At 42.9% G+C, this 127,920-nt stretch overlaps 7 protein-coding genes across 7 annotated transcripts in view; 3 read left to right on the top strand and 4 right to left on the bottom strand.

Annotated features, from left to right (window-relative positions):
• The window catches only part of efemp2a (EGF containing fibulin extracellular matrix protein 2a), an 11,878-nt gene extending 3,030 nt beyond the window's left edge, over positions 1 to 8,848 (top strand). Inside the window, exons 2-11 of the mRNA XM_080465337.1 lie at positions 2,096 to 2,327; positions 2,832 to 2,880; positions 3,044 to 3,232; positions 3,708 to 3,830; positions 3,980 to 4,096; positions 5,592 to 5,711; positions 5,797 to 5,916; positions 6,023 to 6,149; positions 6,634 to 6,829; positions 8,087 to 8,848. Of these exons, the coding sequence (XP_080321463.1) occupies positions 2,226 to 2,327; positions 2,832 to 2,880; positions 3,044 to 3,232; positions 3,708 to 3,830; positions 3,980 to 4,096; positions 5,592 to 5,711; positions 5,797 to 5,916; positions 6,023 to 6,149; positions 6,634 to 6,829; positions 8,087 to 8,260 (1,317 nt within the window). The 5' untranslated portion in view covers positions 2,096 to 2,225 and the 3' untranslated portion in view covers positions 8,261 to 8,848. The remainder of the gene's footprint in view (positions 1 to 2,095; positions 2,328 to 2,831; positions 2,881 to 3,043; positions 3,233 to 3,707; positions 3,831 to 3,979; positions 4,097 to 5,591; positions 5,712 to 5,796; positions 5,917 to 6,022; positions 6,150 to 6,633; positions 6,830 to 8,086) is intronic.
• A 17,563-nt stretch (positions 8,849 to 26,411) lies between these two features.
• npas4a (neuronal PAS domain protein 4a) lies at positions 26,412 to 30,225 on the top strand (the record flags this gene model as incomplete). The annotated part of the gene is made up of 8 exons (XM_080465335.1): positions 26,412 to 26,586; positions 26,935 to 27,089; positions 27,217 to 27,319; positions 27,416 to 27,725; positions 27,833 to 27,942; positions 28,097 to 28,232; positions 28,342 to 30,089; positions 30,197 to 30,225. The coding sequence occupies 8 exons, from the start codon at positions 26,412 to 26,414 to the stop codon at positions 30,223 to 30,225; spliced, it is 2,766 nt and encodes a 921-aa protein (XP_080321461.1).
• A 4,097-nt stretch (positions 30,226 to 34,322) lies between these two features.
• mrpl11 (mitochondrial ribosomal protein L11) lies at positions 34,323 to 91,087 on the bottom strand. Its single transcript, XM_080465345.1, has 6 exons — positions 91,008 to 91,087; positions 68,086 to 68,264; positions 44,217 to 44,312; positions 37,982 to 38,075; positions 37,256 to 37,415; positions 34,323 to 35,054 (listed from the first exon to the last, which is right to left on the bottom strand). Exons 2-6 carry the CDS (start codon positions 68,206 to 68,208, stop codon positions 34,937 to 34,939), a joined length of 591 nt encoding a protein of 196 aa, XP_080321471.1. The 5' UTR covers positions 68,209 to 68,264; positions 91,008 to 91,087; the 3' UTR covers positions 34,323 to 34,936.
• Positions 51,937 to 58,251, top strand: tmem265 (transmembrane protein 265). The gene is made up of 2 exons (XM_080465341.1): positions 51,937 to 52,291; positions 55,368 to 58,251. Exon 2 carries the CDS (start codon positions 55,370 to 55,372, stop codon positions 56,432 to 56,434), a length of 1,065 nt encoding a protein of 354 aa, XP_080321467.1. The 5' UTR covers positions 51,937 to 52,291; positions 55,368 to 55,369; the 3' UTR covers positions 56,435 to 58,251.
• A 3,056-nt stretch (positions 91,088 to 94,143) lies between the features above and the next one.
• On the bottom strand, positions 94,144 to 109,532 carry LOC308110724 (uncharacterized protein). The gene is made up of 16 exons (XM_080465224.1): positions 109,216 to 109,532; positions 108,857 to 108,959; positions 106,129 to 106,342; positions 105,668 to 105,810; positions 104,113 to 104,287; positions 103,906 to 103,961; positions 102,850 to 103,040; positions 102,634 to 102,744; positions 102,385 to 102,510; positions 100,796 to 100,894; positions 100,554 to 100,712; positions 96,836 to 97,460; positions 95,341 to 95,404; positions 95,075 to 95,253; positions 94,885 to 94,973; positions 94,144 to 94,800 (listed from the first exon to the last, which is right to left on the bottom strand). Exons 1-16 carry the CDS (start codon positions 109,471 to 109,473, stop codon positions 94,702 to 94,704), a joined length of 2,691 nt encoding a protein of 896 aa, XP_080321350.1. The 5' UTR covers positions 109,474 to 109,532; the 3' UTR covers positions 94,144 to 94,701.
• Positions 109,533 to 115,461: 5,929 nt separating this feature from the next.
• On the bottom strand, positions 115,462 to 117,784 carry slc25a5 (solute carrier family 25 member 5). The gene is made up of 4 exons (XM_080466360.1): positions 117,250 to 117,784; positions 116,025 to 116,511; positions 115,774 to 115,914; positions 115,462 to 115,676 (listed from the first exon to the last, which is right to left on the bottom strand). Exons 1-4 carry the CDS (start codon positions 117,358 to 117,360, stop codon positions 115,519 to 115,521), a joined length of 897 nt encoding a protein of 298 aa, XP_080322486.1. The 5' UTR covers positions 117,361 to 117,784; the 3' UTR covers positions 115,462 to 115,518.
• Positions 117,785 to 119,124: 1,340 nt separating this feature from the next.
• Positions 119,125 to 124,894, bottom strand: slc25a43 (solute carrier family 25 member 43). Its single transcript, XM_080466148.1, has 5 exons — positions 124,428 to 124,894; positions 122,665 to 122,906; positions 122,374 to 122,546; positions 120,577 to 120,711; positions 119,125 to 120,194 (listed from the first exon to the last, which is right to left on the bottom strand). The coding sequence occupies exons 1-5, from the start codon at positions 124,697 to 124,699 to the stop codon at positions 119,982 to 119,984; spliced, it is 1,035 nt and encodes a 344-aa protein (XP_080322274.1). The 5' UTR covers positions 124,700 to 124,894; the 3' UTR covers positions 119,125 to 119,981.
• Positions 124,895 to 127,920: the final 3,026 nt, after the last annotated feature.

The following is a 127,920-nucleotide window of genomic DNA, read 5'->3' on the forward strand; positions in this document are numbered from 1 at the left end:
TGAAATATTTTGCAGCTGTACAACAGTAGAGTTATTGAGTATCTGCTCCTAGCGACCCCACATTTCAACACAAACATCTACATTCTTCACGACATATTTCCAAACTTATTACTCTAGTTGAATAATTTCATACGTGGGTGGAAATGTAACTTTTTTGATTGTGCAGTGAAACACCGGAAAGACGTAAAAAAGGGGAAAAAGCGGAACAGACAAGATGGTGATTTGAGACAAATATTGATCGTGACGTCTGTGAAAAGCAGAACTAAAAGCCACATAAACGTGAGTCAGATTGCAGTGATGATGAAGCAGATTTAGAGAAACAACAGATTCCCCTTATTCCACAGGAGAGAGAAAAAAAGTGAAATTCACGTCTACAGTTTGGGGACATTTCAGTGTCTCAAGTCTGCGTTTACTTGAATGAAGAACTTGAATTTAGCTGGATTTTGTTTTTATACGAGTATTGTTTTTTTTCTAGTTGAGTGAGTGACGTGCAATTGCAATACACAACAACACAAATGTGGTGTGAAAATATGCCGGCCCGCTTTTTCACCTCAAAAACAAGAAATAATCAAATTTTTGTTTTTAGTTGTACAGGCTACTGCTATACTTTCTTTTAGAGGTCACCTGTACTCGGTTGACTGTCATTTAATTCTGACCAGAGCTACACAACATGTGTAACTGGACGTAACAGCACACAAATTAAAAACCAAGAGATGCACAGTCTCACACACACACACACACACACACACACACACACACACACACACACACACACACACACACACACACACACACACACACACACACACACACACACACACACACACACACACACACACACACACACACACATATAATTAATGTCTTTGGACTGTTGGAGGAAACCAGAGTACCAGGCAAAACGTCTCTAAGCTTGGAATCAAACCAGTGAATTTGTCGCGGTCAGGCCTTCTACACCAGTATGTGGCTCTATTTTCAATGGCACTATCATTATTATTATTATTATTATTATTGTTGGATGTCAGACCTCACGCTCTCGCCTCACAGTGAGAAAGTCATGGGTTCAAATACCGGCCGGGGCCTTTCTGTGTAGAGTTTGCATGTTCTTCCTGGGTGTGCGTGGGTTTGTCCTAAAACATGCATGTGAGGTTAATTGTTGACCCTAAATTGCCCTGATGTGTGAATGTGAGTGTGTGTAGCCGTCTGTCTGTATGTGTTTGTTCTGTGATGGACTGGCGACCCGTCCAGACTGTGTCCTGTCCTCGCCCACAGTAACCAGGGATTGGCTCCAGCACCCTGCGCAGGGTGAAGCTGTATAGGAGATGGATGGACTTCAGATCGAGCTCAAGTTATCGGACTCTGTGATGGGGGATGAAGTATAATTTGATATACAGACTTAAGTGAATAAGTAATTTTCATAATGGCGAATAACTTCAGTAAAGATTGTCAACATTTTTTTACTTAAGTTGAGTAAATGTACTCGGTTTATTTCCACCCTGGGAAAAGACAGATGCGCTCTTCTCATTAATCAAACAAACTATCTACGGAAATGACTTGCCACGGAGCCAAATTAAAGTCTGATCATAGAAAGCGATGCTGCCGTAAAATATGCAGGTTTTATGTGGCCATGATACACAGTAAAGTGAGCCTGAGGAGCAGAGCTCAGTGGGACTGTCGCTGCAGCCACTGCCAGCAGGCAGACACAGAGGTCTCTCTGTGAGCAGCTAATACGAAAGTATTTCTGTGATGTTGACACGGCTATTTTGGGCTGGAGGTCAGAGTACGTCACAGTGTTTATGTTTTTACCTGGCAGAGTGAGTCATTCCATTTATTCTCGCTGCGATCAAGGGGGAACTGTTTGGTTGACAAACGGTGAACCGCGTCCAAGAAACTCTCTGTGTTTGTGTTCTGACTGGGCTACTTAGAAATGGGTTCCACTGCTTTTTGCCTTGACTTGATTTATCCATCTCGGCTGAGAGAACAGCTTACAACACAGGAGTGCTTTAGGGCTGAATCGAACCGTTCTGTGAATCCTCAATGATTTGTCTTTTTTTTTTTGTGTTTGTCCCCTCTTCTTCCTCTCTCTGAAATACAGACTCGACTCCTCTGCACATCGCAGTGTGTCGTCTCCAGGGTGCTGCTGCCTGTCTGGAAGCTGTATGTGTGTGTGTGTGTGCGTGTATGTTCTACGTGAGTCCAACCTGTCCATCAATTAGTGCGTTAGTATGCAGGGTGTTTGTGTGTCCACTGTGTGTGTGTGCATATTTGTGTCAGTGCTCCTCCGCAGTGCGATTTCACAGCATCATACAGAAAGTGACACTTACACGGTAAGAAGAAAAGAATCTCTCTTCTCCTCTTGTCCCTTTCCTTTTATTGGTTTTCTTATATGATATTCTATCCACTCATCTTTGTCTACCCCGGCTGTTTTCCACTCAGCACTTCATAATAATCATTGCTGGGGTTAATTTTGGATTCACATCATGTCCAGGCCTCTATTTTTCTTTCCAAATGATCACAGCAGAGTTTTCCCTCATGATTGATGGAGACTCTTTTTCAAACAGTGGCCCCCAAATTGTTTTTGAAGTGACATTTCGCTCGAGGAGAGTCATTTAAAACATCACAAATCCTGTAACAGAGGTCGTCTTCTCTTCTTTTTGGCCCGACAGTCGGCTCGCCATCCCCCGCTTTGTTTTTCGCCCTTATCCCACTACTTTGAATTTATTATGTATTATGAATATATTATACAACTACTTGGCTCAGATGAATTGTCGGCGTCTTTCTTTCCATCAGTCTCCCACACTCTTTCTCTCACTCGCTGCTTGTTTTTGCAGGAATGCACAGATGGGTATCACTGGGACCCTCAGACTGAGCACTGCAAAGGTAAAGCTCTATGTAGTTATTCCCCTCAGCGCCTTGTGCTCTGGTGCACAAACAGCTTTGATTTTCTCTCCGTTAGCCCTGATATGTCTTTCTGATTTATTCCTTACAAGAGTCTGTACTTCAGCCACAGTGATTAAATATCTGTCTTCGTGTCTCCTATCAGACATAAACGAGTGCGAGACCATTCCGGATGCCTGCAAAGGGGAAATGAAGTGCTTCAACCACTATGGAGGTTACCTGTGTCTTCCCCGCTCCGCATCGGTCATCCCCGCTCCGGAGCCCGCCATCACGCCCACCGAGGCCCTTAACCCCTGCCCCCTGGGCTACGAGCCCCAAGGAGACAGCTGTGTGGGTGGGTGTCTGCTCTGTGGTCTGGGGGTTTAAAGGTGGACAGGTGGCCACAGCATGAGTGATCATTAGGCGTGTTTGTGTGTCTGTGTGATTGTGTAAATTTACTGTTGGCAGCCACAGATTGTGAAGGACAGGTGGCCATAGCAGGTGTTGAGACCGAAGGCAGCATGTTGGTGCAATTTGAGTGGGTGTGAGTGAGTATGGGTCTACGGGAGGCAGAGAGACAGTGCAGGAATTTGGGAGGTTTCACACGAGGACAGCTGCTGCGTTTTTAAAGAAACGGATTTACAGCGGGAAAACTACCGAGGTGTCCATCAGCCCCGCATGACACAGCAAACATGACTCAACATGATATTCTCAGCTGTTGGGTGCAAGTGAGGAGAACTTGGCCTCCAACAGGACGACTGTATTCGAGTGTGAATGATGGATGCCCTGCGAACCGACAATAACCAAGTCGCTGTGTGTCTGTCACACAGATGTTGACGAGTGTGAGCGGGATGAAGACGACTGCCAGCCCAGCCAGCAGTGCATCAACACGCTGGGTGCTTTCACCTGTCAGTGTCCAGACGGTTACCGCAAAGTTGGCACAGAATGCATCGGTGAGAAATCATACATCCAAGCTATAAATGTGACAAATTACTGATGTTTTCAACAATACGACCTCTGGTGGAATTAAAGCTGATGGCGTCTAATTAACTCTCAACAGAGTGAAAAAAATATCTCCTCTGACTATATTTCTGTCCTTCAGACATCGATGAGTGCAGGTACAGGTACTGCCAGCATCGCTGTGTCAATGTCCCCGGTTCTTTCTCCTGTCAGTGTGAACCCGGATTCCAGATCGCAGGAAACAACCGGTCTTGCATCGGTGAGTTTAAGGATAATTTACATTGCAATCACACAATGGGGGAGTGGTTAGAGTACAGTGTAATACTGTATATCCAGCCATTTATTATTTGATGTGGTTTTATCCAACGTAAGGTAGCGAGGCGCTGCAGCCGATTCCAGCTAAGAATGAGCAAAAGCAGACACTCCTCAGACAAACTGAGATACAGACGACGACACACTCTCACACCTATAAAGTCAATTATTGGTGTTTTTTTTACATGGAGAAAAACCAAGTGTACACAGGAGAACATGCAAACTCTCCACTGAATGCCCCCCCAAGCCCAACCTGTACTTGAACCAGGAACATTCTCACTATGAGGCAAGAGTTCTAGCCTCTGTGGTTCCTTACTGTATATCCACAATCAAACTGTCATTTCTCACAAGTGTGCACTGCTGGCGAAACACAAGGCAGAGAAAGTGCAGCAAAAACAATCTACTAACATTTCTACTGAAGTAAATGTGGGAGCATAACTGTGTAAATACTGTAAAATGCACTCATGAGCTTGTTACATAAACGCATTAACAGCAAAATGTATTAATAGTATCACAAGTAAAAGTACTTGTCTTCCAGCTCTAATGGCCCAGCCAGAGTATTATTATCATTACATGTTATGTAAGAGAATTATTACTCTAGGTGCATTATTGTGTCGGATGAATTTCTCGGGACAAATTGATGGATCAAAAGAATTGTTTGTATATTTGGAATGCTTACACATCCCCCATTCCCCTCACATGTAAGAAGCACTTTAATGTTGTAGCTGCATTCAAATGCTTTTATTTTATCCAGATCTGAGCAAGAAATATGTTTAAACAAAAAAACAGCAACAACAAAAAAAAATCCCTTTTCACTTCCTTATTATAAGCTTATTTTTCTGTCTGGCTCACAATCAAAATTCAAAGATATTGAAAGATTAAAAACAAAATGATGTAACAATTTTCATATTTGAAGAGCTGAAATAACAAAATAACTTTTGTTTGGAAAAATACCAGCCGATAACATTTAATGTATATCAGGTTTCAGCCAATCAGATATTTGATCTTAAAATGCTGGCATGATATCGAACACATTCTGATTAACTGCTGCTTTGAATCAAACTCAGTCCAGAAAGTTTCTTACATAATGACAATATGTTTTTCTCTGAGATGCTGTGTATTGTTGTAGTTAGTTCTGCAACCCGACAAAAAGTAGGCCCTGGTTAAATACTGGGCTATCCATTAAACTTTGTTTTTATGTCATTTGAAATCACAAGCAAACAGTATTAGAGCTGTTGTTGATCACTCATACATTATTATGGGTGCACAGATGTAGATCTTGACTCTTTGTCCAACAGTCGAGTGAAAACAGTTTTTGTTTCACCAGATAATTCTCCAGACGTCTTTACTTGAAGATTTGAAGTCTATGGATATTTATTGTGCTGTTCAGGTCACTACGCACTATTTAACTCTACACTGTGATAATGTTTTCCTGCTTTCAGATGTGAATGAATGTGAGATGGGTGCGCCCTGCTCTCAGAGGTGCTACAACACCTACGGTACGTTTCTCTGTCGCTGCGATCAGGGATACGAGCTCGGGCCCGACGGCTTCGCTTGTAACGGTGAGAGAGCCCAATCTGTGTCAGTCAACTCGTCCCTGCTCCTGGTGATGTGCGGCCAATGAAACCTGTCCTTGTACCTTGTCAGACATCGATGAGTGCAGCTATTCCAGTTACCTGTGCCAGTTCCAGTGTGTCAACGAACCAGGGAAGTTCTCCTGCGTGTGTCCAGAAGGATACCAGCTGCTGGGCACCAGACTGTGCCAGGGTGAGAACACGCCGGCCTCATAAAACCAACACCTACCCCTCTGCTCTCGCACACATGCCACACTGCGGTTCAACCCTCCGCGTCACGAGCTGTGTTTCCTCCACAGATATAAACGAATGTGAAACAGGTGACCACCAGTGCACTGATGCTCAGACCTGCGTGAACATCCATGGACGATACCAGTGTGTGGACAACAACCGCTGCCAGGACCCTTACGTACAAGTGTCTGACAAGTGAGTGGCACCTCATGAACGCTCCTACACAAACACTCACTTTTACACACACATTTTCCCAATTACTCAAATATGTGTTGGCCATCAGCTCTGAATATAATCAGCCCCTGTGCTGAGTATGGCTCGCACTGCAAGATTACCCCAATTACTCTTTCCATTCACTGGTCCAACTCTTCAGACTTTTGCTCTGAACGTGCTCCAGTGCAATAAGAAAACTATTAAAGCTGCGAACAAGTGCTGGCTTGGTAACAGGTGTGGGTCACTATTAACATATCCCAGATGATTTGGTGGTAATAAATGTGTTTTAGAGAAACACGTAGGAAAATGGCTACTGTTCAATATTTGTTTAGGTTTCAATAGGCCTGTCCTCTCAGTCATATTCCTCCCTCTGCTGGCTAAACTGTGAACTGCAGCAAAGACTTTGTTGCATCAAACACTTGGGAACAATGGACTCACAGTGTCTTTGTCTTCTCTGCGCATCCAGCCGCTGCGTGTGTCCCGTCAACAAGCCCGCCTGCAGGGATCTGCCTTTCTCCATCGTCCACCGCTACATGAGCATCACCTCGGAGCGCTCCGTCCCCTCGGACATCTTCCAGATTCAGGCCACCAGTGTGTCTGCGGGGGCTTACAACACCTTCCGCATCCGCTCCGGTGATGAAAATGGAGACTTTTACATCAGGGTGAGAACTGTTGGATGGGAAGAAGTGACGGAGCTGCAATCAGATGACCAAAGTACCTGCTGACGGAGTCTCAATCACACCTCAGTGCTGGGTGCACCAATTCTGTTTCCACTGTGGAATTTCCTTTGAAAAAAAAGAAAAGAAAATAGAAGCTATTACACTAATCAACTAACTAAGGCAGTTATTTTGTCCATGACACACATTTATTGACAATTAATTTTAATATCCATCAACACTTGCTTAATCCTGTTCAGGGTCACGGGGTTCTGAAGAGGTCACCAGTCCAGACAGACACCCACATTCACACCTCGGGGACATTCAGAGTCACCAGTTAACCTCACATGCATGTTTTAAGACTGCAGGAGGAAATTGGAGTTCCCGGACGAGAATGTGCAAACTCCACACAGAAAGGCCTGGTCGGTATTTGAACCCACGATATCCTCTCGGTGAGGCGAGAGTGCTCAGCACCGCGCAGAATTTAAATATCAAGAGATATTTTAACTGCGTCAACGCATGATAATCTAATGCAATAGAGACATTGTTTAATGTGAGAGATACACATATCTCATATAAGCTCAATGTGATGTCATTTTGCCTATTAGTTTTTTAAGTTACAAGCTCATAATGTATTGAAGTCATGGTTTCCAATGGGTAGTTTTGAATAACGTGTGCTGGAATGAGCTATAAGGTTGCCTGGACAAATCACTGTGCCGCCTGCTGCCAGAAAAACTTCAGGAGTGTCTTGAATGTGTGGATTTTGTGCAATTTATTGAAATATAAATAGCCAATTGATAAAAATACCAAAGCCAAACCTTTGCATGCAATGAGCAGGCTGCCCCTTTAAAGCACTCACACAGAACTTGAAGTCCATGTTTCCTTCCACCACATGTTTTTGATTCACCCCATTAGTTCGACCCCCCCTCCCATACAGCTGAGGCTCGGCCGGCTGACATTGCACTCGCTCCTTTCTGTTGCTCCAGCAGCAGTTTGGCTACAACAAGGCACAGTTTGAATATCTTTATTAGGTTCACGAACTTTGGTGATGTAATTCCAAGCACAGATGAAACACAAAGCTGATTTTTAATTTGCTAGAAGAAAATGGAAACGCCCGTATTTCTGTGTGACCTTACTGGAGCTGTAATATCTCACGCCACTGCTATAAGTTCATGTGCACTCATTGACCAAACTTACCTGATAGAGTCTCCTGTGTCACTAAGTCATATTTGTTTTGCCTTTTTTTTTTCTTCTTATTTCCAGCAAATCAATAACATCAGCGCCATGCTGGTGCTGGCCCGTGCCGTGTCGGGGCCCCGGGAGTACACGTTGGACCTGGAGATGGTGTCCGTCAACCCTCTGCTCAGCTACCAGGGCAGCTACCAGACCAGCTCCGCCCTCAGGCTCTCCATCTTCGTGGGGCCGTACACTTTCTGAAGAGGAGGAAGGGGAGGGACACCAAGAGGGAGACAAAGAGGAAAATGAAGCTGTAAAACTGATGTGGTCCATGCAGTTCAACCAGTCACTGTGATGTTACTCTCATAGCTTTTTTTTTTTTTTTTTTTTGGTACTTCCAAAGAAAGTGACGCTTTTCCGTCAGCCCGCGTCAGAATATACATGCAGTGCAGTACACCAACACATTGTACCAGCAGAGCCTCACACTGATAACCAGCGGCCTTAAGAATAACCGTCAACGTGGTTTCCATGTTTTTCCCGTTATGTTTACTGTTATTTTGTGTCTGTGGTCAGTGTGTATTGCCATGAAGATTCCTCACATCTGTGTGATATGCTTCCTTTCGTGCCTTCAGGTGATTTGATTCCACATCCTTATCTTTATTTCCCCTCTGGTTGCCACTCCACTCCCGCCAGCCCCGTCTTCCTGTTGACAGACATGATTCAGTAACCACTCATATCAAACCTCAGCACTCCGCTCCGCCACAGCCGTCGCTACGTTTGTCACACTGAGTTCTCCTTTGTTTTGTATTTGTTTAAGATTTGAACCCAAATAAAACGATATACCTTTTCATTCCTGTGTGCAACAGTTTGTCCCCCCCCCCCCCCCCCCCCCCAAAAAAAAAAACTTCAATTATCTTTTGCAGCCAAAGTTCAAATTGTTGGATTAAAAACTATTCTGTGTTTTTGTTCCTTTTAACAGTTTACATTCAAATGTATTAACGAGAACATGTAAGTAAACATGTTTTTCACATCACAAATAGCCCAGATTTGTAGATTTTAAAACACTTTATGAGCCCTTGGTGAGCAGACACGAGTAATAACGAGGTATAAAATTGCCTTGGGTCTTGATTTGGTCCAAATCAATGAGAATATGACTGAAGCCCTTTATGAAAACAAAGAGAGGATGTTGTTAATCCCCCTACTGGACTCCCAGTATTTGATGTCACTGTGTAGCTTGAAGGGGGCCTAGCAGAGGCAGCAGACACTTGGTCCATATCTTTAACACAGAACTTACCCAGTTAGATTGCAAAAACACACTGGGAATCTCCCTAATCCTTGTGTTGTTGTGAAACATATTGAAGAAAACAATGTGGTATTTAATGAAAGAATCAAATGGAGGCTCATCGTGAGGCACTTTGAAAACTGCTGGTCTACGTTCAAGTTGCCTCCTAAACCAGATAACTACATTTATATTAGATGTATGAAGGGGGTCAACCAGTAGCCCCCTTATCCATAAGCAGTGTTTTGTTGAGGCATTGCTGAGTGTCGCTGAACCACCTTCTTCTTCTATGTGCACCCACACATTCAGTACCACGTAAGGAACTTAATCGATGTTCATCATTAATGTAAAAGAAGCAGGTTATTTTTCTATATTCACAGCATAACATCTTCATGTTAGGAGGTTGGCTGCAGTTCAAATAGGACCGAAGCTCTGCTGCTCCTCGTCTATTTTTACTTCACCACAGTGATAACTGATTCTCCTGACCCACAAAAAACTAAAGAAATACAGAGAGAGAGAGAGAGAGAGAGAGAGAGAGAGAGAGAGAGAGAGAGAGAGAGGGGGAAACCCTTATTTCACAGTCCACTGCTGTTTCCCCGCCCAGTCACACACACACACACACACACACACACACACACACACACACACACACACACACCTCCCATCTGTCCTCACCGGGGGGATGATGACTCACACACGTCCCTGTTTTATGTAATCCGAGCAAACAGCGTCCAGCCACCAGGGGGCAGCAAATCCCGCAGATCTTCTCTGCAGCAGCAGCAGCAGTCCAGGAATAGCAGCAACCTGAGGAGACAGTGTTGGTTTCATAACCCAATTGTCCATTGAGCCTACATTTTATCTTATTTTTCACGGACTCACACCTGTAGGTGGAAAAACCGATGGAAACTTTGTCTACTTTTAACACATAACCTGCTAAACAGTACATCATCCATACTGTGAAATATGTTGCAGTGCAGATTTATTTATTTTTTTAATCTTGCATAACTACACATCTTATGATGATGATGGAGGACAAAGATGACAGAGGCTGGTGATGGTGATCAAGAGTGCAGTAGGGTAGGAGAGGTGTGTGTGTGTGTGTGTGTGTGTGTGTGTGTGTGTGTGTGTGTGTGTGTGTGTGTGTGTGTGTGTGTGTGTGTGTGTGTGTGTGTGTGTGTGTGTGTGTGTGTGTGTGTGTGTGTGTGTTTTACATAAGGGGAAAGTAAAGCTGGCACTTCCTGTTACCTCTTAGAAAGAGAGGAACCCTGACTGAAGCAGATCCACACTGTCACAGACGAAGTCTTCAGCTGGACAGAAGTTCAGACGGAGGTCAGACGGCCTCCGAGATTCACCTGCACCATCTTACTGAATGAAACTCAACATGGAGACAGATGACGATCATGTAGCAAATACATGCAAAATTCCCATAAAAAGATGACATTGTGAGAATAACTGGAGCAAAACCATTTAAGATTACTATTTCATATAAAAGGCCATATAATGGTACAATATTTCTAGAAAGGTCAGGCAATAAAAGAAGGATGGATGGAGCATTAGACAAGTGATGTGAATTACTACAAAAGCTTCAGATTTTTCTTAAAATGAGTTGTGTGTACGGTTTACTGAAAAGCTCCATTGAACAATAAAGGTGAGATCCCTGAATTACATTATTCCTGTGTTCGTTTCACGCTGTAATGACATCAATACTACAGTGACGTGAATCAAAATGAGTTTAAAATGACTATAATAGGTTCACAAGGATTAGAAAATGAAGTGTAAAATGTCTACAAATATACAAATATACAAAAAGACAAACAATATTACCACAAACAAATAACAATGACAAGAGAATGACATAAGGTCTTGAAGCATTAAGAAATGTTTAGAATGAAAGGAAATGACCATACAAAGAGATGTCACCGCCACAAAGAAATGCATCACGACTAAATTAGAATAAAAAAAAGATAACAAAGAAAATGAAAATAACCACAAAGCCATATGAAAATTCAATTCAAAAATTGAAAGGAAAAACAAAATACCTGAAATACAACAAAAGAACCAAAATAATAAAAGCAGAATATACCCACAGCATTGTATTTTCAATAACTGTAACAATCTGAATCAATGAGATAAAACTAAAAGACAAATCACCTAAAATAATAAGAAAAAAATACCCAGCATGCAAAGTGAAGTTGTAAATGGGATTCACAGAAGAGCTGACCACAAATGCAAATTTCAATGTTGGATTATATTAAACAAAGATTTTTCTCTGTCGAAAGTTGATGAAATTGAATGTGACATCAGTTACACTGTTAGGGATACGAACAAGGAAAGGGAAACACAAAGTAAACTGGATACTGGAGGGACATCAGAGCAGAAAGAATAAAAAAAAAAAGAAAAATATGAAACAAAAAAACAAAAATATAACAAGACAGAATTCATGTTGTCCTTGTGGCTTTATACATGTTTAAACACAGATGGGCAGTGTCTTATGATCGGTCCATGGACACGGTGAAACCTCAGACTGCCCACAGGGGAGTGTGTGAGTGTCTGTGGTAATGTAACTGGAGCCACGCTTCAATTTGTACTCATATGTTTATGTGTGTTTAAGCGCGGTGTGTGTGTGGGTGTTTACATAGGACAGCATGTGTTCGAGAGTGGCAGTGCCCACACGGATGAGTGGGAGGAGTGTTTGCGGTGGCAGAGTGGAGCAGTGGAGCAGTGGAGCAGTGGAGCAGTGGAGCGCCTGCCCGAGGGCCTGGGGTTTCTTGGCATCTTGGCTGGAGAGTGATCTCATCTCTGGGCAGGCCGAGCCCTGTAGGCCGAGGAGGTGGTGGGGGTGGGGGTGGGGAGTGGGGAGTGGGGAGTGGGGAGTGGGGAGAAGTGAAGGATCATCTCCTATGAAACAAGCATGGTGGACGGTGAGAAGGCCTCTCCATGTTGTACAGTCTGGTTCTGTCCCTCAGTCTGGAACATGGAGGCCAGATGCGAGAACAACCTTTTACCCCACTTTGATCTCCTTCTAATGCATGACAACAATCCCCCACCCCCACCCCCACCCCACAATACAGGTATTATATTTATGAATTAAAGCGTGAGGTGGAGAGCCATTTCCCTCCACCCACAGCTGAGGGCATGAGGCAGGAAATGGTCCTCTCTTCTGGATATTTACATGCAGTGCATAAAAATACACTGGGGTGGTGTCATCTGCAGAGGAGGACGATTACAAAATACAGTTACAATAACATCCCTGAAAAAATAAAAAGTTTCATTGTGGTGAGTTGACAGGCAGCTGGTTTGTTGTGACACTGAAAAAAATAGAAATACATAAAAGTGACATGCAGTGACCAAAAATAGGCAACCAACCTACAACGTAGATGATTTCTGGTTGAGTAAATCAAAACCTGCAACAACGTTGTTTGTGTTCACAATAATGCAAACTGTTCCTGATAAATGTTATTAATACCTCTATGGAGGGTATTTCTAATCAGAAAGGACGCTGAGCTGTTGTTGTTGATTATCTGATATGCAAAAACAAACATATCAACCAATACAGCCCCAAGTCTTTCAAACTGTTCAGGATCTGCTGAGGAAAAGTTGACTATTGAAGGTGGTGCTGAAGCTTTTAAGGTCAATTTTCAATGTAACTTTTAATCTTGCGACGCCACAGAGTTTTACACAACATTGTACCTGTCAACTCTCACACTACACATAAAATACTTTAAATTCCCAATACCGTAATGTTTTTTTTTACATTATGAGATATAATATAATTTAATATAATTGTTAGCAACTGTTGAAATCCAAAAGCCAATTTAAAGCAAAACTCTTCATGCGCATGTTGACTTAAACATTAAAAGGAATAAGGAATTCCCCTCACTCACCGACTTCACCTGTTCCTGCACCTACCCTGATGCTCTATAGCGCCCCCCACAGGCAATCAAATGTGTGCGGTCATATATTTCCCAGCATGATGAGTTTGGATATTCAATTATTTGAAATCACAGAGTCTGGTTTATCATATTAAGAGACGCTATCAGAGCGCTCGATGCCTCCTCACAGCAGCTCACTCAAGAAATCGTCCCCGAGCTGCCGTCCTGTCACACAACTAGACGTTCTTGTTAGCTCCAGGAATAATTAGCTTATCAGTCTTGTCCAATTACAGGTTCAATTGCTCGGTATGTTCATTACCTCGGGTCAATGCAATCTCCTGTGAACGCCGTGAGAATTTAGTGCAAGGTATCAGGTCACATGTCAGCGATTAACAAGCGCGTAATTAAAAAAATGTGTCTGCAGGAGAGCGAGAGGACGACTGCCTGCCCGTGCCGAGAGACGCGGGAGCAAACTGAAGCGCCGAGGCCTCCGCCGGCTCTCGGCTGCTGACGGAGTTGGAGCAAACAAAAAGCTCAGGGATGAGATGTTGGCTTACATGAAAGCTGTTGAGATGGATTTATCCAAGGCTATAAGCTAGACCCATGCCTACTTTACTTGCAGTTTCTTTACTCGTTGCGTAAATGTGGTTACCAAGAGACGACAACGTGTTGCTATGGGTGTGTGGGTGTCGAGCGGCAAAAGGGACCAATGCTGAAAAGACATTCAGCCCTGAGAAAAATAAGAGGGAAGAAAGAGTGAAAGGTATGTGCTCGGCGGGGAGCAGGGGGCTGGAGGGCACTTCTGCGACTGCCAGGCAGCGGCTGAGGGTTCAAACAACCGCAGGCACCACGGATTCACCCCGGGTAGTAACCGGGTACAGTTACTCAAGTACTTTTCTGGAGTTTAGAAGTACTTGTGCTCACAGTTTTACACGCAGCAGCAGGTAAGGATCACGAAGGAGTCTGGGAGATAACACGACGTAAGTCCCACGTTTACCAACGGCAAAGTTATTCATCCGTACATCTTCTATACCGATTGGTCAGATCATCAGTCCGCCACTGAGAGAAAGACGAGCACACGGACACACAATCAGACAGGCGAGCGATTTAAAGTCCCCAGAGGAAATCACGGGGGGCGAACATGCAAGCACCCAAAAGCCCCGTTGCTCAATTCAAATTCGAATTCGAACTCAATTATCGTCCAATTATTATCCCTCCAACACTAATATTCAACGTGTTATTTTTTAACCTCTAGTGCAGAGAACTGTTGTTATGGTTTGTACAGTCCCAACACAATTCTGAAGTCAGCAGCCATCCACACACCGCTGAGGGTCTAAGGCTTGTTAATGCCTGAATTATACTTAACAAATAAAGATTGATTTCTTGATGTTGTACTTCAATGGGATGCTGCATGGTAAAGAACCAAGCTGCTGTTGGATAAAGGATTATATTGGCTGCGGCCCGGATGGTGGAGTGGGACGTCTTCCCATCCAAACATTGGCAGTTCTGTTATTGACACACTCCCAGTGGTCTTTTTAGCATCTCACAAGGCAGCCATTAGTGTGTGAGAATTATTTCTTTAAAACACGCTGTTGCATCTAAAGCAAAAACACAGTGAATTAAGTTAATTAGTTTTTAGCAGATTCATTTCAGTTCTTTACGTATGATCAACACAATTATACATATTTTAAGACACCTTTCAAAACCTCCCTGCATCGCGCTTAACATGCACAAGGAACATTCAAAATCGAAACATAATGATTTTCCAAGATTCAGAAATAAAATGATCCAACTAATAAAATCATTAGTGTTTCCTACAAACAAATGATTTGAATGGGTGATCTTATTTGATGATAATTTGCAAAATGAAGACTATTTTAAACATTTCTAGAATTATTGAGAAGCAAGAGTAAGGAATGTTTACATTATAAGTTTGCTTAGTTAAAACTCACCACCATTCTCAGGAACATTTATCATCAACAAACAGTGAAATGTTCCTGAAACAAATATATATATATATTAAAAAAAAATAAAAAATCCCTCTGGTCAGTAAAAGCACAACAAACCTCCAGTTCTCTCAACACTCAGGCAATTAAGAGCCCACAATGTTGTAATTTTTCATTTCTAAAGCGGTCTGTTAAAAGGCTTTTCTAATTCGGTATGCACGGAAGCAGACAATAATAAGCTCCAAAACAAAAACAGCTTTTTTAGGGAAAAAAAAACGTCACCTGGTTTCCAGCTTGTAGGTACGAGCCTTGTTTGTGCATTAACGTATGTTTAGAGTGCCATAAATAGAAAAAGGACCTCAATGGGAAAAGATGAACAAGGCACAGCTGATAGTAATTGACCCTATCCATTCATGAATCAGCCCAGAGTGAATGGATCCGTAATATGCCCGGGACAGCAGACAACAATGGAGGAGAGGGGGGGAAAAGGAAAATAAAAAAAAATGAAGTAATGAGCCCAGGGAATCATGTGCTGAGTTTCAAAACCTTGGGTCAATAGGCAGGTATTTTGAGCCACGCCGCACAAGGACAACGAGGATAAAGAGGACAAATGGATGGAGCCTAAGAAAGGAACCGTGTACAAATCCATTCAGTGGCATCAGCCCACACGCCGCTCCTGTTACGCAACACCTCCGTCTATCTGCTCATCTCCAACATATGTCCAGGTGAGACACAGGAAAATGAACACTTGAGCGCTTCCGTGCATCACGTCCACTGCCTTTGTGTTTCGCCCACTTTTATCAGCTCTTGACCTTTTGCGTGAAAACGAGGGTGAGAGTTAATCGAGGGGCCGGGGGGGGGGGGGGGGGGGGGCAGAGAGAGGGAGTCTCAATGAAGGATCTGCTGCTCAGAGGTCTCAAATGATGTAACACATCTACATCACGTCACCATGGCAACCCCGCATCAGCACCAACTGACTGTGGGGAGAAGGAATCTGTGCTGGTATGTTACAGTACAGAACCCGGGGAGAAAATGTCTGTTCGTGTCCACGGCAGAAAAATCACAACAATAGAAATTATACGTACAAATACATAATTGATAACTATTTTTAAAGCTCTGAGCAGTTGACAAAAGACGGATTCACATGTTTCACCTTGAAAACTACATGCAGCGGGTCTTAAATATTTCAGTCTTATCCTTGAGCAGACACACATTCACTCTCTCAGTATAATAAAACCTCTTGTGGCTGACTCCATCCTCAATAGAAACATCCAGGCTATTTACCGAGTTATTGTCCCTGAGTCTAAGTATAAATCTGGGGACCTTGGGGAGACAGAAAACTCGAGCATAACTAAAGAGAACTATTGAAAAACTTCTGTCCCCTGCTCTGTACTCCGGTGGCTAAAAATACTCTGGGTATTGAAAAGCGAAGAGAAAAGGTACAAGGCTACTGGCTCACAAAGCCAAACGGAGGGAAGGAGGCAGGCGCTGATGGATAAAGGCGGGAGGTGAGGAGCGGGAGTGTGGGAGGAGCTGTGTGTGGGTGTTTGCATGGTTCATATTCACGGGCTGCGTCTGTCTGTCTCCGTGTCGACGGATCCGGCGGCTTCAGATCTGAAGGTGCACCTCGCGGCAGATGATGTGTTCTTAAATGTCGCACCAATACATAACAATCACCAGAGTTTTGCTTTTTTACTTAAAAAAATAAAATAAAATCACAATATATATGATACATCGTACTCTTTCTGCAACACGGCCTTCACACAGTGAATCAACAGGGCCGGTGCTTCTCCCAGCATGCAGTGGGAAGGTGTTTCAAATAATCTGCAATGGCCGCTCATCGACCTGAACCAAATACGAAAAGTCACGAAACAAATGTGTTGCTTTGAATAAACAAATGAAATTGTGCTTATTCGTTCCCCTAAAGTTTGATTCGGGTAGATTTCAAATAATGAAATCTTCAACCTGCAGACTAATGACCATGTTTTCTATCTAACCCACATTTGGTCAGCGTGAAGGCGTAGAAGAGGCTCCAGCAGCGCCACCTGCCTGTCACACTCTTTTTTTTTTGGAGCGCTGACACCAAAAGGTCCCCTTGATGGATTCCAAACTTAGACCTTTTTATTTATTTATTTTTTTGTGTCAAACAGCCCACAAAGTGACGTTTGATGACTTATTTTAGTAGAAAAGATGACAGGAGAATAAGCAGGAACAACAATGACCAGGTGCTAAACGGATACGTTGGCGGTTCACAGGTCACCACAGTGAATAATCCATCCGGGTGCAATGTGTCACGTTCACAAGTGAACTATTATTAACATTACGGAAGACTGTGAATGTCCGTCAAACACAAACAGACACGGACTTTCTCTAAATCAGCCTTTACTAAGAAGTTTGTGTTGTTTGATATTTCTTCATGATGGAAACCAGACAACAGTTTCCCTCTGTGATAAATAAAGTATTTCTATTCTATTCTATTCTATTCTATTCTATTCTATTCTATTCTATTCTATTCTATTCTATTCTCCGTCAACATCAGTTTGATTTTTACAGTTTGAAAACACATCGTTTGACTTTTAAATCACAGTTTTGCACAAATGCGATCAATCTGAGTTTGAGGTGAAGAAAAGAAGCACAACACTTCACTGCCACGTGTCGGAGGTCTCGCCTAACTGATTTGAAAATGAGCAGTAATTAAACAAAAACTACCAAAGAAGGATTTTACCTGGAACTTCCCTCTGATGAGAAACCTGTAAGTTAAAACAAAAAGTTATGAAATGAAGCCAACTCTGTAGAAGTGTCTCTGTGTGTTTCCCATGGCTGTACATGTGCTCTTTTTCATGTTCAACATCAACTTTGCCAGATTTAAGGAGATGGTTTTAAGGTCCACCAGCTCGGCAGCCTCCCCTGAACTCCTGAATTACCTAAATGGTTTATTTATTTATTTTAAATTCCCCCTTAACTCCTCTTTACTCCACATCCCCTCTCTCTGGCTCCGGCTTGGATGCAGGAGTGGGAGGCGTTGCTAGGCGACAGATTAGCTCCTTCCTTTCAAGAAGCAGAGAGCAGACCTCGACTCTCGGGGTGTAAAAATAAACAGAAAGAGAAAAGACAATCTTGGAGGGAAAAAGGACAAGTGTCATTCACCTCTGCCATGAGAACCACGCTCTTTGTTTAACCTGAAAATGTCCCCTGTCCAAACCCAACCCCACTCGGCCTCTTCCTCCCTGCTCATCCTCACCCCGAAGCGCTCTAAAAATAATCCACTTATTTATAGCTTCGTTTACATGCAAGATAACCGCAATCAACGTCTTGATATTATCAGAACGGGAGTGTATGGAGTGAAGTTCCACAGCGCGGGGCTGCTGTGGAGACCGATGAGCTGTCCGCTCCGTTCCCTGTGATGTGATGACTAAGGTTGTGGAGGAACACGCTGCTCGTCCCTCATCCGCAGTTCCACACGCTGCCAACAGCCGAAGCTGTGAAATTCACACCTGTTGGCTGCAGAAAATGTGTGTGTACAGAAAGCCAGAAAGGGCTGCCATTTGTACATCTGCTGGGCGCGTGTGTGTGTGTGTGTGTGTGTGTGTGTGTGTGTGTGTGTGTGTGTGTGTGTGTGTGTGTGTGTTTAGGTAGTGGCAGAGTGTAACTGTTGATGAATGGGTGAGTGTGACACTGAATTAGTAAAATGTGATTGAATGAGTTCAGAGGGTATTCGAGGCAACATGTGGGTGACACACACACACACACACACACACACACACACACACACACACACACACACACACACACACACACACACACACACACACACACACACACACACACACACACACACACACACACACACACACACACACACACACACACACACACACACACACACACACACCAGCCTGTTACTCTGAGCAGCACCCGTCATCCACAACATTCAACTTCTGCACTAAAGTTGACTAACCTCATCAAAATGCCCTTTTATCAACACTCGAATCTGTGATGACGGATTGTTTCGAGGGGCTGCACTAACAAGGACACAAACATTAGGTAACACTTGCTAATTTATGTGATCAAAGTTTACAAAACAGCATTGGTCTGATGAACATTACAGGATATGCAGCCAAAAAAGAAAAACCCTTCATACTGTCATTTTGCATTTTGAGATTATATTAGGCTGGGATGGTGGAACAGTGGTTGGCACTGCCACCTCACATCATATAAATCCAGGTTACTTTTTGGGCTTTTGAAGAACAGTTGTGTCCAATCCTGGATGTTCGGTTTATTCTTAAATATTTGATGTTGAAAAGTCTTTTAGCAATAAATGTCATTCTGTTGGAAAGATGAGAATTTGTGGGATGAGCCATCAAACTCAGATTTCCTTACTTGCTGAGTTTAGTTTATAAAAAAAAAAAAAACCCAGACTGAAGACACTTCCAGTGATATTAAAGCAGTTAAATATCGTCAGTGTCACAGATGACAAGATTACTTTTTCTGTCTTTACAGCAAATTTCCACTTCCTGCAAATGACCAAAACACTTCACGTAGTGATCGGTTCCACTTCAGCTGCGTTCATACTGCCTCTTTTTCTTCCTTTTCTACTCAGTATTGATCATAAGCAAATGGAACAAACTAACTACTCCGTCATCTTGCCTCTTTTGTGGATTTACTTCCAACACAACACATCTGAACAGAGACAACTGGCTGAGTCAAAAAAATAAATAACATTTCTCATGACGTGTTCTTGTGAATGAGTAAAAGATTGAGAGAGTGAAGAAGTGAATGAGAGAGCGGATAAACAAAGAGAGGGAGAGATTGATTGAAAAAAAAAAAAGGATGAGAGTGAGTGAATGAGCGAGAGTGAATGCGCCTGGATGAGCGGCCTTACTAAAGAGCGCTATAAGACTAAATGAGCCTCTACATGAATATTGAGACAAACAGGAGTTTCTGGCACAAAGACGCCTCACTAATTGGATTCATTTGAGTCCATTTGCTGTCAAGGGAGACGGGAGCACTCATCCCTCCGAACTCCCCGCTCTTCATCCATGCGCCTCTCCACCGCCGCGCTCGTCTCGCTGCCTCCCGCCTATGATGCCAACACAACCCCGTCCCCTTAATGGCAGCGACTCTCATGACAACCACGACAATAGCGACGCTTCAGACGGCAGAGTGTGTGGGACACTGGGACAGCTTAAGTACCTACAAGACTGCTGGGTGGAGAAAAACAAACAACTTTGAGTGTTTTTTTTTTTGTTTCGTTTTTTTTTGTTTTGTTTTGTTTTGGGAGCCCCTGCATAACACTGTGTGCTATTTTGGCCCACAGAAAATCTGCCAGTGCTGCTTTTTCTGGAGAAATCTCTGAAAACAGGCTGCATCATGAGGAGAACAGAAACGTGCTTGATCACAAATCCACTGAAAACAAGACTCACGTGTGCAACAGGATGTCAGAGTTTAACCTGTTCGAGCAGAAAACCCCAAAAACTAAACAACTTGAGAAATCATCTGCTCCAAGGTGCAAGTTTGATCTCAGGGAACAAGCAGACCTGTTGAAGACTCGACCTCAGAAGTTATGACGGCAGGATTGTGGAGGATGTGATGCTTATTATAAAAAAATGATGTAAGATATGTGATCTCAATCAAAAATACATTCAATACATACAATACATTTTCCCTCTTCGCGTTCTCACTGGGTTCATGAGGTGTTTTATAACTACTCAGATTTACATGAAGGGGCTCAGTGAAATCGTTTCACACTATTTGAGATCCTTTCCTAAACTACGTACACTCTTCTCTGGACCTTTCCTCTGAGTTTGAAGGTTGAAATCCTTGAGAAAATGTATATTCTCTAATGGTGCACTGAATACTCATAGGATTTGATTGTTTGATCTCAAAGTGGCAGTTTTTGATTTGATTGATTTGATGTTCAGAACCAAAAAGGAAGGTTTTTAGTGACCTCTAGTGGTGGTGGTGAGGAGGACAAAGGCAATGTAGAGTGGCTGAAGCTAAACTGTATAAGCGAGACACGTTTTTAGTGGTAATGCAGTAGGGTAACGATATCAGCACTGTAATATCCAGACTATAAGCCGCTGCTTTTTTCACACACTATGAACTCTGCTGCTTAAACCATGTCACGACTAACTTATGGATTTTTATTTTTATTTTTATGGATGCATTCAGGTGGATCACATAACTCCAACCTTTGTTTTTCTTTTTAAATTGGGTGGGTGCGTCTTTTTGTGTTTATGGAAAACTGTGATCATCAATGAGAAGAACGACAGCTTAATAGCAATCTGAATAATCTGTGGTGTCGAGAATCAAAGTTGGTGAAAATCATTTAAAAGTCTATCGTTCCTTTGGAGAAATGAAGAACGTTGCCTGGTAATGTTTACCCTGCTGGTGTCAAACAGGAGACAGAGCCACAAACGTGCTTATTGCCTAGTTAATGATGCAGCACACTTAAATGTTTCGTCTGCATAATTGCATTTTAAAGAAAAGAGGAACTCTGAAATAATTATGCAGAATTTGAGAGTTTTACTCACTAATGACGCCAAGATGCCGGAACGATTCAGCGAGACGTTTCACAGAGTACAACCAGCGAAGAACCTTTCATCACTTTATGAAAGCTTAAAATATGAAAAAAAAACCAGGGTAATTTTGAGATAAATTGCATGATTGTTGGACTAAAATGAACACAGATAATGATAAATCTGGAGATTGTGATGAGGAAACTGTAGATGACAGTTTGTTGCTCCAAAACGCAGCTTGAGACACAAAAGTATTGCATTTCAGTATAATAAAAAACCTTCTTACAGCCGAGATGGGAGAAGCCTTCAGTACGACTGAAGCCATGCGGGTTTATTCCTGCCAAATGCCGCCGTAATGCTCTGTACTAATGGTGCACCAGTGTGCGCTGTTGAGCGAAGAGTGTCAGTTGCTATAGAGATGTTTTCTACAGCTATTGCCTGTGGTGGCTTTAGATCTGCACAGGTTTGGATGCATTTTAAATCTACCTGACCGTGTATCCACGAAATCCCTTTAAGAACTGCAGGAATCTGTGCTACATGTTCCTTATATGGTTAAATTAAAGGGTGGTTTGAAACATTTTTATGGAATATATAAAACTCTGCTGTAAAGTTGTTGTTTTTTTAAATTATCATTCTAGGCTATATCTCACTATATTGCACGTAAATGGGAATCTGCAAAAAAATAAATCATCACTTTATCTTCTACTGAACCTTCAGCTTTGTTGCCTGGTGATGCTGATACTGGCCTTGATTATAAAAGGTACAACGCCGCTAAAAATAGCCACAGTATAGACACTTGTAAAGATTCAAGCCATCTACTTTATATTCTGTAACCGTGTTGAGATGCAGGGTATATATCTTCCAGGAGAAAGAAAAGAAACATGCCTCGATGTATAGAAACCAAGTAATTGGGTTTCACTTCTTCTGAAGACTGACGGTCACATTCACGTATGAGAGGCAGGCTACGATTCAGAACACGTTGCCATGCAGTCCATGTTGGCAACGCGCGGAGAGACGATCACGTACGGCCGTTTTGGAGCCGGCAGTTAAACTGACATGCATGTCTTCGGCCCAGGGCGTCTAGAGACAGAACCAAAGCAGCGTTTTCACGTTGAGCTCTGAGAGTACCTACCGCTGCTCCACTGAGACGCCTCTGGATCCATCAACCAAGGCAAGCAGGGGGCTGAACCTGATCCCAGGGTCCAATTTAGCTTCACCAATTGGCCTCAAATGCATGTTTTTGGACTGCGGGGGCGAAAACTATGAAAACACAGTGAATGCAATGTGTGTATGCAATAGTACAATAGTGAATACAATGCGAGTATTTGGTTCTTGCTGTTTTTTTTTATCTAAAACATATCCATCGCCCTAACCTTTTTGGAATTTGGGTTTTACTACACAAGTGCAGGTATGTGGAATTGAGTTTTATGTTAAATCCTGTTAAGGCAATAGTACAGCAGGTAAAACCATCGGAAATAGACTAAAGATTGAAGGCACAAATAAGAACGGTAAATGTCTGAGCAAGAATGTGTGTTTACTGACATCATGAGACGGTCGAGAACAAACAGTGGTTCAGGTAGACACGAAGGAAAAGAACAAATGTTTGTCATTATGGCGGCTTCAACTGTTTCAGTTCCACAGGAGAATGAAGGTGATCTACTGGGAAATATTAGTATTGAAAACGGATAACAACTCCACTTTAAGCATGACGAAGTCGATTTAAAAATAAATTATTTTTTTGTTTTTTTTAAGTTTTGTATAATAGATAATCCCATCTATTGTCGGAGTGAACTGCACGAGGGAACAGAAGTGACGCTACATCCAGAACAGCCAAAAGGAAAACTGATGTCTCTGTCCTGACGTATTATGGTCCCCACTTTAGCAACAGACTGGTGATGTATTGTCTCTCTGCTCTGGGGCCAGCTCACCCATGTGATGTGCAGCAGAGATGACAAACACGTATCTCTCATTTGTACTGCTTCAGGGGGCTTCGAAGGCAAATTAAAGCCATGCAGATAAAATGTGGTCACAGAGGGAAACAACTCGCTCATTTAGGCATATTTCCATAGAAGGGCGGTGAATTCTTCACATATTATCCGGTAACAATTTGGCATCTTCAGGCCATCACCGAACCAGAACCAGCGATGGAGATAAAAGAAATGGAAGCAGATGAGGCTGAGTCATCCGGAAAGAGAAAGGCAAGAAGCAGACCTGCAAGCACCTGACCGGCCAGGACACACACACACACACACACACACACACACACACACACACACACACACACACACACACACACACACACACACACACACACACACACACACACACACACACACACACACACACACACACACACACACACACACACACACACACACACACACACACACACAGACACAGACACACACACACACACACACACACACACACACACACACACACAGACACACACACACACACACACACACACGCACACAGAAGAAAACATGGGATTTTATCTCTGTTACACACTCTGCATATTGAATTATGCCACAGTAGATAAACAAGTGGTGCAAAGCAATCAATATTGTTTACTAAATGTGCCTTGTCCTGTTGACTCCTCCTCCATCTCTTTTTATCTGGATAAAGACAACAACATTTAGATCTGGAAAACAAAAGATCCCTCAGTCAAGTTCCATCTTGTATGGTTTGCTCAAGAGGACGTTACACTCACTTGCATTGTTTTATAGTATGGAAGTAAACAAAGCCTTCAAAAGAAAATATGATCTGTCGCTGCACACAGGCTCCAACCAAAGGAGATCTAGTATCAATCACCTTTTTGTAATTTTCTTCTGACAAGAAAATGGGCAGAATATTTTTACCCCGTCCATTCACTGCAAAATAAGAATGGAAATGGCAGTCTGGGGAATAAAACTAGCGTCAGAGGTGTTTTTTTTCTGATTGAAAGCGTGAGCGCGCGCGTGTCTGTGTGTGTCTGTGTCTGTGTCTGTGTGTGTGTGTGTGTGTGTGTGTGTGTGTGTGTGTGTGTGTGTGTGTGTGTGTGTGTGTACACACGACAGGGTCTATTCTGGGGGGCTCAAAGTATTCTCTCTATAAATAGGAGGACGGGAGCTGGATGCGGGGGCGCGCCTCCCAGTCCTCGGCGGTCACCGGTGAGATCTATTTTTAGAAACAGCAGCGCGTAGCTCACGTGAGACCCGAGACTGGCTTGCTGGTTGCGCAATCCCGGCTGGTGTTTGCGCGCGCTACAAATTATTCATGAATGCCATTCATTAAAATGACTCTTCATTGAGATTTTGGTGATGTATATTACAAGATTTAAGAAAAAATGAAAACACATGAAAGAATACCACAGTAGTGATGTGTCATTGTATTATTTACCATTATGTGATGAAGGCATATCATTAAAAAGTAATTATGTATTTGTTTAACTTAGTAAGAGTTTGCAATCCATAATTTATACTATACTATAGCCCGAATGAAAATTGCCACCAAAAAAAAAATCTGAATGAATATCTTTGCCTTTTTTTGACAAACATACTACTCTGCACCACAGCGGATCGTGAAAAGGGGGAAATGTGTCTCTGGGGTGAGTCACACAATGCAAATCAGATATAAACACGCAGAGGAAATCTAAAGAGGCGAATCTAAAATTGCGCTAAAAGATGGATGCAGGCGTAGTATCAGTATCCAACCGACACAGAAACGGGGGTGATCAGTGTAGGCTTATGGATTTAAAGCTGCTCAGAGGTTGATAAAAGGCGATGGAGCGCCGGAGCGGTGCGCCCCAGCCTCCGTGTCCGCCTCCTGCCACCGCAGCTCGGTGACCGGGCAGCTTTCCTCCAGCATCAGTCTCCATCGCACCTTTCACAGGTTGACAGAGTAAATGTGGCTCTAAATGAATGTTAGAATCGCACCTAAAAGAGCACCTGTCGTGTTTACTGACAGGTCCTGGGCAAACAGGCAGTGACGGGTACAGCCTTCCTCAGGTGCCAGACGTAGCCTATAAACACAGAAACCTCGTTCGTATGCAGCCCAGCCTCTCCATCCCATCCCCCCATCCACACACCCCCTCCTCCTCCAATACACCGGAGTCCGGTGACTCCGTTTACGTTTTACGCTTGCCCCGCCCCTTACTCGGTTTTGTCCAAATCGGGCTTTTTGCGTCGCCGGAGCTCCCGATTTCTGCCCGACGTCATCGCCGAGTAGAGGGAAGAGCTGACGTCGGAGCAGAGTCACCGAGAGGAGAGGGCGCGCGAGAGGGAGGGGGGGAGACTCTCACCATCACCAGCACTGATATGAGACATATCCATCCCTCCCCGGCCCCCCCCCCCTCCTTCTCCACCCCCTCCCTCCGTTTTACGTCGGTGTTGGTGCGTCGGGACCCCCCCTGCTCCGGCGGAGTCCCAGGCTATATAAGTGACCGGCGAGCAGAGTCCCTCAACCAGATTTACGGGTTCCGGACCTGCGAGCGAGAGACGGCGACCACAGCCGCCGATTCACCTGCACTCCGAAAGGAGGGACACGGATCCAGCATCCGAGCTGGACGCGGTGGAGGAGCTACGGCTGACGGAGAACGGACAGGAGGAGGTTTTCAGAACCTTGCTCTGGAAAACAACACCAGCTGAGATGAAAGTCCAATAACACGACTCTTCCACTTCTGACCACCTGTCCCTCAGCACACCTCGGAGACAGGGCTCTTCGGCCGAGGCTCGACGATCAGCGGCACTCCGCTCGCAGCTCTCCAACTTACAACCGGAGGAATTCCCCGCAGCTCACCGCAGCGCACCAGCCACAATGTACCGCTCCACCAAAGGCGCATCCAAGGCTCGACGGGACCAGATCAACGCCGAGATCCGGAACCTGAAGGACTTGTTGCCCATCTCTGAAGCAGATAAAGCGCGGCTCTCGTACCTGCACATCATGTCCCTCGCCTGCATGTACACCAGGAAATCCGTCTTTTTCACTCAAGGTAAGACTGAACACCAGCGACCTGTTGATGAATCCGCTGCTGCGTGATCGCACTGCGATCAACAAGTGTTCGAGCGGCGCTGCGGGCGCTTGAATCGTTATGAATCTGATTTTAGGACTAGATTTAACACATTGTCTGGCTGCAGATTAGAAATTAATCTGTTTAAAGCGTCCGATCGGTGATTTCTGTCTCTGTCCGTGGTGCTGAAATGCTTTTACGCCGTGAGAGTCGTGTCGCTGTCTCTGGTGCTGAAACCCACTGCGGAGATCAGATACACCGTGTTCTTTCTTATCAGATGCAGGTTTATTAACACATTTGTGGTGTTTTTCTCTTTATTTTTTCCTCTAGAAGTGGGGACTGCCGAGGAGAGGGCAGAGTTTCTGTCGTTTCACGAACTGTCGGAGTTGGTGCAGGCGCTGCCGGGCTTCCTGATGCTGCTGACCGGGGAGGGGAAGCTCCTGTACCTGTCAGACAGCGTCTCCGAGCACCTCGGACACTCTATGGTGAGTCCACGCCACAAAATGACGCATCTGCTGTTTGCCCCCCCCCCCAAAAAAAAAAAAAAAGGCGCGTTCATGTCTTAATTTTTTGGGTAAATCGCATTTTTTCTTGTCGTTTTTTTTTTTTTAGGTGGATCTTGTTGCGCAGGGGGACAGCGTGTATGATATCATCGACGCCTCCGATCACTTCATCATGAGAAACAACCTGTCAACCTCCACGTCACTCGAGATGGGTAAGAAGCAAAGATGTTTTCACAAGTTTATGTCGAACTTTCTATGACAATGTATTGATATATAACAAGCCGATGTTTTTTCTCTCTCTTCCACAGATCGTCTTTTTCGCTGTCACTTTAACACCTCCAAGTCCGTGCGCAGACAGAGTGCCGGAAACAAACTGGTTCTGATCCGAGCCCGCTGCCTCTCTCCTCCCTCCACTTCCGCCGCCACCGGGTCATACTGGACCTCCAACCCAGTGTGGGTGTGCTTCTGCTCCCCTCTGGAGCCCCACCCGACCCGCTCCAGCCCCGGGGCAGAGCGGGAGTCCACCTCCGCCCCCCCTCTGACCGAGACCAACTTGTTCCTGGCCTGTTTCCACTCTCAGCACGGTCGGGACATGAGGCTGCAGACAGCACAGGACAGGTGAGAACTCCCCCCCCCCCCCCCCCCCCCCCAATTTTAGTTTGTGTATAACTGCAGTGGTTGAAGTATTATCCCAGTAACTCATCACCACCCACTCTTCCCTGCAGTGTGAGCGCCTATCTGGGCTTTGATGTGACAGCTTTGCGCTCTCGCTCCTGGTACGGCCTCCTCCACCCACAGGATCTGTCACATGCCTCTGCTCAGCATCGTAGCCTCTGTAAGTGTACTCTTCACACATACCTCCCAGTTACAACCAATCCGTGCCCACACGATTACACACATTGTGCCCGCTGACACATCCACACAGTGAAGAACACTACGATGATTAACAGGATTACACACTCATGCCAACTTGTGCTGTCGTTCCACAGTGAGAGAAGGAGGAGAGGGCAGAGCTGAAATGGTGGTGCGAGTGCAGGCTGAGGATCAGTCGTGGGTCTGGCTTTATATGGTGCTTCAACTGCAGCCTGGAGAAATCCCCATCAGCAGCAACAATTACATCATCAGGTATGTCCTGGCTCCTCTTCAAACCTCACATCACTCCATTCAAAGATTTTGCAAATCGCAACAAAAATTTAATTCCAACAAAGTTTAACTCTCCTTATTTCTCCTTTAGTGATTCTGAGGCCTGGTCAGTGCGTCAACAACTCAGCTCAGAGCAGACCCAGCTGACACTGGTCCTGAATACAGGCACCTCCCAGCAGGAAGGCCTGAGCCTCCAGTCCCCAGACACCCTGTCCAGCCCAGACCAGGTCTTCACCCCAGGCAGCAGCGGCTTGTCAGCCCAGTCCTTTGACTTCAGCACCGCCGGCTGCAGCGTCGGCTCCTCCGATGAACCGGGAAGCTCCACCACCGAGCCCATGCAGCTGGAGGGTGACCCTCGCTCCAGCATCTCTTCTCTGGAGGAGGAAAGCTTCTTTCAGCAGCATCCCACTGAAACCCCTTCAGCTGCCTCCTCCCCCACTCCGGTCACTGTTGAAACAGTAGCAGACTTAGACTTTTTAACCCAGAACATCCTCCTGCCGCCCTCTTTCCAGCTTGATCCTCCACTGCCAGCTCTCCCCCTGCCTCTCCCCCCTGTGCCCACTTCACAAGCTCAGCAGACCAAAGAGTTTGTGTGCACTCCCCCGTACACCCCCCAGATTGTTGGTGCCAGCTTCCCATTCGGTGAACCGCTCTTCAGCTTCGACCCGACCGGCACCACAACTCCTCCGCCCTCTGCAACGACTGCCACAGCCACCACCTCTTTGGCCCCCTCGGCGTCCTCCACAGCCCCACCGACCACCACCTCCAGCCCCACTCCCCCCACCACCCTCTCCACCAAGCTCCCGATCGCACTTCCTGACCTGCTCTTCCCCGTCGAGCCCTGCAGTGGCTCCCTGTACGAGAAACTGCCCCCTACACCCGACAGCCCTGGAGACGGGGACTGCACGGTGATGACCCTGCCTGAGGTGCGGGGTCCACTGTATGTCGATGTGCCACTCGGACCCCTCCAGTATCCCCCCGAAGGCCTCCTCACACCTGAGGCATCACCCGGTAAACAGCCCTGCCTTTCCTTCTTCTCCCTGGAGAGGGAGAAGGAAATGGCAGAAATATCCCTCTTAGCCCAACACATTAGCTCACTGGCAGAGGGATTCTACCTTGATCCACTCTTGTCCAAATTCTCCCCTCCTTCCATCTCCCCCTCCCCTTCCCCTCCCTCCCCCTTCATGTCTCCAGCAATGGATGCTGCTGATTCAGTCCACATGCTGAGGGAGTTTTATCCCATCAAGACATGGAGAGGTTTGGACATTCCACTTTTCCTTGATGATGATGATTCTCTGTTTGAAGAGAGCATCCTAGAAACCCTTCTCCAAGACGACCTCGCTCCTTCACAGTCCCCCGACCTCTCATCGCCCTCGCCCTCCCCTACGCCCAATCCCACCAGTCCAACCTCTCCTCTGACCCCAGTGTGCTGGCGCCAACCCTCCCAGTTTGAGGGAGTGGGCCACGTCTGTAGCGTCCAATCGGCGCAATGTAACTCCATGGCAGGGTGCGGGGCGACCGTGGCGACTGAGGCCGGGGTAAAGGCGGAAGGGGAGGGGCTGGCAGAGGAAGCAATGGAGATTGAGGTGGTGTCATCTCCTGTGTCCTCCTGTTCCTCCATCCCGGCCTCCCCTCCCCTCATCCTCACTGCCTCCCCAAGCCCCGCCACGCCAATCGCCACGCCCACGCCCGCCGTGTCTTGCACTCAGTCCCTCCTGGAGGAACTGGCCGTCCTGGAACCCATGTTTGGGGCAGGTGCCTCGATCGCCCCTGGCTTAGGGCAACAACCTGAGTTGTATCAACTCCAATGTCATCCATCGCCACAGTGCTTCCACAAAGGTGAGAATCTGACATTTGTTATTGGAAAAAAAAATCTGATGAATGACTGATTGAGAAATCCGTGACTAACCTCTTTCTTTCTCTCCTTTCTTTTTTGTGTCTTTCAGATGGGAGTGGAAGTGTTCCTCCGTTCTAAAATAAGTCTGTGACTTACTTCATTAAGTATGGCATATTGTCATATTTTGTGGAGCCCCTTTTACTGAAAAGTAAAAAATGATTAAGTGTATAAATATACATAATGTATATACAACTTAAGGACTTTAACTCCTACGTGTCTCCTCAGAACAAAGATTGGCTTTATATTTTTGTTCAGTCATTAATCTGTATACTACTACAAAACTGGTGCAACATTGACATGATGGTGCAACTGCATGGACCCACAACTGACTGGGTTCTGAGTCCATGTGGCGTCCCAGCTTTTCTGTTACATGAGCTTCAGATATGATCAGACAGAGAAACTTCTCTGAACTTCTAAGCGCTCTTTAACTTCCAGACGCGCATTTGTATTCACTCGTAGTGAAAAAAAAACAAAAAATCTGTTGTGAACAAAAAAAAAAAGAAAAGAAATGACATTCCTTGCTATTTCAATATAGGGAGATGAATTATAGCACTTTTTGCCTGACATGCAGCAACGCAAACGCAAACCTCAAATGTATCGGGAGTCAAATGTTTACAAATTTATACATCCTTAGGATGACCACTATCAGTACATCAAAAGATTTCTCACCTGAAATCTTCTGTCCAGTTCTCAGAGCCGCTCCAGCTCTGGATTGAAAGCACTTAATCTCCGAGCCTTCAAGGCAACATCAAAACCTACAAACAGTATTCAACTAAACCTGAGATACTTTGAGCTTTGAGTTTGCGACTCCAGACCTTTAACATTTCATATTTATCTCTCCATCTGAAATCTTTGTGTATCAATGTGATGTGCAATCAAAAAGAAAAAAAAAGAAAAGAAAAAAAAAAAAAAAAGACAACATGTGAGGAGAACCCGGCACAAGAATGTCGACGGTGTCCATTGATTTTACGCCAAACAAGAGATCGTCTGGAAGTCTGCCGGGGCTCCGATCATCCCAGAATGCTACGTCGTACTGTACATTAGACTCTGAATGTGGGCTCTTCAGGTCCCTGCTGGCCTGAGGGCAGTCGGCTGGATATCCTTGCAGCATCAATATTTGCAATGCTGGCAGCTTATAGCGGCTCCTGTGTGCCTGAAACGGCCCTGACCTGCTGAACTCTGAACTCTTTATCATTGTCCATTCGACATGGACAGTTGCATCGTGGCTCCACTGGGGCGCGGTGTAGTGAGGCACAATTGACTATGTGAATGAGCGATTCTTCTTTTTTGAGAGGGGTTAGAATTCAAAAAGTTTTGTTTTAAAAAAATGAAAATAGGGAAGGGGTGCTATTTCTATTCAGTTACCAAGCGACACGGGTTGAGAATGGTACAATTCCCATGGTGTCGACATGCTCACGTAGAGTTGTCTACGGTCAAGTAAAGGATTGATTCCTACGTTCTAGCTATTCAAGGCTAAGTTAATATACATGTGTAAAATTATATTACTGTACGTGTGATATTTGAAAACGATGTTAATGCATATGCATTATGTCTGTGGATATAGGCATATGCTCTTTTCAGAAAGGTTGTACACATTTGTACATTTGTATGAAAACGTTATTGGTCTGTACATACGAGAAAGAGATTTTTATTGCATAAGATGGAATATATTCTAACATCTTACCTATTGCAGAATGGACATTGTGGACCAGTGTTCTATTGTGATGCTTATAAGTGTATTTGGTTGTCATACAAATGCATTTATATTAAAGTGCACTTAATGCTGCTGATGCATTCGTGTCGTCATAGTCAAGCCCCTCATTCCTCCCTCAGCCTCATCATCATCATCATCATCATCATCCCTGCCTCTGTTCCTCCCTCCCCTTCACTCTCCTCCATTTCTTCCCCTGGAGCGAGTTTCGCTCAGCAACAGCACTGACGCACACGCATGACGAGACAGAATGAGACACTATCTGACTCAGACTGACGCACACACTTGGCATCAAGGTTTTTGCGTGTGGGGAGGCGCACACAGAGCCGGCCTCCCACTTAAGATGATGCACACACACACACACACACACACACACACACACACACACACACACACACACACACACACATAATAGTAGGCATATGACCCCCCCCCCCTTTTTTTTTTTTTACAAATCACAGTAGCCCACATTCACTGATGTACCTTCGACTCCATATATAGGCATTCCTGCTCGAGAGCGCTGCCTGAAACAGCCTCCCATCTATTCTCAGCCTCTATTCAGAAGGATCAGGGAGGGGAGGGCTGGAGAAGCAGGGGAGACAAAGAAGGAGCAAGAGGAGGCTAAAATTAGAGGTACAGTAAAGAGCGACGTGGGACAAAATGACGCTCCATCCCGACACAGTGACCAAAAATCAGAGAGGAGAAACCGAATACGACTGAAAGGCTGTTTCCTGTAAATCATGAAGAATAAACGACAGAAACCTGGTTTAACGGGGGAATGTTGGTCAAATCTCATCAGCGAGATCTTATTATGTGATACAGGGACATCCATAGAAAGACAAATAACCACAAATGATGAAGAAGCGTCCCAAACATTCATAGTATGTCTCCGCAAAGCGAACACAATGTTTCATCACTACCTGCTGCAGTGCTGCTGATCGAACTGAGATGTGCAGAGAGGAAGCTGCACAACTGACTGCTGCTATCTTCTGGCGAAAGCGAGTGCTGCAAATACACTTCTCACAGAGAGTCAGGGATGGGGTCTTCTGGGAGAAATGTGTGGGAAATGGAAAAAGTTCATGCATATTATGAAAGCAGTACATAGAAGCATGTAATGGTGATTTATCACCTCTCAGAGAAGTTTTTGAAACAAAGGCCAACAACACTGGAGGATATAATCACAACAAACCTGCTGTCCATAAGTCGACTTATTGTCTGCAGAGACTTTCTATGAGAAGGGGATGTAGTATTTTATCACACAGTACTGTGTAACAACATTCATTCAGCTGAGAAAAGTATTTATTAATTTCTTTTGCAAAGCTGGAATTGTTGCACTGAATGTTTAATACCCACGTCTGAAGCAGAAGCATGTGGTCAGGGATGGCATAGTGGTTTGGAGTTTACATGTTCTCTCTCTGTGTTTGAGTGAGTTTCTCTTGGTCCGAACGTAAACGGTCCGCAGGAACTTTTTGTAAATAGTGCGATTTATTGTCATAGTGAGTCATTCACAGATTGGTGAGCCTTTGCTCGCCCGTACTTCAGAGAGGCAGTGCCTCTTTAAAATTTTCATTCATGCTCAGTCATTTTACCAACACGTTGCCGATGAGCAGAAGTACTTGAAAACGCTCCTTTAGTCCTTTAGAGTTCAGACATCATCATACTGCAATAATCCCAGCAGCTAAAGAGAAACGGAGATAATTTTGATTAAAGATCTCGACACCTGGAAGTTATTCTCACCTCCATAGGAATAATAAAGTTGATCTGTTTCCTGCTTTCAATGCGCATGACTTCTGGTATATAATATGCAGAAACAGAAAAAGGTGTATTTATATAGGTTCTTTGTTTACAGCCATGAACTTAAAGTTAGAATAAAGTAATTCTGCAGTATTCTGTATAAAATAATGTATGCTTGGCTGGTTCTGTTGACCTTCGTATCACTCCTGTACATCTGCCCCATCTTTATCGATTATTAAATACAACCTGGGTGACAAATGTTCAGTTTTCATTCTTCTTTCCTAATAGAGCTCTACTCCTGTTGTCCACCAGGAGGCAGCAGTCCCATAACTTTCCCTCTTCCTGGCAACAACCACATAATTTACTATTTTTTTTAATTATTGGCGCATGAGGTGCATTTTGTTTTCATTAATCAAAAACTGCACCATTCACTTACAGATTTGCAAGATCTGAGGTGTAGAAGTCAAAAAGCAAAGCTACTTCCCCCTTTTAAGTAAAGGTGCTTTGATTATTTACATTATTCAAAGTTGATATCCACATTCGTGATTTCTTTTCCCATAGTTTTGAGTTGATTTGACAGTTTATTACCCGTCACAACAAAAGCCCAATATGTCCTCTGTAATAATTTATCTTAAAGAACTTTTAACCCAGAGTATGCTAAAATGTTTCAGAGGGTCAGTACTTGTAGTTTTTGCTTGATTGATGATTTAGATCTCATAAACACATGAATAGTTCCATCAGCGCTCATATTTTCAGGCAGTACATGAAACAAACCAAAAAAAAATTAAGATTTTAAACCGTTAATGCTCATCAATTTTCCTAATGTGTGGGGTGACAAGATAAGATCACATTACCTCAAGAAACAGCGAGATAGAATGTTTGTAGTGCCTTAAGTCGTCCTGGTTTCCGCAATAATTGATGTGCCAAACCCTTCAGATCCCAGTCTGATAGAAACTGCGTGAAACGTGCAGGAAAAACCATCTGCACGATCTGTCAAAACGCCAAAACCGCTTCCAGAAGTATTAATAATAGATAGTAACATCAAAGAGAGTGAAGATACAAATCCTTCCCAGACAGAGCAATTACATTTTCATCTGTTCTCCTTCGAGGGACTCAGTCTCTCAGGTTCATAAATATTTCCTAATTCTAAGTGTCTGATTTTGTCGTCGATGTTGAAGCTGAAATCAGAGAATTTGAAATGAGGATCAGATCACAATGAAAACAAAGTTTATGTAACAACTAGATGTTTATTGGGCTCTGACACACATTAACAGTTTGTTTTTTTGTTTGTTTTTTTGCATGAATGTGAAACATGTATAAAGTCACTATGAACCGGAATGACATTTATTTCTTTTTTGCTGACGCAGCTTCGGCGGCGGCGGCGGCTGCCGCCGCTGCAGCGTCCACTTTCAACTTCTCCTCCCGCTGCTCCAGGAAGACCCTGTACTCATCCGCCTGTAGACTGAGGAAGAGGAAGAGATGTGGATAACATCAACAGCACAATAAATCAATACAAACAAGGATTTTGAAAAAAAAAAAAAAGGGATTTTCTTTGGGAGGGTTGATTTAAACCAAAAATAAAACTGAAAAAGTTCCACATACTTTAAGTGGAAATAAGAACAAAGAGAGTATCTATCTATCTATCTATCTATCTATCTATCTATCTATCTATCTATCTATCTATCTATCTATCTATCTATCTATCAAAATAAACAGCTACTGAACACATTTCAAAACTTAGAGTGTCTGAACAAAACTGGAAATAATGTAAAGTTCAGTCGGCGGGGTGAGAGTTTAGGATCTTAACTTCATGTTCTTCTTTTTTATTATTTATGATTCATTAGTGTTTCAGGGGCCATCACGAGGCAGAGCAGGCAAGCTTTGTTTAAAGTTGTGTTTTATCTACAACGGATTATGTTGCATCGGTCAAGTTGAGTAGTTATCCCAAAATAAAAGCCTGCTACGAAAGTAAGGGCGTGACGCATGTTTTAGTAAGTAAATCTTAAAACTTTAGCTATTAAAGAAAGTATCACATTTCTCCTTTAGAGACAGTGCCACAAAATTAGGATAAAGTGCAATAAAACACTCTTCCAGGGAGGAACCGGTGATATTTAATGGTAGAAAATTCTACTTAACAGCAGATTTTCCTGTACCTTTCTGGAACATTAACTCTCAGCGGTTTTTGGTTTCAGCGACTCGCATTCAAAGAGCGAAAGGCTTCTTCCTGGGCTCAATACAATACAGCTTCGTACAACAACCATCCAGGCTAAAATCCATTGTAAAACAGGCAAAAATATCAATTTCTCCACCGACAGAACTCTCAATAAATCAGAGTGCGCTGCGGCTGCAAGATATGTTGCCTTTTAAACCGGGAGGAGAAAGAGGTTGTTGGTAAAGTACGACATTATTAACTCAAGTGGAGACAGATTGAGCAGGAGAGAACCCTTTAGTTTGGATGTCTGATTCAGGTGTGTGTGTGTGTGTGTGTGTGTGTGTGTGTGTGTGTGTGTGTGTGTGTGTGTGTGTGTGTGTGTGTGTGTGTGTGTGTGTGTGTGTGTGTGTGTGTGTGTGTGTGTGTGTGTGTGTGTGTGTGGCGTCACCTTCAAACCAGATTTACTACAAAAACAAAACGTGCAAACTTTTCCCATCCAGATGAGGAAAATTTAAGACTCGATTGCCTGTGAATGCTTTTCTCTGTTGCAGCGAGAGATTAAAAAAAAATGTCTTATACAAACGGGACATTATGCAGCACCGCTCAGCATCCATCAAACTGCAGCCTCAGACAGCTGCAGGGTTTGGAAAGATTTTTCTTTTTTTTCGAAACCAAAATCCATAATTGTTTTTTTTATTTTTTTTGGGGCATCTGCAGGGCGCTCCTCTACTGTCTGCCTGTGCTGCATTATGAAGTCCAACAGTACACTCGGATATCAAAGAGGTTTTGATTTGCATACTGACTTTGAGGATATTTTATTTTATTTCGCAGCGTGCAAAACTTCAAAGTTTGGGTTAAACGGCAGGATTCAGCAGGATATTAACCGTGTGAACATGTGAGACTGAAGATCTGGGAGTTTCTGCATGTTTGCCAGCTTGTTATGTCATCGGGGAGGTTTTGTGTGCAGCTGACAAAGAGGTGACGTGTAATTATTGCAACTCGCAGCAGAAACTCCCACGAAGCTGCAGACGGATGATATATGGATCAAAAGAGCTTTGAGTGAAACATATTTTGTATTATCAAGGTAAATCGCATTTTAGTTAATGATTTTAAATGAAAAACACTTCAACAGCAATGTGAAATTATCTGTGATGGATAAATTATGAGACTATTTAATATTTTACTATGTTTTTTCAGCTATATAAAAAAAAACTTTTCTAATGTACCTGATAAATGTAGCCTAAATGAGTAAAATACTCTTTAATTATTGACACACTCCAGAGGATGTCACAGCTTCACTCGCTGCCCTGTGACGATGTGAGGTCCTGGTGAAGGGTACAGGCCTGGGTTTCAACATGTTTTCCACCTTGAACCGAGGCTGTTCAGGTTACTGGCCTCTAGTGGTCGTTTGGTGGCATGACACCGTGCACAGATAACACCAACACCAGGATTCTCCAGTTTTGCTTTCTTTCAGGTACCTCAGAGGAATAAAATGAGGTTTGAAAACTTACTCGTTGACGACCTTTATGCCCAGCGAGCGGGCCGAGCCGATGATGCATTTGACGACCGTCTCCATGGAAGCGTCCCTCAGTTTGAAGCATTCATCCTGGGCCTTCACCTGCGCAATTTCATAGACCGCTCTCACCGACACTATCCCCGCCGTCTCGTGGCCTTCACACACAAAAAGCAGGAGACACCAGGTGAATGCAAAAAAAGACAAGCTGCTTAAAAACAACTGCACATTTAGTCTGGTGCAGCATCATCACATGCAGCAGGTTGTGTTTTGCTGGTGCAGTGGTGGTGACCAGCATCAGCTGCACAGGGACAAACCTGCAAGTGTATTCTGCAGTTTCCTTTAAGCAGTGAGGGTAAAGTGTTCATGCAGGTGTGTGTGTGTGTGTGTGTGTGTGTGTGTGTGTGTGTGTGTGTGTGTGTGTGTGTGTGTGTGTGTGTGTGTGTGTGTGTGTGTGACGGGGAAGGGTGGAACAGCAGTATTAGGAGTGAAAGTCTGAAATCAAACTGGAGACAGCTCGGAGGATAAAAGGCAGAAATCCATAATTCTCTTTTCTCAACACATCACGTCCTTCCTCTGTTCCTCGGCCCGCGCGTCATGAATATAACATCAATCAGGAGCAAAGCTCAAACTGGAGTCCGCGGAGAGAGAGAGGCGTGTCCATTGTGGGACGGGCTCAGCGGGGGGAAACCGACGCCAGAGCAGCAGCAGCAGCATTCCTCACCTGTCTTTCCGGCCCCTTTGGCGATGCCTGCCGCCTGCTTCAGGAAGTAAGACACGGTGGGCTGGCCGATCTTCAGGTCGTAAGTTCTGTCGGGCTGAAGAGAGGCAGGAAGATTTCAATTAACACCCAGGAGACCGGGGGGGGAAGTCCAGATAAATCCTCTCCTCAAAAGAGGGCATGAGGACTGGCGTTACCATGGAGACATCAAACAACATTGTGAAGATCTGCTGGAAAAGGAGTTTACTCCTAAACGCTTCTGTGGGTTTATGAAAGTGGTTAGAAGTGAGAATATCCCCAGTTCAATCTGGGATTAGGGGTTTTTATGGGGGAGTTTGCATGTTCTCTCTCTGCTGGCACTGAAAGGTGAAGTGGTTTTGTTTGGACTGAGGAGGATCTTTTCTCTTTATCATTTGAAAGCAGCTCAACAGAATCAGAAAGTGGACAGACTGTTCAACAACATCATAGAACTGTAATGATGGAACCTGATGAACCCACTGAGTTATTTTGCTCGTCATGGCACTGCAACACATCGGTTAATACTGTCGCCTGAAATGAAAGATCTAATCTCGGTCCTGACTTTTTTCATATATAGGTTCTTTCTTTATGACCTTGTTACTTTAACTGAACTCTGACCTTCAACCAGCGACAGCTTGAAGAGGCTGCACTCTGTAATTACGTGGATTAAATGGATTTATTGATCCCAAAACCCTCCAGGAAGGCAATGAAATGATGGTCGAGGACAGTGGATGAAGCAGGTTCACCATCTGAACCCGATTAGATGAGTTTGAGTCTCTCCACTGAAATCTGTCGCTGTTTGTTTTCCCCTCATCAACCATCAGGACTGTAAAATCCATCAGGGACTTGCTGCTGTAAGTTTTATAATTTTGTTTGCAATGTGGGGGAGCCTATCAGAGCGCCTGATGACGCTCTTATGTTTCTTATGTATTTAATGGACCATAATGTCATATTAATGAAAACGACTACTTCGTCTGATACTTTCAACAAACTCACAGTCGCAAATATGGCAGATTAACTCCATTGAAATTTAAAATCAAGTCAAAATTATTTCCAGAATTTAAGAGGAAAAAAAATAAACCGTTTCAGTCGTGAGAAGCTTGAAGGCGTCACATCAAGTCACGAAGCGAGCCTGGGAGAGGATCATTACCCCGTGGCGTTTGGAAATCATCTCGGCGCTCATTTAAAAACACTCACTCCTGTGCAGGTGATATTTTCAAAATCATTAAAAATCATAAAATATTCAGCCTGCTGGTGCTGCTGCTGCTGCTGCCGCTTAAAAAAAACCAACATTTAGAAAGTTTTTCCCGTGTTTTCAGAGTTTTTGATCACGAACGTGAAGCTAAACATCTTTCCTTCATGCAAAACAACTGTAAGTATTTTTAAACTGCCTTCTGGGGTTTTCCAAACACCAGCAGTTGAAAATGAAATAATAAAACTGAACTCTGTGACCTGAATGTATATTAATGCACAAACGGGGGACAAAGTGAGTTTAAAAAACGGTTTCAGATGAAACATTAGGAAGCGGCATGAGAGCGAGTTCAGGGTGAATAAGAAGATGGGAAGCGTTTCTATCCCTCAAATATCAGAATAAATAAACAGATGTGAACATAGATAATGAATATGTATAGAATAAGGCGAGAATGAACGTAGGGGTGCAGGCGGTGATATGATATTAATGGCGTCCTGACTCGACACCTCCACAGCTAAAAGCAGAGCCTCTGTTCAATCTCTTAAGTCTCCACAAGCCTTTTATTAGAATAACTCCTTTAGACACATGTGACATTCATCTATTTGCTTTTAATGAAGGAGCAGATTAACTTTTCTCAGCTTCTGGCTCTCCGTAATATCTTAAATTACCGGACGATCTTCAAACACAGACGTGACTCATTAGGTTTTGCTTTTTTCCAGCTGACTTCAGCAAAACCTCTCCACACATCTTCAGCAAATTAAAATCCAGCATGAACATTGTGGCTCGGGCCTCAGATTCACAGGACTTGGAGCATTTCTGAATATTAAACCCCAAAACAATTTAAAGCTGAAAAAATGCTTATAATGTTTAAACTACTAAAGTGCTAAAAAGATAATTACGCAAGAAGTCCGTTTATTAATAACACGTCCAGAAGACACAGATAAATTAAAGTTTTTATTGTGACGAGTTAAAGTGCAATTTTTTATTTTTTTTTAATTATAGTTTATGTGTCACAACCCCCTCTAGAAGGAAACATCCAGCTCTTTCACTGATAGTTGTTCCATCAGCAGAGTGGTAAAATAGTTTACAGTCAGAACAACACTACTTTAGTTTAAACAGGACGGCGGCTGTACGCCGTATGACTTTGACCAGTTTTAGGTGGATTGGAACTTTGGCGTGGAGTCATCTTCCTGTCGTACTCGAGATTATGCAGCAGTATTGAAATTAAAGGCTGCTAAAACCGCACGATCTATATTGGAGCATTTCGGCGTGGAGTTTGCATGTTTTTTAAGGACCTTGGTGGGGTTTAAGTGGATCCTCTGGTCTGCTGCCTGATGCTTGGGAAAGTCAGAGTTCCTCAATTTTCACCCCTAGTCTTCTGGGAAATGTTCCGCACTTAGCTGAATAAAGCCGGTATGACGGCTGCATGGATGTTCTCTGCCTCTATATCAGGAAATACTGCCTTCTATTTGTTTTCTGTGTAAAAGCAACATTTTAGAAATGATTAGTAATCAAATATAAATGAGTATTGTTATGTGTTTTTCCATCACTGATAATCAAAAATGAACCATCATCATGTAAGTACCGTTTTCCTTCTGTCACTGCAGCTCAACAAAATGACGCCGTTATTCTAAACCTGTAACCAACCAAGTGTGTTCACATCCAGCAGATCCAAAGCCAAACCCTCATCGATTGGAAGTCGTGTTTCTCTCCACCTGATACGTTCGGGTCCAATAATCAATCTCTGTTAAAAGTTCTCGTTTTGGGAACAAGCCGCCGTGAAGCTGTTAAATACTCAACTGTTTACCAGAGCCCTGCTCGCGTTGACAGTCTGCTGTTCTGTACTGTGCACGTCGTGTTCAGCTGCTTCATCTGAGCATTTTCACTGAGCGGCCATCTGCCGTAGCAGAAAATAACGGCGGTGAGCGTGAAGCGGAGCGGGAGAGCTGCAGGCCACTGACCAAAACAACGAGCTGCAGATCATCTCTCCCTTTAGTTCTATCTCGGGAGAACCAGTACGTTGAATTACATTTTTAAGTACGAGATATTCATCGGTAAAGACTTTGAGGATGATGAATATCTTTGACGTTGAGGGAGCGCTTCTTTCCACATGAGGTGTTTTCCATTGCTTTGTTTATCTCCTGCGTGTTTAACTTGGTGCCGCTGCACATCTGCTCCCCAGCTCCTCCCTCACAGCCAAAACAAAAGCTTCATCTTCGGCCTCACTGACTTACTGTGACCCTTTCTTCCTTTTAATTCTGATTCATTCCCCCCCGTCCGAGGACCTTTATTAAGTAAAATCTGACATCTAAAACAATCGATAAATCATCAGGGGAAAGTTTACCTTAGATCATCTGTTATCTGTCACAGAAAACAAATACCAGACAATAAAGGGTCGGCTGAGCTGAGAAGATACCAGAGCCGGTGATTTGTCATCGGGGTGGTGTTATCGGACTGTACTGACCTTTCGACGGAGGCAACACCATGTTTTTCTTAGATGGAAAAGCTGTTGATTGAAAAACTGCAAGGTGCTGCTGTTGTTTGCGCCTTAGCGTTTCTATATGAAACAAAAACATCTAGTGTGGCGACTAGATTTTTCAAAGTCGGAGAGGGGGGAAGGAGTCAGAGCAGATTTAAGAAGCAGTGCAACAATGTGGGAAAACTACTTATCTGTCTCACTCAGTTAATTGTGTGTGTGTGTGTGTGTGTGTGTGTGTGTGTGTGTGTGTGTGTGTGTGTGTGTGTGTGTGTGTGTGTGTGTGTGTGTGTGTGTGTGTGTGTGTGTCTGTGTGAGTGTGAGTGTGTGTGGGGCTCTTTAGTTAAAATAGAGACAAGAACAACAGGAGTAGAGCTAATCTAAGTTTAAGAAAAACACCGATATTCATCAACCTGCCACATGTTGTTTGTGTAATTTGTAGATAAGCATTCGTTTTTAAGTGAGCCTGCTGGCCACTACTTGATTCTGCCAGCATGTAACTCCTCGTGGAAACCAAAGACTAAACAAATTCCGCCTCTGTGGGGAAACACTGGATGATAATGTCTGTGTCTTTGTTGTATCACGTAAAACCTCTCAATATCTACAGGATGGATATCCATTACATTTGTTATAGTTACTTCAACCTTATCAGTCTCAGCTGTTTTCAAGATAAAGACACAATATTAAAGCTGAAATCTGTGGTTTTAAACAATCATCTATATTGTTGAAATGCTAAAATGACTCAAAAACAGATTTTGATCCTGGACCAGGCAACTGCACCACAAGTGAAAACAACACAGTGAGATTTTCACACAGTTCGTCTTGTACATGGCCGATTGCACGAGGAGTGAATCTGTTGCAGAAGCTCCATCCACTGTTTAGAAGGAAGTCAGAACAATCTACCGGTGTACACCCTCTAATACCAAACTACTAGTGTGTGTTGTATTCTGGATTGTGAAAACATAGATCAATTTGAGAAAAGTCCCAAACTACACACCACTTAGGATTCCTCCCTTGGATGTTGGCCTCAACACCAACAGCCAGATGTTTAAGATCGTGTGTCAGCAAGTATCAGGGTCTCCTATGGTGGCTCACTGGGTCAATCACACTCATATTTTCCTCACGACTATAAACGTATTTGAATTTTAAGCACTTTGAGTCCCTCTGGTCTTGTTTCATGTCTTATCACATCATCTATCATGCACACACGAAAAGTGCTTCCCAGTGAAAAACCAAAATAGAACAAAAACATTTGACTATTAACCAAACCAGTCAACCTCAGCTATAATTAAAACCAGCCGAATTAATGTAAATTAGTCAGCACCATTAAAGACAAAAAACTGAAACATTAATCAGAGAGAGAGAGAGAGATGAAGAATTTCCTGTTTAAATTACCAACAGAGTTCATTCTTTTCATTTCCTGAAGCAGAAACTTCCACAACGTGGGCGCATAAAAAACAGGGCCGCCTTTTCAGTGCTTTTATGAGACACACAGGGAATATAAAAACTGAGAGCAGTGGAGGACCTCGGTGATCTGGCTGCAGCCGTAATGTGACAGAAGAGCTCAGACTAAAAAGACACAAGGTCGTTTAAAGTTTCATAAGCCACAGAAAATAACTCAGTAATTAGTCTTAACGGATATAGATACATATCGGTTTCTATAGCGTTAAATAAATACAGAAGTTTAGGTTTCAATTTGCATGGCAGTTTGACTCTTATGACTTTGGGTGGAGGTGGGCGAGCAGGCGAGCTCAGGCCCCCTGATTCCAGTCTTTATGCTGAGCTAATTGCCTCCCGGCTCGACTTAACCAACAGACTCCGGAGTGGAATCGATCTTCTCATCTGACTCTCTGCAAGAAAGTGAAAAATTAGATTGTCCAAAACGTCAATCTGCTCCTTTAAAGCAAGATGAAAAGCTGAGCCGAAAGCTCGTCGGGGGTCGCCCGACTCGGAGGCTGAAACGTGTTGCATGCACACGCCACACATGAAACACGGACTGCACACAGAAACGAGTGAGGAGGACGACAGGCAGCCAGCAGATGGCAGTGAGGAAGAGCAGCCGGCTCCTGACAGTGACGGCAGAGCTATTGCTGGATATTGCATGTCAGAATAAATTCATGCCTGTTAAAAGGATTAAGCTTCTTCCTCTCCTTACATCATAAAGCTCATTACAACACACTTCTCTTCAGATGAGGAGACACAACTCGTGATCTGAGGCGGGACAAAAGCTGGGCGGGAGGTACGACAAGCCGAACAATACAGAGTTCTGTAAAATAATAATAATAATAAAAAAAAAACTCACCTCTTCTTTTTGAGTGATTCACATTTCTTGCATGCACTTAATGCCTCTTGACTGCAAGTTCCTCTGGGTATTGCTTCATTAATGAATGCAAATGGAAAGGCTTACTTGGTTGGTAGACTATGAATAATGGAAGTGCTCTGCTAATGTTATGCAGCGAGAGGAATTAACCACAATGGTGGGAGGGACGAGTGCCTAGCGTAGAAGGTCAGGGACGGGTTAGAAAGACCCACGGCGAGCCCGTCAGACGCACCTTGACGTGGATCTTAACTGGAAGAGGGATCCCCTCCTTCAGCTCTTTGGTTTTCTCATTGAAGTCCTTGCAGAACTGCCCGATGGGGATTCCTTTCTGAAATGAGAAAAGTGTGGGGGGGGGGGGGGGGGGGGGGGGGGTAAAAAGAGGGAAAAATAAACACGGGGAAAATAGTGTGAGATTTGCGTTAAAATGTATGAGCTCACAAAACATTCACTCATGTCACGGTGTGCTGCCAGAATACAGATGCAGGGGCTGCAGTCTGTCAATCAATCAGAAATCTGGAGAACAGGCGTGTCACTATATATCTCTGTCTATATATAGATCAAAATACGTTATATAAACAGACAGGCTTGTTTAGTTGGTGGAACACTTTGTGGGAGACATTTTCTACACTTCACACCTGATACAGTCACACTAAAACGCATGGCTGTGTATGTATGTGCCCGTGAGTGTGTGCGTGTGCGTGCAGCTGTGGTGTTGTTCCACACAAAGTGTTTATGAGTGTGCACGTCCGTCACTCCAGCGATGACTGAATGCATGTTGGTGCCCAGAGCCACAGAAACCCAGTGATGAATGAGCTCCCATTTTCTAGCTCCTGCGAGGCCAACCAGAGCGAAAGCAAAATGGATGGGTGACATTAAGTCAACACCCGGCCAGCGCTGCTCTTTTGCAGCATTTCTCTTCGGAGCTGAATTCAGTGGCAAATACTAATAAAAAAAAAATTGAAAAAATCTAATTATTACTGCTGAAATTCAAACTGACCTTCACCCGCAGTCCTTCCCAACGGCAACACGCTGATTGAAATGTTCATTTTCGAAATGAAGGGAGAAAAAGAGGAATGTATGCACAATTTAATGGACACGTGAGGTCCTACTGCTCCACGCCACAGTGCAGTCAGACGAACAGATTCAAATACTGGATCTGATGGAAAGTCACTCATCCTAAGACATCCTCCAGTGGCAGGCTGGGAGCGACATTCGTTTAAACTCAACAGAGCAGAAATGTCTCTGAACATCATCTTCGACTAAAGGCTTCAAAAGCACCTGATGAATGCTAATCAGCCGTTCGATCTACACAACAAGTCCATCGCTTCATTAAGTGCCACTCATTACTTCCTGGCATTTCTTTTGCATTCGCTAACACAATAACAGCAGCCTGATTGATATTTTAACGAATCACACGCGAGTCGGAGTTGGTTATTGTTCGAGCTGATGGGTGCTATCTGAATTACAATATTCCTCTAATGAAATGAAACACGGCTTCGTCCCTGGAGCCCTCGCGAGGCTCTACCTTCCCCTCCCTCCATACTTATTAATAGTAATCCCATGTCAACCTCACTACCTTCTAGCCGTGCCCTTCCCTCCCTCCGCCTCCTCTGTAACAACAACACAACAAGGGTAAACAAGCGGGGAGGAAAAAAACTAAAAGAAAAGTCTAATTAAATATGGATTAATATAAAGGCTGTGATGTTGGGTGTGAGTCAAAGCAAACCCTCGGGCTCTGCCTCACACATTCAGCTCCCGCTCCTTTTCCCTCTGTTCAGCCCATGTCGGATAATGATCTCTCCCACTGCCTCAGACGGCCCTTTCATGCCACACAAAGCCATGAAAAGGCCTCCCTGTCCAGCGAGAGATAATGCCTGATGCCTCTAAAATGTGCTTGAGCACGGACAGTGAGACATTATGCAGACGGAAGGGGCTGTGCTAAAGATAGACCGCGGCAAAGACTTTGCACGCCCTTTCCTGACCAGACAGTCTTTTACTGCTAAAATAAGCTCAAACAAACATGAAGAGAGGTGGCAAATAAGACCCGAGACGGGCCTCGAGGACAAGTGAGACAGCCCACCTGGGACCACAGATAGTGTGCCATCAGCTCTGCACACAATTGAGCATGCACCAGGGACAGGTAATCATATTTTAATTAAGCCCCCTCACACAAAAAGTCCAGACATGTGCACATCTGAAGATGAAGTTTTATTGTGGCCTAGGGCTATTTGATATTTTAAATGCAGTCATTATGGTGGCTGAGCCATGTTGATAATTGCAGTCACATTGTTAGATGGCTGGCATGCCATGAAAGGCAGGTTCAAGGTTGGCTCCGTGCGACTTCCCGTGACATTTATCAGCGGGTGCGAGCTGGAGCAGTGACACTGATGCCCCGGCCAAATCGCCCGTCCTGCTTACTGCATCTGGGTATCTAATCATCCTCCGGTCTGTGCTGCCGGATAAACCCTCGCCGTTTCCACCATGACCGATTAGAGTCCAGTATAAAATGGCTGCAGCCCGTCACCCGAGGAGGGGCCCTCTGCGTCGTTTGCGGACGAAGACATTCAAGCGTCTTCAAAGCCTTCCGAGATCCTGGGCACCGGGATTATACGCTAATCTACGAACATATTTCTTCCCCTCAAATCCAGCTGCGACAGTGGTGAGTAATTGCTACATGATCCAAAGATGAGCGCGGCCCACTCTTATTACTCATAATTATGAGGAGCAATTAGGCATTCGCAATTAAAATCCGAGAAGTGTCCATTCGATTTGACCCTTCCGCCATATTCTCTGCGGTCTTCTTTGACACTCCCTCCCTGTTAATGTGATTGGCCTTTCAGCTTCACTAACTCTTTTTAACAAGATGTGGCACTAGTGTGGCTGGATGGTTGAGTGTGTGTGTGTGTGTGTGTGTGTGTGTGTGTGTGTGTGTGTGTGTGTGTGTGTGTGTGTGTGTGTGTGTGTGTGTGTGTGTGTGTGTGTGTGTGTGTGTGTGTGTGTGTGTGTGTGTGTGTGTGTGTGTGTGTGTGTGTCTTTGTGTGTGAACTTGAAGGGAAGAGAGAGGAGACAGAAACGGGGTTGAAAGGAAGAGACAGCTGAGGTGTATTAAAGTTGTCAGAATGTGGCCAGAAACTGCGGTCAATATTTGAACAATGAGAAGTGGGTTTGTTTGACTGAGGTGAACAACGGGAGGGAAGAAACACACGCGCACAAAAAAAAAAGAAGAAGAAGAAGAAGAGGCCACGGGAGGTCTTCATAAATATGGGCGAGTGTGTGCGTATGTTTATGTATGAATATTTCGGCCTCATTTCAATCTGACAAGACTATCGGTTGAAGAGTGGATATGTGTGCATATTAAGCTGCCAGAGACTGCTGACGGTGAGGAAGCGTTCGCTGTGTGTGGTCGCAGGTGTTTCTGCATCTGAGAGAAGGAAGGAAGGAAAAAAAAAAGAGGAAAAGAAAGGAAGTGGAGGAGCACGCCGGGGGGGGGGGGCCGGAGGGAGATGAGAGAGCGAGAGTAGGTCAAGAGAAGTGCTGTGCTTATGGAAGCGTGGCGAACAAAGAGATAAAGGATACAGACGTATGATAAGGCCTTGGGGCAGGTGGCAGGATTAATTGCCCCCCAGCATTCAAGGCCGGTGGATAAATTGCCCCGGGTAGTCCGTACAGAAGAGGTCCTGCAGTCTGGTGACAAAGGTGCGACAGGGGGAGGCGACTGGTGGGAGGCAAGGTTAATTAAAGTCTTCAGTGTGAAACACTCTCATTCATTACCTTCATTAACTTGTTCATTTAATCTGCGCCGGTGTTGGCATTTTATCACATTCAGCCACAACTTGGCGTCAAACAGCCGATTAGGTTTCATGCTGAACCTCTGAGCTGCAGCCGGAGTAACTGAGAGCGAGAGGCTGAACGGCAGGTCAGTTTAGCTCCAACAGACACAGCAAATCGACTTCACGCCGGACATGCATTACTACTTGATTTTCCACAGCAGAATCAGTGGATTAGTCTTAAAAGTGGAAAATGAAAACGATTTCCAACCCCCCTCGCCTCCAGTGAACTGTGCTCAGGCCAATAGAGAGAGCCGCATAAAGCGGCTCAGGAGCGCCGCTCAGACGAGTGCAGGGCTGACGGAGTGCATCAAATTCAGAGACTGATCTTCATAACAACCAAAGAGAAGCCCAAAACTTCTCAGTAGTGTTTTTCAGCTCTCGGGATCTCTGCTTAAAATAGACACGGACGTCACTTTTTGTACCTGGCAAAAGAAGAAGGAGAAGAAGAAGAGAAATTTGCTGTTTGTTTGAGGGCACGTTGAGAGCAAGCAGGCAGGCGGCAGTGCAGCAAAATGGATTGCATCACAACAAAACATCCCATTTTCAACTCCATTAGGTCCCCCTCACAGTCCTGACAGTGTTGTGCTTTTTGCCACTTCACATGATTAATCACATGTGGAGGCTGCGGCAGAAACACCAGAGCCAGGGCTGCACGCCGGAGATGACTGGGAATCACACAATAGGCTGACATGTCACACACACACACACACACACACACACACACACACACACACACACACACACACACACACACACACACACACACACACACACACACACACACACACACACACACACACACACACACACACACACACACACACACACACACACACACACACACACACACACACACACACACACACACACACACACACACACACACACACACACACACACACACACACACACACACACAGAGAGAGAGCCACGGGCGGGAAAAAAAAGTCAGACTGCAACAGAAGCTGCAGCGTTTTTAACAAAGCCAGACTCGTGTTCGCAGAGTGCCGGGGGAGATAATGGGGAGTTTTGCACTCTAAAGGTGTTGTTCTGTTGTTTCAGCAGGAATTTCCCAGGTGTTTAGGTCGAGACGAATGTATGTGGATAAAGTAGGGAAAACTTTTTTTTTTCTACGCACACAGTTGGAAAAATCTGACACGACTCCCGTCAATAACCTGCAGTTTTGCGGTCATTCCCTAAAACACAGTAAATTATATGTAATCCAGCCATCGACCGCACCGGATTTATCCAAGTTAGGATTGCATGGAGACGGAGGCCGTCGCTACAGACACTGCGTGTGAAACACAGCGAATGTATGCAAAAAAAGAAAAAAACAGTCTGTAGTCCCTCACAGGATGTAAAGGGAGAATTACTCCATTGCAATCTGAAGTCAACATTTAAGCTCACATGCACGTCTTTGAACCGTCGAAGGAACCGGAGTATCAGGAGAAATCTCCCACAGACAAATGGAGAACATGCATGCAAAATACACACACGGGCAAAAATCCATAGCAATAAAATCACATAAAAGAAAATGGAAAGACCAATAACACGTCACGTTCAATTTATACAAATTGACAAGTGTGGAAAAGGGAAAGTTTGCATTTCCTTCCCGTGTCCCTGCGGGAGGGAGCTAATTTCACATCCCTATGTTGTTTTCGCACTATACACTCACATGGTGGAGTTGCCAGGTAACAAAAGCAATATAATACCAAAACCTACATCTGCCCACATATATACTAACAACGTTCTCTTAAACACAAAGACATTTTTCTTATTTCTTACAGTAAAGCCACAAACCTGACAGTGAAAAGCAGAAAATCACAATCTTGCACTTAACCTCAATAAAGTTCACATCTAAACTTTCAACAGCTCTCACACATGTCCTGTTTCCTGTATGAACACATATTGAAGTGTTGCGATGAGAGGCCGAGGTGAACATTGTGCATAAGCTCAAGGTCGGACAATTGTTTGGTTAAAAACAAACATCGCAAGAACTAATGTTGACACCAGATGGGCAACTTTGACTGATGGAAGGTCACAAAACCTCCATTGCACTTCTCACAAAATAGTTTATTGGCATTAGAGGAACCGCCAAATGAAATCTGTTGTTGCTCCACCTTAAAAATATATTTTTTGAAATCAACTTGAAAAGTGGTTAAAGTGACATTCTTCTTCTCACAACTTTAAACCTACAATACTATTTTTGATAAATCTTGATGTAGCCTGGGGGCCGCCAGTTGCCCATGTCTGGCCAAGAACTTAATTCACTATATCAAATGTTGTTTCGTTCAAATGCTTTTAATGCAATATGAGGCGACGTTCAGCTTTTCCATGGGAAATGTCTTTCAAACCAGCGATCACACATCAGGGCTCGTTTCTTTGTTTTAAAATCATGTTGTCAAGCCAACTGGGGTGTCGTGCTGCAAGATGTGTCGCATCTTATCCCGTCCTAATTCAAATTTGTTTTCGTGAAGCGATTACAACAAAGTGAAGCTGTGAAACAACACACTCCACACAGCGACTGAGACTAAAGTTTGAATGCGACAAGAAAATCTGGAAATATGGATTAAAAGCGCTTATCACATCTTTACCCGCCCCTCAACTCTGCTGGAGGCAGGCAGCTCCAGGCTTCATTAACCGGCATGTCGGAATCCCACCGCTGGCAATCAAGCTGAATTATGGATGACGTAGGTGCCAGGTTTTGACAAGAAAGACAAATGTGCGGCGTATAACAGACAATATCTGCGCTGCGGCCTCTGCTGCATTGATTTCAGTTACAGAAGTGCAAATCTAAATGGCGGAGCACTCTTTTAATTCTCGCCCCACACGCCGAGATGACACCGAGCGAGGGCAGGAAGGCAACGGCGTGGAGTCGCTGTGGATGCTTCGACTGTACAGGTCAGCATTGGGTCTGACAAGGAGCACGGCTCTCTGTTGATGCCTTTAGCATTCTTGGACAGGCTGCAACCCCATGAGTCCTTCCAAAACCCCCCCCAATCATATCTGCAGCAGAAAGTGATGAGTGCAGAGTGTCTGACCGCCTGGCTGCCCCTCGCCCTCCTCTGCTATTCTCACTGTTCCCCACGTCTGTTTTCCTGCCTCTCTCACCACTGTGAAAGTGAGCCAGTGTGCACGGTGACCTTCAACCACACCCACAGGGAAAAAAAAAAAAAAAAAAAAAGACTAAAAACAAGGGGAGGTGGAAGGCTGGAGGAGCGAGGTGACAGCAAGGCTGCACAGAGAGGAAGGCACTCAGACCAGAACCCAAGCTGGAGGAAGAGAGGGGAATGGAAAATACTTCCTCTCTTGGAAGCCAGCAGAGCGCAGAGCTGAATCTGACAAGAAATATGGCTCTCCATCCCCTTTCTTACCAGTCTGATTAAACCTCTCAGTCTACAACGAAGCTTACCCACTGAGAGCCCCAGACACTCATGGCGGGGGCTAGAGCCTCTGTTTAAGGTGCAGAGTATGAACACAGACACACTTGAAGGAGCAGGACCTTGAGAGGAAGGTGATGCTGTAAAAAAAAAAATTATACATATATATCTTCAAACTTCATGTGCACCCTCACACATGCACTGAGAATGAAAGCATGTTCAAAGAAACAGTTTCCACAGGATTAGTTTCCCACCAAGATCCTTCGAGTAAAAAATTCCCAATCCGGCCGTCTAACTAGGCGCTCAGCCTGCTGTAATGTGATGTACAACAGAGGGCTGGTTTTCTTGTGTGACTAAGACAGTAGACAGAAGGAGGACTAATTAAAGTTGTAACATCTGCCTTCTGAGCTCCTAAATGTGTCCACAGGCTACAAGCATCTCCCGCTCCACTTCCCCCGCTCCGGTTTCAAGCCGAGGAGGGTAAATAAGGTTTCTTGTCTGCCTCCGAACAAATGCAACTAATCTTCTGCAAGTGGCACCATCATTATCACTCCGACCGGCGCAGTGGAACAACACCGCTCTCCAAATATTCTGAGCATCTTCTTCTTCCAGCTTAACTTCCACAGCTGATGGTGGGGTGGGGTGAGGAGGAGGAGGAGGAGGAGGGGGGTGAGAGGAGGAGAAACTGAGGAGGGTGGGAGGTCTGAAGCCTGAGCACGTAACCTGCTTACAAATTACCACCACATCCAAACTCGGGGAGCGTGAGTGAGTTTCTCCCCGTCCTCCCTCCCGGATCGGGCTGCGGTGCTTTTGCTGCACTTCGACCATTTAACGCGTCGCGGCCGCTTCTGAACGACTTCCACCGGCCGGAGCCCCGCAGCCCCGGAGCGGAGCTGCAGCGGCGGCAGGAGCTGCATCTCTTCACCGGCGGCAGCGGGTCCCCGGTTCCCCACCCCCCCCCCCCCCCCCCCGGTACCCGGCTCTGCGGGAGGCGACAGATTCACGTCCAGATCGCGCCTCTGCAACAAGCACGGAGCCGGCGGAGGGACGGAGATATCTGCCATGCCAGATCTGCACGGAGGACGAAATCCTGATAAGTATGAACCGCTTTTTAAAAAAAAATTATTTATTTATTTTAAAAAGCTCCTACAAACTGTCGATGAGCCAGCCCGCCTGGCTGACTGGAACACAAACAGGACTTTTATCGGCTCATCAGTGACAATAAAAAAAAATAAAAAATGACTTTATTGGTCACCGACGGAACTGCTGCCGCTTTGGCATCGGGAAAACACACTGCTGGCTGTAAATCACAAGATCCGAGCCGAATGGTTTCGTGTAACTAAAAGCATCACTTTACTACAGCAGCAGGATAAATCCACAATACCTGCAGTTTAATAGGGCAGTTATGAAACAGGTGTTGCAGAGACGCGACTGTTAAAAACGGGATGCCAGGACGTTTAACGACGGCTGTGTGTGGATTATGAGGACATGCGAAAGAAAAGAAAGAAAGAAATCCACACGTGATGAAATGTGTAAAATCGACAACAACAAACCTGCAGGGCAACTCTGAAGCTGTTAACCGAGAAATCAACAGATGTTTTCGTCCTGTGGCTTTGGGGCTGGAGAGAGGATTTTCTCAGCATTATCAGAGATTGCACACCCAACACTCTATTAATTAATGACTTCTCATCTGAAGGCTCAGATGGTGTCCTGATGCCCTTGGTGCTCCTGTTCCACCTGTGATAACTTGTGAAGGATATTTGTCTTTGATGCAATTCGCAGCTCTGCGAGGTGTGTTTATGGAGATAAACTCGAGGGCTTGATGAATTAATGTTGGAGCAAACACAGATTTCTGTCCACCTGGGAATCACCCAATATTAATAGAAAACAAATGCAAGTGGCAGCTCCACCCCTTTGCTTTATCTCAGTCAGTGTGTGTGTGAGAGAGATTTGTGTGTGTATGTGTGTGTTGGACAGGATGACAGGATTAAGGTGCTGTTTCAGAGCGATTACTTTGACACTGGTGCAAATGTGCACCTACCTGAACAAAGACAGCCGAGGGGTAAATTTGTGGGAGAAAAAAAAAAACATATTTTCAGCACTAAATGGAAAATACACGAATCTTTCACTGGCATGATATTATAAGCCATTACTCATGCTTACAGTGGAATAGGTTTCCTCACCTTGTCAACAGTAGTGTCACTTTGCAGACAGCAAAATGATGAATTTGGTCATTATTGATGAGCTGAGTGGACACACGGGCTGTCATCCCACAGCCTCACTCACAACAGAATAAATTACATGCAGCATTGACAGGGTATCAAAACACAAACACAGCCCGACGGGGAGATTTCCAGGCTGAAATTTAAGGTGCAGGTAGAATAACTTAAGAGCAATGACCCCGAGACAACCAGCTGTGGCTGTAAACTTCTCCAGCCCCCCCCCTCCCACTCCTTCCCTCCAGACTGCAAAAGACAGAATTTAAATTCCAATATCCTTCCAATCTGCGGCTTCGTAAAAATTCACTCAGTTTAGAGGGAATGATAATCAAGTTGCTGTGTGCGGCGAGACAAAAGGCTCCATAGGCAATCAGATATTATGAGCGCTGGCATGATCCACGCCTGTCCTCCCACCATGCCTCCGAGCGGATTAATCAGCCTGGATCGTTCTTTTCCTCATCTCTTGGATTCATCTGTTTCAGAACAAGCCACAAATGTCTGTGATTTTTCAATTCTCCCGGTGATGAATACACACGAAGTCGCCCAGGCCGAGCTGGCTCTTAAAATGCATGTCTTCATATACTCTTAGTGGGAGGAAGTCACTTTCTATCTGCATTTCAGTCTTCTCTTCCTCATCACTCTCACCCCCTCTCCCCCTGAGCTTATTTATGAACTATTACCATCATGCAGTAACACTTTATTAGGCATGTAGACAGCCAAAAGGCCTATTAATCTTTCACTTGCAGTCTTCTTCTCATTCTCCTCCTCCACACACACTGTCTTGAACCCCCTTCTTCACCCAGTGGAGTTCTTCATCCCTCTTCAATGATTCAGACAGCACCGAGGAGATGGCAGAGCTCCTGTTAGTCTTGGAGTGAGGGAAGTGATGGGTCTTCCATCGGCAAAATATCAATACGAATTTCTCACTGGCAGACTTTCCTCACGGGCCACAATCATGCTGACAATCTCCCGCTCGATCACGCTCAACTGTTGCTGTTAGGACACATCTGAGCAGTTAATGATTTTATATTATAATGCCATTGATCTAGTCGAGGGGTTGACACCCCCCCCCCAGTGATGCTGAGCAGATAACAGACAGTCCACTGGTCCGAGCTCCACTTTTCAGCTAAATACAATAAACAGACGTTGGTTCGATTGTGCTGTGAAGTCAATGATTATTTGTCATGCTGAGATCAATACTGATGTTTATACTATCTGCGGCTGAAGTAAGAGCTGTAGCAAAAATCACACAAGCCCTCATATTCAGTTGTATTAGCATTCCCTGTGCGCAGTCACACGGCCGTCCGCGGCGTGTACACAAAGAAAACGAGTCAAACGCATCTCTAAACAAATAGCAAGTTATCAATATTCATCTGGAATGAGGTGGGAATTTGGGATGATTAAAGGCTGCAGCACAGTGTGAGAATAAACATGGCAGACTAAAGAGGGAAAGAAAAGGCTTTGACAGGGCACCTAGCTGTGCCTGAGCGCAATTAATTAATAATGAATGAGCCGAGTAGGAAAAAAAAAAGGGCGGGGGGGGGGACAATAAACAGAGAAAGTAAGTGTAGATAACTTGGGGGAAAAAATCTCTGAATCAAAAAGGAACAATGTTAGGACCTTTATGAAAAAAGGCTATTTAATTCAAAGAGCTGCAGAGTAAAAAAAAAACAAAACAATTTAATAGTCTTCCCAGCTTGAGCAGCCAGGGTAGATGTAGCTCTGGCCAAAGATGAAGGGCGCTCAGTGCTTACTCTGCAGCTAATGTCTTTAACCATAGCAACAAGCATCAAACTCTTTTACATGTGCTTTTGAATTAGTGTTGGTTTAAAAAAAAAAAAAAAAAGCTTGTTTATTTTTATCCCGTGAATTTGTCAGCATTACCGGAGACAGATGGCACGGTGCAGAGCAAAGTGAGCGGAGTTTAAATTTTGTGTGTGTATGTCTCTTTCAGGAATGGTGCCCACGCCCCAGGTGTGCGTATCAACCCTTGTCACGGTGAGCACGATGGCAGTGGTGGACCTCTACCTGCTGGAGCAAAGCATGCTGGGAGCCCGTGGTCTTGCAGGACCGAGCGTGTGGCAGTACGCTGCGGTGTTGCTAGGTGATGTGGGCTTCCTGCTCGCGCTGCGCTTCGTCTCGGCTGGCGTGGTGTCCGAGGCGCGGTCGCCACGTCGCGGTTTCGCCAACGCCCTCTGGTTCCTGTTCCTGTCCCTGCTACAGCTCAAGCTCTTCTTCGTCTGCCACAACTACAGACAGGAGCGCCGACCCCCGGACCCGCTAGCCAGAAAGACTCTGACGCTGCTGCTGTCCATCTGCCTCCCCTCGCTGTTCCTCATCCTGACGGGGGCCGACAACATGACACCGCAGCGCAGGAAGCAGGAGGTGCGAGGTCGGCTGCTTTGGGTCGTGGTCGACCTGCTGGATGTGTTGGACCTGCAGGCGGGGCTGTGGGAATCCCAGGGAGTGTCCGCAGTGGGAGCTGGAGGGGCGGTCGAGCAGAAACTGCCCATCTGGGCGGAGGGCCTGGTTTTCTTTTACTGCTACGCCCTCCTGCTGCTGCTGCCGTGCGTGGCCCTCACAGAGTTGGGGGCTACGGGGCTGCCAGGACAGAGGGGACCTCGCAAGGAGGCTTTGTACCCCTGGCTTAGTTTAGTCACTATCAACATTTTCACCCTGGCCCTGAGGGGCACGGGCATGCTGTGGTACAGGGACCCCCGCGTGTCCACAGTGTTTCTGGGGAAGAACCTGCTGGCTTTGGCGGTGAAGCTGAGTTCTGCCTGGGAAAGACACAAGCAGGAGCGCGGTGCTGCAGGAGCAGGAACTGCAGCTGGAACAGAACCAGCAGAGTCGACCCTGCCAAGCCAGAGTGCAGAACAGGGAGAGGGTCAGGCTCAGGGGAAGGTGCCCTCTTCTCATTATCACACACTGACTCGCTCCCAAAGCCACACTCTCTCCCACGTCAGCCTGGAGCCCTCAGCGGCGCCTTTAGGACCTTCTTTTATCTCTCACGAACTCTAGAGAACCACCCCGGACATGCATGCATGCAAAAATGCATGCACGCACATTCTAACTCAAGACTCGGACCAGCTAAGCCGGTATCACACCCAGACAGATAACTTCAGTACAACAGCGGAGGATGTAACGGAGCTGTGGAAATGCATTCGGCAGGCTTGGCTTTGCGCACATTTTGTTGTGCTCACTTGTGATGTGTTGATGTGATTTGTGTGAGTGTGCTATTGAAGTCAACACTGTGAACACATATGTCAGAGTGTCAACAGTATCCCAGACATGTCTGCTTAAGTCTTAAAGTGTTCATTGTTTTCTCATCTGGGCTTTTCTGCCTAGCCTGCCACATTCTGTTGAATTCTGTCTTGTCATTTCAGCTAATATTGTTTTCTTTCAGTTGCAACTTCAATTTTATCTCTGGTGCTCTCTCAATATCCCACACTGCCCTATAAATACATATACAAGTAGGAGAGAGAGAGGCACAACTATGACTTCAGATGTGTTTTTCTATAAATTAGATTAACACTCTACTGCCATTAGATTTTTAGATGGCAAATTACTAACTGTGACCTTCCAGCTTGCTTTTTCTCAGTAACTTTAAAGGCAATGAATGGAGAAAGATTAACACAGACATGATTCATTTATTCTCTCAGTACCAGAGCTGCAATTCAAGATACATTTACCATGAAATATCTCTACTGTGTGTCAATGTTTTAATATGGCGTTGAAACCAGTGACCCTTAAAATCAACCAGGGCTGAAGTTTCTTTTTAGATTTATTTAGATGTCAGAGGAGGAGAAAATTATACAGTTTATCCACATAACAATGCAAAGGTTAGAGGGATAAAAATAAATATGTAGAGTACCAGAGAGAGATTTTCCTTTCTGATATTGTGCTTTTGAATGAAATCATGACCTCAAAGAAAAATTGCAGTGCACCCAGCTTGTGCACCTCAAGTGTCACAGTGCCACATTTTAATCCAATCCACTTCCAAACCACTTCTATTCGTCTGACACGCAAGGTTAAAGAGAGGAATCAGTCAGAGGATTGTTTTGGTTGGAGTGCAGACTTGTCGTCAGTTGTTCCTTGCAAGTTGTGGTTTGCAATGTTTTATGTGACTTAAATGTAGAAGTTTGAACATGAGCGTCCGAAGCATTGTGTACCGTCCTTTCAGTGTATAATGTTAATATCATCCTCATCATCATCCTGCAGCGATTTTACCACAACAAAATGTGATTAATTCAAGATGCCGACTCTGAAAGACGCAGTATGCATTGATGCAGTCCCTCTCTGACATGGCTGGACAATAAGCATCTTTATGTTATTATATCACAAACTACAGTACAGGTATTTTTTCCTTAGATGTTTACAAAATGACTGAAAACCACGTGTAAGTAATCCCTTTACAATTTCAAACTCCACATTTTGTTATCATCTTGTACTTGTCTTAAAATCTGTCAGTCATTCAACAACAACAACAAAAAAAGTCCAGCTGCTTGCCTGACCCGCAAATCTAATTTTTCTCACTTCAGGTGAAACAAAAATTTACTTTTAAATTCTATTTGAATAATGACGTCTTTCAGCCACACATTTATCAAGACGCTGACCATCGGGGGATTACTGGGTCAGAGCAGCAGGTGTAGAGGATATACAGTACACTCAAGTGCCTTGTTTCCTCATGGAGCTACCAGCCTCTGCGATGTCGAGGGGCGTGCGCGTTACGTGTACCATTTGGAACTTGGACATATGCCATGTGTATACTGTGAAGCTATTCCACAGCTGTTGTCAGCTACACCTCCAGGACAGAGTGCAAAATAAAGTGTTTCATACTCGTCCAGCGTCGACAGTTCTTTGGCTTATATGTCAGAGTGTTATTGGCAGAGTGTCACCCACACATGGGGGGGGAATACAGGAGGAGTCAGTCCAAATTATTCAAGGCCAAGGGGCCTTGGGGATAAATAACCACATCTTTTTTTCCTCCTCAAACCAGCACGGTATCAAAGTCAATCAGCCAGCTCTCTGCGGTCACATTGCATGTTTTTCTATTTTGCTCAAGCTGCTGGTGATGTGAGTTGTAACTCAACATCTTCAAGGAAGAAAAGCACGCACTTTGTTTCATGGACCGGCACACTGACGAAAGGCTGTCATTTATCACAATTATGCCAGCGGCCCCATCAGCTCAGATCCTCTCACGGTAATCCTTGAGCGTGCTGTTGTGTTGTTCGCTCTTAAAGCTGAATTAAAGAAAGGGGTCTTGATGCGATGGGGGTGTCTACGTCAAGAGGTACTAGTAAGTGTGTGATATTTTTCAGAGTGAATGGGCTCTCTGCTCACAGTGGCAGTGAATGCACCCATCGGCCTGTCTTCTGAGCTTTAATGGTCCCATTAATTGAAATTGGGGCTATTTGTCAAAATGCAAGTGGTTATTCTGGCTGCTTTATGCTTGATTTACCTGCTGTATGTACAGGATGCATTGAGACTAATGCCTACTCTTCAACAGAGAAAGAAATTCATTTAAAGGTTTCTGTGGGGGATTTCTCTCTGCGGTTTGGGGAGACTTAAGGAAAAACCACAAAGGGATAACCAGTGTAGTAGACAGCATCCAGCTCTCGCCTACCCTCCTCCTTTCATCTCCTTCTTCTTTGCTCACTCTACATTTCAAACACGCGAATTCTGGATGCGCTCCCTGTTGGGCAACTTCTCATATTTCTATTATACTAAAAGCAGCGACGGCACAGGCAGCAGCCTCTGCAAATGACTACCTCCTAGAATTTGTTACACCTGTTAAGCTCCAGATACAATGCTCAGCATTTTCTCCCAACTCCCACCGACTCCCATAACCTGCTCCTGAAGAAAAGTGCTTGAGCTGCTCTCCTATTTTCTTCCGTCTTCTGCTTTTCTCCTCCATGATTCCCATTCTTCTCCTCCACTCGCCTGTGCTAATTTCACTCCGGCCTGTAATTAGTCTCCTGTACCTAAGCTGTCGGTTTCCCTTTTTTTGTCTCCCGTTCCTCCTTTTATTCCTCTCGTTTGTTTAAATTTGCCCCCCAGCCGCCAGGCAGCCTACCTCTCTTCACTTCCCCTGTCAGAGGTGGTTAGCCGGAGACGGGGAAAAAACTGAGGCGCGCTGGCTAAGATTAAAGGGCCGGGGCCACTGCCTGAAGCGGAGTGGCTGCCGACTGCCATTTATTTACCGTTTGCTACACACGTTGTGAGCTTGACGGAGCACACAGGAGGCGAGAGACAAACACGCACAACACGGCGCCCCAACGACGACGACATCGCAAACTGTCCGAGAGGAGGCACCTTCCCACAAACATATGGCTGCGTTGTGCTTGGGCGAGCCCTTGGTTACAACCCATCTCACCTCATTACCCCCCGACGTGGCGACAGCTACAGTATGCCTACCAGCTCGCACCCACCTAGTCTGGCAGAAAGTCACATTCAACAGACAGATGTCTGAATCATTCATCATAGCAGATGCCATCAGCACGGCCGCTTTCGTAGGGAACTTCAAAGTCTCGTCTAAGAGAAAGAAATGATGCAAAAGACTCAGAAACTCTTATGATATGCAATGCAATAGTGGAGACAAACGCATACTAAATCATTTCTCGAGGGCCGCGGCGACATCCACCTGGTCCTTGAAAATATGTTAAATCGAAACGAGATGAGGTAAACCCCTGTAAACTGTGGATGGCTTCCACTTTGAAACAAAGTCTTTTCCATTTAGAGGATAGAAAAGAAGTGGTGGCATTTGGTTGATCATTAGCGTAGACAGAAATCCTTTAAATGTGGAAAGAAAGTTAAATTCACGCATTCGAATAAGTTAATAAAGTGTTAAGTCACTGCAGAATGAGGCATTGCTGCATCTGACTTAATAATGCATCAATGTTTGAGCAATCACCACTGTTGCAGCTGGTGAAAACAACAATAAAATAATAATAATAATACATTTAATTTGGAGGCGCCTTTCAGGTCACCCAAGGTCACCTAACAGAGAATAAGTAAAATACTGCCAAATGAATTAAACTGGATAAGGATAAATCTGAATTTATTCACAGACAAAAATAAGATCACTGAGTCTGCAAAAAGGCTGTATGATAAAGAAAACTACACTCTGAGATGGAGTGCAGAACAAGTTTCATAAAAGTGGAACTTCTCGAGAAAATGTACAAGTCCCCGTTGCCTTAAACTTCAGCAGAGTACTTGGGAATATTTTCCTGTACTTACCGCAACACCTGAAATATGTTTTGGACTCTTGGTCTGACAAAAGTGAAATTTTAAAATGTCGCCTGGGGTTCTGAGAGTAAGTGAGTGGCTATTAGTATTTTCCAACACTGCATAATTCAAATTTAAATAAAAAGCCTGCAGGCAACTGTGGCGCTATATTCAGCCTTAAACAAGCGATGATTGTCTTGATGTTGCACTTATGTTGAAGACAAAATTGTGCAATCATAGCTGGAGATGCTAAAAAGAACATTTCAGACGCTAAATCAAGTGTGGCACTCCGGAAAAATGCATGTCTCGAAGTGGGGAGGGAAACCAAAACTATTTGCATATAAAATATCTTCAGCTGTGCGTTGCATACAATATTTAACATGCCTCTCACTCAAACTGAGTATTTTGACTGGACTCGGCGAGGAACAAGCTCCCAAAGGTGAACAGGGGCCATTTATACAATTACAGGTAGTAAAGACCACACAGTGCACTCGTTGAGGTCGGTAAAGCCTCTTGCCTTACATTTCCCAAAAAGTGATGCCACACTGCATTTATGGGGTGTGAAATCAAAATGCAAGGCCCCAAAATGCTTTTGTTGAAGGGTCAAAATGCTCTTTTACAGCTAAAGTTACACTGAAGATTGATTTCATAGTTAAGGTTGGGCTGCCCTACATAGATAGGAAGGCTCCGCAAAGATGGAGGTGCTCATCCTTCAAGTGGAACTCCATCCTTGTCCAGACATTGATAACTTTAAAGTGTCCAGCTATGTTTATGGTTAGATTACGGTGTGGTTTAATGCTCAGCAAGTGGTAGCTACAGCTGAGTTTAGAGTAAATCGGCGGAAAATGCAGGTAAATCGATGCATTGTCCCCATAAGGCATCTAAAAAAATAGTGTGCGTGCATGCATTTTGAGATGTCAAAAACCCCACATTCTCCAGAATGATCAAATTGTAAGCGGAGCACCTCTGAGAGAGGAAACAGCATCGGTGGGGAGGAACATGCAGAAACACCACACTCTCTCATTGATGCCGACACCTCAGTACTCATGTCACCGTGACAGGGTTTACGGACTGTGAGAAGTGGAAGAATTGTTCAATAATTCATGATTGGTATTGTTTTAGGTTTTATGAATACCTGTCGGTCGGCTTGCTGTTAAAAATACGGCACCCTGCGAACGAGGAGCTGCGATTTTTGCTTGACTAAAACTGTGTTGAGCTGTACTCAGTCTCATCTTGTGCCAGGCGAGGTAAAGAGCCAAGAGGGTTCATTTTCAATTAACCTTTGAAGAGCATAAATGGCTACAGATGCGGCAAACAGGAGAAAAATGTTCAGTGACCTTTTGGAGTTGCAAGTTGAGTGACAGTCAGAGTGAGTTTCCAAATTCACTTCGACTCAGAGGGAATTCGGGGGTTTCCGGTAGAGATAAAGGGGAGGGAAGATTTAGCTGCGCTATAAATGCGGATGAGTGTAAAAAAAAATAAAAATAAAAAAAATCTTGAAATCAATTATACATCTAACTGGTAAACAGTGCACAGACGGTAAAATTGGGTTATTACAGTCTCTTCACTTGGCAGCGCTTTAATTCTGGCTGCTGTATTTTGGAGCAGGAATAAAAGATGCTGAAATGGGATGAGATTAAAGCATAGATGCATCGCTTTATTGTTGGACAAAAAAGTCTGAGTGGATTTCAGTGGGAGGAATCACATCTGCACTCACTGTATTTTTCATGCAATACTGGAAATCGGCAAGATTCTCTAAAGTCAACTCTCTTAAACTATGATTTCCCCCCCCCCCCCCCACCATTTCCATTGGAGGCAGAAAAATAAAAATACATGTTAACAAGACTCATTAACTAACTTATGAGTCGATCCCGGGGGTGGGAACCCCGCAGCTCAGGAGCCACGCACGCCTCTACAGCATCTCTACAGCAGCTCCCTGCAGCTTTCACAAAAAATACATGTACATATTTCTGATTTTGTTGCACAGCAAACATTCTTTAAAAGTATGCATCACATCCCGCAATGTAACCCACACAGAGTCTTCCACTGTTTGGGGTAAAGGACTTGGTGAACTCTGCATGGATGAATACATTTTAATAAAAAGTATGTGAGGAATAAGGGCACTTTAACCTAATAGGACTTCATTTGTCTTCACTACCACCTTCATTAGCTAACCTGCATAATTGATGTGTGGAGAATAGGTATGGCAGCAGTACTGTTGAAAGCTAAAAATAGGAATGAAAAAAACAAATCACCCTTGTAGACTGTATTTCATCAATTATATGAATACGACAGACCATGCAGAAGGTTTTTGAATCGTCTTCAGTATAAAGGTTAGATGTGCTTCGCAACTCTGTTGGTTGTAAAGGTTACAGACCCCCAGATGACACAGACAACATTCAGTACAATCATTACCTGCAAATGTGGACATATACCGATCACCATAACATTATGAACGCTGACTGTAAATTATACTGCTTAAATTTTCATTGTGGCACCTGTTGCTGGGTGAGATGCATTAGGCAGCAGGTGAGCATTATGTCCTCTGACAAAATGTGCTGGAGCTGCACAGTCGTATAGTTTGAGCTCTTGATTCACAGCGAGTCTGATTTTGGGCCTTTCTATTTATCTATTAACCAACTGTGTCCAAGGAAGGAAAAGCCATTAACTGGTGACAGGCTCATGGGCTGCCGGAGCTCAAAGATGCAAGTTAGGAGGGAAGGCTAACCCCCGGGGGCCGATCCAGCAGACAAGTTACTGTTGATCAAACTGTGTGTGAGAACACACACAGGGCATCACTGTTTGTTGTTGAAGAGGCTGCGATGTGGCAGATGGGTCAGGGTCTCCATTCCGACCCTGTCCACTGCCAAAAGTGCTAAAATGGGCGACATAAGCGTCGGATCTGGACAGTGGAAGAAGGTGGTGTGATCTGATGCACCACATATTCTTTGATGTCATGAGCACGTGAGCAGGGCTTACCTGGGACAAGAATAAACAATGAAGAGACTGCAAGCTTACAGAGGCAGTGTGAGGCTTTGTGCACCACTCTGCTGGAAAAACCTTTCGTCGTGCCATCCATGTGGACGTCACTATGACACGTAACTAAGCAACGTACCAGGCAATGGACGCCCTTTCATGGTATTCACTGATGGTTGTGACATTTTCAGCAGGACAATGCTGAAGAAGCTTGACCCCCAAATTCCCCAGATCTCCAATATTCGACAGATGGTCATAATGTTAGGGTTTTCGTTGTGTTCCGGTTATTTCAAGGTGGGTTTCAGTTGAGCAGTTGCTTAAAAAAAAAAAAAAAAAAACACTACAGGAACAGGACTTTTACATATAAATGAAAAGCCAATGAATCCAAGCCCCTGCCAGGTGAGTGCAAACAATGCTGATTAAGCCGATCACCACCAGGTAAATCACACTGTGCTTCCGAATTGTTAAATCACAAGGCTTTCACCGCCTGCTGGCAACTTGAAAGAGGACAAAATAATTCAATCATGCTGCTTTGAGAATGTTATTGGACTGTACGGATTATATTCTGACAGTGAAATGAGTCATTTTAGAGAGAATGTGATGCCTGAAACAATTTATTCACCGTTTCAGAGCCACCGCAGCAGTGACAGAGACAGAGCACATTTTGGCAATTGCTCTCACAGGCAGAAAGCGGACGGCTGTCCAATATTCATTCTGACCTTTGTCGCTGCAAAATGCTCAGCTGTGTTCATCAGTCTCTACTGTCTGAATCTTAGGTGCTGAGCAGGTAACCACAAATGGATTTCTAAGCACTTCATTCTTAATTTATTTTTTTTCTTATCTGAAATTATTTCTCTGTATGCCCACAAGGACAGTGAAGAGTTATCGTTTATTCCACTTAGTGTTCTGGTACTTAAAAAAAAGAAATATTTGACAAATATGAAAGCAGACCTGCAGTGATGAAACCTCTTCCTTGCTTTGATGTTACAAAAATAAATCTAACACTGAGTGGCTAATCACGGAATTTTATGATGTGTGGGATGTGTTTCCTGCAAAGCTATCCCATTTCGCCCGGCATATGAAAGCATATGGAATACGTGTGATGCAGCGAGTGAAGAGAGAAAGAGAAAAACATGAGGAGCAAAAGTTCACCAAAGTCTATGTATTCTTCCCTGAAGAACTAATCAAGATTTCATGATCTTGATTATGTCTTTGTACCGAGTCTTCTTTTTTTAAAATTCAATTTCGTGCCGTTTTACTCGGATCAAAAAAACAACTGCAGCCTCTTAAGAATATCGGTTTTGTTTCCAGTGCCACTAAACAGACTTAATCTTTAATGAGATCAGAAGTGTCCCTACACTAATTCGACAGAAATCCAATCAAAATTTGGTCAGAAAATTCTGTAATTTGTCATTTTAATGAGTTTTAAAAGGAGAATAAGTTCATACAATACCAGCACAATAGAAACTTACAAAAATGTGGATTGAGTTTGAACGTAGTAACATAAGAGGTACATCAACTCTAGAGCAGTTTTTCCTGTTTCAACAGTGTTAGAAAAACTTTACAATTCAGATACACTCAAAAGCCAAAGGTGACATGAACAAGTACTTCTTCACGGATGCGTCAAAACGTGGACAGAATGATATAAAGACCAGAATACTCTAAATACCATCATAATGAAATCGAAAACATCTATCAGTGTGTTTCACAGTGAAACTTCTTCATGCACATACAGCCCGAGTTATTAGTAAAAACATGAGAATGTGTAATCATTTTAAATTGGAAATAAATTGTATAATAATATATATATATATTTGAAATGAGGGGAAAAAAACCTCAAGGCTTTAATATTTTTACTTATCTACATATATTTAATCACCAAACGACAGTGTGCCACAATAAACAGAAAGGCCTGGAATATGATAGACGGGCTTTTATTTTGTTGGGTGCATTATGGTTCAAAGAATATGATTTGTGACGAAAAATATTTTATTAATGTGATGCCAGGTAGAAAAAAATTTATGGAGTTAAAAAAAGAAGATACTTTTATTTTCTTTTGTTTTCAAGTAAAAGTAAAATATAGGTAAGAGAGAGCATTTTCTGATTTGTACCTCAAGTAATTTAAAATGGACTTTTGGGGGTGTTTTTAGGTGTAAACTTCAAATATTTCTCATAAATACGACTATGAATGGGGCGCGTCTGTGTGTCTGATGTTCCGTCAGTGGGACTCTCTTTTAGAGAAGCAGCTGCTGGTTCTCCATCTTTTCACGCACGCACGCTTCACTTTCAACGAGCATCTCGTCTCCAGAGTCAGGTCCCCCCTCTCTCATCTCCTATCCTTTTTTTCCCCTTTCATGTTTGTCGTGCATGAAACTCACTGATGGTTATACAAAGAGATCACTCGGGAGTCTTTCCCTTCTATCATCGTTCTATTGGTTCACGTTTAAACCAGTGTTGATGCTGAGAAGCCACGTGTGGATGTGCGTGATGAAAACTGGTTTCCTCCTAAATGGAAGCTGAATAACTGAATCATCAAGCCAGTTTAAAAATATGAGTTCCATAAAGAGTAAATAATCTGCATGGATTTGTTCAAACTGGGGCCATAAATGTTAAAGGATTGAAAGTCTTTCAAAGTGCAGACACCGTATATAAGAAAGCATCAATCCATTTGTATTTTACTATTTCTTAACACAGCGAGGAAAAGAGCTGGATCAGGAAGACAGTGGATAACTTTGAACAGAAGTATTTATAATAAAACTAAAACTTTTAGTTTAATAATTGAATGGTCGATTAGGGAAAAAGACCTGGCAACTGTTTTGGGATCAGACGTGCCAAATGAGATGATTAAAGCACTGATGTCAGAATTTGCTGGTTTTCATCCATCTATCCATCTTCCGCGCTCCCTTTATTCAACTCGGGGATGCGGGAAGCTGAAATCTGCGACAGGTCTCCAGTCCATCACAGGCTCAGCATGGAAACAACCACGGTAACAGGAAAGTGCAGTACCTTAAGAAAACCAGTGTGTTAAGAACCAAACTACGGTCAACTCCTTCTTCGACAACAGTTTATTCTCAATAACAACAAAAGGAGTAATTAAAAATGTTTGATTGGATTTTTTTTTTTCTTTTTTCATTTTAATAACCTTTTCCACGAGAGTTTAGGTAATTACGAAAATAATTAGAACTGAATCAATAAGAGACGCATCTCTGCAGGATGGATGCAGCCTTAAAGGTGAAACGGACACAAAGTAGATACATGCAGAGAAATCTATTTAAAGGGAGACAAACCAGTTGATGAGGTTTTCAGTAATTAACCGATTTTGTATTCCTCAGCTGGCAAAAAGTAGTGACAGAGGTGTCGGTGTCAGGTGAGAGAAATATGAAATTGTTGCATTATTTGACTAATTTGTGGTGGATATGATGTCATTGATAAAGTTTGGCTCCTTTCCCCTCTTGTGCTCGGTTTTCCATGTTGTCATTAAGTGCTGGAGATGGATTATCTGTGAGAACTGATCTGAACAGCATCCCGGGCCGACGCGTCGTGTCCATTAAAGAGGCTAACCGGATCATTAGTATGTACTGAACAACCCACACTGTTGCTTTCATTCAATCTTGCAAAAGACAATCAAACTTTAATGGCTGAATGGCCATTAAAAGGCTGGAGCAGATTGCGCCTTTATGGCGTAAAATAAAAGATAAATTTCACAAGAAAGCTCTAAAACAATGCACTTATGTGATCAGAAACAGAGATGAGGTTAATTACCAAAGCATCAGCATTCAATAGCTGAGTTAGTGCGGAATGATTTTACTTAGAGCGCAAAACGCTATAACTCAGTCTCTGCTTTACCTATTCACTCACTCAACGATGTTCATTGCTCATCGCTTGAGGACTGCCGACTTGTTTTATTATTGAAGCCGCCAATACATAAATTTCTCCGCTTGGAATTGGCACCAGAGGTAAAAAAGAAGAAGAAAAAAAAAAAAAAGTTGTAGTGGTGCATCCCCAAGCAATAAAAAAACAAGACTACCTTGACTGTCCCTCCGGAGCAATTGAGGGCAACAGGAAGTATACAAGACAAAGCCTTCACAACTTCACTCCCATTTCATCGACTGGCCTGTGTAGGCCAAGTGCAGAAGACGGAGGCGTGAGGGTCTCCGGCCGGGAAAACAGCTGCAGACTGAGGCAGTGTGTGGCATCCAACCGGCACAATGCGGCTGTGCGACTAGAATAAAAATGGCAATATGAATAGGAGAAAAGGAGGAGACGGGAGCAGGCGGTGAGACGGAGAGAGGCAACCCTGTGATTGGCAAAGTGAAAATGGGGAAGGATCGGGTTGTCCCTCGGTTAATGAGAACTGTGTGCAGAAGGTCAGTTGACCAAATGAAGCGCTGCTCCTGCAATTAAGTTAATACTCGTGATTACTCGGAGTGAACAGATGGAACAAGAAGTGGATTGGAGAGCAATTTTACCTGTCCGAGGATCGGCCCGAGTGGCGGTCCGGGGGCGGCCTGTCCTGACCTCACGATAGCCCGGATTACATTTCCAGTATCTACTTTCTTCACAGCCTTAGCTGCTTTGGAGATCTTTGACATCCTTGTCGGTGTGGAAAGCCTTAAATCTGCCTCCAAGTCAGCTGAGAATCTATCCACTGAAAACACAGAGGAAAAACAAACAAATTAGCCTTTCGAGCATACACAACTGCAACAAATCATTCCCACACTGGGCTCATTAAAACATCATACACTCAAGTCGATACCGAAACCCACAGGCAAAATTTGTGCCTTGCCATTCTGCGGCGGCTGAGTAATTAAAAAAATCTTTGCCTTCAATCGGCTCAGCAACAGCCACTTTCCTGGAGGTGTTTGCGGTGTGGATCAGCAGCCCGAGTGAGACGCTTACCACACTGAGGAGCCTGAGAACTTTCGGGATTTACACTTCTCTCGGAGAAATCGCGGGATGCATGCCAAAACGCCTCAGTCGCCTCACCTCAGTCTGGAAAGTGTCACAAGTAAACTACGTGTGCTGCAGCAGAGATGCCGCCGCGTCGGTGGAGGTCAAGAGTCAAGGGCAGAGAAGAGACGAGCAACAATATTGACACGCGGCGGAGGGATGAGAGCACCTTCTGCACATATAAACACAAAGAGGGGTCAGAGTTTTCACTCCACCTCAAAATGCATTTGCCAAATTAGGAGTCAATTAGTGAAGTGGAGAGAAAAGCCTGAACTACTGGCCTTTCTCCGGGGAGGCAGAGGACATAAAAGCAGGGTCTATAATCCTCTGCTGGAATAAAAGTGGTACTGACACAGCTGTAAAGAAGAAGAAGAAAGTAGAAGAAAAAAGATCAATGGCGAGAGCCAAGGGACAAATACAAGTTTTAAGGTTGAGGCTCGTGATTCAGGGGAACCCTGCATTCAATAGAAAATAAGCACTTGAGGAGGAGAGAAGAGGTCCAGTAATGATTCATTGTAGGCAACAGAGGGTATCCAATTAAATCAACAGCAGAGACAGTAGCAGAATATATGGGACCTCACGCTGCTTTAGAGCAACAAACAGGGAGAAGCCGCTTCAAAGAAAAGTTGTGATTCTATCTGGACTGCTGATTATCCAGCAGCCGTTAAAGTGCAGCCACCATGAGGCAATATTTGTAAGGGCATTAAGGTGATTCGCATACTGCAGAAAGAGCCCCAAATAGATTCCATTTAGCTGGGATTCTCTCAACAGCCGTCTTCACAATGCAACTCACACACTCTGCTGCTTTCCAGAGGTCAATTTCACGCTACACACCTAACGTGCTCGGCCCCCTGCATTGTAGAAAAATTGCGTTGCCAGTCAGATCGGTTTTGGAGCCACCGAGAAATGCACGCTCCAGTATGCATTAAATGTGGAGGGAGAAAAGCCTCTTCTGTTGTCAAACAATGACAGAGAGACTCATGAAGCTGAGCTGGCCAGATAAGCTAAATAACAAAAAACTAGAGTCAGAGGTTGAAAAAAACAAAAAAGTGCAATAAAAAATACAAGCCAGTGAAATGACTACTGAATTCTGCACGACCAGAGAGACGGGGCTTAACAGGAGTTCTGTAACGAGGGGCAAACTGTTAGGACGAGCATTAAATGCTGGGTTTAATTCCAATTTGGGGCAAAGGGACTAACAGTTCTGTAACTGGGGAAATGACAACTTCATGCTTTAATGCACTGCAATCTGTGTTGGAGTATGAATAATAAAACTGCAGTTCCCTTGCAAAATGAAATCACTCATCACAAGGCCATGTGGTGAACGCTGAAGAATTGACCTACATAAGGAGTCACAACCACACACTGACAGCGCTATTCACGCCGCTGAATTTACATTGGGGTAGGGGGGTTGGGGGGGGGGGGGGGGGGGGGGTGGAGAGGGGGAGGAGGGGGCAGCATTAGAGGCGCCGCAGTCGAAAACACAGTTCAAAGAAGCACAATAAGCCTCAATCAGAGCTGGGTTAATGTTTTGCTGTGAATAATCAAATCAAAGTCGCCGTAATTTGAAAGGAACGGGAACAATTTTGAGCCGCTCTTTAAGGCTGAATATTACATTCCTACGGCAATTACTGGCAACGGCGCCGTGGATAACAAGGAGTATACAGAAAGAGCAATTTGTTTGGGCCGCGAAAGAGTTATGGCGTGAAAGCACTTTGTTAAAACATGCTTGATAAACGACACGTCACAAACCACGCTTTCCCATCACCGCCTAATAAAAGAAAGGTGAAGTGAGTGAAAATACAGCTGTAAGACAAGCGCTGCTGCAGCCACGACAAATAAGACATACTTTTTTTTTTTTTTTTTCTTCCTCCTGTCGTTTCAAGTTAAATTCATATCTTGTTTGCACAGTTGTTCCCCTGAGCTTCTCGGAGACCGTGTGATTTCTACCATCTCATAAGTTCATTACAGGCTGCTCTGTGCGAAATGATACTCGTTAACTTGGGTACAACATCAAGTTTGACTGCACCATGTAAAGCTCCACTGAGTCAGGGGTGATTACGGTTGCTGCATGCAAAATAAACATCATATAGGGGGGATCCCTTGTGATTTTCACTTCCATCGGTGTGTGAATGGGTGAATGTGACCCACAGTGTTAAGTGCTCCGAGGGCCGCTAGATCAGTGGATAAATTAAATCCATTCACCATCATTTGTTTGCAACACCTGCGTCAAGTTCATTTTCTGCTGGTTGTAGAAGCAGTTACACTGCGAGATGGAGTGAGACCACCTCCATTAATGCATGACCCGTTAACCCAGGACAAGGCAAAGAGAATCAAACCACACATACGGTGGGAAAACAACTGCACAATAAAAATTAATAGACGTATGAATCGCAGAAGCAAGCAGAGAGACACACAATCACACACACTCACATCCACATTCACACCTATGAGAAATTTAAAGTCATGAAATAACCTCACATGCAGGTTTTCAGATTGTTTTCAGACCCAATGATAAAAATATAAATAAGATATAATTTTAAGAATATATTGGTCATATTAATAATAAAAAATAGTAAGAAACATGGGCTGGGCCAAGAAGGCCAGAGAAAATTAATGTTTCCCACTGAGACTCGAACATTTTCAGGGTGGCCAATGACCTAAATGTGGAGGCTCTTCTGAAGTTTTGTGGCTGCAACTGAAAAACTTCAGCTGCTGAGCTCAACTCTGTATCTGGGAATGGTGGGAAGGTCTGAGTTAAGCATTTCACACAGATAGGGACCCAGACTTTTCATTTGTAAAAAAAAAAAAAAAAAAAAAAATATATATATATATATACCATGTTTGTTATAAACTCTGTGTACAGAGGAAAGGGCAACTGTGAAAAGTTCATGTTTCTTGTTCCAGTTAATTTTTTTTAGTCTGGAGCTGACTGAATTTAATTTGATTTAATGTCTGTAGAATTGTCAGAATCTGTGCAGTGAGTGACTCCCTCTGCTCCTTTCTCCATTATAACTTTTACCATCTGTCAGTTTTTCAATATCACTGAGTATTTTGGATGGTACTGAGAAGCACGTTACAAAAACATGGTGGTTGTTGTCTGAATGCCAGTCGTACTGGGGAAATCCTGTGGGCCAGTATATGAGGGCAAAGTATTATTTCCCAGCTTTCTGGTAGATTTGAGATTTTCAAGCTAAAAAGTCGAGGGAGTATGGTTATGATAAATTAGCAAAAGAGTACAATGGTTAAATGGTGGGAAGGCTCAGGATGACATGAGATAACTGATTGATAATCATCCAAACAACCTGCAAGAGTGCTTTAATAATTATCTACCAAACTGAAAACAGTTTGTGTCTATGGATCATCTTCAGGCCTTTTATATGACATTAATGGTGTGCCACAAGGGTCAGTCTTGGGACCTACATCATTTAATATCGACAGAAACAATTTGATTCATCACCATAAAAATTATTCTGAGCATCATTATGCCAGTCACAGCAGAGCTCAGACTTATTTTAAAAGCAGATAAGCCTAAGACAATATATTCTCCAATAAAAAGGACGTGAACACGACTTTATCCCGTGTAGTCACTTCAGAAGTTCCCTCATTTAACATTCTGTCTTTTTATAAATATATTTGTATTGTGATTGATAAAAACTTTAAAGCTCATGTTTATGATTTTTTTTTAAGAAGCCGAGGTTGAAATTAAGTTCCATCTTTAGAAATAAATCACATTTGCTCATCTTTCATCTAAGATAGCCCCAAAATGCCCAGTTAGTGTTTCACATTGTTTCCTCATCAGATTCAGTAGTTTTTGACTAATAAATCCACCAATTACCAAACGCAAAAGTCTACTTAAATCTCAACACCGAATCACAATGAAATAATGTTGATTATGAAAAGCTTTCACTGTTTTCTGGACACAACACCCGAGAGAGAAGCTGAAAAGAATCTGCGTCATCATCACCACACTGTTCATTACATACAAATAAATGGCTATTTAAATGGTTTGTTAGATAAATAATGTTTTTGATGGAAGTTTTATGGACATAATTTATGAGATGCTGTATGGAAATCTTAAACTATATATCTAAACACTAAAGTGACACATGTCACATGGTCAGGTTTTAATGATGAACTGGTTCTAAATAAATTCTATAAACGGTATAATATCAACTGTAATTCATTTGAGAAGTAATTTTTGCCACTGGTGTCCCAGCTGCTCTTTTAACTCGGCTGTTTTCATAACGTTAAAATGTAAATCGTTTCCTGTGTGAAAGCCTGAAAGAAAACATTTATCCAAAAGTAAAAAAAAAAAAGTAACTTCCTGTTTTTTCATGCTAGAGTCAGAAAGGTCTTCCGACAGTATCAGCAAAATAAATACATATGATGAATACTGATGTTGAGCGATATGGGAAAAATATATTGTGCTCCCCATTTTTGCCTTATCGCACAGCCGTTCCTACATCCTCCATTTCAACGGAAATGTGGACCGTTTCATGCTTCCCTGCTTTCTGTCAAATAAACGATCAGTGATGGAAGGGGAGTCTCAGACAGAGGTAAACATGCCAATAAACCAGAGCAAACGTGAGGGACGTAGCAGAAAAAAAATAATAATCCCACCCGTCGTGATAATGCGGTCTACACAGACTGTTGTGAGAAGATTATCTGAAATAACTCACCGAACCCCCAAACATTACATTTTAACAGCTTTTCATCATTATGCTGCAGAAATTTCTGAAGGTTGTCACAGAACAGTAACAGCACATTTTGTTGTGTGTTGCATAATTAAAACTGAATGCATTTCAAGGATAAAGCTGACTTTGATTAAAGAAATGAATAAGTTTGCCATCTGAAAAATATCGGCCTAATTGCACCCACCGCTGTTTGTTGTTTGGGCAATTAGGTTCACTTTAGTTCTCATTAAAAAGACACACCGACCTGTGGCTGACGTCAACGAGGCTATTTGCTGCTATTTATTTACAAGTCAAGGTCACAAATATTGAAATACTATAAAATCACCCTAAATAGTGGACAAATGACCTTTTTAGAGCCTTTTCTTCTTTGCAAAGGTTTAAATGATAGTGTGTCCGTGTTCTGTAAATATTCTCTCCACAGCTTTTAGCTGCAGCCTGACGAAATGAAAACTGAATAGGAAGTAATTTCTCGGAGGGATAAGCCTTTGTACCTGCAACAACACACAATGAAAGCTGGTTCAATAACTTTCGTTGCACATTATCTGCCGTCTCATCTCCATGTCTCTGCTCAATTAGAACCGGAAAGAGTCAAGAAAACGAAATTAAACACTTCCCAATAACACAGATGCATGAGACAGATGGGGACTCAAATGTAATTATCTTATCAAAGTGGGAGCGCATGTCAGCCTGAAAGTCATGCTTTTCTTAATACCTTTCACGTCTTACTTCCAGAGTAGCACCTTTAGGTGGACGCGTTGTTATTCTCGGCAGCATCTTGGTCCCTAAACCACCTCACGAGGCCGCCGGGATCTCCTGCTCACCAGACTACCACTCGTATCTCTGACTAATCTCACCAACCGGCAACTGAAAGTTGATGTTATGAAAACAGCGAACCATTGACTTTCAATTTTATCTGTAATCAAGAAACATCACATCCGGCATCATTGATACCTATAAAATACCTATAATTTGCAGAAAAATGCAATGTGTTATGACAAATAAAAGGAGAAAGCTTGGCTAAGGCTATTTCCTGTCCAGCGAGTTTCACGACAAGCATCTTTGCTGAGTGAAGAGGTGGAGACAAAACAGATAGTCTTTTAAGGAACAAAACTTTAAAACAAGCCCAACAAATTGTATCTACGACTTTTAATGAACATGCACAAAAGGTTTCATGATTGCTGCAAACTTCATTTGTGTTGATTTGGATATAAAAGGGAATAAAACAGTGAGCAGTTTCCATGGTAACCAATGGCAACATCGTCACAGCATAGAAGATGATCCCGAGATGAAAACAATGTCAAATAAACACCAAGAAAATCAATCAATGTGTCTTGAGGTCATACATACAGGCGTCTGAACATTTTACCGCAGCTGACATCAATCTGAAACAAAACAAAAAAAAAAAAACAGGAGCAGACAATACAGAAAGTATCTGAATGAAAAGATCTTCATGCTTTGTCAGACCAGGAAAATAATTCTGTTGCTTAAATGGAGAAATAAAGTACAGAAAAGAAAGGCCTGAAGAAAGAAGACAGCCATAAAGTACGCCAGCTCATTTCTGAAGTCAAAGCTCTCAAAGAGGCCCTAAAAAATGCTGATATTGAGGCCATAAACCTTAGAAAGGAGTTGAATGAAAAGGACAGAGATGCTTATAATCGCATCTGTGAAATGAAGATCCGAACTGAGAAAAACTGTAGCAGCTGCTTGTCAATCCACTGGTGGACCAGAGAAAATCGGGAGGCTGCAGAGTTAAAGCAGGATGACCAGTCCAGGGAAACGCAGACCGTCACAAGGCACCCTGAAATCTAAACCGGAGAAAGATGGTGGAACCAGCAGAAAGGCCGCTAATCTGAAACCACAGTCACCTGAAACGGTACCACGCGTCAGCTCGCTAATGAGAAAACGTTTGCTCACGGTAAACAAAAGGACCAAACGACGAGAGAGAAGGAGGCGGCTGCGGAGAGAAAATGAACCAAAAAAATCGGAGAAAATGGGAGCATTGGAAACGAAAACACCGCAAAATGAATACAAGCCAAAATAATTTTTTTAAATCAACTAACTCAGGTCATTGGTAACCACTCCGAAAGAGACACGAAAAGCTCCAGAGAGCGAGCCTGCAAAGATTACGATGCAGTTAAAAAGAAAAGGAAAAGGATGTCAGGCAGGAATTCTCATGAAACTACGATCACTGAAAGGAGGGAACGCTGGGCTAAGATCCTGAACACGAAAGAAAAAAAGGAAAGGAAGGAGAGTGACAAGAAAAGGAGGAAGGAACCTGAGAAGGAGAAAAAAGAAAAAGAGTCAATAATTGGAATTGAGAGAAGAAAGTCCCATTCCCCATTCTCAACCCATCCCTTCAAAGAGAACTCTGTTGTTGCCTTTTCTACCTGCGAATACGTAAGTAAAAAGTGCGACAACCAAACACATCAATTTACAGTTACTCTGAAAATTAGTGGAGTTCACATTATAATATTTTAAGAAATGAATCAACCAGGAAACATATTAGGAAGTTTTGTCTTAATCCACACGTCACAAACTGGCGAGGAAGTTGGATATCACACTTTTCCCTCATGTAAATGTTGTGCAGGTCCTTTGAAAGACATTGCTGGAGCCCAGATGTTGAATTCTAATACATTGTGTTGTGTTTTCCTGAGGGTGACAGAACCGTCCTGACAGCTATCAATTCGACTGACGTGGCATTTGGTAGAAATATCCATCACGCCCAGAGAAAAAGACCTATAGACCTTTGATATCCTGACTTTTGATGCAGCACCGCCGACAGGTTTGTGCTTATTTTATGAAATACAACACTTCTGCCACAGAAACTGCCACAGAATCTTGTCACGGCGGATCCTGATGACCCTGCTGATCCCACTGCCTGTTCCTCCAGGAGGCTGACATTTATATGTTTGAATGAGCTGTGTTGATATTGCTGAGCTGCAAAAATGGCAAATAGCAAGAATATTTGTCCAATATTTTTTTTTTTAATATCTCATTGTACTGAAAATACAATTTTAAGGAATTTTTTTTATTTAAATTTAAGAAAATATTGAATCTTTGTGATTCTACATTCATTTAATAGGCAAACTCTTATAGGACAACAACAAGCATTTGTATTTACATTTGTTTGGCTATTAGTATGCTCTGTTTATGTATGTGTGTGAGTATATGTTAATATCTGTATTTAGCAAGGGTTAGTGTAGATTAAAAAAAAAAGCATTAATTAACTTTGGAAGTTATTTATGGCTGAGGAAGCAGAGGTAAGCTTGTTTATCTTTATTCTAATCCTTCTGTCATCCATAATGCAGCAGTAAACACTAGATACCTCCTGACTTGGAAAAATAACATCACAGTGAAAGCGACTTCAAAATTTCATCTTGCTTATGTCAGATTTTATGAGGGAAAATTTTTTTCTTTTGTCTGAATATTGTAAGAAATACTTGTATTTCTTTAAAATGAAGCCTCATGATTTTGCTGTATTTTACTGCTCCTGCACGGCGGGCTCGGCTCAAACCGGCCCCCTGAACCAAAATGAGTGTGACATCCATCTTTTAGAGTCAGAGATCAACCTAACAATCTTTTGGCGAGAGAGAGTTGGAGTAGCTGGCAAAAAAAAAAAACCCAAGCAGGTACAGAGCAGAAAAAAGAAAAAGCTAATTTAGTGAATTATTAAATTTCTGTGAGATTTGCAAAATTATCAGCCCACTGAAATCAAGACATCAGCAACTAGTTCTAATTTTTTTTTTTTTTCCAGTGCTTAAAAGCATTTTCTGATAATCTTGACAGAAAAATGACAAACGGCTTCATACTCGACAAATTGACTTGGAAAGATTCAGAGTTTTCGCAGCGCAAACTGTTGAGAATTTGGCACTTAACATATTCATCCTCGCCACACGCCGACAGTAATAACTTCACTGAACTTTTAACGCTTCCAGTACTTTGGTTTTTGCGACTAAACACCAGACACATTATTACAGTCCCGCAGCAGTACTGTGGTTAGTGCTAATCAGCTAATGTCGGCATGTAAACAAACTAATTAAAACTAATGAACACTACATCAGCTAAACTACATGTTTTCTTGCATTTTAATATCGCCTGCTGAGGATTTTATTTGTGTCGATGACCCTTGCTTTTGAACTGGTGTGCCTAATCTTTCTATTTTTCATCTCTGTCGCTTCGCTTTCCTGCTGGTTTGCGTGTTTTGTGATAACGGGGCATCTGCAGCTCGGCTGATAATTCCCGGCCCTAATTAGGACGATTTCATTTGACAGATTAAATTTACTCTAGCGGGCCTCTCCCCTTGGTTAGCTACGAAACGTGTGATCTATTACTTTATATTTCCCTTCCTGAGGGTTTAATTCTAACACAGCCTGAAAGGAACTGACGAATTCTCATTCTGGTCTCATCGCTTCATCATAACAGAAAAGAAAAGCTTCGGTTTCTTTCTCTTTAAACAGATAAACCCTGCCAGAGTCTTTTACCAAGCACAACCCATGACTCAGTATTCTTTGAAATTACAAAGAAAGAGAAAAGAAATACTTTTTTTATCTTGTAGATTCACTTTAACCAGCTCTGACGATGATATTATCCAAGTCTTAAATTGGCCGTCCAGCTCGTGGTTGTGTTCACCTTTACATTACATAAAAAGGCATTTCACTGGAAGGCTGACTGTCACCACACCACGACCCTGCAGCGCAACATAATGATGAAAAACACGCAGACAAACCTTGGAGACGATTCAATGCCCCCAAACGCCAACACAGAAATGCATAAACATACAATGTTAATCAAATTCAAATAGCAATTTCATGTTTCTGCTCATCTGTGCAAAAGGTTTGGATTCCATTAGTGCCATAATAGATGATCGCCGCCCTTGGATATATAAAGCCACCAAAACTCTGTTAACAGCATAATAAACTGCACATGAAGGACCTTCACTGGCAGCAGAGAACTCTGGGATGCGGTAGCGGTTCAGACGGCACCAAGCAATGAGCTATGAGCCACAGACGAACCGCAATCGATGATATTAAGACTGTGACCAAACAGAACAAATGCGCCGGACTGAGGCTCGTGAGATTCTCCCAATATGATTGAGAGGTAACGCGAGATATAAAGTCATAGGGAGCCAGTCATATGCTGTTCCACTACATTAGTATTCATCACATCCAACTCCGGCCCTGAAGCTATTGATTGCGAATGCCAAGTGCTAAAGGCCAGTCAAATAGAACGGAGAAGTAAAGTAGAGTCTGAATGATCCCTCAAGACCGGAAAAAAGAACTACACGACCCGGTACAGCTCCGATCCGAGCCTGCAAGTCTCGCCTACCTGAACTCTTCACCCAGCTGTGTATCTCAGACAAAAACAACTTATGACTTCCACAAACTCCGTTGTAAACACAGTTTCACCCAAAACAATGTGATTTGGATGCAGGTCTCGATTTCAGCTACAACATCAGCAAATAGCAGCAGCAGCAGCTGTTTCAGGTCAAGTTTTCTATGAGCAGTTTTGTTTAAGGAAAAAAAGAATCTGTTGATGATATTACCACTTTAAAACACTACACTTCGCCGATGGAGCAGAAAGTCATTTGATTCAGCCAAAATATTCATCAGAGTACCCGAGAGACTGGGGTTTTTTTTGGTGCTTGGCATCTTTTACTCCCAAAAAACAAAACAAAAAGATGCATATTGCTCAACTGATCTCCATCTGCCATAATGTTGTGTTTGTAATATGAAAAAAATGGTTTGGTTTACAGCTAAAGCCACTGGTGGAAATAAAAACAGAGATAAAACGGCTTCTTAACAAGGTTCATTGAATTTAAATCTTCCCTACAGTTTGTAGTTTTCCCCACTGATCACCAAAGTGGTGTTAAGAAAACACTGTCTGGTATCAATGCACAGCGCCGACCTGAAGGTTAAGGCAGCGGGTCTGAGCTGGAAAACAGAGCTTCAGTCTTCATTTAAGCACAGCAGTCCTCATTAGCTCGGCTCAGGTGAGTTTGGAGAGAAACTTGGTGGAGACGTCCAGACTCAAACTGAGCTGTAATGAGGAGCTTCCAGGTGAGACCGTGTGCATCTGTGTGGGTCGACGCAAGTGCTTATTGAAACATCCAAAACTCTATATTATAGGAGTGTAACAATACAAGCCAACTCGCAGCTCAGTCTGACCTTTTGACCTGTGGTTTATTTCAAGCACGGGTTTGCAAAAAATAATAAAAATGCATGGTGGAGGCTGCAAAGGGAGCAAAATATAAGATTGATTAGCAACTGAATGAGCGAAAATGCAAATGAGCCATTTTGTTTGATCAACAATGCAGAGTTCGAGTCAATTCAACCCAGTGCCACTGCAGGTATACAATGAGTAACAATCACCATTAAGACCAATCATCAAATCCTCTGTGGCGTGCAAATCGTCCACTAAAACCAACACATACACTTTCCCATCTAACTGACAGACAGAAATGTGTTTGGATGTGGAAGGGACCCTTTTTTCTCTCTTGCAGCCTGCATCAGTGAACTTCACTAGCTTTACCTGGAATTTGATGCACAGCCTTCTTAATGAAAGTTAAAAACTACAATTACTTCTTCTGCCGACCAGCAAAGTTACAGTTGGCATTAAAGGGCTCATATGACGCAAAATTCACTTTCTAATGGTTTTCCAACAGTAACAATCATCCCCATACCTGGAATGATGCCCCAGAAGTGAAGACAGTCTGTCCTCTCTCTCCCTGGCTTGTTTCAGGTTTTAAAAAGTGTGTTGCTCCAACGAGCCAATCAGAAATCAAACCCTATATAGAGTCATCGGGGGTTTAGCCAATCCCAATCAAGGTAGGCCATCCCTTTGACTCCTCCCACAATTAGGCAGCTCTGCTCTGGCACATGGCACCACAAGAGGAAGTACTTCCTCCTCTTCTCAAGATGGGCATGTGTGGGCGGAGCTAGTCCAGCTCACAGACACAGCAGATTCTGAATGCAGCTCCTATGATCCAATATTCAAGTGGTTGAAAATCAAGGAAAAGCTGGGTTTGGGGTAATAAACGTTGTTGGACCAACAAGACCAATGTGAAAGTGTTGAAAAGCTGTATAATATGACCCCTTTAAGGTCTGTTCAGCCTCGCTTATCAAATGTAGTGAGAACTGTTGAATATAATAAAAAGTATTAAATGCACATTTTCTTGGAAAGATGATTTTATAAATGAGAACACGTCAAGACTCACAGAGAGACTTTGGTCTTTGACCACAAAAATCAAATCAGCTCATCTTCAGCCGAATGTCTACCACGAGTTATCTAAGGTTTCCGCGTCGCCCGTGTGCCTGTCTGACTTCTGTCCAGGTAATTCAGCTCATTTGATCAATTCCAGCCTCCACATTTCCCAGTAGTGTGAATATAGAAGTGTTTGATTGCCTCAGTGTTTGCCCTGTGAAAGGCTGGACCTGTCCAAAGCGTTCTTCTCCTTTCAAACAATGTCAGCTGCGCTCGGCTCCAGGCGCAGGCGATGTTTGTCTAGATAAAGCCGGAAGATTTATGATGTGTGCCACATATAAAAAAAAAATTCCTTCAAGGCCTTCTGGAGATAACGTTTCAACAAAAATGGGACAGACAACCTGAAAACATAATACCTTTGTCCTACAGCTGTTGCCAACACAGAGACAATAATTTGTGGATGTTCTCTAAAATGTGATGAGTTCTTCCTTGGCCCATGCTTCACCTCTCCAGCATCTTTCATAAAGCGCAGCCTTCTAGTTTTACTGTGATCCAGCTAATAGAAAGGCAGATAAATCACACTGAAAACACAACATCCTTGGCAGACATAAGAAGGAAAGCGGTGAGAAAATTTTTACGATTGAATTTGAAAAACACCTTTGAACCATTTAATAATCATCATCTGATTTGATAAATGGTATTTAGTTGATAAGCATGTTTATTTCCTGAAGACCAGTGTTAGAAGCTATCAAGTGCAAGTTTTCCTCATGTGATGGACACACATTAGTTCACAGGGACCGAAATCTAATCATCTCATCTTTCAACGACAGTGACGGAGTGTGCTAAATAAAAGGAAATTCCTTCGGAGTGATACGGAGGTATGAAACCGACACGACTGACTACCATTGCTGACAAATTGGAAAAATAGTCAGACAGGAGTCAGACAGCAGTCTCCCGCTCCACGGCAGTGCTCAAGTAGACGACAGGTTTAAAACAGCGTGGAGGGAGCCCTCTTACATAACCAGTGCGCTCTGGCAGCACATTAAAAGAAAACGAAAAGTAGGTAACACATGGACTTGGCCAGGAACAAAAAACAACCCAAAAAAAAAGGTATAAGATCACCCCATTAGAGCAATAAGGAGCCACTTTCAATTCAGCCATTTGGAAATCAACCTGCACAGAACGACAGTGTTAACTGGACACATTTAATTTGATATCATTTACGCTGAGACGCTGTAATCATGGAAGGAAAATAAAGCAGCCCGTCACGATAATTTCCACACAACTGTGCTGAAGTTCAACATATTTCTATAACTTCCTGAACATTAAAATGGAGTATTACATTTTGAGCGCTGTTCGTTAGTCTTTATAGAAACAATTTTCATTGCCAGGAAAAGCCTGAATAGGTTCTCTATAATCCTGCTGATAAATCGACACGTAAACCACACTGTAAATGTAACAATGCTGATAATAGTAGTGGAGTGAAAAGAAGTGAGACATCAGCACATATTGCAGCCAGAATATGTTTCATGTGTCATCTTGCAAATTAATTTTCTGGTGAATGAATTTTCTAAGAGAAAAGGTTTCAACTCCATTATATAGACGTTTGATCATTTGTAAGAAAACCCATTACAACGGAAACAGAATCATTTTCAAACGAGAATAAACAGAGAGAATGATATACTTCTGCTTTTAAGAATGTGTGGTTTCATTTTCAAAGAGGAATCAATGATATGCCTCTGCATCTCTTCTCCACGACAGCGGAAAGCCCACAACTGGAACAAATGCAATGTTCCTGTGTTTCTGATTTTCTTTCGAACGTAATGGCTGAACTTATTGCTCCTCAAACACATTTTTTGTTGAATTATTTTATTGCATGTTCAATTCTAAAGTGAAATTTGCTACATATCTTGATACAACTACAGCAGTATTGGAGACCTGCCTATTCACTTCGCAATGTCCGTAAAACATATTTTAAATAAACACAAAAGAAATCTAACTGCCTTCATCAAAGTCAAATAAAAGTGCTTCCCTCTCGGGTCACTAGGTGGCAGTGTATCTACCCTCAGCCATTTTATTTTATTTTTTAAATAAACTACGATACCAGTCACACCTAGCCAGCAATCAACCAATGGCTGAACCAAAAACTATAATTTTTTTATATTATTTAATATTGCGATAGTTAAATGGACATGTTTTGCCCGAACATCTCATTCACATTTCCAGTGCTGCCGAACATCTCCATCAGTTTGGGTGAAGCACGTTCCTTTTCAAACAAGATAACATCCTCCGGCAGGCACATAACAGGGTCCATTAAGAAAGAAATGACTTCCCAGAGTGCTTTGCAGGAACTTGCACAGATTTCTGGACCTGACCTCGTCCATCACCACAGCGACGGACTTGAACAAGATGGTTCATTAGGACAACAGTCGCCCTCTGCATCGGTGGGACACACATAAACGTCACCGCAGCCAGGACCTTGAACCTGAACAATGATGACTTCTAGTCTCAGGACCAAATATTTATTGTCTTTGCATGCCTGTGATCAAATCCCTGCGAGGCCGTTTTCTTTACCCGCGCTTCTGAATTGCATTCCGCACCACCCATCATCATTGAATAGAGAGAATATGTTACAAACTGCCTACGCTCGGTATAAATCTAAAAAGGCAACAAGGAACAACGAGAAAAAATCTGCAGCAGGGACAGATTTGAGAACTATATAGATAAAAAAGATTTACAACCCTCATGCCACGATATTTCCTGATGTATTTCACAGAGTGGCAGCTTGTTTTATATGTTGTGACTGTGTTTCTGTCTGGGTTTTTTTTTTTTTTTTTTAGTTGTTGGTATCAGATGAGCAACCACATCAAACCTCTGACTTGTTGTGCCAGTAACGGCGCTAAAGTTGGACTAAAAGCTCAACTGCAACTGAAATCATCCAATTTAGCAACTGGATATGTTACGTTCCGGCTCCGGTTTGTGATCGGACTGCACAAAAAGAAGCAAAACACGTCGTTACTGTGAATTGCTTCATTTGTTTACATCACGTTGCGCACGATACAGGACAAATGGGCCACGCCGGGCGAGGAGGATGAGGGAAGAGCAGCGGAGGCGCAGAACTAGATGACAGGGAAAAACATCACAGCCATCGAGGCGACATGTGGCGACACAAGGCCCTGACATTATAAAAATTCATTCTTCGGAATCACAGCTCAGAAACTGCAAGCCAAGTGTGACGGCAGCCAAAATGCGACAGTAAACACTGAATTCTGAAGCCATCTGCCCCCCTGCTGGGTCTGAGCTCCTGCTGCAGCTGGGCATCACGGCCACAGTACCGAGGGAGTGTCATTAATACAAATCAATAGAGCAGGCAGGTGGAGGCTGGACTCTGGAACCTCGTACCTGAATTCACACTGGTCAATACTGAATCAGACGTCCTTCCCTGTAAAGAATCAGCGGCAAGCAGCTTTAAAAATGACTCAGCTTTTTATATAACACTCTGGGGTGTTAATCTCTGATCAATGAACCTCCATAAACTATTAGAATCACTCGTTTGGTTGTTAACACTGTGGAGACATTGTCCCAATTCACTGTATATATGGTCATAGATGAAGTTATAATTATTTTGATCCTACATCAGTCTTAATTTGTAAGGGTTATGTTTCTGGTAATGAAAGCCGAGAAGATTTTACCTGGAAAAACATCAGTTACCTAAAATACACCTCTGCTCCCATATATATCAGAAAAAACGGTTTTGTTCTCTTGAACAATCCAAAGTTTAATCTCTTGCTCTTCGATTAGTCTTTTATTAATAATTTTGATATCAATCACACATTGCTTTGGTGTGGAGTTTACTGAAGAATAGCATTCTGAATAGTCACTTTATTCCAGTTAAAACATATTTACTTTCTTCATGTGAAAACATTGTGATATAAGCAATCTTCAATGCTGTAGGTTGAGAGTTTTTAGAATCCTTTTGATTTTCATGGACGACGTTCAGAGTGTAAATCTGCAGCGATCGTGTGGTTTTATGAATTTTAAATCAACATTCAACAAATCATTTACTGACACAGCCTTTCCCATTCACTGGTTTAAAATGAAAGAAAAACATTTTAAACGGGTGAATGTGAGCAGAAAGACGAGGCCACAATTAAATACTGATTATTTTCCACTGTCACCGGTCCAGGCAGTCAAAATGTCACCAAAACATAATAATGTGCTTCATTACAAACTGTTGCTACCAAAAGGTCAAATGACAGTTGTTTTTATGAATAATTGCACCTGAATTGGTCTTGAGCAACCTGTGGTATGCAGCGTATTCACTTCACATTTTTAGCATTTGTATGTAAATGTTTGAATATTCTATAGCTCCACCAGCCTGTCTGAACAGCTTAATCCCGACACTGCAGTATTTACTCAAACCATTGGATCCAGACTCTTCACACATTCCCGAGATCGGCACGTCGAGTTGACCGAGCTCTTTCAATCGAAGCCTCAAACTTCAGAAATTGCAGCCCAAAACTAAACATTTTGAGATTTATTGTAATTTGTAAGATGAGTCAAAATGAGAGATCCTGTATTAATCTGCCAACCACTTTAAAATACTGCAAACATTATTGGATGAACATGGATGTCAAAAAAAATGAGCCGCTTCCAACCACTAAAATGCAAAGCTGCATAAACATGCATGAAATTTGTTAACTGCAGCTGTAAAAAAAATAAAATAAAATTATGTATTGTAACCAAGCAACATGCATAATTGCCGAAACGTGCCCCGGAGGGCACTCTCACGAGATAATACATTTTATCTTTTACTGGTGAAAAAAAAAAAAGACAAAACCCTGAAGTGAATTGGCCGATCACTGCAGAAAGATCCTTCTTATATGCAACTTAAGATTCATGTCCAAACTACAAAAACCTTGTCAATAATGGGCAAAATACTACTCTGAAAGGAAACGAAGGAGCATCAGCAGCTCCAAATACTAAGAGTGAGAAAAGAGCATAAACACTTAGAATTATTTTTTTATAGAGAATTCTATCAGTCATTAATTTTTTCTTTCTTTCTTGAAACTAAAATGAAACAGCCAGTAATGTGGAATGATACACTCCCCCACCGAACTGCTCTCATTTCCCGGACGTACACCGCTGTGACGAGCCGGCAGGGCGTCTTTGATACAAATGATGTTTGATCTTGTTCAAATGAGGGGATCACTTCCAGCATATCTCCAAGCTTTTCATGTCGTAAATGATCTTTGGTAAACTGCAGCTTTGTACAACAGTTCTGGGCTGGTAACAAAACAGGTTCCTGGAAAACATCCTTTTTACCTCCGCAGGTAGGACTTGGTTAAGACATCCGTCGGTGCGGTGGGTTCAAGAGCTGTTGGTGTGAGAGAGGCGAGTGGAAAATAAAGATCAACAGACCTTTTTAACAGTCTGCGCATCAGCTCATCAACCACAGCAGTAACAAACGGCGCCATCAAAGCTGCGGCGTTGCGCTGAAATAATTGCTCAAATGAATTTGAGGTTAATGTTTTTACCTGCTGTGAAAAACATCCGCGGGCTCATTGGTTCATTTGGAAACAATAAGTGGTGAAGTGCGGTGATGCAAAGTGAGTTTTATGTTTTAAGACTAAAAGGTTTTGACAGAATTCACTCCTGAAACGCAAAACCTGAAATATGGAGAAACATCTGTCGAGTCCACGGTCAGTAAGCCTCTGAAGTTGTGTGTTATTGTGTAACAGTTCAATTAACTTCAACAGCTGCGATTCTCATCAGGACTTTGTTCCATCATTAAACACAGTATGTGCGGGACGAGTTGGCAAAACAGTCAAACATCCACAGTGAGGCCATAAATACGTATTAGACAGTCGAACCTATAAGTGTTTTATTCATGTACGAGGCACCTCAACTCTCATGTAGTGAGAGTTGAGGCGCCCCTACCCCCCCCCACCCCACCGCCGCCATGAAAGATGTCCTCCGACAAGGCAGCACAGTTTCGCAACACATCCATCTACAGAATGAAAACACAGCAGCATGAAGGCTTTGTCATGGGAAAAAAATGGCATAAAAGCACTTCACTGGAGCAATGCACAAAACAATTCATCTCACGCATTTGGAAAATAACCTGCATGGAACCTATGGCTGCTGCTGCTGCTGCTGCTGCTGCTGTGAGCAGTGTGAGCCACACTCAGGCCAATTCGTTTGCCTGACATTGTGATCACAGTACTGGGACAAGACCAACGTGTCAGCATCCCTGCCTTCAATAATCTTAAATGATAAACTGTGTTTCTTTTAAGATCTGCACATGACATTTCACAAAAATGTCCGAGAGAGGAACATCCAAAGCAGGATAAGTCAGAACAACATTTTTGAGGGAGCAAAGTGCAAAGTTTCCCGTAGAGATATATAATTAGATTCCTCACTTGATTGCCATCTTGAATGAGGACCCACTTCACCTCAAGTCTGTTTACTTCTATTGAGAGAAGAGGTGTGTTTTTTTTTTTTTTTACAAATAACAGATATGGAGTCATAATCCAGAATGCTTTTGTACAGAAAATTCTGGTTTTTAGGATTTCTTTCCTCAATGGAAGCAAATGCACTGGAGTCGAAGTGGGGACCCATCCAAGATGGCGACTGCATTGAACTTTCTCCTGTCGTCAATGAGTCTACATGTGTCCGTCTCCCCTGTAGCCCATCCAATACTGGTGACGTTTCCATTTTCGCTGGATAATGATTTACTCCTGCATCTGCATGTGTATTTCAGTTCAATCGACTAAGCAGTATCTAAATGCACCTGATGATTAAACTCAATGATCATAACAACAGAATGATTGAAGCTTCATGATTTATTCCGAGCAAACTGTGGTGATGTGGGCAATCAAACATGCCGACGCAATTACCAGCATGATAAGAAGCTCCCCGATACAGTAGAGATCCAATGGACATATTTAATTCCAACACCTAAATTCAACGTGCAATTTATACGTTTTAATAACAAGCACAACATATCTTTTTACAGTGTTTCCACAACACCGCATAAAAACACATGAATATATGAAGCTGTGAAATACGCCATCAGAGGTGAGAAAATGGAACATCTGAACAGGACATGAATGCAGCGTCAGCTGGGAAACTACAGCAATGACAAACAAAGTCTAGATTTTGTTTGGTATTCGTAGGTCTGGAAGATGCACATAAATCTGCACTTTATTAGAGAAATACAAAAGCCTTCATGTACCGCTTGAGTCATTTCAGACTACCGAGTGATGGTGCAAATCTAAAGGCATAAAAATAACCTGGAAGAAAAAGAAAACCTTGCACTGAATCTTAGTCATGGGTTTGTGCTACATGCAAGAGAAAATCTTTTGTTCGGAAAATTGTTGAAGACCTGAACGGAGAGGATGAGTCATCAGCCATTTCACTCAGTGTTTTATAATTGAATCTGAGAACGCTCCAATATCAGTTAACTATTCATTCAAGTCTTAATAAGCACAGAAAAAAAGGGAATTTTATAGATCCAGGTCATACATGGACACAAACTATACAGACCTTTTAAATATCATTACAAAGCAAGCAGATCGAGACACAACATTGGCCAAGCATCCAAGTTTCTCCTTCAATTTATCCATTTATTTCGGGGATGTAGAATGTTTTTTGGAAACACTACAACATCTCCTGGCGTCGTAATGACTTTTGAGATTCACGTGGCTTTTCTGAGGAAAGAACAACCTGAGCCGAGAGTCAAAACCCTGAACAGGAACGCATGGAGGAAGCTCTTCCATCAACACAAGTCAGAAAGGAAGCCCGCCGTAGTCACTTAGCAACACACATAGTAACCATCCATCTGCTTCTGAAGGTAGCAATTAAGATAAGCTGCCTCACAAAATGTATGGCCAGGTAATAATACTGGAGAGTGGCGCTGAGAGGGAAGGAATACAAGAGGAGCCATTACCACAGAGAAAGCTACATGCTGCAAAATGTGTGCAATCCAATCCATTTTCTAAACCTTTCATCTCATTCAGATTGGCAGAAAAGCTGGAGCCAATCCCAGCTGACAATGGCTGAGGACAGAGTGCAATTTGGATAGGTTACAATTCCATTAAATGGTGGACACAGACGAACACGTACTCACAAGGACACTTTCTTTTTTTTTTTTAAATGCCGGCATGCACAGGTTGAACATGCAAACACCAAGCAGAAAGAAAGCCCACTTGAATCCGGTACATTCTCACTACAAGGCAGAGTGTTAACCACTATACCACCACTAGACTAAATCCGTCACACGTTCATCCAAAAACAGATAAAACACATTCATGTATAGACTTCATGCCAGCCGGGAGCTCTGGAGCTCATAACATAGAAAGAGACGCCTGAGGCACAGTTTGAAGCTTATGAAAAGCTGTTATTACAAAAAAACAACAACATTTATTTACCCATGACATAAAGAGAACAGCAATGGAACAACACAATGAATACAACAATTATAAACAAGACACTAAAGAATAAACGCAGCCACAGTTTTCCACTTGTGAGACTTTTAAAAAGGCCACGATTGAAACAGAAATGGATGAATGAATAAACAAACAAACGAATGGCTGCTTATATTTCCTTAACCACGAACCAGGCAAGACTATTTAATGATTTACTAGTGTCGTGTGTACATCAGGCTGCATAACTTCATGCTTTTTTTTTTGTCCATTTAACCTTCACGCACGATTCTGAAACATTTTGCAATTTTCAGTGTGAAAATTTTATTTTTGTACCACGTGTGCTTTAAATCCGGCCACCTGAAGTTGTCCCGACATTACTATGAAACCGTTAAAATAAAATATCAGAAAACACCTTCTGACCACACTGGTAATCCCTGATGTAGGACTTCACTTTTTTGTTTTTACCTGAATCTGTTTCACATTTTCTTCTTATTTGAAAGGTTCATTTTATTTCATGATTGCAGTTGTGCCCAGAGTGCTCAGTGCCAGGGAGAGTGGAAGTTATTTTGTATTATATATAGCTGCCTCTGAACTATTTTTATTATTGTTCGGGACAAAATTTATCCCCCTCTCTCAGTGATTATTGTAAGTTCACCCGAAGGCAATAAAAAAAAAAACTTTGAAGTAATCATTTTAAAATGTAAGTAAAGTGCTGATCCTGGATCTGAATCTCACATCAATCACTGTTAAGAGCTCAGCGGCTTGATCACTGTATTTAGCAGGTTTTCAGTCGCCTCTCGCATCTCTTTATAATAAAAAAACACACACAAAAAAAAGTGATGCATCTGGACATTTGGACACTTTTTAGTGTTGCTGCTCTCAGGGAGCAGAGGAGGGGGCCATGGGCCTTTCCCAGCACACGCCGAGCTGCAGTCAGAGCATCAAATGTTCAACTCTCAGGTGTTAGATGGCAAATAAATTGTGTATTTGTAAAGACCCGACCACAGCTGATAATTCATGGAGGAGTTTCTAGTTTTAAACATGGTAAGAATGTTTTTAACACACTTGTTCTTCTCTCACACACAGTTTTTTTTTTGGCTCTCCTACAGAGTCAGAGTCTATTCATTCATGGAAAACTGCTGGGAAGTCAAATATAGCCTCTAAAAATTTTTTATCAACCTTGTCTGCAGGTTATCCAAGGAACTATTGATCATGTATTTACGTTGACTCACTTTGCACAGTATTTTGTTGTATGTAATCTAAAAAAAATTGCTTTCCCGTGGCTCTATTATGCTCACAAAAAGATGGAGCAGACGATTGAGCAGCATTGCTTGTCATTTCTGTAAATGTGTGCATTTGAGAGGCTACTGCTCTTAACAATACTACATTTAATATAACTACAAGATATCTTTTGTTAAAGCTTAATTGTTTCTAGAACAGAAGGGTTATTCAGAACATAATTCCATATTGTTTGATTCATTTATCCAGTAATCCATGCAAACAGCTCTTTTTTTTTTGTTATTTCAGATAGAGAAGAGAAACTAATTCTTAACACTATTTAATTCCAAAGGTTTATAAGTTGCATGTGAATAAACTGTAAGAAGAGAGACATTGTTTGTGGCCTAAAGGAATGAGCCATTCATACAGAGGAGGAAGTATACTGTTTGTATATTACAATCATATGGCATCTTTGAGTAAACCTCGAGTTTCATTTAAGAGAATTTTTTTTAAATCAGATCATGCTCATCCTGATCACGTGTGTGTGTTTTCACATATATCTTAAGTGAGGTGACCTTTTAGCAACAGAGACAGCTTCGAGTCTCAAATATTCCATGAACACTCTTTCCGTTTTCATGAGAGGATAGTTTATCATCACACACCGCTATAAAACACAGAAACGCCCGCATTGACTTGTTCTATCTCTGAAAGTCTCTCACACAGATGAAGGAGACACACAGCAGCAGCTGCACTTTGTCTCCACTGTCACATTCAACACACACGCGCGCGTCTCGTCGCACACGAACTGCGCCGGTGAGCGAACAAACTGCGTCAACCGGCGATAAAGGAGGACATTAACGACCCCACAGCCACACGGGAGCCCCGGTGTCTCCATACCTGCCACTCGCCTTACACCTTCACGCCGTCAGTAGCGTCCTGCAGGGCGCAGCCATGTTGGAGTGCAGAACACAGCGGGTGACCTCAGTGCTGCCCCCTGCTGGACTGGAGGGGCAGCAGCGTACAAACGCAATAATAGAATAGCAATGCTTAAAAATCCCAGAGTGAAATTCTTTACAGTGTTGCTCCACAAAGAAATTGAATTCAAAATATCTTATCGGACAGAATTCAATTGAATATGTGGTAACAAATATCAAGGCTTAAAGGTGACTAGTAATAGCATAGAAAAAATTAAACTGACAGAAAAAGACAACAAACACTATTTACAAGGAAGAGTTATACAGTCTGGTGGCCACAGGAAGGAGGTATCTCCTTTGTGGTGCTCTGTAATGCACATTCGAATCTGTTGCCGAAGGAGCTCCTGCAGCAGACCAGGACATCATGGACGAGGTGAGAGACATTGTTCAGGATGGAGCTTAGTTTGGACTAGATCCTCCTCTCTGACACCACCTGTGTGAAGTCCATCTCCACCCCCACCATGAAAATGACCTTTCTGATTAGTTTGTTAAGCCTGTTGATGTCGGCCTCCCTCAGCATTCTACCTCAGCATGGATCAGCATACTGAACAGGGTTTACCACTACAGACTCACAAAAGACCCACAGATGCGAAAAGACGGCCTTGGTCTTTCCTTTATTACCTTTAAACCACTGCAGTGGAGTTCCCGTTGTATGCTTCACTCTATATTACATTTCTTTCACACTATTAGTAAATACTTGCCATGCAAATTGAAAAGAATAAACCCTGATAGTGATGAATGTCTACTTTGCAACTCATTAAATTAAAACACAACAACAACAACAACAACAAAACAAGGGGGCACTCTAATCAATCAGTAACTCAATCAACAATACCCCGCAGTTGGGTTGTTGGTGAAGATTGCATGAGGCATTCCAGTTTCCTCCCACATTTTAAAAACATGCATTGTGAGGCTAATTGACCCTAAATTGCTCATAGGTGAGATTGGAAGTGACTGCTTGACCTGTGAGGGACCGGTGACCTGTCCAGGGTCGCCCCTGGTTCTCTGGAATTGGCTTCAGCTCCCAGAAGATGGATGGATGGATGGATGGATGGATGGATGGATGGATGGAATCCAGTGGAGTACCTGGAGAAAACCCTTGCACACAGGGAGAACATGCAAACTCCATGCAGAAAGCCCCAAGCCTTCACTATGAGGTGAGAGAGGAGCCAGCACCACATCATTTTTATCATGTTTTTAAGAAAAAAAACTGAACCAAATCATGAATTTTGCATAATTCAGTATATTGTATTACTATGCTATCTGAATAAAACATGATTCATTCTGTTAAAGCCTTTAGTTTAGGAAGTTGTCAACATTAGAGTTGGCCAGTTTAGATGTATGGAAGTGTTTGAATCTTCACTTATTCTTTGCTCTGACAGCTTTATGAACACTATCAGGCACTTTTTATTAGTATCAGTTTGTCCCAAACGCTGGTTATTAAATGATACTTAATCCAAGTAATATATTCCAGCACAGGATTTAATCACATTGAAATATTCTGATCTTGTTTTTTTTTTTCTATTCTCCAAATGGTACATTTGAAACCTGAGAAGGCTCAGCAGGAACAAATAAATATATAAATGATAGCAAGGGAACATTACTGGAGAAAACAAATGTCCTACTCTGTACTTGGGCTCAGTTACACGTCCTGTTGCCAGGAGCAACCATGGTCACAGTTCCATTTGCTTCGGTTCAACATTCTGTTGCTGATAGCAACCATTATCAGAGTTTTGGAGAAATTTACTGTCATTTTGTCTAATCTAATCCCACAGTGCTGACCAATATCATTATCCCATTCCCAAACGACGCTCACAGAGCATCAATAGTTGTTTTTTCCAACAACTGTTCTGGGAATTCGTTTATATTGTTTGAGCTGATATTTTCTTTTACTGGTTTAATGCTCACCAAATGTTACTGTTCCTAACTCTCGGAGGCCCGTCGTTTGCCAATATAAAGCTTTGAAACATTCAACTGACTTACTGTGGCATTTCATCCTGCCCGAGGTCATCTAAATATAGTCGAAGTAATTAACCATAAAAAAATTTGCTTTTACCACGACTGCATGTGTAACATTCCTTGAATTGTTGGTATGTTTAAGGTTTAAAGGCCATCCAGCGGAGCAGTTTAAAGATACAGCTGGAGGGGTCAGTTTGAGATGGTTTATATTTGTGTTGTGTAAAAACAGCGGATGTACACAGTTTTGAGGAAAGAATGTCCAGGCAGGAGAAGAGGAAGACTTCTCAGAGAATCCATGGCTGTAATGGAGGACGTGGATATGGTAGAGGAGGAAGAGTTTAAGATAAGATGGAGGCAGATGAGCTGCTGTTGAGACATTGGAAGGGAGTAGCCGTGTTTCAGTTATGTGATCAACCCACAAAGTTGTGAATCTGCTGATTTTTATGAAAGCGAGAACAAAGCCACCATGTGACGTTCATGAAAGCTGGACGGTGCCGTGACCTTTTTTTTTTTGCCGTTTTCTTTTTATCTGTGGTTCACGGAGTCATGAATCATTTATTTTCATGAACAAAAGAAGCAGCCGCAGCAGTACGTACACGAGCATAAACTAGTTTCATTATGAGTTTGTTATTCTTAAATGCCTTTTAATCAGCGGGAACTGTTTCACTGTGTGGTTTTGTTGCCTTGCTTTGGGAACTTGTGAATTAAAACAACCTCCATCCTGTGACCTGAACCAGAGTTATCACACAATTAAATCCTTTTCTGTAAAGTAATTTCATGACAATTAGACAGAAAAGCTACAAAAAGTGACCTTTTTATGATTACATATTCATTTTTTGTTATGAAAAGCCTAAGGTAACAGTATCCTCAAGTTATTTTCATCTATTTTACAGTTATTCTCATACATCTTATACTCTATTCTAATGGGATTTCCCAAGAGGATTAACATGTGTAACCCGCCTGAATCATCTTAAGCTCAGAAATTGCTTCAAAGCAGGAGCACTTTAGGCATTAGTAACCAATTTACATCTGGCATTAACTTTAAGCAGTTTTTCAGCTTAAATTCAACTCAAAGCCAAAATATAACTGACAAAATCTTTCATTAAAATATTTTATTTGGAATAAATTCAGGTCAAGTACTTTAACAACATTTCAAGTTTCCTTCGACAGTGGTATCGCCCATTTTCAGACAGATTTATGCCATTTAAAAATGGTCGGACTTTTGATATTCATGAAAGAGGTCAAATGAACCAGCGTACAAACACTCACCGTACAAAAGTGCTCAAAGTGACAAAGTGTTTCAGAAAACTTTAGCTCATTTCCAATAAAACGTGACGTGTGAATTATAACAAAATGCAGTTTTATTTCTCCTCCTGAAGTTAACAGTACAAAGTACAGTATCGGAACCTGGCTCCCATGAAGAATGTGTCTGATTTCACACACACAAAAAGCAATTTAATGTCACAAAGTACAAACGTAAAAGAAACATTCACAGTATGTTTGAGGTAAAAAGGACTGAAGCGCCTTCGACTTTGATACAAAAGTGGTCACATATGTTTTAAGGCAGTTTAACATGATTAATAAATAACTGGGCATTCTAAAAAAAAACAACACAAAAACAAAAAGTCCCAATAAAAACACATTGAAGGATTCACAGATTAGTTGACTGAGTTGGTGACTTTCTGCAGAGCAGCAGCGCTCACGTTCAAAGACTGCTCGTTGGGAAAGAACTCTCTCACCAGGAATGACAGGAGAATCTGTTATGAGAGAGGCAATGAGATCCATCACATGAGGTCCACCAGGAACAGCAGAGAAGATACCAGAGACGTCAACATACTCACATAGACCAGCGTTTTGTTTTCCTTGCAGTCCTGGAAAAGATTAAAAACGGACTCCATGTCGGTCTTCTTTAAGACGAGGTAATTGGAATCTACAGGCAAGATAAAGAAATTGGTTTTTCAATGAATCATCATCATCCGTCGGAAGCACTCATCTCTTATCCTGCTGGGGGTGCAGGAAGCGATGGCCTACATTTGGCGTTGATGAGACTGTGCGCTCGGTCTCTGGTCTCCTCCTTGTCTTCGTCGGTGCGAGGAGGAGACGGCGCCAGTGGCGGAAACTCCGGCCACAGTTTGCCGCGCAGAGTGTCGATGTACGCAGCCATCTGCGCCTCCGATGGGTTCATTTTGTTGAGGAAAGAGTTCACTTTTCTGTGTTAAAAACAAAAAAACAAACAACATTCATAGACTCTGGAGATAAAACTAACGTTTGAACTTTCAAGGAAGCGTCAAACTTACTTTTTCAAGATGGGCATCACAGGCTTCAAAATGGCATCAAATATATTTATGAGGATGGAGTTACCTGTAAAGACGAGAAGAGGTGCGAGCGGTGAGTTCAGGGACGACATGAAAACAACCAGTTGTGTACAGCTGCAGTATATGGGAAGAGAAAAGAAAACATCCAAACGGATGAAAATGTTCTTTTGTAATACGTCTTTATCTGATGGTTTAGTCATGTATGGAGATATAAAAGCCATTCAGGGAAGAGGTTACTGAGGACATGGGGCTGCCAGACAAGAAGTAGTGGGTGGATTCATGGATGCAGTGATGGAGGACATGCAGTTCAAGAGACAAAGACAGGATGTTAGTAGAAGATCATCTGCTGTTGCATTAAAACGTCTACAAATACAATTCCACAGACATCCTCCATAAACCTGCTGAGCCAACTGTTCACCATCACACCCAAATTCACTCCTTTTCATATTTTCACCTTAACTGTTCAAAAAGAGAAAGATTTATGTAATTGTGAGTTATGTAATGGAATTACAAATCTGTTATTTCAATGATTTTGTGTTTTTCCCCTTTAGAGCTGGATTTAAATGCTTCAGAATGCCTCCAAGAAGGGCTGCACACCCCTTCTCCAATCGCTTATTTGCCAAAAACATGAAACCAAACACTGACAGACACTCTCAACAAATGTATAACAGCAGAAGAATTAAAAAATAAAAGCGGCAGGCAGTTTCTCCAGGTGCGTCCTTGATTGTAGAAAGCGCCTTATTTCAAATGTGCAAAGTGCAGTTTTTGAGAAACTCAGTTAAATTAAATTGTGGGCGGTAAGTCAATGAAAGGAACCGTAAACTCTTAAACTCCCAGAAACTAATTCATCAGTTGCGAGGTAAAAAAAACAAAACTAAAACATAAAACCTTGAGTAAACCTCCAATTCTGACCTTTCAAAGAGGTTAACTATCTCATGATTCAATGTCACCGTCTGAAGTTTCACCACAAGTTGAACATTGTCACAAACGCCTCTGTAAAACGCACAACAGCAGTCGAGGCGTCTGACCTTTGAGCTCATTTCACTCCATTTTACCGGCCTGAACTATGCCCGAGGTTTACAATTCATCGCCACGGACTTAATGTTCTCCCATCAAGGCTGCACCGTTATACGAGCGCGACATGATGCCGCAGTATGAAAGTTATTTCAATGATTTTTCAGGCTCAGCTGCTTCGACTCAATATTTCAAACGACCGATAAGTTGCACGATTCTGAATCTACAGCAACAATGCGAGCCGGCTTTTCTTTTACTGTGACGTATTGTTTAGCCGTCCAGTACCACCATCAAAGCCTGAATCGTCTCTGCAGAGGACAACCTCCTTCAGTAAGTACTTCACTTCTTTCACTGATGAAAAGCAAACAACTGACAGTCTGGACTCTTCGGAGGGTGCATTAATGACTGGAAAAAGCTGCAGTGTGGTTTAAAAATGCAGGAAGCAGTTAATCACTGAACAAACCCGATATTTCTTTCAGAAGATCAAATATGGCTTTGGTCGCCTCCAGCTGCTCCCAGTTGACGAGGCTCTTCTGAAGCTGGGGGTCGTCTCCTCTCTGTAACGTGGCCTGCGTCTCCTTCCCTTTCGTCTTGTTCGCTCCACCATACGCCCTGAGACACATTTTCTCCTTTTTACTTGACCTCGCGCTGAAGTGAAGCCACGACGGACCCTCGGCGCTCTCCCGCTGCGAGCTCCCGTTCTGGCAGCAGTCCGACTCAAACGGGTCTTCGTCGCAGGCGGCTTTCGTCGAGGCCAGAGACTCCTGCGACCTGGACCGTGTCAGCCCTTTGATGATCATTTTGAAGTGAGAGGTTAAGGGATTATCGGCGTCCTCGGCTCTGTCCTGGGAGCCGCTCTCGTTGGCGGAGCCCGAGTTAACGTCAGGCTGCTGGTCCGTTTCTGCGGCTTCCCGCAGTTCTGAATTAGACTCACACTGGGAGACAACAATGGCTGGGGGGGAAGCGGCACGATCATCGCGGCCTTTCTCAGCAGAGGCACTGTGGTTCTCTGAAGACACAGCAGAGCTTTCTGGATGCAGGGGTGATATGAGGCTTTGTCGTGGGGCTTCTGTCTGAGGGCTGGAGCTCTGCTAACAGAAACAAATCTGTCAGGTTACAACGGTCGATCGGGAGGCACTGAGTGAACTGCAACAGAAGCAAAACAAACCCACACACTGCATCAGTGAGAATCCACCTTGAAGTCTAAGTTACCTCTGATGTTTTTAATGGACGAGTCACGATGCATCAAGAGAAACCACAGTCCAGCTTCACTCAGTAAAGACTAAAATTCAAGAGGATTCCACCTTTTATGCTCATATCTTAATAAAATTAAGAGTTTTGGTCTTCTACCTTCAGTCACAATTTGTCTGCTACGTATTATATGGAAAATCATCAAAAATTCACATTTCCTTCCACTTATAATCTCCCTCTGCACTCAAGAAATTCATTTTGTTGGTTTCTTAGGTTTAGCTATGTTTGAACCACTTCCCCTTGATAACCTATCAAAGTGAAAGCCTCCATGAATTTACAAAGACATATCTAATGTACAGCCATCAAAGTGTCACTCGGTCACAATTTATTTCTCTGGTAACGAGTGTGAAGGTTTAGTGGCCATCACTTGTAGCTCCTCTGCTCCAATACTGTAAAGTATGCAAGGGCATGAAACTTTCACACAATACGAGCAATGACACAACATGCAGCCTTTATTTTACTATTGATACTTTAATTTATTGATAGTTTTCATCAACAATTTTTAGATTATCATTTCTTATGTGCTTTGAATTATGCTTTATCAGGTTTTTAATGTTCCATTCCTTTGACATTTTAACGTGTTGAGTTTAACTTCCTTGTTTCATGCTGTTATCACTGTGTCAACCTTCCTAAGCAGCTTTTTTAAATTCCACCAGCCTGCATAAAAAGTACTACAGTGTGATTGATCAATCATATATTGTAAAGCCATCCGTCAGATTGATCCAGTGATCAAACTGTGGTGAAAAACAGTTGCTAATAAAACTATTTTGCACTGGAATCTCGCTGAAGCAACATGAATTTATCTCGCCACTGCAGCTTTGACAGCCACAAAAAATGTAAAACTATATTGTGTTGTCAAGACACGAGATAAAAGTGTACACAAGCCTCCCCGCTCACATTAGCTGGTTTGTGAGCTACTCTGGACTTTATATAAACACAAACAAAAAAAATAAATAAATAAATCAAATCAAATCCATGACACTTGAAAGTTAATTTATTAAAAGTTGACGAGGACAAACTAACAAGGGTTTGATTATTATTAGTTTATCTTTTAATGTATTACTTGACGCACTAGTAGAATACATAATGTATAAAGTCTATTTGGGAGAATAATGATTTCACAAATTAATTATAGACTGTAAATAAGTGTGGCAATTATTAACATTTATACTGGGTTGTAAAGTTTCCTCCAACCTATTGCTTTATAGACACCTTGCTTGGCATTTGGATACGCATAAGAAAGAGAGAGAGAGAAAGAGAATGAGAAAGAAAGAAAAAGTGAGAAAGAACACTGTAGGGGAAATGTTGATGCTATTTTGACCTGATGCACAATTCTGAGGTAATTATTAGATTATTGTCCAAGTTTATAATCAAAACATTAAACTAAAACATAAAATTAAGAAATCACCATCTGAAATTATGAGGATGTCGTCCATTAGAAGATACTCATTCAGCATTCAGATAATCTGCTCAGATTACAGTAAGGCAACAATTTATCAAATTGATCTCAATCACTTTTTCTGAGAGTTAAAGCTGAAGTGACCTTTTCGCTGCCCTAAAGGAGAGGAAATCAGATTGTGCGTCTGCGAACGGGGACGGTAAGTAGGTCAGAAGTGAATCAGGAAGTCTTTCTGTAAACTGACGGATGTTTACAAAGAACATAAGAAAAATGTCACTGTTTGCCTTTGTTCTTTCTCGAGAACAGGTTTGTTAAGTCGATTAGCATCGCAGCATTTTGCCTAAGATGTTCCCTCGGTCACATTAAAGCGTCTCTTGGTCTTTCACGTTGTCGTCTTCGGGCCGTAACTTGGCAAGAAACTGGGTTTTAATGGAAAATGATGATACGACATTTAATTCTGTCAACACACTGAGGGGAAACTCGGATGTAGAAGCATCAACTCATATAATGAGACAAAAAGCTCAATTGTTCTCGTCGAGTTTTTGCCCGCGTATAAACACCACCACCAGAGCCAGACCATACGTAGTGTATTTAAGGCAGCCTGCAGTATTTTAGTAGAAGCCGTCAAGTCCTGCTGCATAATTTGTCCTAAAAGCACCCAATTTGCAGTCTGTTGACATCGTCTTGTCCGTATTAAAAATGCATATTGTGAGGATTAAGTGCCGCCATCTCATTTTCCACTTTGATCAGGAACTGGGCGCAAATTTTCAGATAAAGCAACTCCACCGTGGCTTTAACTTTAACTACATTTTGTGAGCGCTTGATGTTAAAAAATAAATAATTTTAAAAATCACCACAATAACCACACAAGTCTATTGTATTATTTTAGACATAATAATCGTCCTCTCCGATTGTCAGAATTCCAATCCATGTTGGTGTACGTCTTTACAAAGCCAATTTATACGTTTTAACTGTGTAGTGTTTAATTTTTCTGCCAGTATAGAAGCTCATGAGTGTGATCAATGTATAATTGAAATCATGCATTGATTCCAGCAATATCCACTCTTGTAGCTTCTTCATTTTTGGTCTATTTTTGCTGACCTACAATTCACAGATCACAACAACAGTCGACAGGGGAACAATGTTGACAATTTGCCCATCGCATACTTTCTGCCTGCGCTACTTTCTGTTCAGACGAGATGCACTATGTGCCTTTACGCTTACATGCCGTTCAACTTCCAGGTCAAGATTTGGCAGCGAGCCCTGGCATGTTTGTGGAAAACCTCATCCTGTTCCAGTCCAACCACTCTGTATAGATGCAGGAGCAGATCGCCTTTGATTCACGTCATCTCTGAGAGCTACTGTCATCAAAAACTTAGATTTCAGACTTTTAATGTCCCGTTTTAGCATCATGTATAACTGTGACCGTCTGCAGCTTTTTTGTGTTTTTTTGCTTTGGTCTGTAAATGATAATCAACCACACACCAAGTGTGAAGCGCTAAGCTGTCAGTTTGCAGTACAGAAACTTTACCTCTTCTTCCTCATGTCCGGGAGTGAGGAAGTAAGCCAGGCCACTGAGAAGGCCCCACACGCCGCCATAATGTTCCTCTTCATTCAGCAGCTTGTCGAGTGGGCAGAGGAACTGAAAAACTGGCTGAGTGTGACCGATCAAATGATCAGAAACCAATTCCTGAAAGAGAAACGGCAAAACAAAATGTTGTGAGTCATGAGGCGGTAAAATGCTTCAAGTCCAGACCTCGAGGTGTCGCCCACCTGTAGGAAATGCTCCACCGACACCCGGGCCGGTTCGATCGCCTCGTCTCTGGCCTCAGAGTCCTGCAGCTCCGGGATCAGGGGAAGGCTGGTGAAGTCCTGAAAAAACAATTATCATGAAAGACCTGCAGGATTCATCAGCACTCTGTCAGCCGTGCCGTCAGGCTGGTTTCAAAAATGAATGCAATTAACTGCTGTGGTTCACCACTGACAGGCCCTTTAGAGACGAATATGTGGTTCATTATTCCTCTATCACACACAAACACCCACACACCTCTTCAGTTTGGAGTTTAAAAAAAAAAAAGAAGTGACGATTTACATAATGAAATCTATTTTCTCATCATGAGATTCAACATAGTTTTCTCTTCAAATAAACAAGAAACATTCCTCCTCAAACCATATTTTACACTGTAGCTCTCCCCATTACACATTCATAAATATGCATTAAAGCCCTTTTTAGGGAAATGTGCACAAACTTAATGATTGAAGTTTTTTTTAATATGGCTACTTCCTGCAGATATTGATGCCATATTTCAGTTAATTTAATTTTACTGACCGCCAGTGGGCAAAATAAAGCATTGGGGATGTTATCATGGACTCATACCCCCAGGCAGTGAGGCTGCTGAACAGTGTGCCCCCCAATGGACAGTACACCACACCCCACCAATACTATAACTGTTAACTGGACTTTGCATTGCTGCAACACATCTTGAGCTGCGCTGGACTCCATTATTATCATTATTATTATTATAATGACTTTTCCTGAGATTCTGCACCATTTATGCACTTTTTTTCTCCATACTAGGTTGGGCTGTGATACTCGAACAGAATTTTGTCGTTTTTATGACGATGACAATAAAGAATTTGACTCTTGACTAAGATATTACACATATTATCAATCATAAGTGAAACCATTTTAAAAAACATTTCTAAATCATTAGCTCTGTATCCCATTTTCCTTCTTAAATGCGTCTTCTCATCGTCAATACTCAATAAAGGCCCGCATGTTTTTCATTTGAAGAGAAGGCGGTCAATGTGAAACCACAAAATGACATATTGCTAAAATATACGACACACAAAAATACAGAACTACAAAAGGTAAAACATAAAAACTGAAGGTGTATAAGGTGAAGATCAAACATTTAAAACCTGTCTTACAATATCCAACACACCGCTCAATGTGCAGAACTGATATTTGACAGGGTGAGTTGGCATTTTGTTTAATACAGTATTTTTTTTTTATTTTTTAAGCCCAAACCAATTGATGGCAATTTTGCCCCAGCTTGATATTTGCTTGATGTTAATTTACTACATTTTTGGACCATTAGGAGTTCCTGTGTGTCGCATTGTGTTCTGAAACATATGGTGCATGCTGGCACAGCGCTTATATACTTTCTCAAAACATAAAATGCTGTATGTATTTTATCTATAGCCAATCTGACTGGGACTCGTAGTGCTGACTCCAGGAGTTTGCTTTGGCGAGAAAGCCTCATAAACATGTTGACGGTTTTCTGGGACCTTGGAAATATGTACAAACAAATAAATCCAGAAAAGCAACAAACGGAAAGATTGCCTGACGTGTCATTTACCTGCCATCTGTTCCGGAAATATATGACATCCATGAAGGTTTTCTTGATGTCCCACTGCAGATTCTCCGGGCTGTCCTTTTCCTCCAGGTGAACAGTGAAGGTCAGATCCTCATCCTCCCAGTCAGCCTATTAAAAAACGAACAGCTCAAATATTAACACACGACACAAGGGCTGGCTCTTAACGGGGCCTCAGCAGGCAGATAACAAGCCCCCAGGACGTCAACACCGTCGCTGATACTTAGAACTCACGTGAGGGATGATGACAGCCCAGCGACCGACGCGCCACATCTCATACGACAGCTTGAATTCCATCATGTCCTCCTGGACGCTTGTCAGGTAGCTCTCCAGATCGCTGTCCTCCTAATGGCATTTTGGACCAAAAAAAAAAAAAAAAAAAAAAGCTGCCATGTTTAACAAGCTGCCGCGTCTATTTCTGATGTAGAGCATTATGTAGAGCAGCGTCACCCTGTCAGAGTCCTCCTGGGTTTGAACCGAGCCCTCCCTGCTGCTGACATCTTCCTCGTTGGACCCGTCGCCTTGGATCGATATGATCCTCATCACCAGCGCCTGCTCCATCTTCTTCATCTTCTTTTTCTTCGCTTTCTTGGACTTCATCTTGTCCACAAATTTTGACCATCCCACTTTTAATTTGTTCCCTGAAGTGAAAGAAAGCAACACATTTTCAAAGTGTGACAATGACATCCCATTTTTATTTTAGCAGGAAGGCGGTTTTCCTCCCCTCTCCGTACTTTTGAACTTAGGACATGAAATGAATAACAATAACTCTCCCTGCAAACCGAACGACACTTTGGCTTGTGAGAGGAGAGCAACAGCTCAGAAGAGTTGGGAAACTATGTGAGAAAAAGGCATTCACAAAGACTAATGCACACTTGATTGCGAAAACCAGCAATGTAATTAGTAATCAGACGTTCACTGTTATGATCTATGCGATAGCCTAACAATAGAAAGATCCAAGTGACTTAAATCATTCTTTCAAATTATGACAAATGAGGTTGTTTTTCACGGTATAGGATGTGAAAATGGAGGGAAATATGCCGATTTATCATATCACAGGGTTCATTATCGTGGCTTGATCAGCTCTGAGTCATCATAGCCGTCGGGTTGTTTTCATGAAAAAAAGAAAGACCACAGTTGCTTGAACAGTTCAGCAATTGTTTGGCATTTAGCTTGTTGTTTGTAATTAGTGGTCTGGACAAACAAAAGAAACAGGGGACTAATTACGTGCTGAAAGGCAGGCTGGTAAATGAAATTAGAATGTCACACTGCAGTCAACACATTGCAATTGATCCAAACTGTTGCACAAGTCATTATACAAGCATTCTTTCACTTAACGCCCACAGTGCAGTCCATCTGCCTTCTTCCAAGTCACCATTGTATTCGTTTGATGTCTTTTTCCACTGAAGGAAAAACAAAACCCAAAATCTGGTAACAGGTACTGATCCTCCTGCTTCCAGTGTCCAAAGAAATTTCATTTCGAGAGGTTTACAGCGGTAAACACACCTTTCCTCTTGCCCTTGATCCTGATTCCAGTCGAACTCTCAGCTCCCTTCGAGTTCCTAGAAACAACAACAAAAAAGAATAAGAACCACAAACAGCCACCAAACAAAACCAGTAAAATCAGACTTTAACCACAGACGGTGGACACTGCCCCGAGGTTCACCACCACCAGGTTAAAGCAGCAGGGAGCACGAGATGACAGCCACTCACACTTCGTTGCCTTCGCCCTCGACTGCGCCCTCCAGCGAAGCCAGAGAGTTTTGATCTGGGTCTGATCCACACAACTCCTCTGCAGAGCTTTTTGGGGTCACGCTGTCGAGCTGGCTCACCACCAGCTGGTTCAGGTTGTCCGGGTCGGACAGCCATGTAACCAGAAGTCCCAACCCTGAGGAAACCGCCAACACACTAATCCTCAAAACTTTTATTTATTTTTTTTTTCTGTCCGTGACATCAATTCACAGTGCAATGCTGCAGGAAAAATATTCAAATTTGACTTTTATGAGTTCTGCTTTGAAAGAGCTGCATAATCAGCGGGTTTACTGTGGCTTCCTCAATTTAGAAGTGTGGAGGAATAATTTAGCATGTGGAGAAAATAAAAAATCCCTATTTCAGATTAGATGCTTTTCACAACTTTAATTTTATGGTGGAAAGAGGTGGAAGAACCCTTTCAGTCAACTAATTAACATGTGTCCACAACGCTCGAGCAAAAGGAGAATTTTTCCCCCCATTTTTTTAGGCAAAGAAAAGTTAACATGTCTGATGTTTTTCTGAAAAAGTGACCTTGAAGAATCAATTGCCCTACAAAGCATCCATATATACAAACCTCCTCTCAGAAGGAAAAAACAACAACTAAAAAAAGATGATTTTGTTTCACACTAAAGCTTCTGCACTGATTATTTCAGATTCAACACGCCAATTAGTGACCTTCAAAGACTCGGCTAGGTTGACGGGCCGTGCCGAGTGCAGACAGACGATACGAGCGTATCTTTGAGACATCGGAGTTACTGAAGCACAAACAGCTGGTTTACACACACAGTTTTTAAAACATGAGCTCTATCCAATTGTTTTCTGAGGGAGCTTTAGATACTTGCAGGGTAGAGGTGTTAAAGCCTGTTGCTGGAAGGTCACACGATTTAACCCGAGTCTATTAGGAATGTCATCTCTAGATCTTTTGCATTGTAAAAGTTCCTTAAATTGTGATTGGTATGAAAATTTGTGATTAAAGTAACAGTAAGGCTCTATTCGCCTTCTCCTTGGTATTATTATTATTTTTAAATCTTGTATGCCTTTCCGTGGCTTAAACCAAGATGAACCACATTCAAGACATGACTCAATGAGAAGAAAATCCATAATTCAAAAAAATATCGCCAATTTTGTGTTCACATGTGAGCAATGCTGCGAGAAATGTCTATTTTCTAACGAAGCTCTGGAAATGTAGAAATGCGCATGAAACTTTAAACCTCAGCTGGAAGATCACTTATTGTAACATGCATAATCACAGAAATCTCCACAGTAAGACTCTCTTGAGATAAAATATTATTCTATCCTTTACTAAAATAAAAGGATTAAACCCTTAGGGGAATTTCAGGATTGCTGCAGAGGGATCCTTCCTTTTTAATGAAGCCCAAGATTCATGTCTAAGCTCCACAAAGCCACTGACAATAATGGATTACATACAATTCACAGTCTTAAAATAACCCATGTAAAGGCTTAGTCTTCATATAAATCTGTGTTACTGCGGAGAGATAACTTAATGCTTCCTTACCCTTTAAAGCAATGATCTCATTTAAGGCACAGCGGTTGACTTCCAGGCCCCAGAGAGATTTGGGGAAAAGGTTACGTACCAGAGCGTCAGAGAGCTCTCGGAGAACTGTGATCTCCTCTGCTCTGGAGCTGAACAAGAGCTCTCTGAAAGAGAGGGCAGAAAGAGTCAGCGAGTCCAGCCATTCATAAGTGCCAGGATGATTATCACAACATGCCTGATAAGTGCTCGATCTAAATCTTTTTTTTTTTCCCCTCTCATCTAATCCACTACTCTTTATATAATATCACAGCCTTAAAGAAAAAAGAAAAAACATTACTGCAGGTGCGATCCAATAAAAGTAAATTATTCAGAGGTGATAAAAAAAAAAACTATATTGAGGTTTTTATGGGGTTCAGGCACATCACTGAGTGCAAAGAGTAACTGAAGCACCACCCGCGTATTATTTCAGAGAAGACATTCACCTGTCAGACTGCTTTGCATTATGTAAGTGCTGAGTCAAAATCCGAATGGAGCCCACCACCGCCTGGCAGACATCAAAGTCTTCGGCTCGCTCAATGATGCGGTCGATTACAAAGTCAAACTCCTTGCTGAGCACCCGGTGCAGAGGCTGGTCCTCGCATTGCTCAGGGACGGCGTACCAAGGCAGGACCAGCTGAGCGTAGGCGCATTCGAACACTGCGGACGGGAGTGACATAGAGAGTCAGCCACAAAAAAGGAAAAAACAAACCAAAAAAAAAAAACCCCACAACAACACACATTCAGCCCCTCTGACATCAAACTCAAGGACGGGTGACTTTCACACTTGTGTGTGATGAAATGCAGCTTATTCGCTCTCCGTTATGAAAAAAAAAAAAAAACATCTGAACAACTTGTGAGAAGCAGAACTCCTTCAGAATTATTCATTTAAAACTCCATGACAGGATGTTCCTCTGAACACCAGGAGCAGGTGACGAGATGGAAGATGAAAAGCCATCTGGAGCTCTTCTATTCATCTGTGAATACATTAACCATGTTTTGTTTAGATTACCATAACTTTATGTATTACTGTAAGAATTCCACCCTATATATATATATATATATATATAAAAAATCTGATAAAAAGGGATCATGTCACATTCTCTCACAGAGCAGCTCTTTAAACCATAAAATATTTATACGTTTGATAATTCACAGGCATGCACGGACTTTTAATGCAACAGACGCGTAAAACAGTGTGAAACGGACAGAATTCTGACCGATTACTAGAAGATCTGAGCATTTTTACGAGGGCTTTTAAAAACTTTTTATCCTCCAAGCAGCATTCTCTTTTACTGTGTTGCGTTTGTGCTGAGAGGAGTGATATGAATCATGCGAGCGAGGACAATCTGAAGGACCAGTTTGCAGGATTTTGTGGCATCCAGCAGCGAGATTGCAGATCGTGAAGCTCGCCGTCCAGGGCCGTGAGAGAACCTGTGAAACTGGCTCCTTTTTTTTTTTGGAGCTCAGCTTTTGAATTAGCAGACACTTTGTGGTGAAACACAGTGTTCTCCACAGAAAAAGAAGAAAAGCTCATTTTGGAGACGTGAAGAGCGCCGTCTTGACTAACGAAAAACAGAAGATTGTTTGTTTGAGGCGATCTTAAACTGATGGAAACATCATTAGGACTACCTTTAGAGTATTTATGAACATCGAGGCCTTCGAATTGGACATTCCTGTGCAATGTCTGACTGAATGTTTGAGAAAAATACTGCGAAACGACTTGTTTAAAATGTCACAGGTGGCTCTCAGAACAAGGTGACAGAGGTTACAGACACTGGGATGGAGAGCCAGCAGATTGCAGGTCTGTACCCGTCGAAGATAATGACGTTCTCAAGGTTGTTTCGCTGAGTGAAAGGGTTTATGACACTTCATCTCAGGCGATTATCAATTTGAAACAACTCATCTGAACTAACACCAACATGTTTGCTTTTCCCCCTGTCAATCACCCTCAATAAAAAAAAAATATAGCTCTGCCGAGATGCTGTGAGGACGAAAAGTCACAAGAAATTTGCGTTAATCTGGTTTCGCAGCACTAAGAAAGTCAAATAAATTCCTCTGTTCTTACATGGTTTCAATCTATAGACCCTAAAAAAAAGACCCAAAGGCTGGAAGAGACACTCTCCAACATACAAAAGCAGACTTTTCAAATAAATGGATATCCATCCCAGACCTGCTCTATTTTCTAGGGTTAATTTTTGACAGATCACCTCTCCCCCACCATCTGGCGTCACCTCCAAAAGGTTTCCTAAATCCCAGGATGGGAACTGCAGTTGTAAGTTAATTTGCAGAATTGTTTTTCGGGGGGGGGGGGAAATGCATTGTCAAAGATGAAGCGCTCAAAACACATTTTTGCTCAATACTAAATGAGTAGAGGCTTCAAAATGTGCTCATGGTATCAAAGTACTGCAAAAGGATGTTTTCTAACAGTTATTTCTGTTCTGAAATTCAAACGTTCCTGCAAGATGAAACCGGGGTAGAAGAGTGTGTCATTGATCCCAATCTACCCCGTCATCATGAGTTCATCAGAGTCAATCTCGGCCACCTTGTGATTGACATCACATTCTTTATGAGGTCAAGACCAACTCTGTTTTATCTCGTTGAGACTTTGTGTCTTCTATGTCATGCAATCATGTAAAAAAAGAAAACTCCTGAAACTAAACTACTGACAGTAATGTAAAAGGAAACAGTTGACAGAGAGGTAAATACTCCTGGAGTACAAATACCTTAAAGCTTCACTAAAGTAGGCTTAGTATTTGTACTGCTTGTCCTGTCAGTTCAAAACAAGAAGCTTCTGAAACGTCATGAGATGTATGCAAACAACTTTCCGATGCAAACAAGAGATAATGTGGAATGCAAAGCTTCACGCTACTTCCTGTTCCACACCTCATGGTGATACACTAACTCATCTGCTCACGGTGTGTTTTTCATTTTCTCCCTTTTCTTAAAGCCCCTCCTTTACTGTAACATGAGCTCCAGCTGCAGCTGCGTCCATGTGCAAAACTGTCCCGTTCAATTGTGTCGAGTCCAAACAGCTTAAAATGTGCTGACAAAACACCCTGAAAACCCAGAGCAGAACCGTGACTTTTAACATTTCCAACAGACTCCTGTTAACCTGCAGTTGCACCACGCATGTTTACACCACATGGAAACCTCGTTTCCTCTTCTCTTCACCTTGTTGTAGAGATCTCTTCACATGTGGATACTGGGACTCCGGAGGTTCAGCCTGAGTTTGGCCATCAGTCATGTTAACTAACGACCCTTCACCAGCAGCGTCCTGGAAAACAGTGAAGGGTGGAGTGTCAACCAAAACCTTACGTCTTTAAAACAATGCACCTCAGGCTACATGTCTAGATACTTCAAGAAATACAATCAGAAGTACACTGAGTCGACGTAACTCACTTCTTAATGCATGCAACAAAAAAAATTATATTCAAACACATAAAACGCTCAATTTTCTCATTATTATTAAATCCACTTTTACGCGCAGGAGCGCGCGTAAGAGAAAAGACAAACGTGTATTTAAAAAGTACCTGGAGCTGGTTTGCGTCGGTTTCCTCTTCAGTTTGAGTGCCGCTCTCTCGTCCACTGTTTCCAAACAACAGTGGGGAAGAAAGACAAACGATGAAGCCCAGAAGATACTGTGCGACCGAGCGGCCGCAGTCGGAGAAATACCACACCAGGCCGAGGACTATGGCGATGGAGACGCGCCATGGAGACATGTTCCTCCTCTCCGGGACTACTGCCTCGGTCTGCAGGCGTCTCTGACTCGCAGCCGCTCCGTGTTGCATGTAGGCAGAGCTGGTTTGTTCGCCCACATCTTCCTTTCCTCGAGGCACGAAGTCAAGCGACGGAGAAAAAAAAAAAAAAAAAAAACAGTTTGTGAAAGTGCGGAACTCGGAGCTGTGATTGGCCGCTGATTGTAACAGGATGATGCCATCTACAGGTAACAAACAGCTTTACCTGACAGCTTCAGCGGTAGGATCACTTATAATGGCAAATGCATTTGTACTAACGTCTACATTAAATTTAATAATCGATTGTATAAGTGCTTTTGTCCCTTCCTGCAAAATGTGAGAAATCCTCTAAATTAGCAATTGCAGTTGATATTTAACTGTCTGAATATTGCTGCTGCTGCTGTTCTGCTATTGTCCCTAAAACTGTGTGATCCTCAGTGAATAAATTAAAAACAACGGTTATCCATATTGAGAAAGTTGATCTCGTGTCCAGCCTCTTTGTGAAGATTTGTGAAAATAATACTGTTTGAAGGCCTGATTTGAAAGAAATGAGTGTGTCAGCAGGAAGTTTGTTCCACAGGGGAGGAGCGTAGAAACTGAAAGCTGCTTCACCTTGTGTCACCGTGAAACACTTAAGAAGCTTCATCCTGAGTATTTAGGCCCAAGACCATTGAAATCTTTATAGACAAGAAGATTTCGAAGTCAATCCTTTGACACACAGGCAACCAGTGCAGAGATTGAAGCTCGGGTGGAATGTGCTCCACCCTCTTTGTGTTGGTAAAGGACTCAGGATGAGCTGCAGCTGATTGACAGATTTACAAAAATCCAGCCTTTTGCGAAAATAAATGCATGGACAAGTTTCTCTGAGTCTTGTTTGGTCAGGAATCCTTTCATTCTTGCATTTTCTTTCCAGGAGGTTGTATTTGTTCTTGTCCTAATGTGGTAAGGGACGACAACCACACACACTTTCATTAACACATCACCAGTTAACCTCAACCACATCAGTTCTTCCTTTTTTTCCTCCTTTGAACTTTTGTAGAAAACTGGAATAAACTGAATGATCCGTGCACACACAAGGAGAAAATATAAACTCTCACGAGTCGCCACATCACTATACAATATTTAAATAAAATAATAAACATATTCGATTAAGCGAGAAAGATTCAGATCTAAATGGTTCAGTAAGTATGAATATAATGTATGAGTATTTTAAAATGACCTTAGTGTTAACCATTACACCAACATGATTCCCCCGATGACGTCTTTTCAAGTGAAAACACTTTGTTCTGTAGAGTGTAATCACAAACAGGCTAGACTATTAGTGCAAATCATTAACCAGTATTTTGCTCTGTGACTTCTGATTGGTTCTACTTGGTTCTTTGTGGGAGGTCTATGTAGCCTATATCTATTTATATGAAATAAAGGAAGTCTGATGTTCCACTAAAATTGGACGATTCAATCCACGTGTGGGGCGAGAATGAAGTCAGAGCGAATGTTGAGAGGATCCTCCGGGGAGTTGGCAGCCCTGCTTCAATTTGATTTTGCTTTAATAGATTCATTTTTATGCGTCCGTCTGGTCTGCCGGTGTTGCAGCTTTAATCACTGTAATGTCTAGATTGTATCCCTCCGATAAACATTATTCAGCAGACGGGAAATTGCATATCAGGGTTTCCTTCTCTGACTTCGGGACAACTTGCCGGATATTTGGCAACTACGAGGAATTTATTTAAGGAGTTAGAAAAAACAACAACAAAACAATAACAAACATTTCTGTTTGTTTGAAAGAGCCAAGCGAATTAAAATCAATATATATGATAATTTTCCAAAAATGTAAGTAAATGCGTGTGCAGTGTAGCGAGCATCATTCACTGCAGGAATATTCGTGGTTGAAGTCCAGGCCTGGAAGTCTCTCTGCGTAGAGTTTGCACATTCTCCCTGTGCTTGCGTGGACTTTCTCCCAGTTCTCTGACATCCTCCTGGTTGCCTGTACATGTGAACGTTTGTGAGACTGCCTGTCTCTCTGTGTTCACCCTGTGATGACTGGCAAGAAATACCCAGTTAGTTTATTTCACGAGGTGCACGGTGGTACGGTGGTTGGCCTTCTGCACAAACAAGAACAATATTTACACCTAAAACTTTCTCCTCACAGAAGGTCGACAGTTCAGATCTTTTCTCTGTTGAGTTTGCACATTCTACCTCTGCATTGTCCGAAAAGTTATAAATTATAAAAGAAATTAATTTTTTCAATTGTTGAAATGTTAAAAGATTTATATTTTTTCAGCTTGTGAAGGAATATTAACTCGAGGTTTACTTATAGTCACGTTTAACCAAAATCACCATCATACTTATCTCCTACAGTCCATTAAAATGAATAAACAGTAAATTAAATGACTTTGATCTTTAGTTCATGTTACATTACTCCTAAATACATTTTAATTTCTCTCCCTCTAAACTGCACGCTCTCCAATCACGTGATGGTTGGTGGAAAAAAAAAAAAAAAAACCTTCCAAGTCGTTCATGTTTTGAATTCAGTTTAAACCACAAGGTGTCACTAACGCAACTCCTCAACTAAAAACTAAAGTGGAGCAGAGGACCAAAGCGACTCTGCTTTCATATTCTCACGATAGCAGGGTTTGATCCCGCGCCATCAGGAAGCACAGGATTGACGGGCCTGTTATTCACTGCTGAGTCGCAATTCAAACAACGGCAGACATCAGTCAAAAAGACATTTCAGGGCAACAAAAAAAAAAACACAGATGGTATAAAAACACACAAAACAGGCCTTAAATAAACTCTAAAAATAAACCAGCCTCTGCTGGAAGTGATATTTATGCCTGAGGTGAAAACTTTCAAACTAAACCTTTTGAAGGATCAGATTTTTCTTCAGGTGGCGTCAGTAAAAATACGCATATAGACAATGTTGTCAACGTCATTTCTTATTCACCAGATACATGAACAGACAGCAGCGATGGATTTTCCTCATGAGTGGCGAGCACAGAGGTCGTGACCCTTTGCAGCTGTGACGTCAGTGTGTCCAACAGCTGAATTATGTAACAGCGAGGCTGACACAAGGCTTTTAGTAACCCGGAGTCAAGCCGAGCCCCAGTGATCCAATACCCAGCAGGAGATTTGTACACACCGTTTGGAGTGGGACACCATCCAAGGAACCTCGTTATCATAAATGATTGTTTAAACCTTTTTATTTTTCTACAATATTTTTGGGGTATAATTAGGTTTTATTTTATATTATATATAGGTGCTATGGAGTGTGAATGGATAGTAGCATATGGATAAGATCAGGGCAGCATTGTGCTGACACATGTAAAGGTTTAGGAAGATTGCAGCATGAAGAGCAGAGATACACATCACTTCCTGTTTCATGGCCACGCCCTGTAACTTATTCGATAGATTTTAATAACTTTTTAAGAGAAAGGCCTGTTGTATAAACAAAGTTTGCACAACGGCCACAGACTTGATTCAGCAGAGTGTTACACATTTGTGACTTCAGTTTAATATTAAACACCTGAATATTAAAACTGATGTGGAAAGTTGAAGTTATCATCAGAGATGCAGCGATACAGGTCCGATACTGCACGGGAGTACTCGTACTCGTAAAAGGTCCCGGATTGAACCCAGTGACTATTAAGTGACATCATGGTTTGGCAGCATCGGCAGCAGCTGGATAAGAGAGGATGAATAGTGCTGCAATCTGGAGATTCTTTCCTATTAAGTAAGAGACTGTAAACTATGTTCTGCCAAAATATCATGAAGAAGTGAACAACACCAGAAACTAAATCACCGGAGATGCCGTGCTACATGCTACATGCTAAAGAGTTTTGGGCTAACACACTAGCGATGCGCCATGCTAAACATGATTAAAATTTGATTGATACACTCCTTAACAGCGAGCTCTGTCCCTCTGTCTTCACGGCATTTAAGTACTGGTACCAGTACTCCGTTAGAAAAGTGGTATCAGTTCATCACTAGTTATTGTTGGGGGGAAAAAAGTGCCGAAAAAATGAATTTAAGGATACATTTATTATCATGAAATCCTTGGAAAAGCTGCTGAGTGCAAATGTGCAGACTGCTCTTGGAACTTCATGTCATGTCGTCGTGTCATCTCAAGGAGTTAAGGAGGCGTATCTTAAGCCCCACAGACAGACAGTGAGTAAATGGCTCCGATCCCCGCATAGAGGAGTCTCCCTGAATGAAGGATTAACTGTGGACTACCTGCTGTGAAGAGGCTTTTCGGGATGGACCAGCCAAAACAATGTTGAAACTGATTTCCCCGGGTGCAAAGTCTTGCCTCTGTGAATCACTGAAAGGCCGATTAGACAGCGTCCAGCTGAGTAAATCACTGATAGTGCTGCTAAAATGAGACACTCTTCCACTCAGGATCAGACTGTGTTAAGTGTCCCGAGACGTGGTGATCGTGTCTTGTCAAGATTACTATTCAGGAAGTAAATGGATTCGTTTGAGGACATTTCACAGGATCCAAAGTGAAAAATACCAAAGGAACATCTCGAGTGACTGAATTAAACTCTTAATGAACTCTGAGAGCAACATAATGGCCCAAAGACCTTAATATAACTTTTCCTCTTCACTCAAACGATATGGCCGCACTTTCAATAAGAGTAATTACAGCAGCAGTGACCTGGAACTCATTGAGGATTTCTGTCAAGCCTGCAGCAGGAACCTCGGCTACAGACACCCCCCCCCCCCCCCCCCCCCCCCCCCCCTCAAGTTATTACTAATCATATATTCAGACCACATATGTGGAAGAGCCTTTTAATTGAAATTTGCCTTCTTTTTTGTCCTGAAATGAACAGATACTGTTCCCAGTGGGCAGGAGCTCTTTGAATGGCTGATTAAAGCCACATAATACAAAGTTACGTTATAAAGCCAGGACATCAGTATTAGTGTAGTTGTTAGTATTAAAGACGGCTTAAAATTGTACTAAATTTGAAATATAGGCATTTCTTTGAAGGTTGTTTTACACGACTGAAATTATCTATATTAACTTTCACCAATTTGTACAAACAGTTTTAGATCACCGTTGGCTCCAAATGAAAGGCTGTAAGTAATGACTGGCACGCAGTCTGGTTAAAGGGACCAATAAGTGCATCGTGTCCTTTTCCGTGCAGGCCACGGCGAGCCACAATCATGTGCTCCTTTACGTCCGTGAAGATCGAGTATCAGGGGGAATTCACGTTATGATCCTCCTTAAAGTGCACGACAACAACAGCTGCCCAACCAAACTACAAAAACCTTCTACATCACTCTCTCTGCGTTTGGAGAGAAAATATTTTGAAATCAAAAGTTTACCGTGGCAGAAAACTAGAAATCAGCTGGACAATAAATAACCAGCGTCAAGTTAGGAAAATTGTCTGAAAGTTCAAGGTCAGAGTCCTCAAGTCACACCATTTGCAGTCATTAGAAACTTGGCAAGAGATGAAAGTATATTTAGAAGGTTGGAATTATCCACCTCACTACAGGTAATCCAGACTGTTTCTCCTGCTGCCAGTCATTTGAGCGAATGCTGAAATACGCACATAAGGAGAACACGACAATCCTGACTTACAGCCGATTTGTTTACCGCATTCATGGCCGAGTGAGCAGGTCAACTTTCACAGCTGATTTTGGCTCGTCCCCAAGTACAACCTGCAGCTCCAAGCTTACGCTTCGCACAGGAGGCTGCCAAACGGCGTCCTGAAGCACCGCGACCGAGGACGGGAGCTGCCAGGACGCTTTGGTCCGGCTCTGTGTGCAACGGTACCCTTTGTTTCAAAACCAGGCGGGACACTCACTCAGTAGGTTGCCTTTATTTTTGATCGGTTTCCGGCAAGGTTCCCGTGTTCAGGGAATGACATTCTCGGTGAGGGCCAAAACAAACAAAAAAAAAAGAAAAGAAGAAGAAGCATGGGCCAAGAGAGAAACTAGCACATAACAGATCCCCCCCCCCCCCCCCTCCGCGGTACAACTAGTAGAAAATACTAGCTGGTCCCTATAAATATAGCTCGGCGATTTAAGTCTTTCCAAATGTACAAGATATGTTACAGTTTAATTTCACAACATGGACAGTGGACATACAAAAACAACTTAGATGACTTTCTTCAGCTCGTCGTACAAGACGAGCACGAAGGCGCCGCCCATGCCTCGCAGCACGTTGGACAGCGCTCCCTTAAAGAACGCCTTGCTGCCTTCGTCACGCGCGATCTTCCTCCAGCAGTCCAGGGTGCCGCTGTACATGATGTCAGCTGATGAAAGAAAAAAAAAAAACACCGTCACACCTTCCTTCTTCTACTGACGCAACGAGTGCAGAAGACGACAGCGTTCACGTGACGCGCTCATTACCTCCTTTGCGTCCAGACTGCATCATCATACGACGGCGGACGGTGTCGAAGGGGTAAGACACCAGACCGGCCACCGCCGTCACAGACTGAGCAATCATCCAGCTCACCACGATGTGCGTGTTCTTCGGGTCTGGGAGCATGCCTGGAAGACAAAATGTCAAGGAGAGAGATCAGCTCCAGTCTCAAAGACAAGGAAATGTGAACTTGACTGATAGAAATCCAGTTCTGCGATGTCCGGCAGTGCAAACTCACCCTTCGCTGTGTCATAGACGCCGAAGTAAGCGGCTCTGTAGATGATGATGCCTTGCACCGAGACGCTGAAGCCCTGGTACAGACCCTTGATGCCATCGGACTTGGTGATCTTCACCAAGCAGTCACCCAGGCCTTTAAACTCACGGCCGCTTCCGGCCTTGCCCACGTCGGCGGCGAGACGCGTTCTGGCGAAGTCGAGGGGGTAGACGAAACAGAGCGACGTGGCTCCGGCGGCGCCGCCGGACGCCAGGTTCCCCGCGAAGTATCTCCAGAACTGTTTGTGCTTGTCCACGCCGTCGAGGAAAACCTTCTTGTACTTGTCCTTGAAGGCAAAGTTGAGGGCCTGCGTGGGGAAGTATCGGATGACGTTGGCCAGATTTCCTCTCCAGAACGAGAGGAACCCCTGCTCCTTGGGGATCCGGACGACGCAGTCCACGATCCCCTTGTACTGCTGGTCAGCGGCGATCTGTTTGCTGGCATGTTGCACCTGCGAGGAGAGCAGAGACGCTGCAGCACGTTAGAGGCAACAAGACGGAGATCCAGTTGGTCTCATCCAGTTTCTGCGTCCCACCTTGACCCGGTAACCCCCTGACTCATAATACCAAACGATTCAGTGCGTCTGCGTGGCAGACACACTTGCATTCACGTGGAGGGGAGCAACTCCTACAGCATCCATTCAACTATTCACAACCCCACCCACCCTTCTCCTACTCCCCCCTCCTCTCCCTCTGCTGCTGCTGCTGCTGAACCCCGGCCCAATGCAGCAGTGGAGAGACGTGGCGCAACCCCCGCTGTGACCTTGGCTGTGTGTTGTCCAGCCTAAGCTGATGGCCTGTTATTACCGAGCACGAGCATTAGCAGAGTGGTAGTGGGCGAGCATATGTGCCTGCTTTTAGGGACAGCAGATGTAAAGCACATGAGGCACTGCTGCGGCTCCCTGGCCAGTGGATTACATAACAGGTCTCCCGCCCCGATTGTGCTCATTCCTCATGTGTTGCCTGCACCAATCTCTTGACGGGGCTGCTCCCCATTTACTATTTTTAACTTAAGTTTCTACTCTGGATGAGAAATGACAGCATTTTTCTGGTGCAACCTGTCAAATTGACTCCATTACAAAGTAAAAGCTCTGCAGTGAGAAAAATCGATGAGCAGTTTTCTGCACGCAGCATCTTTATTCTAATAAGAATTAAAGCGTTTCTAGTTGTTTGCACAGGCACATACTGACCTGGAGGAGAAGCTTCACTCTCTCGATGGGGGCGACAGCTGTTTTGGAGATGGCAGCGGCGATGCCACCGGCCAGAAAGTCCTTGGCGAAGGAGATCGCGGTCTCGGACATCTTCAGGTGTTGCTCCGGAGGAGAGGGGTTCGCTGGGGTCTGCCTGTGGAGTCGAAATGGCCGGATCCACTCAAGAAGTGAGGGGATTTAACAAGTCCAAAGCGCGAGAAAAAAAACGTGAACTTCCACTTTGCCTACGTGATTGGTCGGTTCGCGCGGTAGTAGGCGGGGTCAAGAGACGACCGTCGCTTCTGATTCGCTGCTCTCGCCTGTCAATCAGCGGAATAAAAGTCTCCTCCTGACTGATCAGAGTCCCAAAAGAAATAAAAAAAATTCTGCAATAAGTTTTTAAGAATTGCTGGAGATCAGAAGGATTCAGAGGTTTCATCAGTGAATTGAAGCCGTTTGAAGATAAATAAAGGTGGTTTCAGGTGTCAAGCTGGAGCAGCTGAGGCCTGCTAAAGGTCATCCCATCCGTCACACTGGTGTCAAGCCAGCGCACTAAACAGATTTCAAAATAAAAGTGACATTCCAGTAAATGAGAGCTCCATGTTAGTTAAAACACAAATGGCTAATAATAATAATAATAATAATAATAATAATAACAGGCGGCAGCAAAGCTTATAAATGAGTGCATTGTTATTACTTAAATAATCATTAGGAATCAAATACTAATAAAACCTACTGCCCGTTATTAAAAGGAAATACTCTGTTACACTCATTCCATGTCAGACTGATGGTAGACAACCTCAGGGTGTCAATCACAAAGTGCCAGCCCATTCTGATGTGGCATATCAAAATAAGAGCCCTCTTAAACACCATGTGTAGGCTTGTTTTGTCCTAAATTCAGACTGATATTAAAAGGAAATTCCTGGTTGTCATAAACCAATTCCATGTCAGACTGAGAGTAGGTCCCCTAAGGATGTCACTCACAAAGCGCCAGCCCAATCTGATGTGGCATATCAAAATAAGAGCCCTCTGAATTAGCACATCTGGGCTCCTGTCCCTCTAATTTCAGACTAACATTAAAAGTAATTCCATGTTGTCATTCACGCATTCCATGTCAGACTGATAGTTGACAACCTCAGGGTGGCACCCGCAAAGTGACAGCCCAATAAGATGTGGAATATCAAAATAAGAGCCCACTGAAATAGCACATCTGGGCTATAATATAATATAAATCTGTATTTTGCCAAGATATGCTGTTTCGCTGAGCTTTTAATTTGAAAAAGGTTATCTGAATGGGCTGATGTTTATAGTATTATAGTAACATTAATACATCAGTGACTGAAAATGTGTTTGCTTTTTTTTTTTGCCTCTGCAGGCAAAACGTTTTATTAACATTTCATTATGAATACTTTGTATTTATGACATCCTTTTATTTTCTTTGTTATAAGCAGTAGTAATAATTTGTGTTGTATTAACTAACTTCACGAGAGCGAGAGCCCATTGACTGGAAAGTCACTTTTATTTTGAAATCCGTTTAGTGTGCTTTTACGGTAATGCATGGTGTATGGTCGCACTGCTAAACAGAGCGTAGGCTGGTTTGACTGTTTTGAGAAGATCTGCCACTGGTCTCACACTGATTCAATCTGATTGACAGCAGACTTGAATGGAGCTGAAAATGAAGTAAATTAAAAAGTACAAAGTACTTCCAAGAAGACAGTATTGGAACAACAATACTCTTAAATGTATTTACAATTTAATAATTGAAACAGTAGTTCACTTAAGTACAAACTCTCAGCACTGCGAGTGTATTGTAGTGTTGCTGCTCAATATGCACAGAGAAAGAAAAAAATATCCGACTCAGCATTTTTTTTTTTTAATGCATTTCTCAAACCCAAGTGTCAAATTCAGTTTGAATATGCCAGCCACTACACCAACCTTGCAGCCTGCAGCAGGGTATTTTCTGTAGCTTTACTGTACGGCGCTGTAAATCTACTGGTCGGGCAGCAAACTGCAGATTTCATTTTCCAAACTGGTTTTGACATTAGTGTAAAGGTATTGGTCGTAATGGAGCTTAAAATGCCGCAGGACACTTCAGGGCTCAGAAACCTTTTGCTTTGATCTGGTCTTGGATAGACTTGCAGCGACCGGCGGAGGCAATACTTTTATATTTTTTTATTATTATTATTATTCTCTCCTGTAGAACTTTTTAAGCTGAGACTTTGAAAAACACACAGAGGAACGTCACGTTAACCATGTGCAAGTGAAGAAACACATTTTAATGCCGTGAGCACATTTCTCCCATCTCAGTCCATGTCTCTTAGACATGGACTGGACATTGAGCATTTTAACAATCAATTTACAAAAAAAAAAAAAAAGAATGAAACACGAGTCTGTCGCCCATTAAACCACAATGTTAATATGAGTACAGGAGTATTTTCCAGAATACTCCGTGTGACTAAACAATTGCACTTTTTTTTTGACATTATTGCATTAAAACGGCAATCAGCTCTAAAATAAATATAAAAACCTCAAGGCACGTCTTAGTAGATTATGAACCGTAAGTGAAGAAATGATAACCAATAATACTGTCGGATGAAACGATGGAGTTCAGAAGGAGGTAGAGGACACATCTTTTCTTCTTGGGAGTTGTGACTCTTTTTGCTGGTTGAAGGCGGTCAGTAGTCGTTATTAACATTGTTTTCTTTTTACCAGAAGTCTTCCCGGGTGAAGCGTCACCAGCGATTTCCCAGAGACGAGCCCTCCGAACCGAAGCTCCTGTTTTTCAAGTAGCGCTTGACCTCCTGCAGCTCGTACGGCCCGAGGCTCTGGTCGACCCCCGGGGTGAGCTGGTAGCTCAGCGGGGAAACGATGAAGCCGTTGCGGTAAAGGCAAACCTGCTTACACATCTCGAAGCAGGCGAAGAGAAGACCGAAGTAGGGAACAATCTGTAAGCCAAAGGTGAGATTTTTTATTTTAATTTAAATATATATATATACATATTTTAATTGATTATTCAGTGTGTAAAACAATGTACAGCTACAGTGATATAGGGGATGGAGTTCCACCTCGTTTGTGATACTCTTACTTTTACATACCGTACATTATTACCCCCCCAAATTCCTCCGTCTGCAGAGGCCATGGGTGACAATCCTTTCACTGCCATAAAGGCCCTCGTGCTCAAACACGTGCGGTTATTTCAGGTCGTGTTTGTTTGTAACTCAGCATCAAGTTCACCAGCGTTCCCGCCGCATGAATGACCCCACACACACACACACACACGAGATGAGATGATGACGAATTAGTCGCCGTTCGGCGACGGAGCCGTACCTTGATGGAGTTGGCAGCGAGGCCGTTCCACAGCGAGAGGACGCCCTTGTTTTTCACAACCTGGATGAAACAGTCGACGGTTCCCGAGAAGTGGACGTCCACTCCGCCGAGATGAGGAAGACGGGAACTCTGAGCCTGAGAAATAAAACAGTGAACGTGAACATTCAGGCCGTCGATGACGTGGGCGACCGAGGAAGAAAACTGAAATGACTCTTCCCTTCACAGGGAGTTAAATTGGAAAGAAAGAAATAAAAGTCCTCAGTACTAAATTAAATGTTGCGTAAAGAGACGGTAGATTTCATAAAAGGGGCTTGAAAAGTGAAGTTAATGTAAACATGGCAGCGAGCCACAGTGCGAGTTGAGGAATAAGTCGTTCTAAACCCCGTTTCAATCATTACCCTCAACCTCTGCAAACATTCACAGCTGTTTTGTTTTTGTTTTCTTTCTCGTCCGCTCTCCGCATTAATGTTTAACTCCAGGCCTTTCCACAAAGTGGCTTGAAGTAAATGGTGTATAAACGCATCGTTTCTCCACTGCGAGGCGACGGAGGTGTGATGGTTTGATGAGCTGGAAGGCACACACGGCTCTCAGCGTGCCCGCTGTCTGAGAGCTGCCAGCTATCTTTAGAGGACTTATCTATAGCTTCAGCAGACCTGGGTCACATTCACATTCCCAGCTGCTGTTAAACCCTGCTGTCTAATAATAGGCTGATAAAACCGGATGTAGTTTTCTGTCCTTATGCTGACCATTGTTCCACATGTGTCTTTCCTAAAGGGAAGACTTCTTCAATCCAGGAAGCAAACGTCTTTATCCAAACTTATGATCGTGTCAACTACACACACAGACGTTATTTAATGGAAGTAAACTCATACATTTTAAAAAGGTATGTCAGAAATCATGAGGACGAGAAAGAATCTGACGCTCCACGTTCACGTCTCATGCGGAGTCTGTGTGCAAGCACACCGCTACTGCCCTCTTGTGGTCAAATAGTGGTAATACAGAAATAAAAAACGAGTCAGTTTTCCATTTGGCCGATTTAAAAAAAAGATACCTAATTCAGTAAGAGGGTCATGTGCATTACGAGTTGGCATCTCTGTGCAGCTGTAAGCATTTTATTTCAAAGCTTAAAAAAAGGAAAGAAAGAAAAACAACTCAATGCCAAATATGTTTGTGAATAGCCTCTAATAGCAATATATATATATATCACCTATCCTCAATGCAGCAAAGTGGTCATATATGCTTTCAATTCATCCCACTTCTCGTTATGTTGTATTGTCCAGATGTCACTTCCATGCTGAAGATGGAAGTGAGAGCACCGCTGCCCTTCACTGCCTCGCCCTTTATGATTCAGGACTTTTTACAGTTTATTCTTCACGTACAAATCATTTTGTTCCAAGTCTGTCCTTTATAGTGTTCTTTTTTCTTCTTACAACCTCACGTCTCTTCAGGGTCTCTCAGGTCTGCTGACCAAGCTGTTACACAATGAGGGAAGAGTTGAGGTTTTACTTTCACCCTCTGAAGAGCCGCTTCTGCATGTTAACCCGACAGTCTGTTCTTAAATCTCCTCATGAGAACACGTTGCTACCTCTTGGCTAAACCTCACAATTGCTTTCCAATGAACGTTTATGCTGTATTGTTTTTTATTTCTGTTGGTGTCATGAGCCAATCCCTTTTTAAATCTTTAAGTTGTAAAGAAATCTAGAATATTAAACGGTTATATCATTATTCAACAGACACATGTGCATCCAATGGAGAAAGCAAAAGTGGTGAACGGGTGCATGAGTCCAGGTCACATACCTGCATTTTCCGCTTTACAGTTTCAAAAGGGTAGGAGAGTGTTTGAGCCACGGCGGCTGCAACACAGCCGTTAATGAAGTTCTGCAGAGGAGTGAAGCGAAAAGGAGGCTCCTGCCAGAGTTTGTCCAAGTTCATGTAGACTGCATAGCATCCCACAGAAAAAGGAACTGCACCTGTGAATAAACAAAATGCGATTTGAGACGCAGTGAAGCACGACGGGAGATAAACGACAGGTGTGTGTGTGTGTGTGTGTGTATTCTGGCGACGGAGTCACCAAACTAGAAGTCCCACCTAGGACGGTGAGGGAGAAGCCCCTGTAGAGGGCCGGCAGCCCTTCGTTGCCGTAGACCTTTGAGAGGCAGTGAATCACGCCGAGATACGTGGGCTGTCGGCAGTTCTGCGCGACGAGCCTGGTCTCCGCCACCTCCAGCGGGTATGTGACCAGGGCGGCGGCCACGCCGGCCAGCCCACCGGCAAATATGGCCCTCCACTGGGAAACAAATCCCAGTTCATCCATGTGAAGGTGGACTATCCTGCGAACACAGGAAGGACAAACACATTGAATAATAAAGTGGAATGTTTAAATATTTTGTAGTGGTCAAGGCTCTCACAGAGAGAGAGAGACGGTCCCGAGTTTGAGTTCAGGATCTTCCTGTGTAGAGATCACATGCTCTGCAAGTGTTTGTTTGTTTGTTTACTTTGGCTGTTACAAATTAAGGGATTCACTCATTCCAGTTGACTTTACAATGGACAGTTTCAGTGAGTGTAGATGAAAATAACTTCCAGCCTAAAGCTCCTCGTTAAATATCTAATATCGGTCCATGAACCATGAAGAGGAAGCTGTCCACTCAGGATCACACGAATGACCACGTGTGACAGACAGACTGTATTAAAGGCCTTGTCTCATCCTGGTACACGGTGTACGAACAGGACTCAGGTGGTCACGCGTGTCTCAGAACGTGACCGGACGCACACTGATCCGCACTTTCCCCTCCCGTGTTTACATCAGATTGAAGATTTATGACTCTGCGTTGTCCCCGCGTGTTTATGTTGTTCATCAGACACGCTGTCAGCGCCGCGGCACGTTTTGTCTCGCAGTAACCCCGACACAACACTTGGGCGCCTATTCCCCTCAGCGCTGACTGACAGGCACAACGACACTGAGGAGTGGGAATGTTTTGGGCTCTGGGCTGGAGAGAAGAGGACTCATCGTGGCCTTTCATGATGTTTAATATCTCCAGACATTCATCTTTCTTACAGGAAAATCTAACTTTTAGCTCTAAAGTTGGCAAATAATCTCTGTTATTGATTTTGTTGACCACACGATTAACGATCAATTATTAATTTAACAATCAACAATCATTGGATTAATGAGGCTTTCAAACATTGGTTGATTACAGTTCCATTCAGAAATGGTAAGACTGACATGTTATTGAATACGATAAAAAAAAATGTCCCAATGTGAGACTGTTGTGATTAGTGTAGTTTGTGACGCATCCCCAGCAACATATTTTTTATCATAATGTAATATTCCAAGAGTTGCTCTGTTTTTCTGTTGTCTATTTTTAATAAACAAACACAAGAAGCCTGCACTGAATATGTGAGAAACCCCTTTCGTAAGTTTTCCCCACTCGGTTCGAACTCAGTGTGCCTGTTAGACAACACGCAGGGCAACATTAACCTGCCTCCTGTAAATATGGACTGAGCGAACGGAGGTTTCTGATTGGCTGGAAACAAAAGGTGCGCCTGTCCAGTGAAACAGGAAGTAACTCTCGAGGAACAGGAATTAAGTACACAGACTGTTCAAACAAAGATATTTCTTCCTGGTATTTCACCACATCGGACATGATAAGCAACATGAAAATAACATTTAGTCCTCGTGTGTTTCTAACGAATTAAAGAAAAGTCGCTGTCAGCTGATCCAAGCTCTCCAGGAAGCCGGAAATTGGAGGGGGAAAAATGAACAAAACTCAGATATACACAACTATAAATGATATAAATGATATAATTATACGACCGGAGGGAGTTAAAACTGCACATTGAGCTCTACTTACTTTCTGTATGCGGTGAGATGAACTGCGGTGTAAGGAAACAGGCGCACACAGGAGGCCAGGTTTCCCTTCCAAAAGCCCCGCAGCCCCTCATTCTGGTAGATCAGCAGGAAACTTTGCCAGAAGCCCCTCTTGGTGTGAAAAGTGCCCACCTGGCTTTTAATCTTCACCACTTCCAGCGGCGACGTGGCGGTTTTACTGAACAAGCCGGAGAAACCGACACACGCGAAGCTTTGGGAACTCGTCAGTCTGTTGTCTTTTCTCACCGAGGCCATCACTGTCCGGCCGCTTCGACGAGCTCCTCCGGCCCGGACAGGACTGCGGTTTTCTCGGAAAAGCAGAGGAGGGTCTGTTTGTACCGGAGAAACATCTAAATATAGGTGGCGAGGAGGTGTCCTGCTCCTGTCCTCCTTTCCAGCGGCGTTATGTGACAGACTCACGTCACTTTGACTCGTCCGGCTGCAGATGAGCGTTGGAACCAGCAGAGGGCGCTCAGTGACCTGGTTTCCAGCTTATCCTCACATGTGGCACAACTTGAGGCGTTTCACGTGACGCTTTAAGGTTTATTGCAGAGAAAATGATTATGCAAAATGATCCCTTAAAGAGATGAGTCATGCTTTCGTTATAGTTGTTGGATTATTATTCATTTAGTCTTTGATGACGCTGCATTATGTTGAGTTCCCTCATATTGACATTGCTTATAATGCAAATTCCCTGTAATATGTTTGTACATTTTCAGGAAGCTTCAGGGTTAAGGCACGATTAAAAATGGTTGCAACTGTTATCGTCAATCCCAAGTGGGCAGTACATGTTCAACTGAGAACCCATGCAAATATTTTAGAATTTAAAAATGAAACACAAGATTAGGCAGAGAGAGGAAGAAATGCACGTCTGTAAAAATCAAAAGAACAAGTGCTGTATGTAAACATGCTTGTAACAAATGAATGATTTCCATTTCCATTTTCACCCTCAGAGATATTAATAGTTTGGGGTTCCCCAAAAGAGTTGCAGAGTGGGCTCAGTGAATAAAGGGGAATTATTAAGTAATAGTCGTTCTATAGACATTATATGAAATTACTGATTTGGGGGCAAAAAACAACAATATGATCAAAACAGTTCAGTGATGAGTTAAGCTTAAGTTTACTGTCCTTTATGAATCGTGAGAGTGACCAAAACAAAGCTCTTTCAACACAAAACACATTTTATTAGTATCTCTTACTGTGTGATGTTAAATACAATACTATGTTAACTTGTTAAATGTCTATTAAATAGCAGTTAAATCGTTGTACTCATCCAGTTATTGAATATAACTGAGGATGTTAACCTGCAGTGATTTACAAGCTCGAACAAAAACTAAAATCAAATTTTTTTTGTAAGTAAATTTAATAAATACAATTCATTACTGCATCATACGTTTCCATCTTCTAAAAATACACAAGATATTTATCATCACAATGAGCATATTTTGTTGTGACACAAAATTCCACGGGGTGCATTTTATGCGCATAAAGAAAAGAAATGTGACTAAAGTTAACTTTAAAGTTCAGGAGTTGGTGATCTATCTGACTGATGTTATAACATTGGAGGACGTGAAACTTGAAATCTTTGAAAATAATTGGACAAATTCATGTACAGCACTTTGTTTCAACTGCAGTTGTTTTTAAAGTGCTATATAAGTTAAGTTAAGTTAAGCAGGACACTAAGTGTGAACATTTTAATCCTAATGAATTATCAAAAGGAACTTTAAGACTTGTTTACCCGATATTTTCAAGTCTCAAAACGTCTTATTCATTTTATATTACTTATTATTATAAATGATCTAAATCACACATATTTCATGCATTACAGATCTATTTCTTTCTCTTAAATGGGATCCCTTTCTCACTGTATTTACAAGAGTTTAAACCCTTGTTGCCATATATAACACACTATGAGTACTGATGTGCCACTACATATTCTGTTATTAAATGTACTATAAACACCCACAATGTGTTTAATATCACTTCTTTTATGTGATCAAAATTATTGTCACAATGTATATATATTGTTTTCCGATATTCAAATTAAACTCATTATCCAGGAGCATCAGTGGTCGGTTTAGGAGTAAGAGATGCTATTCTAAGGGATTCCAAAGGAAATCGGACAACGGAGTTTATGAGAGGAATCATTTATATTCTATATTCTAAAGTTTCTACTTAAGCAGACTCTTTTTCAATGTGGAGCACAAACTATTTATCATGTTTCCTGTGACTGTCATGAACACGTTGTTCCAACACTGTTTGATTTGGACTTTTCTGTATTATAGATATGTGACTGTTCAGCTGAAGCACTGCAGTTATAAACTGCTCATCTAAAAATGAACTAATCTTTTCTGACGACTTTAAAAAAAAATATCAAAGGAATCATGACTTTTGTCAGATATTTTTAGACACTTTATTCATCCCACAGAGGGATATTTTTATATGTATGACAGTGCAATGGCACTAAAATAGCTGCAATTGTTCTTTTTTTTTTTTGGTCTCAACATCTGCAGTGATTCTCATCATCTGTCTCCATCAACCAGTTAACCCTTTCCTTGCACGTTCAGTTTCATACCCACGGCCTAAACGCAGGTTCCGGTTTTACAGCGTCAGTTGGGATTTGATGTTTGGTCAGTTGTGAAGAACTTGACGTCTCTATCTTGGTTCATCTTCGTGTTTGTATGTGAGGAGCCCACCCTCCGTCTTTGACCTGGACCACTTGGTTCTCTCACAAAGACTTTGGGGAACAACAGAGGAGCCAAAGGAAATGACAGCGATCACCAGAGGTTTTACCTACTCCCCCTGCAATGGGATTTTGGGGGGAGGGGGGTGGCTGGAATTATACGCCAACTTCAGCCACTGTTCTCTGAAGTTTGAAATAATTTGAGTTATGTCAGATTTAATTTAGAAAGTCAGTATGGCAGCATGCAAAGGGTAGCCGGAGCAATTCACTTCAAAGCAGCTAAAACAGGGAGCTTGCTTTGATCATACCTGAGTGACCTGTAATACACAAGATAATGAGGTATCTTTCTTTAAAGATAAGTGCTGTGGTGTCGGCTGTATCTTATCAATTAATGCTTCAGCAGTCAAACACATGCCACCGAGGATCTGCTGCCAGTCTGTCTCCTCTGCTGTCCTTCCTCTGCCCACCAGTGTTAGTATAGAATATGGATAGAGCACTGCCCTCTCCCTATATGTACTGTATGTCCCCTCTCCTCACTGAATGCTTCCTCCATGAAGAGAAGTGGAGCAGGAGTTGCCTGCCTGCCTGCTTTTGTGTCTCGGGGACCGTCACCTTGCGGTGGGCGTAGCCTGGCTAAGGCATTGTCATTCCCTGGATGTCATGTGCAAATCAACCATTGATCTCCCACTTTGAAGTGCACTGCTGCAAGGACCCGAGAGAGCGAGTCGGCGAGCGTGCAAGACCAGACCCCAAGTCAACAGAGGGCGCCCAACACCAGAGAGCCGACCAGCCG

The sequence above is a fragment of the Lipophrys pholis genome (genome assembly GCF_963383615.2).
Source record: "Lipophrys pholis genome assembly, chromosome: 6".
NCBI lineage: Eukaryota > Metazoa > Chordata > Actinopteri > Blenniiformes > Blenniidae > Lipophrys > Lipophrys pholis.

Coding starts and splice junctions, on each gene's coding strand:
- tmem265 (XM_080465341.1), top strand. CDS start 55,370: ATGGTGCCCACGCCCCAGGTGTGCGTATCAACCCTTGTCACGGTGAGC.
- mrpl11 (XM_080465345.1), bottom strand. CDS start 68,208: ATGTCAAAGATCTCCAAAGCAGCTAAGGCTGTGAAGAAAGTAGATACT. Junction 44,313..68,085: donor TCGGGCCGATCCTCGGACAG/GTAAAATTGCTC, acceptor TTCTCATTTCAG/AAAGGAATCCCCATCGGGCA. Junction 38,076..44,216: donor CAGTTAAGATCCACGTCAAG/GTGCGTCTGACG, acceptor GCCTCTCTTCAG/CCCGACAGAACTTACGACCT.
- LOC308110724 (XM_080465224.1), bottom strand. CDS start 109,473: ATGCAACACGGAGCGGCTGCGAGTCAGAGACGCCTGCAGACCGAGGCA. Junction 104,288..105,667: donor TGAGATCATTGCTTTAAAGG/GTAAGGAAGCAT, acceptor CGGTTTCCTCAG/GGTTGGGACTTCTGGTTACA. Junction 95,254..95,340: donor GTGATGCCCATCTTGAAAAA/GTAAGTTTGACG, acceptor TTTTTAACACAG/AAAAGTGAACTCTTTCCTCA.
- slc25a5 (XM_080466360.1), bottom strand. CDS start 117,360: ATGTCCGAGACCGCGATCTCCTTCGCCAAGGACTTTCTGGCCGGTGGC. Junction 116,512..117,249: donor GAGTGAAGCTTCTCCTCCAG/GTCAGTATGTGC, acceptor CTCTCCTCGCAG/GTGCAACATGCCAGCAAACA. Junction 115,677..115,773: donor GCAGTCTGGACGCAAAGGAG/GTAATGAGCGCG, acceptor TTCTTTCATCAG/CTGACATCATGTACAGCGGC.
- slc25a43 (XM_080466148.1), bottom strand. CDS start 124,699: ATGGCCTCGGTGAGAAAAGACAACAGACTGACGAGTTCCCAAAGCTTC. Junction 120,712..122,373: donor CTGTAAAGCGGAAAATGCAG/GTATGTGACCTG, acceptor TTTATTTCTCAG/GCTCAGAGTTCCCGTCTTCC. Junction 120,195..120,576: donor TCGCTGCCAACTCCATCAAG/GTACGGCTCCGT, acceptor TTTGGCTTACAG/ATTGTTCCCTACTTCGGTCT.